This window comes from Natrix helvetica (genome assembly GCF_964273705.1).
Source record: "Natrix helvetica genome assembly, chromosome: 5".
Classification (NCBI taxonomy): Eukaryota; Metazoa; Chordata; class Lepidosauria; order Squamata; family Natricidae; genus Natrix; species Natrix helvetica.
Genome location: NC_138551.1, coordinates 103,056,994 through 103,199,514, shown reverse-complemented (window position 1 = coordinate 103,199,514; position 142,521 = coordinate 103,056,994). Strand labels below are relative to the sequence as shown.

The 142,521-nt window shown below is 44.5% G+C and overlaps 5 protein-coding genes and 1 long non-coding RNA gene across 9 annotated transcripts in view; 3 read left to right on the top strand and 3 right to left on the bottom strand.

Moving 5' to 3' along the window:
* The window catches only part of SNCG (synuclein gamma), a 14,224-nt gene extending 5,874 nt beyond the window's left edge, over positions 1-8,350 (top strand). Inside the window, exons 2-5 of the mRNA XM_081955734.1 lie at positions 3,250-3,291; positions 3,826-3,953; positions 6,786-6,863; positions 7,948-8,350. Coding sequence (XP_081811860.1) covers positions 3,250-3,291; positions 3,826-3,953; positions 6,786-6,863; positions 7,948-7,962 — 263 coding nt within the window. The 3' untranslated portion in view covers positions 7,963-8,350. The remainder of the gene's footprint in view (positions 1-3,249; positions 3,292-3,825; positions 3,954-6,785; positions 6,864-7,947) is intronic.
* A 13,222-nt stretch (positions 8,351-21,572) lies between these two features.
* Positions 21,573-30,367, top strand: ADIRF (adipogenesis regulatory factor). The gene is made up of 3 exons (XM_081956536.1): positions 21,573-21,817; positions 27,346-27,408; positions 30,039-30,367. The coding sequence occupies exons 1-3, from the start codon at positions 21,622-21,624 to the stop codon at positions 30,176-30,178; spliced, it is 399 nt and encodes a 132-aa protein (XP_081812662.1). The 5' UTR covers positions 21,573-21,621; the 3' UTR covers positions 30,179-30,367.
* Positions 30,368-34,900: 4,533 nt separating this feature from the next.
* On the bottom strand, positions 34,901-68,292 carry GLUD1 (glutamate dehydrogenase 1). The gene is made up of 13 exons (XM_081956519.1): positions 67,811-68,292; positions 56,268-56,348; positions 55,306-55,361; positions 54,184-54,247; positions 52,275-52,369; positions 46,788-46,967; positions 44,586-44,723; positions 43,328-43,465; positions 43,118-43,198; positions 41,191-41,314; positions 40,761-40,852; positions 38,766-38,828; positions 34,901-36,291 (listed from the first exon to the last, which is right to left on the bottom strand). Exons 1-13 carry the CDS (start codon positions 68,241-68,243, stop codon positions 36,172-36,174), a joined length of 1,665 nt encoding a protein of 554 aa, XP_081812645.1. The 5' UTR covers positions 68,244-68,292; the 3' UTR covers positions 34,901-36,171.
* A 139-nt stretch (positions 68,293-68,431) lies between these two features.
* SHLD2 (shieldin complex subunit 2) lies at positions 68,432-117,652 on the top strand. 3 transcript variants are annotated; one of them, XM_081956510.1, is made up of 10 exons: positions 68,433-68,497; positions 83,912-83,968; positions 96,218-98,332; positions 100,493-100,600; positions 103,360-103,554; positions 105,102-105,236; positions 106,738-106,938; positions 113,337-113,571; positions 115,741-115,856; positions 116,883-117,652. In XM_081956510.1, the coding sequence occupies exons 3-10, from the start codon at positions 96,913-96,915 to the stop codon at positions 117,053-117,055; spliced, it is 2,583 nt and encodes an 860-aa protein (XP_081812636.1). In that variant the 5' UTR covers positions 68,433-68,497; positions 83,912-83,968; positions 96,218-96,912; the 3' UTR covers positions 117,056-117,652. The 3 variants fall into 3 exon arrangements, with proteins under 3 accessions (XP_081812638.1, XP_081812636.1, XP_081812637.1); XM_081956511.1 differs by having other exon boundaries at positions 68,490-68,508; XM_081956512.1 differs by lacking the exon at positions 103,360-103,554 and having other exon boundaries at positions 68,432-68,497.
* On the bottom strand, positions 117,570-121,604 carry LOC309393927. The gene is made up of 3 exons (XR_014175658.1): positions 121,444-121,604; positions 118,828-118,998; positions 117,570-117,700 (listed from the first exon to the last, which is right to left on the bottom strand). It is a non-coding gene; the product is annotated as an uncharacterized lncRNA (long non-coding RNA).
* Positions 121,605-123,353: 1,749 nt separating this feature from the next.
* NRBF2 (nuclear receptor binding factor 2) lies at positions 123,354-131,091 on the bottom strand. Of its 2 annotated transcripts, none has more exons than XM_081953970.1 (4): positions 130,681-131,091; positions 128,372-128,456; positions 127,294-127,334; positions 123,354-124,765 (listed from the first exon to the last, which is right to left on the bottom strand). In XM_081953970.1, exons 1-4 carry the CDS (start codon positions 130,726-130,728, stop codon positions 124,034-124,036), a joined length of 906 nt encoding a protein of 301 aa, XP_081810096.1. In that variant the 5' UTR covers positions 130,729-131,091; the 3' UTR covers positions 123,354-124,033. The 2 variants fall into 2 exon arrangements, with proteins under 2 accessions (XP_081810096.1, XP_081810097.1); XM_081953971.1 differs by lacking the exon at positions 130,681-131,091 and adding an exon at positions 130,081-130,647.
* Positions 131,092-142,521: the final 11,430 nt, after the last annotated feature.

The following is a 142,521-nucleotide window of genomic DNA, read 5'->3' as shown; positions in this document are numbered from 1 at the left end:
TAGCATGTGCATCCTGATCAGTTTCACCAAAGGAGATCAAAGCTGTATCTACTTTTTCTTCTTTGGATATTCTGTATCCCTCATGCTCCATTGAGTGAGTACAGAGGTTGGAAGATATCTCTGACAAGGTCAAGAGATAAGAGGATACACATTTGGCCTCTCTCCTCACAGGGTAGGAAATGTCACCAAGGTCCATCTTGTGAGATGTTCACCTGACAGATTCCTCAGGTGCAACCCGAGAACAGACAGTAGAACATCTTCCCTGAGCTTTAGAATTTCAGGGGTCTCCAACCTTGGCAACTTTAAGATTTGTGGACTTCAACTTCCAGAATTCCTCAGCCAGCAAAGCTGGCTGAGGGATTCTGGGAGTTGAAGTCCACAAGTCTTAAAATTGCCAAGGTTGGAGACCCCTGCTAGATGATCCCCAACCGCATTGGCCATTCAGAAGGCCTTAAAACTTGGTTCTTTCCTGAGGCTTTAGGGAAGAATCCAGTTTCTTTATTTCTTTTTTTCTGGATTGAAGATGGTTATTTATTTTGACTTTTCTAAATTTTACCCGCATGCTTTTGTTGTGCTACATACCCAGAATGGTTTGAGTAGAAGGAGCAAACATGTATATTTGCATAATAAATACATGAGGGGATGCCTAAATGTAATTAGACAGTTCTATCCAACTAAGGCTCAGTGGCTCAGTGGTTAAGATGCAGAGCTTATCGATCAGAAAGGTCAGCAGTTCAGTAGTTCGAATCCTTAGCACGGCGTAACAGAGTGAGCTCCCGTTACTTGTCCCAGCTTCTGCCAACCTAGCAGTTCGAAAGTACATAAAAAATGCAAGTAGAAAAATAAGAACCACCTTTGGTGGGAAGGTAACAGCATTCCGTGTGCCTTCGGTGTTGTGTCATGCCAGCCACATGACCACGGAGACGTCTTTGGACAGTGCTGGCTCTTCGGCTTTGAAACAGACATGAGCACCGCCCCCTAGAGTCGGGAACGATTAGCACATATGTGCAAGGGCAACCTTTACCTTTATCTTATCTAACCATATTACAGTACTTGCTCACAGCACAAATCCATTTCAGTTTTTTTTTAAAAAAAATATTTATCTGTGTTGAAATCATGACTATTTTTTTTAATTAAATAAATGCTCCTGTGCTGTTACTGTGGAATAAAGTTACAGAGCCGGATAAATTTGTACAGAAACTATTAGCAAAGGATAAATAGCACACTTTCAGCCTGATTAACGTTAGTTCTGATTCCTTTTTCCAGACTGAGAATTTAGCAGGCGGGTTCTTGGCCTGGCACCACTTCTAAAATCTGGCACTGTGCTTTGCAGCTCATTAGCAGGAAAGATCTCCCTGCCTTTTATGAGATGTTTGTCTCTATGTTCTCCTGCTTCTCCAGCCTCTCCCCCCCCTACTTCTCCTCCCCGTGACTCCTCCTGTTGACTGTAAACAAGCCCCAATAATGTTGAGTCATTGCAACGAGAGAGAACAGTGGCAGATCAAACAGATTGCACTGGCCAAGGACTCCAGCTTTGTCTGCTTCTATTAGAACAAAAAGAATCAGCCAACCAGAGACAATATTGAAGAGACGGGGGATTTAGAATAAGGAACCGGGAACTTCTGGCCACCTTCTCAGGCCTGAGAATCTGCAGAATCAAAAGAGATTTTGCGCCAATGCCATGCCAGTCAGGCCAAGGGGAATGAACAGCCCCCCTTTCTGCTTGCCTTTTTATCTGGATGGTGTTGATTGAGCCAAAAATCTTAGGCCAAGGATGGTTGCAGCCCCTCCTGATCTAAACTAAGCCAGATTTTTTTATATATACATATATATATATATATATATATATATATATATATATATATATATATATATATATATATATATATATATATATATATATATATATATATATATATATATATATATATATATATATATATATATATATATTTGCAAGAATGGCAAGAATTTGACTGCAGGGCATGTTTGCAAGGGCGCCATTTTGACGTTCTCCTTGCTTTTCCTTCATCATCTCGGTGGCGTCTTTCCCAAACAACCGTTTTTTTTAAAAAAAAAAGCAAAGGAGACCGTGTGCCGTCTTCACAATCCTGTGAACCGATGCAGAGATGCTAGAAGCAGAATCGCGGGCTCTCTACTAGAAGCTCTATAGCTTTAAACAAAGTCCGTAGGGTGACCCTGAATATTTTGCTTGCATGCACAAGGAGGAGAAAGAGAACAGACTGATTTGAGTGTGAGACAGCTTTACAGAGAGGAATTAGGAAAATAGGGCATAGTAGAGGAAGATGGACATGGTGGCTTAGTGGCTAAGACGCCGAGATTGTCGATCAGAAAGGTCAGCAGTTGGGCGGTTCGAATCCTGAGTGCCACATATCGGAGTGAGCTCCCGTTACTTGTCCCAGCTTCTGCCAACCTAGCAGTTTGAAAGCATGTAAAAATGCAAGTAGAAAAATAGGAACCACCTTTAGTGGGAAGGCAGCATTCCCTGCACCTTTGGCGTTTAGTCGTGCTGGCTACATGACCACAGAGATGTCTTTGGGCAGCGCTGGCTCTTTGGCTTTGAAACATAGATGTGCACCGCCCCCTAGAGTCAGGAACGACTAGAACATTTGTGCAAGGGGAACCTTTACCTTTTTAGAGGAAGATGGAGATGTGTTTGCTTGCTCCTGTCTGATGGCCAGAGAGGCTAGGGACCCAAGATCTTTGCTCTTACCACCTTAGAGTTATTTACTTTAAATCAACTTCGGGGGAAAATAACCCTTTGAGTAGAAAAACATTGTCTGCCAACACAGCTTCAAGTCGAAAAGTAATTTGTAATGTAGGCCATCCACTTCCTGGCTTTTTCTCCTTCCCCAGCAAGATTTTTTTTTAAAAAAAGAGCTGCACCTGAAATCTGTTTTGTTTGTGGGTTTTGTATTTGAATGGATGCTCAACCGGCCACTTGTCTGAAGTGCAGCATTCATCTTGAAAGAAGGAAACGCAAGACCTTTTATCCGGTGACTCATTCTCTGCTAAGCTGCCCCAGCACTGCAAATCTTAATGGATGGTTTTTGAAAGCAAAACTAATCAATTATTTTCTCTTGGTCACTCTCCCTCCCTTTCTCCCTTTCTCTGTCTCTCTTCTGTCCTTTGTCCTCTCTCCTCTCCCTCTCTTCTGTCTCCTCTCTCTCTCCCTCCCTCCCTCCCTCCCTCCCTCCCTCTCTCTCTCTCTCTCTCTCCTCTTTACAGGCACAAAAACCAAAGAAGGAGTGGTGCACAGTGTCACTTCTGGTAAGAACTACACAAAGGTTGGCCTTGTGGAGTTGCTTCTGGGTTTTCTGTTTTGAATTAATGACATCCTCTCCTGTCTTTCTATACCCAGTCATGCAGAAGTGGTATTGAGGTCAACTCAATAACTTCTTCTGAGGGAAAGACTAGATTAGGTGTTCCCCAATCCACTTGTATATCTTGTCCTTCATCTCCAGGGCTTTGCCATTGTATAGTCTGAAAATAGGGGCAGACTTGACATATTCTTGGGGTGGGCATAAACCCCCTTCAAAATTCCAGAAAGTACACAATGGGGGGGCTAAACAATCTGCCTCCATACAATTTTGGCCTTGTGGAGATCACAAAAGGAATGCTGGATTTTCCAATATTCCCAGACCTGGGTTGCAAAAATCCAGGGGAGACACTGATCTTCCTTTAAAAACTGACCTCTATTGAAAGATCCCAGATAATCTTAGTAGCTTCCAGCCACACCTGTAGAAGTGGGTCTTCCACCTTCTCGTGAGCCATCCTCTCAGTTTCTTTCTGCTTCAACTACAGTTGCTGAGAAGACCAAAGAACAGGCCAATCTCGTGGGAGACAGTGTGGTGTCCAGCGTGAACACAGTGGCGAAGCAAACAGTGGAAGGAGCAGAGACTGTTGTAACCACCAGTGGTCTGGTCAGCAAGGTAGGTGTGATTTTTGTTTCCACCAATGAGACCTTACCGTGTTCATAACATTTTGCCTCTGAGACATGCCCAGTGCAGGGGGTGTTGATATTTGCTGGGGAAAACCATTCAGCTGAATGTTTTAAACTGTTCTGACCCAGCCTTAGCAGAAGCAAGAAACAGACTCCTTGTCCCCAAAACCCCCTCTTTATTTACCTCCTGTGAATTAATGGCATTCACCCATCAAAAAGTCCAGGCAATAATCCTTCAAAGAGTTAACTGCAGTAACAGACGCTGTCAGTTCCTTGAGATAATTGCTGGGCCCGGTTAGCAAAATCTTCAGAAATATGAACTGTTGTCTCCTACAACCACCACTCCCCTTTCCTTCTATTTATTCCCCCGCCAGGGAGGGGCCAAACAAACTACCTATATTCACACATGAGTTTCACCACAACGGCCATGCTGGTGTCTATGATCTTTTCTTCCTGCAAGACCAACATCAATAACCACCTACGAAGATCAGATACCTTATTCAACCTGCCCTTCTCAAAGTCACGAATGACCAAAGGGTCATTTTCACCCATCAAGAGCTGTAAAATAAGCATTAGATACAGCAAATGTACCTTGAAAACGAGGAACTACAGAATATAGACATTCATTTAGTGAATATTTTGTTCATTTCAAAGACCTCCAGTGCAGCATCTCATTTCCTACAAAAGCCAATTACAGGGAATTGATAAGTACAACAGGAAGTCCACAAATATTTATGTGGAACATCAAGAGAAAAGAGAACCAGACCTTTTTACAACACAATGGTCTTTGATTTTGGGGTTTTGTTATTGTGAGGAACCAAGAATAATTTTCCTCCACAAAATGACAAACTATTTAGAGAAAGACCTGTGATCTCATAGAATTCTTTTTTAAAAAATCTTCAAATTCATAATTTGGTATAGCTTTATTTGGAAGTAGGATTCCATGCCCAGAAATGATCTTTTGGTTGGCTAGGGAATAGTCTAAAAATGAGATGGTTCTAACACATTAGTCTGGCTGGCTTTGGGTCAACATTCTTGATTTTGAGAATGGCTGAGTCCAAGTTTTGTGCCTCTCAATAGGTCAAAGTTGTCCAATTTATATTGGCTTGGGGAGAGAAGAAACACACAGCCCAACACATCTTCTTCCTGCAATTGTGCTCCAGTTCTCAAGATGCTCCTTTCCTGCCTGCTTAAAAATAGAAGATGAGTCAGAGCATGAAGTCATGATGAGGGATGCAGATCCAAGAGAAACAAACAGAGGATGTGATTCTTAAGCCACCATTCATAATTAGAGATGCGCTTGAAGTTTTCCTCCAGGCCAAGGAAACAGGCAGACAATTGTCCGTATCTAAAATGTTTGCTTGCCTCATTCATGGATAAATTGTTGGTGAGGAGGCAGGGCAGGGAGGTGAAAGAGAAAAAGCTAAATCAATTCCTTTCCTAAATTTAAATAATTAACTCCATGTATCATAGCAGTCACGTGGGAAAGAAAATAATAATAATAAAAACAAACAAACCCAGAAGGAATCAAGAGACCGGTGTGTATCCAAAGGGACAGCCGAAACCGAGTTTGAAGTTCAGCAAAGACAGGATGGAAGATTAGATTTGCATTGATGGTATGTCTGCATCAGAGAAAAACAAAACAGCACACTGTGTGATATAGCTAGGGGTGAGATTCAAAAATTTTAGCAACTGGTTCTCTGCCTGGTTGCTGGGTGGGCGTGGTCATGGTGGGTGTGGCCTACTCAGCCTCTTGCACCATGGTGGGTGGGAGCATTTTCACCCTCCCCAGGCTCCGGAGCAGAGGTGGGTTCCTACCAGTTCGGCCGAGTAGGTAGTAACTTGGAAGGCCATGCCTGCAAACCAGTTCTATCAGTGGTGCCGTAGGCACCGCCATCTTGTTCTTTACTACTGTGCATGCACGCATAGTGTGCATCAAGCGCACGCACGCTTGAAACGCGTCCCTGAGCAAACCGGCAGTAACAGAAGCCAGAACCCATCCCTGCTCCAGAGACTTTCCTCGAGCCTCTGGGAGGGCGAAAACGGCCTCCCTCAGGCTCCAGAAGCCCTTTCTGGACTTCCCATTTCTGGACTTCCAGAACTTCCGGTAGGCCCATTTTTCACCCTCCCAGAGTCTCTGTGCGGGCCCTGCACTTACCTGGCATCCAAAACAGGCTGCATGAAGACTCCTGGGAGGGGCAGGATGGGGGTGGGTGGGGCCAGCCAGTCCTTGCAACTACCAGTTCGGTGAGCCAGATGTAAAATTAGCATCCAGTTCATCCGAACCGGTCAGAACTGGCTGAATCCCACCCCTGGATATAGTAAATAGTATTCAACTTGAGCAAGCTTTTCAATCTTTAAAGTCTATGTGCCTGGTCCTTTTGGACGGAAGAACAGTCTTCATGGGTCATCTCAGTCCAGCATTTTGCTCCGGGTGTATGCACTCAATCGTTGCTGAGCAATCTGGGAACTGTAGTCCATACACATTTGGAAGGTGCTTTTTCAAGAGGCAACTGGACTTTCTGGTTTTTCTTTGAAGATGTTTCGTGTCTCATCCAAGAAGCTTCTTCAGCATTGACTGGATGGGTGGGGAATCACCATCCAATCAGAGCTGAAGAAGCTTCTTGGATTGAGAAGCGAAACATCTTCAAAGTAAAACCAGAAAGTCCAGTTGCCTCTTGAAAAAATACCTTTGGGACAACCATGACTGAGAATCTACATAGACATTTACACATCTGGAAGCTAGCCAGAATGGGAAATCCTGGCTTCTGGTCTTTGTGGCATCTGATAATACTTTGGTCTGTTCTTTTGTGTTCTGTAGGAGGAGCTTCATCCAGATCAACACAAAGACCAGCCTGTTGAGTTTGGAGAAGAAGACATCCCGGTGGAAGCCACAGAGGTAAATATCAGCTCGGCTAGCCCCAGAGTCTTTGATTCAGTGGGGACGAAGGGATGCCAGGAAGGGTCAAAAAAACCCAAGATCCTAAATAAGTCCTCAAAACTCTACTTCTCTTCTGAGTTGATTAACCTTTCTTTTCTCCATAAAGTGATGACAGAACTTTGCTCTACTGATTTTTATATCAAAATACTCCCTTCTTTTTTTCCTCCCTTACCCCACCATTTGTTGCCCACCCCCAATTTCTAGACAATTTTGATACATTGGGTGACAATTAAGAGTTGAAAATAGATTTAAAAATTATTCTTTGGCTTCAGCCATTGATTATTTGTGACCCTCCAGATATAGTCCAATAACCCCCACACTAATTCAGTGGTTGACGGTTATTAAGTGAATCATTAATTAATGATATTGATTTAACTTAACATTAATAGTAAAGGCAAAGGGACACAGTGGCTTAGTGGTTAAGATGCTGAGCTTGTGGATCAGAAAGGTTGGCAGTTCAGCAGTTCGAATCCCTAGCACCATGTAACAGAGTGAGCTCCCATTACTTGTCCCAGCTTCTGCCAACCTAGCAGCTTGAAAGCATGTAAAAAATGCAAGTGGAAAAATAGGAACCACCTTTGGTGGGAAGGTAACAGCATTCCATGCGCCTTCAACATTGAGTCATGCCGGCCACATGACCACTGAGACGTCTTCGGACAGCACTGGCTCTTCGGCTTTGAAACGGAGATGAGCACTACGCTTTAGAGTTGGGAACAACTAACACATATGTGCTAGGGGAACCTAACCCTAACCAAATCCCTAAAAAACTCATTGGAATTTATACTAGAGGCTCTACTGGCCTCCAGTATAAACTCTACTGGAGTGGATGGGTTTTTGGAAAGATAAATTAACTTATTTTGTTGTTTCTTGTTGTTGTTGTTGTTGTTGTTGTTGTTGTTGTTGTTGTTCTTCTTCTTCTTCTTCTTCTTCTTCTTCTTCTTCTTCTTCTTCTTCTTCTTCTTCTTCTTCTTCTTCTTCTTCTTCTTCTTCTTCTTCTTCTTCCTCTCCTTCTTCATCTTCTTCTTCCTCTTCTTCTTCTCAGATTGAAAGAAATTAACCTTCTTCAGAACTTCTACTATATTATGAAAAGTGAGAAGACCAGGAAGAAATGCAGGTCTATTAGAGGATGCAACAGCAGGGAAATCTTTCCTATTCCTAAGCTAACTTCATGCAGCATGACCAATGCTCGCTTATCTAATTCTCACCTATCCTAGCTGGGTGGCAAAATTCTCGATTGTACGTTTTAGGGCAATTCTATGCGTCTCCCTTTGTGGCTTCCTTCTTTGCCCATCTTTGAGCCTTTCAAAGTGTGATTTCAGAGCCATTTCACACCCTTGTGGTGGGAATCACTGATTCATGTCCTTTCGGCTCATTAGCAGCAGCACTTGATTTCCCTCGAAAGAGTGGACATTTTTGTTTTAGAGACAAAATAAAATCTTGTTTCAACTAAACCTTTGTCCTTCTATTATTATTATTATTATTATTATTATTATTATTATTATTATTATTATTATTATTATTATTATTATTATTATTATTCAGGCTTGGGGATGGTTCGCTCGTGTGTACGCTTTATTTGTGCATGCTTGATGTGCACTGGGTGCACATGCACAGGACAATTAAAATTTGTCTGGGCATATGCAGAACCGAAAAGCAAGATGGCAGCACTGCCAACACCAACCAGAAAACTGGTTCAGGGAAATGGCAGGCCTGGGTTCCAGTCTGTCAAGGGTGAATTTACAACCACAGACCTTATCAGGCTTGGAGAGCTGCCAGGCCCATATCTTCCAAACGCCGCACTGTACAAGAAAATACTTGGCAAGGAATCTCTGAGAGTCATGAACAAATCTTCACACTAATTAAGCGAACTAATTGTCTCCTGCAAACTCCATTCCCCTTTCGCTCCTCTTTATTCCCTTTGGGAGGGGCCATTCACCGTCCACCTGTGCCTTTACTCCCGAGTCGGCCCTTGTTCCTTAGCTGTTCCCTTTGTCTGGCAGCTCTGCGCATGCGCACACTGGGAACAGGCTCCAGCAGTTCTTCTACCCCACTGATCTCACTGATCAGGCAGCTGATAACTGTCAGACGGCCCTGGCTCCCTCTCTGCCTCCAATGCAGAGCCCACATCAGAGCCTTCCCCAGACTCCCATCCACCTCACTTTCTGAGTCTGCCACAAGCTCCAATGGCCGCTGGTGAACCACAACACCTATGGGGACTTGGGGGAAATGAAAAATAATGTATGGACCACTATTTCTGATATATATTTTTCCCAGAAATACAAAATACAGTTGCAATCACAACTTTTTGTTTTGCACATTTAATAAGTTTCCTTTTAGCAATGTCATCATCCCCTAAATGAGCTGGTGATCCGTGGACCACTGATGGTCCGTGAGAAAATTTGGGTGGTCCACGGAAAAATTATTTGCATTTTTTATATTGCACTAAATCAGGGGTTCTCAAACTCAGGCCCCTGGGATGGATACATGCAATGAATTCTTGTGTTGCTTCAGAGTCTCCCCCTTTGGGGTCTTCTTGTGCGGGTCGGAGGGGGGCAGAAATTCTGACATGGGGCCTGCTTCAGCCTCCTGGTATGGGGCTTTGGACGAAGGCTGAAGGGAATCGCCCCTGGTGGCGAAGAGCCGGAGGGCGTTGTTCCAGTGGGACTGCATCATGGCCTGGAAATGGCTGACCATCTCAGCCCACTGAGCCTCCAGGTGCTGGTACCTGGCTTTGCACTCCTGCAGGTCTCCCCTCTGCTTGGAAAGCCTATGCTCGTAGTCCTTAGTGAGGTGCTTCTGCTGAGCCTCCTTCTTAGTCAGATCCAATTTGAACTGAGCCAGTTGTTTTGCCAACTCTTTCTCCTGGTGGATGCTTAGTTCCAGAAACTACTTCCTGTTGGGGCCCTAAGGAACCCAGGCGGGCGGGCAAGGAGTGGCGAGTAGAGGTTGGCAAGGCGGCACTCAAAGTGAGTGACATCAAGTTGGCCATGCCCACCCAGTCACATGACCACCTAGCTACGCCCACCCAGCAGTCATTAGGCAGATCATATTAGTGGTCCGCAGGATTTAAAATTATGAATTTGGTAGTCTCTGAGGTCCGAAAGGTTGGAGACGCCTGCCCTAAATGACAGGAATGCCCTCTTTCCATCATTTCAGGATGCAAGCCTGCAGTTCATGCCCTTTTTATGATGACGTGACAACACACGCATTGTCGCTTGCTCCCTCTGGGGAGGCCCGCAGCCAGAAGTGTTAGTTCAACACATTGGGAGAAAGCTGTACTAAGGAAACTTCCTAAACAGCTTCATGGAAACTATTATTGCAGTCCAAATTTCCAGGCAGGAAGACGAACAGCAAACATTCATCTAAGGGTCGATGGAAAGGGAAGGCAATAAGAACAACCGGAAAAAGTCCTGTTTTTAGAAGGATGAGGTAGTCATTGTGAAAAATGTATAATTTTATGGTACTACTCCAAAAAAAAGTGGTGTTATTAGCCCTCAAACCTCAAAAAGACACTTTTCCCAAAAGGTTTCCACAATTTTGGCCACTACTGTACAACTGAAGCCTCAGAGATATTTTGCATTTGTGAACTCCAGGAGAAGAGAAAAAAATCTCCTATAGGTCCTACCAATCCAACATTGTTAGTGACCGTATTTTCAGAGGCATCCAAGAACATGTGAACACATATAATATGACATAAGGCAAGTACGTCACAGACAGAAATCCCTCCTTCCACTCAACTGTCCATCTTTCGCTAACAATCAACTCTACTTGTCTGCTTCCTGATATTTCAATGTCCATCAGATTTCTCCTTCATTCTTACTGAACTCTCTTTGCTGCTGCTGCTGCTGCTACACACGTGTAAAGATGAAAAATCTCCTGTCCATCCTAAGGTAAAGGGTCCCCTCGCACATATGTGCTAGCAGCTAGTCGCTCAGGAAGGAGGGGAATGGGACCGTGGCTCGCGCTGATCTGAGGCTCGCGCTGAGGAGCCAGGAGCACACGCAGTCCCATTCCCCTCCTTCCTGAGCCAACATGAAGGAGACCGCGGCTCGCACTGATCTGAGGGTAGCGCTGAGGAACCTCCTGCACAGCGTGGCTCTTCTCCGCAGCGCAGCAGAAGGAGTTGCTGTCCCCGCCACCGTGATCCTGGGGTATTTTGCTTGCACGCTTGCAAAGATCAAAGTTGTCACAGTCCTCCCTTCATGATGATCATTTGATGACGTCAGTGCCTCACCAGCCATAAACCTCACCGCACGTCACTGTTTATTTGTATTCAGATGGAGTTAAGGATTGGTTTTTTTAAAAAAAAAAAAAAAACAATATTATGATTGCAAAGCAGAGTGAATAGTCCGCTGGCCACATAGCATGTTTTCAAATACTGTTTGAACTTAGTTGTGTGTATCAGGTGTATTCTCAGCCTTCCATCTTTCTGAGGTGGGTAAAATGAGGGCCCAGATTGTTGGGGGCAATAGGCTGACTCTGTGAATCACTTAGAGAGGGCTGGAAAGCACTATGAAGCGGTATGTAAGTCTAAGTGCTGTTGCTATTCTGCAAAAAAAAATGTTTACCTTGAATTGCTGATGTAAAATTGCCAGGAGACACTACACAATATTTTGCAAACAATCCAATTCTGTACGGATCCAAGCTTGTGTTGTAGATGCCCCGATTTATGTCACCACCATATACTTTTCGAGCTTAAAAGCTGCAACGTTCCAGCTCAGAATTCACAGCCAGCTTATTTTTGCTTAGTTCTGTTTACCATGTTTATTTGTACCCCTTCTGAGAAATTAACGTGTCGGTCTGTGTGTGTGTGTGTGGTGTGTGTTGGGTGTGTCCAATTCCCTTGAATCTGGCCTTCACGTAATGTTCAATTTCCAATCTCCGATGTCTGTTTTGCTCTTTTCTCCACACTGAAATTCCAACTCAAAAGACTTGAGCCATGAAAGGCCAGTCTGGTGCTGCATTAAATGGTGAGAAAGCATGCCTGATTTACCAGAATAAACCACTTGGGTAATGCAATTGCCTAAGTCAATATTGGCAATGCTGCCGATGAAGCATAAAAACCATGGACCTAAGCTCAACAGAATTGGATGGGAAGTTCAGCTTTGGCTTACCTGATGTAAGGCGAAAGCAAGCATGATTGATTAATCACCAATAATCACAGGGATATTATTTATTCTCCTCTACGTTATGAGCCCATCATTCGATAAGGTTTGGGGCCCACCCAGTTCAGCCTTTGCTCAACTTTTGAGGAGGGACTACAGCCACGAAAATGATATTGTCAACGCGGAGTATTGACCGATGGCAATTTGGTGATTTGGTGAATGCCGATATTATTATCCTTTGTCACTTCGCTGGTTATAAATGAGTTACTATAATTATTACAAACAACAGGGTGAAACCACAGTTGTCAGTCCTTTAGTTGATTTATCATTCATCTGTTTTTCCCAAGAACCTACAACCATGATGGCAAACCTATAACAGGCGTGCCAGAGGTGTCACACTGCACCCTCTCTGATGGCACGCAAGCCATTGCCCCAGTTTAGCTCTGATGCACATGTCTCTGCCACACATGCGCAGGGGCGGGGCGCATGCAGGGGACCACGCATTCATGCGTGGGGTGGGGGTGCACGGGGGTTATGCACACATGCACGGGGGCAGGGCATGTGTGCAGGATGACACACACAGGCACGAGGGGGCAAGGAGCATGCATGAGGGTCACACGCACATGCAAGTGGGTTGGGGGCATGCAGAGGGGTCGCAGCACATCTGTGGGGGCTGTTTGCACACAGGAGGAGGTGCATACCTACGCGGCCGCACACATGCCTGGGGCTGCACATGTCTGGGGTTGCACACATGTGTAGAGGTGTACACATGCACGGGGTGCACACATGCATGGGGTACATGTGGGGGTGTGGCATGTGCGTGGGGGTCACGTGCACAATCATGGGGGAGTGGGGGCACGCGGGGGGGCACATCCAGAGGGGGTTGCACCTGCTTGCAAGGGGGATAGGGTGCATGCGCAGGGGGAGGGATTGCATTTTGGGGGGTTGGGTGCATGCATGCTTTGGAGACGCGACTCGGAAAAGGTTAGCCATCCCTGACCTAGAATATCATAATGTACAGGTAATCTATGACTTAAAAACATTCATTTCGTGACCGAACTTACGACGTCACTGAAAAAAAGTGACTTATAACCATTTTTCACACGTACAACTATTGCGGCCTCTCTGTAGTCCCACGATCGAAGTTTGGACAGTTGGCAACTGGCATGGGCTTATGACGGTTGCAGCCTCCAAGGGTCACAGGATCACCGTTTGTGACCTTCCGCATCTGCAAAGCAAAGTCAACGGAGGAAGCCAGATCCGCTTAACGACCGCACAATTCACTTAACGACCGTAATGATTTGCTGCTTAAATGGTGGCAAAAACGTTGTCAACGGGGAGAAAATTTGCTTAACAACTGTCTCACTTTGGCAACAGAAATTTTGGGCCCCATTGTGGTCTTAAGTCAAGGACTGCTTGTACTGACCCAATGTATGCCTGGATCCAAGTAACGGGGCCTTTTTTCATTGACAGATGGGAATTTGGACAACGTGTGTATATTATTGTTTTGCAGGACATGTGACGTTATTGCATCCCAGCTATTTCAACACCAGAGGGAATTCAACCCAACCTGCAGAATTAAGAAAAATAGCCATTACAGGGGAGAAAAATCATGTTGCAGTTTTGACTTTCAACCACAAGAGGGAGCACAAGTCCACAAAGATGTGCAGCTGAATTATTTCTGTTTCCCGTGGCGTTGTTTTTTTTTTTTTTTAAGGAAGGAAGCATTCTGAGATTAAACACAAAGGCTACCATTATTGTTGTTGTTGTTGTTATTTGGATCAAACTGATGCAAGAGATATAAACAAGAAAGAGCACGGCTCAAATCCCACCTTGGCTATGACAGTCACAGGAAATATGGAGGCTGACACTGGTACAGATGTTATCCTAACCTCTGGAGCAGCTTTGCAGACAACAATGAGCCCTTTGAGGAAATGCTGACTGGGACCAGTGGTGGGATTTAAATAGTTTAACAACCGGTTCTCTGCCCTAATGATTTCTTCCAACAACCATTTCACCAAACTGCTCAGAAAGTTAACAACCAGTTCTCCGGCAGTGGTGCAGGCTGCCTGAATCCCACCACTAGATGGGACATGTACGGTAGATCCTAAATGTTGTTGCATTTAAACCATTTATATGTTTAAATCGGTAACTGAGTCCACGTGTTTCCTGAAGTCGTACCATCCGTGGAATGAGTGACATCGAGCAAGTTTGCAAAGCACATCAAACCAGCTTTGCACAGGTAAGTACAGGGCTAGATCCCCTGATCTGACCTGCTGAACATGTGACTCATCCATAACCCTCTTGTTTTTTCAATTATTCATAACGATATATGTGTGGAGCTTAGCCTGAATGATAGAAGGTGTTTACTGCGTGAGAACAGAACTGAGACACTTGGTTCAAAGCATCAGTGCTGAAATAGATGCTCTTGTCTCCAAAGAATGAAACCACATGGATGGGGAAGAGGATCTCCTCTCTCTCCTCTGCACCAAAAAGCCTGGAGCTTCTGGTTGGGTTTCAGGAAGTTAGCAGCCACCCTTCTGCTAGAAGAATGATATATCCTGGGAAATATTAAAAAGGCGGAATATTATATTTCCCTGGACCAGAAACGGAGAAACATGTTTTTAGACAGGAAGCAAACTCACTCTTTATACCCCCCACCTTTGTCAATGAGCCATTAAAAAGCCTGACCCAGTCTAGTCTACATAACAAAGATCTCCCCCATTCAGCTCCAGGGCGATGGGATTAAGGCATGATAGTATTAGTCCTTTGCCCATCTCACCACAAGACACCTGGGAAGAAGCAAGGCTCAACCTCCTTGACTTAGACTTCAACTCCCATTATTCCACAGCCAGCCATACCAGCAATTTATTCATACTGTGCCCTATTTCTGAAATCAACCCACACTCCCACCTGCAGCACTTCCAGCCCCACCATCCGTTTCTTCTTCTTCTGCCATATCCATCATCGGGCATTGGCGATCATGTTGGCGGTCCTATTTTTGTCAACAGCCACATGAAAAAGTACTGTTGAGTTTTCTCCAAACCAGTCCCTTAGATTTTGAAGCCGTGATGTTCTTCTTCTGCCTGGACCTCATTTGCCTTCAACTTTTCCTTGGAGGATTAAGTGAAGGATGGTGCATTTTTCCGGGTGTCGCATCACAGGTCCGAAATATTTAAACTTTTGCTTTTTAATGGCTTTGATGATCTCCCTTGGCTTGCCCAGGCGGCTTATCAGCTCATTTTTGATTTTGTCAACCCAGTTTATACGTAACAGCCATCTGTAAATCCACATTTCAAATGCTCCTAGTCACCTGATGGCGAACCTATGGATAGGGAAATCCAGGGAAGCCTCCTAAAGCCTACGGAGGGCCTCGGGGGGGGGAGCTCTTTTTGCACTCCCCAGGTTCCTCAAAAGCCTCTGGAGCCTGGGAAGGGCAAAAAATGGGTCCATCCCAAAAATGGGTCCATCCCCTGGGGAGGGTGGGGTCGCGTGGGCATGCGCGCGGGGGTGGTCGCACGAGTATGCTCATGGGGGGGTCACGTGCATAGCATTATGGGTGTGTGCATGCCCGCACACAACCCCCCTGCGCTCCCCCCGCTTTTGGCACACGATGGGGAAAAGGTTAGCCATCACTGTTCTAGTCTCTTCAAGTGGGCTTTGTGTCAAAGACCAACTCTCCATTCCGTAGAGCAGGATGGAAAAGACGTAGCACCTGACAACCCTGATTTTAAGTCTTAGTCTTATGTCGTGACTGCAGAAGATCATCTTCAGTTTGAAGAATGCCTGTTTGAGCTTTCTCTATCCTTGCCTTGACTTCACTGATCAAGTCCCAGCTTTCATGTCAATTAAAACCGAGGTACGTGATCCTTTTAACTTGTTCTAGTGGTACTCCTTCCGAATTTATCTGTGGTAAGTGAATGGGTTGTTTGCTGACGCCCATGATCTTGGTTTTTGGGGTGTTAAGCTTCGAGTATTTTTCAGATATTTCTGAGACACTGTGGATGAGGAGCTGGAGGTCTCCATGCTTACTGGCATGTCCGTTTCTTAGTTTTTCTAAAATCTGGGCCAGGCTTTGTTCTGTGTCTGTATGGCAGGGTAAACATTGGCCCCATTCATCGCCATGGTCACTCCCCAAAAACAGGGCTAGCCAACATCCTGCCTCGTGTCCAACTCTCCAAAGCTCTGCTGCATTGCAATTCAGCAATACACCCCCACCATCCCCACCACCCCCATGTTCAACGGGACGGCTCTGAATCCTTCCTGGCTGAGGCTGTCCTAGATCCTTCCTTCTGTCAACCCTGGAGCCATCTTTGAGCGTCTTCAGAGTTGCCACAGCCAGCTTGTCTGGAGCTGTAGGAAAGGGAGGAGAGAGTAGAGTAGAGATAGCTGGAGGGAATGTGTATCCAAAATAACATTCTTTCTTCTGGGAATCAAGGACATTCTCACCAGCACCTGGAGGAGCAGGATGGGAGGCATTTGTTGTGGTCCGCAAGTGGCTAGTGGAGCTGGTGGCAGATTCGGACAGTGAGGAGGTTGGGGAGGAACCTGAGCCAGTCCTGGAGGCTGGGAAAGGCGCTGATGAGTGCTCTGTGTTGGACACAGAGATGGGTCCAGGGCCGTCCGACAGTTATCAGCTGCCTTCGGAATCGGACATCAGTGAGGCAGATGAACAGCTGGAGCCTGTTCCCAGTGTGCGCATGTACAGAGTTGCCAGACAAAGGGAGCAGCTAAAGAACAGGGGTCGACTTGGGAGTAAGGCCACAGGTGGACGATGAATGGCCCCTCCCATAGAAAATAAAGAGGAGCAAAGGGGAGAGGAGTTTACAGGAGACAATGAGTTCAATTCATTAGGGTGAAGATCCGTTCCTGACTTCTTGCCAAGTATTGTCTGCTACAGATTGGCCTTTGGAAGATATTGGCCTGGCAACTCTCCAAGCCTGATCAAGGTCTGTAGTTGTGAAATCTCATGAAAGACTGTTGGCCGGGACTTTGCTGGATTTCACTTTAATCTAAATAGAAGAGGTTTTATCGGGACGAGGAGTCTACTTCATGATCTTGGGAAGCCTAGGTCAGAACAGTATCTGGGATGGAGAGAAAGACCTGATTGGGGCATGCGATCGTTATGTGTGATTGGGGGGGGGAGAGAACTCTAGATGTTGAACTGGGTGGGGAAAACCCTGGGGGACTTCAGAGTTGGGTTTTCACCTGCCATGGCAATATGACATGCCTAACATATTTATACTTTGAGGAACCCTGCCTTGGAATTTTGATTTCCTATGGACTGTTACTTGGAACTCCTCTGTAAGATGAAAATGTTCAATCAATACAGACACCCCAATAGCACTTAGACTTATATACCGCTTGATAGTGCTCTACAGCCCTCTCTAAGTGGTTTACACTGAGGCATGGTGGCATGGTGGTTAGAATGCAGTACTGCAGGCTAATTTTGCTGACTGCCAGCAGTTCAGCAGTTCGATTCTCACTAGCCATTTTTTAAAAGAAATAATGGCATTTTTATGCCAGAAAAGCAGTGGTGGGGCAGTGGTTTGAATGCAGTACTTCAGGCTAACTCCAGCAGTTTGATTCTCACCGGCTCAAGGTTGACTCAGCCTTCCATCCTTCCGAGGTGGGTAAACTGAGGAACCAAATTGTTGGGGGCAAGAGGCTGATTCTGTAAACTGCTTAGCGAGAGCTGTAAAGTACTGTGAAACAGTATATAAGTCTAAGTGCTATTGCTATTACTACAGAGTCAATCCATTGCTCCCAACAATCTGGGCCCTCATTTTACCCACCTCGGAAGAATGGAAGGATGAGTCAACCTTGAGCCGGTTAGGATCAAACTCCTGGCAGTGAGTAGTGAGTTAGCCTACTGAATACTGACCATTGCACCTATACAGCTCACACATTCACTTTATGGTCCATTTTTTTTTCATTTTTGTTTTGAAATGCATGTTGAGAGGTGCTGATTGCGGACTAGGGCAGTTTTGTTAAGTAGGAAGACAGGCAACACGGTTATTGGTCTGAGCTTGGTTGTTTTCATGCAGATGTTCCATTACCCAGACTAGGTGACATCAGTAGGGCAAGTCCTAGTTTAGATAACAAAACATCTGCAGGAAAATAAGCAAGCTCAGAGAGGACCAAGGAACTGTCATTCCAACTCTGAGTTACAACCATTCTCAATAAAGGAGAATATTTGTAGCTCAGGGTTGAGATGAGGGGTCATTGGTGTTGTCTGAGTTTGCTTGTTTTCTTGCAGCACTCCTTACTAGCACTGATGATGTTACCTAGTTAGGGTAATGAAACGTCTTCACGGAAAGAAGCAAGCTCAGAGAGCACCAAGGACCCCCAAAATATTCTCCTTTTTATGTGTTATTTTTTTTTATTTTCTGTTACAAATTTTAAATTCTTTTTGTGAACAAAGTGTTGTCCAGGTTTTCCCCGTTTTACATTCTCTCATATACATAATTCATTTGACATCATATTACCATTTCCAGTTTCAGCCATATTATTTTCTTCCCATATTTCCATTTTAAGCTTATTTATTTCTTAGCACATAGGCACTATCATTTTTTGGCCCTTCAGGAGCAAACCAAATTTATCTTTTCATTTTCCATTTGTTGTTCTATTTTCTATAGGTAGCATATATCCTCCAATTCATTTGTAACATAATAAACATTTTACTTAATCAGTTATCCACAATCAACAATGTATTAACATAATTCCCTCACATCTTATTTAGCTATATATCATTAACAGTATTAAGATATATATATATATATATATATATATATATAGATATATAGATATATATATATATATATATATATACACATACATATATATATATATACATACATACATACATACATACATACATACATACATACATACATACATACATATATATATATATATATATATATATATATATATATATATATATATATATATATTCCAGATGCACCCAGAGCCTTTGCACTCAATGGATGAAAACACTGTTTTTGTGAAAGAGAGACACATTTTGTAACCAAATGAAAACTGGAAAAAACCATCCCAAACCTTCCAGCAATCTTATCTTCTCGCAGAAGGTTCTCCTACCTCAGGGGTGTCAAACTCAAGGCGCAGGGGCCAAATCCAGCCCACAGGGTGCTTAGATCTGCCCTATGGAGCTGCCCTGGAAACAGTGAAGGACTGGCCCACAGTTCTTTGGCCAGCAAAAATGGACCTTTGGAGTGCTGTATTCTGCCCTCCTGAGCTCTGTTTTTGTTGGCAGAGGGATGCAGGAGGCCATCGTAGCCAAAAACGGAGCTAAGGAGACTGTTTTCACTGACAGAGCACTTGGGTAACCAAAGGCACCCCCAACATGAGTGACATCGAGCTGACCATGCCCACCCTGGCCACGTCTATCCCAGCCCCCCTGAGGTCAAACATAACCCTGCTGCAGCCTCAATGAAATTGAGTTTGACACCTCTGTCTTGGTTGCCTGGTCAACTTTCAAAGGTGTGGACTACAAATACCACAATTCTGTTCAGTTATGGGATTTGGGGAGCTGGTTTGCACAATTTGCCCAGACTAGGAATGGTTTCATTTTTTAAAATTTAATTTAATTTTTTCAATTATTTTATGTTTTCAATCAAAGCTACTCATGCAACACTGGATCCATCAGACCAAGATAGCAATGGCACTTAGACTTATATACCACTTCAAAGTGCTTTTTCAGCCCTCTCTAAGCAGTTTACAGAGTCAGCCTATTGCCCCCAGCAATGTGGGTCCTCATTTTACCCACCTCGGAAGGATGGAAGGCTGAATCAACCATGAGCCACTGAGACTCGAACTGCCAAACTGCTGGCATTCAGCAGTCAGCAAAAGTAGCCTGAAGTACTGCATTCTAACCACTGCACCAACACAGCTCATAGATCCCATCAAGAAGACCCAGAAAACAACCACATGGAAGCCATTCCGGATTACCGCCTCATAGTTAAAACTCAAAAATAACATCTACGTCTGAACAAGATCCTTCCTTCTGTATTTGCTCACTCCTTCCAATCCTTGTATCTTCTCGCCAGCAAGGTCAGAAAAAAGGACAGTATCTGCAAAAGATTTAAAGGCTGATCTGGTTTCCAGATCTTCAGTAGCAAAACTGGGGCTTCCGGGATCCTATGTGAGACCTTCTGTTTCAAAATCAATCTTCTGTTTCAGCAACAAGATCCTTCTTGCTGAAGAGAATGTTGATAACCAGAATCAGAATAGAGTTGGAAGGGATCTTGGAGGTCTTCTAGTCCAGCCCCCTGCTCAAGCAGGAGATCCTATACCAGTGATAGGGAACCTTTTCAGCACTGACTGTCCAAACCAGAACATAAGTGCATGTCCGCAAGCCGGAGCACCAGAAATCAGTGGTGGGTTTCAAATGTTTTACTACCGGTTCTGTGAGCATGGCTAGGTGTGTGGGGGGGGGGATGTGATTGAGTGGGCGTGGCCTACTTGATGTCACTCATGCACACACAGTCACATGTCCCCCACCTAGCCACGCCCACAGAACCATGAAAATTTATTTTGACAGCTAGGAGCTGGCAAGGGAGCCTCGTTTTCCCACGCTGCTGTGGCTTTGGATTAGGTGGGGCGGGGTGAGCAAGTGGTGACCAGGAAACCGGTACGGGGGCATGGCCAGGCTGCCATCGCTATCGGTTCGGAAAGGTACGGCCGATTTCCAATACCTATTTGCTGCGGCTCTCGGAGAAAGGAGGCAGGGATGCTGGCCGGCGCTCGCCCCCTCGCCACTTTCCTGGCCATCCACCCAGCTAAGCAGAGCAGGCAGGGCTGCAGCCAGTGGGGAGTGGGCGGTAATGCTCCATCCCGCAAGGGCGACGAGCTTTAAGGGAGCTTTAAGGGAAGTGACTGTCCAGTCTCCAATGATGATGCACCCACAATGTTTGAATGCAAGCCGTTCCACTGGTTGATTGTCCTCACTGTTAAGAAGTTTCTCCTCAATCCCAGATTGCTTCTAACCACATCCATAGTGTTCCCTAAAACCCAAGGTTTAAGCTGCATCATTTGCATCCTACCAGATTCAAAGAAGGTCTATCAGATCTTTTATTAAAGGATTGAACTGCGGTCCTTCCATTTTTTCTCCCCTTTTCAGCCCCTTTTAACAAAAGAGCAAACAATCTTATGCACCGGGCTGCATTTCATGGAATCACGAGGCTGCAAATTTGATTTAAAGTTGAATCTTTGCCCAGCTGAGCAGACCCCGATCCTTGACAGTTGTCAGCCTCTCTCCACCCCTTCCATCCGTTGAAAAAAAAATTATTTTTATTTTTATTGTGGCCGTAGAGTCCCCAGGTTGTAAACTTCCCACTGGAAATGTTTTTGAAGAGCCAGGAAATATGTCTACCTTGTCAACACACCAGATAAGAATCATTTTCATTTTTGCCGCTATGGAAAACTACATTTGAACTTTTCCTTCTCTCCCCCCCCCCTCTCTCTCATGCTTTTAAGCCTAACCACACCCTCTTCCTCCAAAAGGGAACACTGTAATTTCAAACATCCCTGCTTTGCTTTTGAAACTGGAAACTAGCTACCAAACAAGAGCTTGGCAAGAGCTTCTCCGCATGCCCTCTGGGAGGGGTTCTCTGTTATATAAACCCCAACAGATTTGGAGGCAGAGCAACCGGCCCGGGCTCCATTTGGAAACTGAGAATCTACCGCTGAGCAGACTGCAAGGCATCCCCCAACGGACAGAAAACATGTTTAAATTCAATTTTTCAGAGGAAACATCCAAGATAGGCAACACTGCACAGGACACAGGTAAATAGACTCTGGTTCGCCTCTTGTCATTCTGGAATCTTTTCAATGCCCTTGGTTGATATCTAGCCTTTATAGGTGGAGAATTCGCTTCTAACCTCAACGTGGTCTTGGTGCCCACATCTAGCTGATTTTGGCTGACCTGGGTAGTACAGGATGGGAGGCCACCAAAGAGTTGAGAGTTGCAAGCCAGATTTGGAAGCTACAAAGACCTCCCAGAAAAAGAGAGTGGCCAACCTTGCATAGCATAGCCAAGAAAAATAAACCAATGTGTCAAGTCATCAGGACTTGAGGTCAAGGGAGACTGCTCCCCACCGCAGTGTCTGTTCCTAAGTTGGATTGTGCATGTTGGTGTTAAAGGAGAGAAAATTGTTCATTTCCAGGCTTGCTTGGAGAAAGGGATATGTCCAATAAAATAAAAAGGGAAAGTTCGTGATATGTCCAATAAAAGGAATGTGAGATAGACCTGGGAAACCTTTCCCTGTCTGCATTTTTGGGGAGACTACGATAATGCCAGATAATGCGATATGCTTGACAAACAGTTTAATTTAAATAGGTAAAGTGGTAGCTTATATATATTTTCCCTGCCGATTTTTTTATACAGCTAGATTCAAAACATGAAGCCTTCCTTCCTTCCTTCTTTTTTTCCTTTCCTTCCTTTCTTCCTTGGGATCTTTTGTTTCTTCACCATTGATGTCCTCAGTTTCTTCCTCCTTGTGGCATCTTGGGACGGAGAGAAGTGAAAAAAATAAGAGCTCTGCAGGGAATCATTTCGTAGACCTGGTCTTTATTTCATTTCGAATCATTTCGTAGACCTGGTCATGGAGCCTTCCTTCCTTCCCTCCCTCCCTCCCTCCCTTTCTTTCCTTCTTTTCTTCCTTCCTTTTCTTCCTTCTTTCCTTCCTTCCTTCTTTTCTTCCTTCCTTTTCTTCCTTCTTTCCTTCCTATCCTTCCTTCCTTCCTTCCTTTTCTTCCTTCTTTCCTTCCTATCCTTCCTTCCCTCCCTCCCTCCCTCCCTTCCTTTCCTTCTTTTCTTCCTTCCTTTTCTTCCTTCCTTCCTTTCCTTCCTTCTTTCCTTCCTATCCTTCCTATCCTTCCTTCCCTCCCTCCCTCCCTCCCTCCCTTCCTTTCCTTCTTTTCTTCCTTCCTTTTCTTCCTTCCTTCCTTTCCTTCCTTCTTTCCTTCCTATCCTTCCTATCCTTCCTTCCCTCCCTCCCTCCCTCCCTTCCTTTCCTTCTTTTCTTCCTTCCTTTTCTTCCTTCCTTCCTTTCCTTCCTTCTTTCCTTCCTATCCTTCCTATCCTTCCTTCCCTCCCTCCCTCCCTCCCTCCCTCCCTTCCTTTCCTTCTTTTCTTCCTTCCTTTTCTTCCTTCCTTCCTTTCCTTCCTTCTTTCCTTCCTATCCTTCCTATCCTTCCTTCCCTCCCTCCCTCCCTCCCACCCTTCCTTTCCTTCTTTTCTTCCTTCCTTTTCTTCCTTCCTTCCTTTCCTTCCTTCTTTCCTTCCTATCCTTCCTTCCCTCCCTCCCTCCCTCCCTCCCTCCCTTCCTTTCCTTCTTTTCTTCCTTCCTTTTCTTCCTTCCTTCCTTTCCTTCCTTCTTTCCTTCCTATCCTTCCTATCCTTCCTTCCCTCCCTCCCTTCCTTTCCTTCTTTTCTTCCTTCCTTTTCTTCCTTCCTTCCTTTCCTTCCTTTCCTTCCTTCTTTCCTTCCTATCCTTCCTTCCCTCCCTCCCTCCCTCCCTCCCTCCCTCCCTTCCTTTCCTTCTTTTCTTCCTTCCTTTTCTTCCTTCCTTCCTTTCCTTCCTTCTTCCCTTCCTATCCTTCCTATCCTTCCCTCCCTCCCTCCCTCCCTCCCTTCCTTTCCTTCCTTTTCTTCCTTCCTTTTCTTTCTTCCTTCCTTTCCTTCCTTCTTTCCTTCCTATCCTTCCTTCCCTCCCTCCCTCCCTCCCTTTTCTTCCTTGGGATCTTTTGTTTCTTCACCATTGATGTCCTCAGTTTCTTCCTCCTTGTGGCGTCTCGGGACGGAGAGAAGTGAGAAGGAGTAGAAAAAAATAAGAGCTCTGCAGGGAATCATTTCGTAGACCTTGTATTGTATGTGAAAATTTAGAGAGGGGAGGAGTAAAAAAAAACCTCTGTCTTTTCCCCTCAAGTTTTTTTTGGGGGCGATGTGGGGTGGGGTGAGTTGTTATGTAACACGAGTACCCACTTCAGATGTTGAGGGTGCCATGAGATTTCATAAGTAAAAATCAGAGCACAGGCATGTGGGTTGAATAGAAACTCAAGAAATGTTTTAACAAAGAATTTCTTGTTTATTAGAAAATGAGAATGTTTGGTTTTCATCTTTATTCTCCCAGAACTGTGTCACCCTGGGGCATTATCTTGCCTTTTACTCTTTTTTTTTTCAAAAGGTGTGGTTCAAAAAATTGAAAGACACACTCACACATGGCATTCTGTAGCTTTCCATTCAAGTCCTGTCAAGTCACAAGATGTTATTTTAAACTTCTCCAAAGAGTAATAATTATATACCTTTATATACGTTCACCAGCTGGCCAGAAATCAAGGTGACTTACAGAATTCTCAAAGCAGCAAATTTTACAGCTGGGAGACAAAAATCAGAAAGAATTAAGTAGTGCCTTTTAAAAGTAATAAATCTTACTATAAGGCCCAAGCTTAAATTCCTTGTCCCTGATTCCTTGTTTTTGACTTTCACTGACTAATGTAACTTTCCCAGAGTTCGGTTATGACCGAAGACAGGATTAGCCCTCATAAACATAGATTTTGGCACAAGGAGTCCACCAATTATATTTTCTTAAAATAGTTTTCTCATAGTTTTTTTTCTCTCTTCTGCTTAAGAGTTCATTCTGAGCCTCTAGCATCTGTTCACCTAACTCTTTTTTGGGATAATTTCTGCTAAGCTATGCATGGGGCAGGGGCGGGGGGGGGGGGAATCTGCAATTTCTCAGTTGTCCTATGCTGCCTCTATTTTCCTGATCCATTGAAATAATAATAATAATGACATTTTTGTGCCAGAAAAGCAGTGGTAGGGCAGTGGTTAGAATGCAGTACTTCAGGCTAACTCACTTCTCACTCCAGCAGTTCGAATCCCACCAGGCTCAAGGTTGACTCAGCCTTCCATCCTTCCGAGGTGGGTAAAAAGAGGACCCAGATTGTTGGGGGCAAGAGGCTGACTCTTTTACACACTTAGAGAGAGCTGTAAAAGCACTGTGAAGCGGTATATAAATCTAAGTGCTATTGCTAGTGCTATCCAGTTCATGTGGTTCCACGCAGAATATCAGAAGACACAAAGTCTTCTTTCTCTACGTCTGTGCGTGTGTATGTCTCTGTGTGTGTGTGTGCGTTCCAGCATAACTCTGGAACGCCTCGAGCAACTTCAACCAAACTTGGTACACAGATGACTTACTCTTTGGAAATAAATACTGTGGGCGTAAGACACTCCTAAAACCCCTCGGGGTGCGTATTCTGTTTAGATACGGCCAATATTACTGCAATTCTGCCTCCACTATGAGACCATACTTCATACAGATTACATCCGAGAAAAGAACTACAACGTCGAACAGCTTAGGGCAAATATCACGGACAAGCAGCCACTTCTAAATTAAGATCAGAAAAGAGCGTACCAAATGATCACGGATCAGCTAGCAGAACATCAAAGTGGTATCACTTTCCTTGACACTTCTGGGGGCACAAGGAAAACATTTGCAACTAATTTAATTGCTGCTGAAATCAGGTCTCTTCCTGTCTTAATACAGGATTAGGATAAATAAATACCTAGGCAACACCAGGTTATCAACCATAGTTAACCATAAAAGCTCAGAAAGAGAAGGAAGAACCAAACAGCCATTGAACTACCACCATCAAGCTTTCAACATTCCCTCTGCACCATCTTCCAAGGGACCAGTGAGAAATTATTGGGCTTCATTGGTATTTCCAGAAGACAATGTTTTGACAAAGGAGACAAAGAGAACAGAGAAATCTAAGAAGAAGACTGGAACAGCAAGAATTCCATATACTGTATCTCCATTGACATAATCAAATGGTTTCTCCCTTACTTTCAGGTTTCAAACATTTATTACTCAGACAAGGGTTACCAAGGATGGAGAAAAGCTGTCTTAAGCAACCAAATAGTTTTAGTTTGGTAGTCAGTGAGAAACACAATAGAAGAGAATATTTGTAGCTCTGGGTTGAACCAAGGAGTTCTTGGTGCTCTCTGAAACTCAGTAGTTCAACTGCATATGATGCATCCTCCACTGTGAAACATGACCCAACTAGAATATGCTATTCTAAGAATTCAGAGATCCTTTGCAATGCATTCTTTTGCTACATTCAAGATTCAATGCAGCATTCAGCACATCATCTCTTGCCCTTTCCAATGAACAGAGCTGAGCACCATTAGCTACTTGAGTTGATCTCCAAATGACCCTGGAGAAGGCTTGAGTGGGCCACCAAAGGCCCTAGAGGTTGAACCCAAATATTCCTTGGAAGCTGATGTTCAGACAGTGATTACTCCAGAAGTTTCAGTTGACCTGAAATGACCTCTAGAGGATTGGGTTGACCCCCTGATGAACCCTTGAGGCTTGATTTGACTTTCAACTGACCTCTGTAGGCTTGGGTTGGCCACCAAAGAGCTCTAAAGTTGACAGTAAATAAACTTTGGAAGTTGGTGTTAAGACCAGGATCACTCCAGAAGCTTCAGTTGACTTGGAATGACCTATAGAGCTTGGGTTGACCCCAGAATTAACCCTGTAGGATCTATTTGACCCTGAATGATCTCTGGAAGCTTGAATTTGCCACCAAAGAGCTCTAAAGTTGACCCTAAGTGATGCTTGGAAGCTGATGTTGAGATCAGGATCCCTCTAGAACACGGGTCATGCACAAAACATAACTTTTTTTCAGAAAAATTGGAATGTAGTTATTAGTAACCAAATTTATTCCTACTACTAGGATTTTTTATGCTAAATAGATTGTCAGTGTTCCAAATAGCATCCAAAAGTAAATCAGAGTCCAAGGCAAAGTATTGCTCAAAGTTCCAATTTATTAAGAGAGCCATGTTAGCACAGGTGGGAAAACCCAAATCTGAAAGCTTCCCGGTTTCCCCCACCCAGTTGAAAGTTCAAGATCTTGCCCCCACACCCACAAGTCAATCACATGGTCCAATCTCCCACTGCCCTGCTGGCAGTTCCACCCATCCAGTTCCGGTCAGGTGCAGAGACAAAGGATGACCTTGGCTTTCTAGAAATAATTTTGTTATGGCTACATAGCATCTAACTCCTACAACCCCCACTCCCATTTTCCCACAATAGAAAATGCATAGCAGAATAATAGAAAGTGTGGCAGGCCAAAGACCCAAAAGAAAAGATGGCTGCAGGCCTGGCATAGGCCTTTCTAAATAGCATTGTTTTCACCGTACATACTAGTTTGGCTATTGTTTTTTTTTTAAATGTAAAATGAACTGTTTTAGGCAACTGGTGTTCGATTGCTGTGACAGTAATTTATGATACTGTTTATGATTGCAGTTAACTCAGCAGGGCAGGCTGCGCAGCAGATTCTGGATCAGGTGACAGAAACTGGTCAGAAAGGTAAGGCAGACAGCTTATATTCAGTTACAAGCAGCACCTTCACTCGTACAATAAAAGAAAATGGTACATCTGTCCGCCGCCCCGAGTCCCTTGTGGAGAGGGAGCGGCTAACAAATCAAATAAATTGAAATTGAATTGTTCTTGAAGGAGAAAGTCAATGTTGTTGTTGTTGTTTTTAAAAATCAAATGCACTTTATTGGGCACAGTTTTGTACTAGGCTGCTCCTGCCACCGATTGATCTTGGTTGATCTCAAAGAGCTAAGCAGGTTCAGGTTTGTTTAAGACTTGGATGGGAGACCCATCCAAGCATTATGGGTGAGACTGAGAAGCCAGAAGAATTTTACCGATGAAGAAATAGCAAATCACTTCTGGATCGGTGCCAACTTCAGTTATAATGGCAGGGTTACCAAGAGCGAACTTGATTAATGGTGGGCTTAATTTCTGTTTCTTTTTGGAAAGCCAGAAGGAGCTTCAAGTTTGTAAATTATCCTAGAAACTATCAATACTCAGAGTCAATGGAAGATTACTTGTGTCCTCCATCTTTCTGAGTCTTCACGGCCCCCCCTCCCCCCGGTGTTGGGTCGACGTTTGGGGCTCAGGAGTTTTAAAGGGGATTTGGATTAATGTCAGGGTTCCAAGTAACACCCTCAACCAAAGAAGACTCTGAGGCTTGAAGTTCCTCAAAGTTCCACTTTATTAGAGATGTCATATTGGCATATCTGGGAAAACCCAAATCTGAAAGTTTCCAGGTTCTCCCCACCCAATTGAAAGTCCAAATCCCTGCTCAGCATCCACATGTCCATCACATGGTCCAATCAGGCACTGTCCCAACTGGAGATGCCTCCCAGTCACACCCTTCCAGGTGCAGGGCAGAGTGGCCCTAACTCTCGGAGAAAGGAATGTTACTATGACTATATATCTCCCATAGTCCATATAATCCCCCCTCCCATTTTCCCACAGCATCAAATGTGGCAGGCCTGAAGGCCCAGTGCAAAAGATGGCTTCCAGGCCTCACAACTTGATTATGAATAGGATTAGGATTCAGGATTGAAAACATGGTCATAGAAAATAAAATCCAACAACGAATGTGTCATCTTTTTTCAAAAGATTGAAATTGAACCATTGACAAATTGGTCTGGTCAATGTTTAATTATTTAGGATTTTTCAAAACTCATTTTGAACAAATCAGCATTATACTGGGGAAAAGCCAAATGCTGTCATTAGGGAGCTCTTTGTTAAGAAAGGGTTGAATGGGATGGTATCTCTTGAGAAGTGTAATTTGTTAAGTGGACTGGATCACATGGATCTTGGAACCTTAAGAATTATCAGCAGCATCCCAAGATCACATGGTTTCGGTCAGATTATAATAGGGGTGTCAAACTCGATTTCATTGAGGGCCGCATCAGGGTTGTGATTGACCTGGGGGTGGACAGTGGGGGATATGGCCAGGGGGCATGGCCAGTTCAACGTCATTCATGTCAGGAGCTCCTGTGGCGACCCAAGCGCTCTGCCGGAGAAAACAGGCTTCCATTTTTGGCTGTGACGGCCTCTTGCGATCCTCTGCCAGTGAAAATGGAGCTCGGGAGGGTCACGTGCGGCCCGGCTGAGCTCCATTTTTGCTGGCAGAGGCACCATGGCCTGCTCCTTCACTGTTTCCAGGGAGGCCCCGTGGGCCAGATCTAAGAACCACGCAGGTTGGATCCATCCACAGGCCTTGAGTTTGACACCCCTGGATTTTAATATAAAAGGCTCTGGGAATCTATCCTCTGAAGAGACTTCAGAGATAATTTATGACAGACTTCAGGAAAGGTCAATTTTGCTACCGTGTTTCCCCGAAAATACGACCTGTCCTGAAATTAAAGCCTTGCCACATTTTTCGCGTGGGCAAAAATATAAGGCCACCCCCGAAAATAAACCCCTTGGACAATCCCCCCCTCTGGCCAGGCAGAGCACCGCTCACCAACATAGCGGTATCCTGAAGGCGCCACGGCACAGGAGCCGGGGGGGGGGGGAGAAAGGCGCTCACATTGCTTGGTGCCTTAATGATACCGCAAGCTTGGGGAGTGGCGTTCTGCCTGGCCAGAGGGGGGAGTTGCCGGGCAGCTGCTCCCATGCGAACTGGCTCCAGAAGAGCCAGGCACAGCCTCAGGGGCAAAGCAGCCATGAGGTGACCAAGCTCACAAGCAAACGCCCGGCAAACCCCCTCTCCAGCCAGGCAGAGCACCATTCACTGACCTAGGGGGTATCATTAAGGTGACAATGTGGCACTCTGCCTGTTCCCCAGCTCCCACGGCTTGGGACATTAAGGATACCCGCTAGGTCAGTGAATGCGCTCTGCCCGGCTGGAGAGGGGGGTTGCCGAGCGGTTGCTCGTGAGCTTGGTCACCTCATGGCTGCTTTGCCCCTGAGGCTGTGCCCAGCTCTTCGGGAGCCAGTTCGCAAGGGAGCAGCCGCCCAGCAACCCCAAAACAATAAGCCCTCCCCTATAATAAACCCAAGGCCATATTTTGTAAGTAAAAAGAAAATAAGACCCTGTCATATTTTCAGGGAAACACGGTATATCCCAAGGGAGGCAAAGTTGTATATTAGGGACCTTTAACCCTCTTGTGATTTCCCCTTTGTTTTTATAGTTATTGATAACACCTGCAAAACGGCGCAAGATACTGGTGAAAAAGCCGTGCAAAATGTCACTGGTCAGATAACGGCGTGGGGTAAAAGCTTTGGGGAGAGCGGAGAGAAGAAGGAAGAAAAGAAGAATGTTTCAACCTAAATAGGGTGGTCTTCCTTTTGGCTTACCTGGCACATTTGAAATGATGCAATTATCTTTTTATGCATTAGAAATTATCTTCCCATGGCTACCCTATTAGATGTATTTTACATCTTTCTTGAAGGTTAAATTATATATTGCGGAAATTTTGTCGCATTAAACATTAAAAAACTTGGTTTCCAAGTGAATGGGGACAGCTTGTTTCTGATCATTTCTTTCCTTTTTAAAAAAAAGAATTTTAATGGTTTTTAAACATTTATGGGGAAAGGTAAAAAAGTACATAGAAAATTTTGGAAGCTCCCGTGCTAGTGGTAGAAATCCCTCCAAATCTCACAATTTTTACAATGTTAAAGACAACGTATAAAAGATAAGCAAAAACAGAATCTTATTCTACATTATATCAACCATGTGTTCAATCATCTCTTTTTTGTCACTTTCTAGTATATCAACAATTACAATATTTCAAATACATTTATTTTTGTGACCTGAGCGTTTTCGATATTGCTCCCTCGCCCGTCCCCAGATGGAGCCACCGCCCCTCCCTCCTTCATATCTTGTACATTACTACCTTTTTCACTACCTCCCATATTTTCATCCTCTAGAAGAGAACTATGTTTTTTAATGAAGGCTTCTGCCTCCCCCACTGTATTAATTCTGTTTCCCTCCCCAAAAAATCAACATTCCCTCTGGCAATAACCATCTAAACCAAACTCCTTTATTGTATAATTTCTTTGATAAGGAGGAGTACTTCCTCCTTTTTTCTCTTATTTTTTTTCGGAATTTGCTTAAGAATGGTAATTTCTTTATCTTTATATTTTAGTGATTCCCCCCCTTTGGGCCCCTAGCACCTCGTCCCTCATGATCCTCCTAAGAAATTTAACATGTACCTCCCTTGGAACATTATGTGTTCTAGCATATGCTGAATTAATCCTGTAAACCAGATCCATATCCCACCACAACTGTTCTTTGTCTCTCTTAATATATTCTGCTAAAATTGTACTCATAATATCCTTAAGATCTTCATTTTATGTCTCTGGTAGGTTCTGGAATCTGAGAAAAAAGGACATTCTTTCAAGTTCTATTTTTGCCATGAAATTTTCCAATTCTAAATTCCCCTTCTGGATTACCTTAACTTCCTCCCCCAATCCAGCTGCCCCCCTCCTCCAACACATTAATTCTTTTTTTGTTTTCTGTTATATGGTGTTGTACACCTCTGAGTTCTTCTTTGAGGTATGTCACCTCTTTTTTCAACTCATTTTGGCCCCTCATAATTTCCTGAAACATCTGAGTAACAGATAAGTCTTTTGAACTCTCTCCAGTCCCTTCTTGTTGTAACAATGAAGTAATTTTCGTCTGATGCATAATTGGACTGGAGGTGGCAGAAGTGGGAGCCGAGAATGACTTGCCCGTTGGTGGTGTTTTGGGCCACATTTATCTGAGTTCAGAGATGCTATAAGTCTTTTACAAAAGAAATGGCGTCAGTGGAGTGCGCAGCTGTGCCGATCCAAGGAGGCAGGCAAATCCAAAAGTGAAAAGTTAGTTCTCCATCACAGTTCCAAGGCACGGAGGCACACCAGAAAGGAGAAAATCAAATAATCAAAATCCAGGAAGACCACATAACAGGAGAGGTCCAGAGGTCCTTCAGAGGGGGTAATAATACAATGCCAGAGATTTTTCAAAGGTAGTTTCAAAAGGCAGACTTCAATTGTAAGTACAAAAACGAAGAGGGAAGGGAGCCATCTTTGCTCCTCCTTTCACGGGGAGAAGAACAAAGATTTCCATAAAGTTTTTTTTCCTTTAACAAAACAGCTCCGCAATCACCTCTTGCAGTTGTGATATAAATCTTTCTCACATAGTTAATACAGGTGACAAGTCAGCCTTTATTCTCTCTCCATTCCAATATATAGAGAGATAGTTCAAATGCCACTTTATCCGAGGGAGGTAAAGAGAAAAAGAAACCCCCCTCTAAACTTCCAGCTTCCAATAGATTGAACACGAACTTACAATAGTCTGCTGCTTATCTGTTAACGATGATTAAGATTAGGATGGATCTCTCACCATCCGCATTCCAACCGCTCCTCAATTAACTCCTTCCTCATTCAGCGAAAGGGCAGGCAGCCAAGTGCTGTTCCATGCCCCCCCTCCGCTCCCCGGCTCCTGGGGCGATGCTGGAAATACTCCCGCCGGCAGCCGCTGAATCCAGGGGGTTCCAGCAAGCCGCCCTGCGGCAGGTGGCCCCTCCGAGGCCCCCTGTGCTCCTTAAAGGAGCCCAACAGAGAGACGAAAAGCGGACAGCACGTCCGTCACCTTCAGTGACCGGAAGTGATCTCCTGATCATTGCTTTCCGTGAGTATATCCTGCAGAGTGAAAAGACTAAATGTAAAAAAAAGATGCCACAATATAAAAAAGATGTGGAGACTCTAGAAAGTGTGCAGAGAAGAGCAACAAAGAGTATTAGGGGACTGGAGGCTAAAACATATGAAGAATGGCTGCAGGAACTGGGTATGTCTAGTTTAATGAAAAGGAGGATTAGGGGAGACATGATAGCAGTGTTCCAATATCTCAGGGGCTGCCACAAAGAAGAGGGAGTCAAACTATTCTCCAAGGCACCTGAGGCTTCTTGCAATTGGTGGAAACTAATCAAGGAGAGAAGCAACCCAGAACTAAGGAGAAATTTCTTGACAGAACAATTAATCAGTGGAACAACTTGCCTTCAGAAGTTGTAAATGCCACAACACTGGAAGTTTTTAAGATGTTGTTGGATAACCATTTGTCTGAAATGGTATAGGGTTTCCTGTCCAGGCAGGGGGTTGGACTAGAAGACCTCCAAGGTCCCTTCCAACTCTCTTGTTCTCTTCTATTCTAAATCGTACAATGAAGAGCTAAGGCAATATATGCTTTGCCTATCAAAGGATTAGGGGTGACATGAAAGCTCTCTTCCAGTGTTTGAGGAGGCAGCCAGAGAGAAGAGGGGGATCAACCTATTCTCCAAAGTACTTGAGGGCAGGAGAAGAAGTAATGGGGTGGAAGATAGAGTCAACCTAGAACTAAGGAGGAATTTCCTGAGAGAACGAATGAATGAAACAGCTTGCCTTCTGGGGTTGTGGATGCTCCATCAGTGGAATTTTTCAAGAAGAGGTTTGTCAAGAGTGGAAGATCTCCTGCCTTGGGCAGGGGTTTGGCCTAGAACTGTGATGGCGAACCTATGGCACACGTGTCACAGGTGGCACGCAGAGCCATCTCTGCAGGCACGTGAGCCATAGCCCTATGTCAGCTCCAGCACGCATGCGCACACTGGCCAGCTGATTTTTGGCCTCTTCAGAGGGCCGGGGGAGGCTGTTTTCATCCTCCCCAAGCTCAAGGAAAGCCTCCGGAGCCTGGCAAGGGCGAAAAAGGGGCCTACCGGAAGTTCGGAAACAGACCATTTCTGGCTTCAGGAGGGCCTCCAGGGGAGGACGTTTTCGCCCTCCCCAGGCTCCAGGAAAGCCTCCGGAGTTTAGGGAGGGCAAAAACAGAGCTTCCGGAAGTCCCTTTTTTGCTCTCCCCAGGCTGTGGAGGCTTTCCTCAAGCTTCTGGGAGGGTGAAAATGGTCCCCCCCCCCCGGGCTCTGGAGGCTTTCCGGAGTTCGGAAATGGGTGTTTCTGGCCTCCTGAGCCTGAAGGAGGCAGTTTTCGCCCTCCCAGAGGCTTGAGGAAAGCCTCTGGAACCTGGGGAGGGCAAAAACTCCTCCCTAGCATGGGTTGGGTGGGTACCGCACGCACAAGGGGGTGGGGGGCACTGCATTGTGGATGTGATGCCTTGCACACAATTTAGGTACATGAGGACAGAAACATTTGCCATCACTGGACTAGATCTCCAAGGCCCTTCCAGCCATGATTCTATTATATCAGGAAACTAAGAGGACACTGTCTTCTCAAAGCGTCCAGTGGAGGAATCTGAACAGAGAAAACCACCAAGCTCAGAGAGTACCAAGGACCTTTATTTTAATCCTGAGCCACAAATATTCTCCTTTTATCAATTTCCATGAATGATCTCCACATCAGGGGAAGGAAACGGATTACTGTTTTCATTTTGAATTGTAAATCACCTAAAGTAACATTGTTTGAGCTGGGTAGCCATATAAGTTCATTAAAAAAAAATAAACATGAATAAAATGTCCATGTTTATCACTTCTTTTGGTGGAGCTCAAGTTGCTTCTGTCAAACAGGAAAAAAAAGGCATTCACTTTAAATACGCTTATATGTATGTATGGGACGTGGTGGCTCAGTGGCTAAGACGCTAAGGTTGTTGATCAGAAAAGTAGGCAGTTCGGTGGTTCGAATCCCTAGTGCCGCGTAACAGAGTGAGTTCCCGTTACTTGTCCCAACTTCTGCCAACCTGGCAGTTCAAAAGCATGTAAAAAATGCAAGTAGAAAAATAGGAACCACCTTTGGTGGGAAGGTAACAGCATTCCATGCGCATTCAGCTTTTAGGCATGCTGGCCACATGACTATAGAGACAGCGCCGGCTCTTCGGCTTTGAAATGGAGATGAGCACCGCCCCCTAGAGTCGGGAACAACTAGCACATATGTGCGAGGAGAACCTTACCTTGTATGGATGTAATTTCTGGGAATGACTGAAAAATTCTGGGACTGTGTCAATGGGACCTGTGTGGGAACTGGAGTCTTCTCAGCCACATCCCAACCCATCTCCACTGACGCAGAGTAGAAAACACACAGACCAGAGCATGTTTCAAAATGTCAACTTTTAATAATTGCTTTTGTTGCCATGTTATGTCATGAGTTATAAAGGAGCTAGAAAAAAAATAACCATGAATTTTCAAGAGGGGCTAGGGTGTGTTTTAAAAACAACCTAACTGATTAGGTAAATACATCTGGCACTTTATAGAATTCATCTGGACACAAGACCATGTCGAGACCCTCAAGGCAGCTATGAGAACAATCCAATCCTGATTCGAAGCTCCCCCTCTAATCATTTTTTTCAGGTTCAGCATTTTCCAGATGAATGGAGCAAAAATTGTGTCGGTGTGCCTGCCAGTGTTCTTGGTAACGATAATTTCTACGTTTTAATTGTTCAACGGACCAACGCTAATGCTAAAAGCACTTCAAAAACTAAAGTACAAGAAGAATAAAAACTTACAAAAATTCTTCAGACGTCCCAAGGTTATGCTCAAGTACATGTTATCCTTTTTAAAAAAAATAATAATAATACATAAGCTAAGTGGATATGTAGTGACAAGAAGCCGTTCTCCCATGGTCATCTGTGCATCAACGATGCTTGTTCAGCTTATAAAAAGAATTTCTGGATTTCCTCTTTTTATGCACAGCTGGACAGTGCTTAAATCAAGGTGAGGCTAAGTACATGATTTAGAGGCAGGCCTGTAGCAGGAGCTAAGTTGTTTTTTTTTAAAAAAGGAAAGAAATAACACAACAGCGACTTAAAGGGAACAAGGCTCTCCTCTAACTGTAAAAGTGGGGAAAAAAATCTAGGTTATTCCCTGAAGGTCACCCATTCAGTCCTCAGAAACGATCCAAGAGCTATTTACTCAAAAGTGCCTAAACTACAAGTATAGCGTTGCCGGAAGCCAAAGTGCTTGAACAGTTAATATTTCCTTCAGCGTTATACATTGTCAGAAGCGATGCTAAATTTGCTAATGGCGGCAAGGCACGCTTCCGTACAAGAAAAAAAGGGAACAGGTTTTAACGTCTCAAGATGAAACCTACAAAAAAAAATTCTAGGCGGTGCAGAGGAGCTGGCTATCTGTAGTCGTCTCTCTCGACATGGAACCCTAAATCCATGGTTTTCCCCTCCTCCCTCTCCCCCAATATTGCATTTTTAAAAAAAGGACTAGCTTAAACGGAAGCTATCTGAGAATCAATTCCACTACGGTGAAGTGAGAAAGGGAGTTTTTCTGTGTAAACTTCTCGTAAACCTTTTTTTTTTTCCAACGGGACTCAGAACACGGGGGTGTCAGGCTGAAGACGGGAGGAAGCCGCTTATGTGAAGGTCAGACCGGCTTCGTTGTACACTTTGAAGACTTTCTCAATCGCGTTGACATAGGCAGCTGTTCTCAGGTCCAGACCCAGGTTGTACTTCATGGCGGTACGCATGATTTGCTATGGGACATTAAAAACGGCAGAGTTAGGGACTCCCAGAGACTTTGGCTATGCCTTTTTTTAAAAAAAAAAATGCGTGGGAAACCGTTGAACAGTCATGGAGATTTTGCCTTCCTGTTTTTTTTCCTGAAAGGCTCATGGGTAATCTGCATACTGGTAAATCAAGCCTTGGAAAACAAGGCTCTTGGGAAGATTACTGGAGTCCAAATGCTATTGGCATTAGCTAAAATCCTCGTTCAGAGTAGAAGTTGAAGAATATCTAGAGCAGGGGGATCAAACGCGATTTCACTGAGGGCTGCCTCAGGGTTGTGATTGATCAGGGACCAGGCCAGGGAGCGGGGGCGTGGCCAGCTTGACAACACTTGTGTCAGGGGTGCCTGTGGTGGCCTGAGTGCTTTGCCAGCGAAAATGGGCTCCCGAGCTCCATTTTCGGCTGCAACAGCCTCTTGCAACCCTTTGCCAATGAAAACAGAGCTCGGGAGGACCGCACACAATCCTTCAGAGCTCTGTTTTCGTTGGAAGAGAATTCTGGGAGTTGAAGTCCACAAGTCTTAAAGTTCCCAAGTTTGGACACCCCTGATCTTAGAGGGTTATCCATTATGCTTTTGTTCAAAGATCTATCCATTCCACTCTATTTTTCTTTTTTTAAGGGAGGAATTCAAAGCACAGCTATAGTTGTGAAACTGCATGAAAATAAGGATGCAGTTAAGGATAATTTCCAATGGCCAACTCCAACACTGGAGATTTTTAAAGAAGAGATCTGAAATGGTAGAGCTAATTCTCGACTTACAACAGTTTAGTTTAGTCATTTGACTAAACTAACAGTAATATAGTGCCTGTTCAAAGTTACAACAGCACTGAAGTAAGTGACTTATGGAGGTTTTTCCATACTTATGACTGTTGCAGCATCCCTATGGTCATGTGATCAAAATTCAGATGTTTTGGAACTGACTCATATTTATGACGGTTGCAGTGTTAACGGGGTCATGGGATCCCCCTTTGAAACCTTCTGACAAGCAAAGTCAATGGGGGAGCCAGATTCACTTAGCAACTGTGTTACTAATTTAAGAACTGAAGCGAACCACTTAACAACTATGGCAGGAAAAGTCGTAAAAAGGGGCCAAACTCACTAAACAAATGGCTCACTTAGCAACAGAAATGTTGGGTTCAAATGTGGTCGTAACTCAAGGTAGGGGGCTGGACTAGAAGGCCTCCAAGGTCCCTTCCAACTCTATTATCCTGCTTGTCACAAGACCGCAACCAAGAGAAACCAACACTTCCTCTGGCTAAGCCGACACTTTTTAAGAATGCAATTACATACATGCTTATATTGAGCTCTTGTCTTTTCAATAAACTTCTTCATAGCCCGTTTCCCCAGTCGTGTTTCTAGGAATTCTACCTTCTCATCTCTAAATACAGAAAACCTGACTGCTAATGGCAACAACAATAATAATCAGGGCTACCCTCTGGTTTTCATTGCTAATGTGTTTTGGCCTCATCAGCGGCCTGCGGAGCTGGCAGCAGATTCGGACAGTGAGGAGGTTGGGGAGGAAGATGAGCCAGTCCTGGAGTTTGGGGAAGGCTCTGATGAGGGCTCTGTGTTGGAGGCAGAGAGAGGGCCAGGGTCACCCGACAGTTATTATTTATTTTATTTATTTCTTCGCACTTCTAGACCGCCCCCTCTCCCAAAAGGGACTCGGGGCGGTGTACAGTCCACACAGCAAATAAATCATCCACAATAAAATAATTAAATAAGTAAACAGATGAATAAGTGAATAAATATAAATATGGAGGAGGTTAAAAAAATTAAAAGAACTGTACAGCAAGAATATAAATATGACTTTAAAACCCCTAAAATCAATTAAATTTAAAACAATACCCTTAAAAACCAGTTAAAAGTATATTTCCAGGAGGTAACAGTTATAACAGTTAACAGCTGCCTTCAGAGTCGGAGATCAGTGAGGCAGATGAACAGCTGGAGCCTGTTCCCAGTGTGCGCATGCGCAGTTGCCAGACGAAGGGAACAGCTAAAGAAAAGGGGTCAACTTGGGAGTAAGGTGACAGGTGGACGATGAATGGCCTCTCCCAGAAGAAACAAAAGAGGAGCGAAAGGGGAGTGGAGTTTGCAGAAGACAATTAGTTCCCCTTAATTGGTTTGTGATTCTCCGAGACTCCTTGCCAAGTTTTTCAGATATCGGCCTGTCAGCTCTACAAGCCAGATAAGGTCTGTGACTGTAAATCCCCCCTTGAAAGATTTTGCTGGAAGTGAATGAGCAGAATTCACAGTCAATTAATAAAAGGGTTTTTTGTTGGGACAAGGAGTCTGCTTCATGCTCTTGGGAAGCCTTGGTCAGAACATAATCTTCCCGCCATAAGGCAAGCAAAATAAGGCAGGAAGAGCTGACCAATGACTCTGACATCTCAGATGACCGTCCATAGTAGCATTTAATGTTTCATAGCTGCGCAATACCTACCCGTGCGGATCGCTCCATAGTGTAAGCCAAGCCCGAATGCACAATGTCTTTTTCAGAGGCACCCTGTGTGGAAAAGAACAGCCATCACAACCCAGTCTAAAGTCACCAACCAGAGGCTGATTTGGCTTAAGGGGTCAAATTCCCCTTTCTAATGTCACTTCTATGTACTGCCTTTTCATGGAAATTGGTTAATTGAAAGAGCTGTAGTGGCCCAGTGGTTAGAATGCAAATACTGCAGGCTAACTCACTGCCAGCAGTTAGATCCTGACCAGCTCAAGGTTGACGCAGCCTTCCATCCTTCGGAGGTGGGTCAAATAAGCCCCAGATTGTTGGGGGCAAGAGGCTGTCCCTGTAAAGCACTAAGAAGAGGTATATAAGGCTAAGTGCTATTCCTATTTGAACATCAGGTCAAAAACAGGGTTAGTAGAGGTACCGTATTTTTCGGGGTGTAAGAAGCACCTTCCCCCCCCAAAAGGGTGAAAATCTGGGTGCGTCTTATACACTGAATACAGCATTTTTGGTCTTCCGAAACCCCGCCCCCTTTGCAAAAATGGACAAGCAAAGGGTTTGGGAGGCTTGCAAAGTGCTCCTGGGGGCTGGGAAGGGCTAGTTTCCCCCCCCCCCCCCCCAACCCCCAGAAGCACTCTACAAGTCTCCCAAACGCTCTGCAAGCCCCTCTTTCTTTCTTTTTTTTACAAAAAAGGCCCATTTTTGCCAAAAACAGGCCGTTTTTTGTTCATTTTTGGCACCCCCAGACCCCAGGAGCACTCTACAGGCCTCCCAAAGCTCTGCTCGCCCCCCTTTTTCTTTTGCAATAAATGAGGCATGCAGAGGGTTTGAGAGGCCTGCAGAGTGCAAAAACTTTTTTTTAAAATTTACCTCTTCAAAATCATGGTGTGTCTTAAACTCTGGTGCGTTTTATAGTCCGAAAAATTCAGGCATATACCCGCCAAGCTAAAAGAATTTAATGTGCAACGTACATATTGGATACTGGAATTAATGCACATTACTCTAACAATATTAAGTTTAGATTTCACCTGGGAAATCACCATCGTTTCTGGTTTCTAATCAGAACTCTAATACGGATAGTCCTTAACTTACAGCCATTCGTTTAGTGACTGTTCAAAGTTACAACGGCCCGGCAAAAGTGACTTATGACCGTTTTTTCACACTTGCAACCATTGCAACTTCCCCATGGTCACATGATCCAATGTTCAGATGCTAGATAACTGACTCATATTTACGACGCTTGCAGTGTCTCAGGTCACATGATTCCTTGATAAGTAAATACAATGGAGAAACCAGATTCACCTAACAAATGTTTTACTTCCTTAACACCTGTAGTGATTCACTTAATAACAGGGGCAAGGTAGATCATAAAATGGGACAAAATTCACTTAACATCTGTCTTGCTTAGCAACTGAAATTTTCGACTCAATTGTGGTCATTATTCAAGGACTACTGATCGGTCCATTTTGTGTGTGTGTGTGTGTGTGTGTGTGTGTGTGTTTTCCAGCATAACTCTGGAACGCCTCAAGCAATTTCAACCAAAGTTGGTACCCAGAAGACTTACTCTCTGGAAACAAATACTGTAGGGGTAAGACACCCCTAACACCCCTCGGGTGTGTGTTCTGTTAACATACAGCTTGTTGTGCCTTCAAATGGCTTCTACTGTACAGCGCAGTGGAGTTGCCAAGGTAACAGCTTCACAGTACTCCACAAGGGGGCTCCCTCTCATAAGGGGGAAAAGCCAACATTAGAAATTACATTTGGTCTGGACATTTCCCTCCTATAAATAAATACCCAGATAACGCTGGGTTATCAGCTAATTTATTATAAATATGAACTGAGCCAAAACTTCAGCTTTCAACAGAATTAAATGTGGCATTTTAGCTTCCTTCCTTCAGATTTCCCTGTGGGTTTTGTTGCTGCAGGGTGGAAAATTTGCTTAAGATCTACATATTAAGGTAATAAAATTTTGCAAGAGCTACTTACAGATATTCTATCCTGGAATTCTGCAGTAGGCACAACCGGAATACTTCCCCCGTGTTTCCCAAACTTTCTTTCCAAGCTCTCCTGAACCGACACTAAAAGAAAGAAAACAGCCAGTTAAAACTCCTGGCCAAGGGAACTAACTGGATGATCAAAAGACAGTTCTTCTCAGAATAGAATCAACTTCCTTTTTTAATGTGCTGCCAAGGTACATCTACTTCCACGTACAGGGAGGGGGGGGGGGAATTTCCTCTTAAATCCATTAATCTGCAAAAACATTCAGCAACACAAGGCCAAAAACCCACCAGTATTGTTTCCAACCAAAACCTGCTAAAACCATTGGGCAAAGTGTGCCCCTGAAAGCGATCAAGGAGCCCAGACATGCCCACCAGTGGGCGAAGACTGTATGATGGACAGAACCCATTACACGTACTTAGTAGATGGTAGTTTGAGTCCCTTTCGTACTTGAAGGTCAAGCGGCCGTAGCTGACGTGGTTCAGGTTCTTCAGCCATTCAAAATAAGATACAGTCACACCGCCAGCATTTAAATAAAGGTCCTGTGGAAAGAATAAGTGAGGAAATGAAAAAGAAGCAGACAAGTTAAGCCCGAAGGAGGGGTCAAATGCATCATCAGTCTCGAGTCCCTTGGCACCAAGAGATAGAAGTCCAGCCCACCTTGATTCTTAATACGTTGACTCTTATCTACCAATTTGCCTTGGCCGCTAGTAGTTCAGATTCTTGTAGAGAGCCTCAGCTTGAAATAAACCTATATATTCATTTCAACCGCCTGGATTCCTGATTTTACAGTCATCGACTTAACAAGTGAAATGACAACTACAATTAAACACTTATTAACAGGTAGATCAAATTCATGTTTGGCTCCAGGTGAGATCAAGGAGCTAAATGAAGAGCAAAGAATTCAAAAGGAAAAGAATTCACTGTTGATAGAATCTCAGGCGTGCCTGTGTTTGATGTTTATTTTTATACTTCTTTCGTTGTATGCCACGCAGTCGCTTCTTGTGAGATGGGTACATGACTAAGTAAATAAAATTCAAGGCACTGAAAAAGGGTAAGGAGGGTTCACTCGGCAAAGAGTAGCAGAAAAGAATAAGTAACCTGGGTGGATAAAAATCAGTGATTTTTAAAAAAAATTAAATTGGATTTAAATCAAATTTATTTTAATAAAATGCTTTTAGAGTAAAAATCTATCTAAAGATAGTTTTCTATTCAAGATACATTAATAATTTGGTTTATTCAGCATGAAACGGAGCTGAGTTATGTAGCATGAGGCTGCATATTCTGCAATATTGGTGAGTCAACAGCGGGTCAGAGGAGGAGCCGCTGCAGGACAGAGATGACAGCTGCTCTTTGAACATTACGATTTAAATCGAGTTGATTTAAATCAAGCCTTTTTACTAGTGATTTAAATCGTGATTTAAAATGACTTGATTTAAATCAAATCCACCCTGTAACTGCCTTCGCATCCTGTTCAGCAACCCAGGAACCAGTTCTGTGGTTTCAGGGAATGCATTTTTACTCCCACCCAATTGGCTGGATTAATAACTTGCCTGCATCCCTGGCTCTGAGACAGCATTCAGGATGTAGTCCTCAACAACGAGGAAGTCTCTCAGAAACAGTTTCCTCCTCTGTGTTTAATATCTTGAAGTCTCCTCAGGTTAAAGAGCCCCCCATCAACTTGGTTAGCCAACTAACCCTGAACGCTTCTGGGAAACACGGGATGGAATTATCAGGAATCAAGATGAAGGTTGGGCCCCATCCACTACCTGAGTAGCTGAGGAATTTTGGGGGAGTCAACCAAGCAAGGGGATCATGAAGATCCAAATGTCCTATCTCTGTTTTATGGGGGCTGATGAAGGCTGAGGACAACTCAGTCCTGCTTCTAAACTAAGCCATGGGCAAAGAGGAAAAGTGGGGTGAGTTTAACAGAACTTCCTTCCTTGTAGACAAAGATCAAAGACTTGCTAGGCTTGCAAGGGTCCTCCCACCTTGGCAACTTTATGGCTTGTGGACTTCAACACCCAGAATTCCTCAGCCAGGAAGTCCACAGGTTGTAAAGTTACCAAGGTGGGAGAGCTAGGATATGATTGAGGATGAAACAAAAACACAATTTTTTTTGTATCCAACCCAGCCAAAGGCAGACAGCCTTCATAATCTAATTTGCTACCAGTAGAGCTATTTGCCAGTTACATTCCTGGAAACAGATTAAAATCCATTCTGTCTATTTCAGAAAAGTCCTGCCGAATGGTTACGTTTTTTTAAAAATATTCAGAAGTTATCTCCATCAATCAACTTAGCATTGTTTTTCCACACAAGACAACAACTATCAAAAAGAACCTTACTGGAATAACCATGATGTTCCGTTCCAAGAATATCTTATCGGCTTCGGGGGTCGTGGGTCCATTAGCACCTTCAGCAATGATCTGGAAAGAACATCAGAGCATCACTGTTAAGCCCAGGAAATCTTTTAATGGCAGCAGCGATAAGAGCTGGTGGAGAACAAAGTCTCAGCTGGAAGAACTGAGAAAGCTCAGACAACCCATCCATCTTACTTTCGCTCTGACGTTGTGAGCGTTGGCTTTTGTCAACTGTTTTTCGCTGGCTGCTGGGATGAGGATGTCACAATCAGCTTCAAGAATGTGGCAGTCAAGAGCCTGAGCTTTTGGATAGGTGAGAATGGATCCGTGTTGCTGTTGAGAGAATGATGGAAATGACAACAGTTTAGTCAGTGACTTAACAGAACAGAGTAACAGAGTTGGAAGGGACCTTGGAGGTCTTCTAATCCAACCTCCTGCTCAAGCAGAAGACCCTGTACCATTTCAGACAAGTAGTTGCCCAATCTCTTCTTGAAAGCCTCCAGTGATGAAGCTCCCACAACATCTGAAGGAAAGCCGTTCCACTGGTTAATTCTCCTCACTAACAGGAAATTTCTCTTTAGTTCTAGGTTGGTTCTCTTGAACTAATGAGATGCATGGAAGAAAAAACGGGGCACACAGAGGTGGTGATAGGTGGTGGCGGCAATGTTGGAGATGGGTGGTGATCCCTGCAGCCTGGAACAGCTGACTGGTGATATTTCAGGAGGCCGATCCAACCACCAATCAGCTGCCAGTGCTAACTCAGGCTGTGCTGAAGCTGACCAGACTGTTTGCTGCAAGGAGGCAAATTGCTGGGAGGCAGAGGCCGAAGGATGGCCGGCGGCGGGGTGGCAGGGCTTCTGCAATATTTGCTCTATAAGACGCACAGACATTTCCACCCACTGGGGTGGGTGGGGGGGTGCGTCTTATAGTCCAAAACATACAGTATCATCGTATGTATGTATGTATGTATGTATGTATGTATGTATGTATGTATGTATGTATGTATGTATGTGTTACAACCCCTGGTATGCCCAAATATGGGAGGGAGCTCACTACTCCCCCTTTCTGTCCTTCGGCTCATTACAGAGGACCATCCAGGCAGAAAACCATATTTTAATTTTTAATGTTGCCTTTTTATATTTGTGTTGTGTATATTTATTAGCACAAATACAACACACACACACAGACACATATATTCTATTTTGGTTAGCTTCCCCATTTTTGTGTGTGTGTGCTCCTCCTCATTAATCAACATTCCTACTTGAGTTTCGTCCTCTTGATAGTTTTTAAAGACCTAAAGTTTGAGTGCCCCACTCAAGCAAATCTGATAACTTCTTTCCAACCTGAAGCCTTTGTTTTGTTTACCATAAAGGCTTCTAATACAGTAACAGAATGACCAAGCTTCATAGCCAGCGCAACAGGACAATAGACAATGGCAAACCATTTTGCATACCAGTTTGTAATCTTCCAACTCCTTTGGGTCAAGTCCATCAGGATTCCAGATAGCACCATCTTTTTCTCCAATAGCTACACATTTTGCTCCATAGCGATGAAGGTATCTCATAGAATGCAAACCTACATTGCCAAACCCCTATTTAAAAAAAAAGTGAAAAGTTTTTAATTACCCTCCCTTGAACCTCTATTTTTCTTGAAGTAGCTTCATGAAGCACAACACCTTTCTAAAGAGTCCTTGTAGTGCAATGGTTAGAATGCAGAATTGCAGGCTCACTCTGCCCACTGCCAGGAGTTCGATCCTGACTGGCTCAAGGTTGACCCATCCTTCCGAGGTGGGTAAAATGAGGATCCAGATTGTTGGGGGCAATAGGCTGACTCCGTAAACTGCTTAGAGAGGGCTGTAAAAGCACTGTGAAGTGGTATATAAGTCTAAGTGCTATTGCTAAAGGCAAGAAAAGCTTTAGAATCAAAGCCACTTTATTCATGGGCATTCGTAGGTGGACAGCTGGTACAATGACTGGACTGACATGACAAAAATGCCATTTACATGTTACTTATATATAATAATCATTTGACTGAAGTTCACTATGCATTTAACGTGAGAGAAATATTCTTCCAATATTTTATTTTTATTCAAAAATCAAAGCTTGACTCTTAATGACAAGGATATATAGCGATACTGTACATCCTTGCTATTTTCTTGGCTTGATATGCCAATAATTTATCATTGCCGCCTCCCGAAATGCACTTTTCCTCTTGTGACTTTCTGACAGATGGCAGTCCAATTTCCTCTTGAAAGTTTCCAATGATGAAGCCCCCACAGCTTCCAAAGGCAACTTCTGTTTCATTGGTTGAAGTTTCTGTCAGAAAGTTCATTATCTGGCCTTCAGGTGCTTTGGGAAATAGCTTGACCCCCCTTCCTCTCTGTGGCAGCCCCTTGAATATTGGAAAACTTCTATCCTGTCTCCCCTGGTCCTTCTCTTCTCTAGACTAGCCATGCCCAGTTCCTGAAACTGTTCTTCATATGTTTTAGTCTCCAGTCCCCTAATCATCCTGGTTGCTCTTCTCTGCACTTTTTCTAGCGTCTCAACATCTTTTTTTAGTGTGACAACCAAAACTGGATGCAGTACTCTAGGTGTGATCTTAGTGGGGCTTTATAGAGTGGTATTAGTATCTCACTTGATTTGATTGTTTCTCTCTGTTAATGCAATTTAGGATTGCATTGGCTTTTTGGGCTGTGGCTGCACACTGCTGGCTCATATTTAGCTGGTTGTCCACTAAGACTCCAAGATCCCTCTCACAGTCACTGCTATTAAGCCTGGTTTCTCCCAGTTTATATGTCTACCTTTTCCTGCCTGAATGTAAGACTTTACTTTTCTCTACATTGAGTTTCATTTTGTTAAATAGGGCCCAGGGTCCAAGTCTGTCAAGATCCATCTGGAACTTGAGCCTATCTTCTAGGGCCGGGATGGCGAACCTGTGGCACACGTAGCCATTTGTCAGGACACGCGAGGCATTGCCCTATCAGCTGGCGAGTGTGCATGTGTGGGCTGGCCAGCTGAATTCAGCCTTTTTTAAAGCTATTTTTCGCCCTCCCCAGGCTCCAGAGGCTTTATAGGAGGCTGGGGAAGGCGAAAAGAGCCTCCCCTCCCCCTCCCCCTCGGAGGCTTCAGGAGCTTCCCTGAAGCCTCCGGAGTGCAAAAAAGGGCCATGGGCAAACCGGATGTTCGGGAACGGACTTCCGGTTTGCTCGTAGGGCCAGTTTAAGCCCTCCGGAGGCTTCAGGGACCTTCTCGGGAGGGGGGGGGGGAGAGAGGCTGTTTTTGTCGTCCCCAGCCTCCTATAAAGCCTCTGGAGCCTGGGGAGGGCAAGAAAAACATGCAAAAAATGGGGGGGGGAGTGCCTCTCATGCATGCATGCACACTGGGGGGGGGTCGCGTGTTGCATTATGGGTGCAGAATGCCTGCGCATGACCCCCCTGCACTCCTCCCCCCTTATGGCACGAGTGCCAAAAAAGGTTCGTCATCGCTGTTTTAGAGTGTTGGTTATTCCTGCCAGCTTAGTATCATCTGCAAATTTGGTAACTTCCCCTTCTATTCCCTTATCTAAGTTGTTTATGAAGGCCATCTCAAGGCAATCTAAGTCTTAAGGCATCATTGCTCCCTTTCCTCCCCCATGTGACTCTTGTAAATCCACTAACCTGGATGGCAAAAGTTTTATCTCCAAATCCTGGAGTCATTCCCAAGAGGCTCATGTACGACGCTTCATTGATGAAGTTCTCGATCCCGTGAAAGACGCCACGGCCCGTGGCAGAGATGCGGCCGTGGATGCCACCCTGGCTGATGGGTTTCCCCGTCACACAGGCATGGGCATTGATGTCCTGCAAAAGAAAGAAGGACGTTCAGGTGGAATGGGATGGGCAGATATTTTCAAAACATCTACTGTCAGATCTGCCAGGTTCGGCTTGGCGCCTCACAGGGATCCTGCCATCAAAGGCTACAGGGGGAGGGAGAGGATAGAGGGGCAATAAAGCCGTATGTGACGGGAAATAGGGAGGGAATGACAGGTGATAAAGCTCGGAATCAGTTTGTACCCGCATTCAAGGCAAGGCACCCTCAGAAAGAATGTAGATTACTCTGAAACAGCTCAGCTTTCTCAAAACATTTCGGGGGAGTTCTGATTGGCTGAAGATGGGCTGGTAACGGGGCGGGGGGGGGGAGGGAGAGCTGGGATAAGGGGAAGCTTTTCTGTATCTTTTGAATGTGGAAAACTCAGATCCACCCCGACTTTACTGCCCCCAACAAATTTTATAAAAAGAACCTTTCACTTCAACCAAGTGGAGTCGAGAGTCTTTCTTTCCTAAGGGATCAGATTGGGGCAGATCTGACGTCTACCCTGGCACGTGTTAATGACTCCTCTGCTGACTTTTATCTTTACTGGATTTCGATATCCAAGAACGAATTTACATCACAGTCCATGCGAGGAGTTACTTTCTACACTGCGTCATCAGACTTAGGACAAAGCAAAAGATGAAAAAGTCCTCCAGGTTTTGTGAAATCATTTCTTCTCCCGGTTTTGCTGACGTGATTTTTCAGAACAGTGGGCATTACTTCACTTCACCCTTGCTGGAACCAACTCCAAATGTAGCTGGGTTATTTCTACTTTCGCATGTGTTGGCATTCTTGAAAGAACTGTGAATTACAAATCACTAGAAATGCGAAGTTACTCCCAGAAATGGAAATTTGGGGTCTGTTTAATTCTATCTCATGATCCAACTTTACACACTGTCACAATTACCAAGCCATATTCGGATTTAGGAGTTGTGGGGTCACATATTGTGCCACTGCCTCTAATGCAGCAAAATGGAGAGTCCATTTGCAACTTTACCAATGTTCTCTGAATTTCTGAGATGGACCAGATGGGCTGAAATTTGGGAATCTATTATATAAAAACAGCCAGCTGCAAACTCCTCCTCCCTCCCCCTTCAGTAATGGATCACAGTAGGGCCCTTAGAAAGAAAATAGAAACATCTCGGCTCTACAGTAGAAAGGCATAAATTGCTTCTTAATGAGGAACAGTATAAAAGTTGCTCAAATCCCGTCTCAAGAAGGCTTGCAAAAGAGAGCCCTTGAAAATTGTGCTTAGAAACAACTTTTTTCATGTTTTGGCAGCTGCCAAAAAGATCGACACAGAACGTTCCAAATTTATCTCCTATTGTATTTGCTTTACATTTTATTTTGTTCTTCTTTCGCTTACATTTGATGGGAATTCTTTCAAAATGTAAATGTTCTTCCTTCTTGTCTTGTGTTTTGAAACATCTGATTCACTGCTTCCACTTATTATTTTCTTTTGGCTGATGAGTCAGAATAGTACAAAATGAAGCTCTTGCTTCGTTTGTAGAAAGTGCAAAATGCTAATGTCATAGTTCCCACATTATGCACCGTAAAACACTATGGGGCATTCTGCTCAGCCGCGTTGAGCTTTGCAATTTGAGGCTTACCCAAAGAGAAGAGATTGCAGGGCCTAAGCAGTGGGGAACAGATGCCGAAATTTTATCTACGTGAAATAGAAGCCTCTGTGCCCCATTCAGGCTCTGGCATACTACATTTTGATGGTAAATGTTGCATCTACAATTCATCAGTTTCTGTGCCAATCTTAATTTATTTATTTAGCTCCTTGGAATAGCAATGAAACAACAAAACTGTTTATCTAACCTTAAATTAGAATTTAGAATAAGAGAGTTGGAAGGGAACTTGAAGGTGTTCTAATCCAACCCCCTGCTTAGGCAGGAAACCCTACACCACTTCAGACAAATGGTTATCCAACATCTTAAAAATGTGCAGTGTTGGAGCATTCACAACTTCTGGAGGCAAGCTGTTCCACTGATTAATTCTTCTGTCAGGAAATTTCTCCTCAGTTCTAGGTTGCTTTTCTCCTTGATTAGTTTCCACCCATTGCTTCTTTTTTCTACACACAGGTGCTTTGGAGAATAGTTTGACTCCCTCTTCTTTGGGGCAGCCCCTGAGATATCAGAATACTGCTATCATGCCACCCCTAGTCCTTATTTTCATCTAATAAGCTTTCAATCAGAATCCCAAATATGCTTTTTCAAAAGGCCAAGTTGATTTTCTTTGTTTTGCCTTGAAGATGTTTTGCTTCTCGTCCAAGAATTTTCTTCAATTCTGACTGAATCAAGAAGCTTCTTCAGCTTGACTGAATCAGAATTCAGTCAGAACTGAAGAAGCTTCTTGGATGAGAAACAAAACAACTTCAAGGAAAAACAAAGAAAGTCCACTTGCCTTTTGAAAAAGCACCTTTGGGACAACCATGACCTGGATGATTAAGAATCTCCATTGACTTTCAATCAGAACATCCTATAAACCACATATTTTTTAAAATCAATTCTTGTCTATTAGTAGCTTTTGAGTGTCACAAAAATCTTTGAAAAAGCAGACAAGGTCTCACACTTCAAATAAAGAAGCATTTTATCATACACAGCTAATCCGTACCAAAAAAAGAGAAACCACTGGCTTTTAAATTCACAAACTGCACCAGTCACATGAGCAATAAATTAATTCCTTTAGGAACAAACTATGGATTATATTCCCAATTATGATATAAAATAAGGAGTTTTCAGTGAAGTGTTGGACCCAAGAGCAAGAATATGGCTATTTTTAGCAATCTGCTACACCCAGAGAAAAATGCCAGCGCATCAAGGCACCAAAACTGCTCTTAATAAAACTGGCCAAAAAGGGAAAAGTTATTTAGAGCTGCAGCTTTACTGACTAGAATACTAAAGAGCAAATTGTTCTCTCCTTCTTTTCTTCTCTCCACAGTGTGTGTGCAGGAAAACAACTGTTTGAAGGCTTTCCGCATGTACCATTTGTCACTTAGTTGAAACTTTATAGTCTTGCAATCCGGAGTGATTTTTTTTTTTTTTTGCCAAAGTTTAAAGTATCCATCTCAAGTAAAATTATGTGAGAGTCATTCAAGAGGCTGTTTAGAAAACAGTTTCCATGGTCACTCTGAATAAGCAAAATGTTAACTCAGATGAACCGAAGTGGAATATAATTTAATTGCTTGCTCATGCATGAATAATTAAAAGAATTTTGAAAGAAAGCACTTTCTCTTGGTGGCCAAAAAAATCCACCCTCGTCTCCAATTTCCCCCGCTTTCTAGTTGAAAATGATTACAAAACTGAATTCAAAAGAAAAGCTGGCGCTGTATTTCCAAAAAGATGATCTTGCCTAGTCGATAATAACACAGTTGTTAAAATCAGAAAGCAGAGCTTTCTATTATTATTAAATATTGTCCATTTTTAGAACTGGGCGTGGTCTCATTACAGAGCTAATGCAGCCTAGATGTAATTTATGTCAACAGATTGTTTTCATAATTTTATGCCACTTTGTTAACAGTTAAAAGCACATTATCAACTCTGCAAAAACAACCACCTCAATAAGTGACCGCCAGTTATATTGCAATGAACTACCTACAAATTACTAGTACAGCTTATTATGGTTTGGTTTTCTTGAAGTCTAATGTTATTTAATCTCAAGTGGCAACAATGGCCAACTCTCGGGGCATCAGTCTTTGCAAGCATGCCAAGATCTCCTTCTCACTGTGCATCTTTATTGATTTATGGCTCCAATACAGAGAAACTAGCAGAGGGAAGAGAATCCAGTGCGGCCTTTGCATTTGAGTCGATACATTATATTAGGAGGAGCCCGATGGTCTGGGGAGAAAAAGGATGTGACAAGGGCTTGCCCTACACTGTGGCAGCTTATAAAACAAAATGATAAGAAATTAACCGATTTGCAAGCTTCCAAGGAGCAGATGCCGTGGGAGAGAAGCTCTCGTATCCCCTGCGTTAGAAGACGCCACTCAATCACCTAGCACAGGGATGTCAAATTCAAGGCCCAGGGGCAAGATCTGGCCTGGGAGTGTTTAGATCTGGCCCAGAGGGCCGCCCTGGAAACAGCAAGGGACTGGGCCACTGTGCCTCTGCCAGTGAAAATTTTTGCTGGCAAAGGGTTGCAGGAGGCCATTGCAGCTGAAAATGGAGCTCGGGAGCCCATTTTCGGTGGCAGAGTGTTTGGGCCACCACTCCCGACACGAGTGACATGTACCTGACCAGACCCCCCCCCCTTGAGATCAACACAACTCTGATGTGGCCCTCAATGAAATTGAGTTTGACACCTCTGACCTAGCATATTGCTAGGGAGGACAGCAGGCACACAGATGCAGCCTCCTGTCATGTTGGAAGAGAAGCTCCACATAGGATTGAAAGTTAAAAACTAGCTGGACTCATCATTCTGCAGACAGAGACGATTCCTGAAGGACGCTTCCTACATTACAATTCTATCTGGAGAATGTACTTTTTGAAAGAGTAATGCTGGTTTCTGACGATGTTACCTAGTTTGGATAATGAAACGTATGCAAGAGAACAAGCTCAGAGAGCACCAAGGACGCCTCATGTACAAAGCAAGTAGCGTGTCAGAGATATACATATTCTCCTGCGCATTTCCAACTAAACTATTTATTTGGGGGAAATACACTCATTCAACAGTGATGCTTGCAGACATGTTGGTCTTATGCTGCTTATCCAAAGAACTGCAAATCTGTTCTAAGGTCTATGTTAGTGTTGTGGCCCGCCAGCAGCCAGCCCAGCTGGCAAAAGATTCGGACAATGAGGTTATCAGTTATAACAGTGACAGTTATCAGCTGCCTTCAGTCAGACATCAGTGAGGTAGCCGGAGCCTGTTCCCAGAATTGCCAGACGAACGGAACTGCTAAGGAAGAAGGGTCAACTTGGGGTAAAGCCACAGGTGGACGGTGAATGGCCCCTCCCACAGGGAATAAAAGAGGAGCGAAAGGGGAGTAGAGTTTGCAGGAGACAATTAGTTCATTCCTGCATTCTTGCCAATTATTGTGGCATCTGAAAGATATTGGCCTGGCCACTCTCCAAGCATGATGAAGATTGGTAATTGTGAACTATCTTGAAAGACAGTGGGCCGGGACTTTGCTGGAGAGGAATTCACTGTAAATTAAATAAAAGGGGTTTATCGGGACAAGGACTCAGCTTGGTGCTGCTGAGGAAACCTAGGTCAGAACAGTTAGGTTGTATGTAACTTGAAGAACAGGTCGGAAGGCCACTGCACCATAAGGGAAGCTTTTGTTCAGAACTTACATAGTGCCCTATGGTATTAGCATAGGTGTCTGCAATCCACGACATCTCCCGTTCACCGGTGCTCATGTCAGGAGCTGGCACATCCACACCGGGCCCTGTTTGTTACAACCAGGAACAAAGAGGGGACACCATTAAACACAAACCAGTTCCGTCGAGGGAAAACCAGAAGAATCAGCTGTGACATTGCTTACAGTTATGTTAGGTTTAATGCTGCCAAGCTATTAGAAGTAATGTTGTCTTTATTCATGGATGCAATGATTCGTGGTCTAAATGGAGGGAAATATCTCAATTCAATCACTTAGAGCAGGGGTCTCCAGCCTTGGCAACTTTAAGCCTGGAGGACTTCAACTCCCAGAATTCCCCAGCTAGCTTTGCTTTATGTTGAAAATTTTGAGATGCCTGTCCTCGCTGAGGGACTGAGTCAAAAGCTGGGGAACCCTAGCAACAGAGATGTGTCCTCACAGGTTTGACAGACTTAGTCCAATCAGCTGAACAGAGAGGTAAACCCATTTCTGGATGCTATCTGCACCAGAATGGAGAACGTCTCCATTCAATCACTTAAGAGCAGGGTCTCCAACCATGGCAACTTTAAGTCTGGAGGACTTCAACTCCCAGAATTCCCTAGCCAGCTATCCCTATTTCTTGAAAAAAAGAACTTAATACGTTTTTTTAAAAGATAGTTGGAAGGTGGAAATAGCATATCGATTTGTACCCCAAGCTACCAAAGGATGTTTATAAATTGAACATTTTTCTTCTGTTTGCTCTGCTCTATCATGCCTTGCTAAGGAATAGTCCCTGGCTTCCAAGAAGGGGTTCAGGGTCCGCAGATAGTTGCAGGTGGAAAGAAGGGAAACCAATTTTATTCCTATGATTCAAATGCTGGAGAGACAATAAAAGGATGGACGGCATGTTTACAGCAAAAAGAGGACATGGGCGTTTCTCCAGTTAGTTATGAACGAACAAGACAAATTGGTCTTTTGATTTGACAGCTTGACAAGCCAAGGAAGAGCTCATTTCTTTAATATGATTTTCTAAGTACTCTCAATGTGGAGGGTTGGAGAGAGAGGTGTAGAAATTCATCAATCTGGAAGAATTCTGTTCCCAGATGAATTAATTTTGCACATCCCTGGAACCAAAAGCATTAAGCATGCAAGCTTACAACTTTGCTATAGCGGATTACAGGAATTTTCACACTATATGACACATTCCCCCTTCCAAACAAGTGGGTGGAAATGTCTGTGCATCTTATAGAGCAAATATTGCGGCCAAGGGACTGATCCGGTGTCACCACCGCCTGTCACCACTGCCGCAGTTCGCTGCCGCCATGGAATGCTGGAGCCTTCGCTGATCAGCTGATTGGATCTGCCTCCCAGAATACCATTGATCAGCTGTTCTAGATGGCAGGGATCACCGCTACCTAGAACAGCTGATCGACGGTATTCCGGAAGGCCAAACCAACCGCCGATCAGCTGATTGGCAGCAAAGGCTCCAGTGTTCCCCGACTGTGGCAGCAGCTCAGCTCAGTTGACCAGTGGTGGGCTCAATGGAGCGGAGCCCTGATGAGCCACATGCTGGGGCTGTGATAATGTGCTGAAGCTGACCAGGCTGTTTCCTGTTTGTTGCAAGGATGCTAGCCAGATGAATACCAGATGGCTGATGGGAGGCAGAGGCAGATTCCCCCCACCCTTGTTTTCCTCCTCTAAAGCTAACGTGTGTCTTATAGAGGTAAAAAATACAATAATTAAAACAAGGGAACAAAAGCATTCTTGTCCTTCTGAATGTCTTCACAACAGACACTTTCACATTCAAATTACCAGTATTATTTGGGGGGGGGGGGGCATAGTTGTATTATCTAGTACTGAATTATTCTTCTCATCCAAATCAATACAGATATTCCAGCATTACATACCAATGAAGCCTTTCTTCGCCAGTTCTATGGTAAACCTCCGTGTGATTTTTTCCAATTCATTATCCTACAACAACAAAAGAAGAGAATGAATATCTGGGAGGTGAGTAAGCAACGCCCAAAGTCCACACTTAACTTTAACAATGACTTTTAATGATATCAATTGCCACTTTAGGATTGCTAGAAACACACCATAAATAAAACTAAGGATTACAATATTCTATTGCAATGATTCTGAGCCACCCTGTATGTTATTTCATTCTTATCCTAAGCGTTCATCACTGCACAGCACATACCCCAAAAACATATGTTGGCTTGCAAAACAGACTTAAGTTTACATTCTAACTTGTGTAGAATGACAGCATATTAAGTAAACTGGTCTTTTATTGGCATATTGGCCAAAACATGCAACATCTGACAAATACTGCATCCTTCCTCATATACAGGCAGTCCTCGACTTACAACAGTTTATTTAGTGACTGTTCAAAGTTACAACGGCACTGAAAAAAGTCACTTATGCCCGTTTTCACACTTATGACCATTGCGGAATCCCCATGGTCACTAAATCAAAATTCATTTTTTTTAGCAACCAACACACATTTATGACGGTTGCAGTGTCCCGGGGCCATCTGATCAATTTTTGCGACCTTCTGACAAGCAGAGTCCATAGGGAAGCTGGATTCATTTAACAACTGTGTGACTAACTTAACAATGGCAGTGATTCACTTAACAACTGTGGCAAGAAAAGTTGTGAAACAGGGCAAAACCTACAACAAATATTTTACTTTGCAACAGAAATTTTAAGCTCAATTGTGGTCGTAAGCCAAGGACTACTTGTAGTTATATGGGCACAATTTGGCTGCTAACTAAGTTATTCCTTTTATTTGAGAAAAAAAGATGTCAGCCTCAATTAACAAAAATAATTGCAGGCAGAATTCATAAGCTTATCTGGCAACTTTCCCTGTGATTATTGTTTATCTGAAAGGTATGATATGTATGCAATTAATCTCTCCAGCCCAAGAACATATATAGAATTCTACTGGTCTATGTTAAGAAAACAGCTCCTCAGATATCTAACCCTAAACATGCCGATTAAAAGCATATTTTTCTGGAATTTGAACTTACTGTATATTGCCTAGGATTGATCTTAACACCAGCCTTTGCACCACCAAATGGCACATCTGAAAACAAATGTTCACGCTTAAGTTAAAAAAAAAAAACAAAGGACAAGAATGTAAAGATGGTAAAGATTTATTTTATCGCTAACTCGCCTGTCTAGTCTTTTCCACTTTTAGGAATTAGTCACAGAGATATCAACAGAAAATGAAAAAAAAGAAAGAAAATACAATACAATGACAATGATTTATTTTAACATAATTCACCATAATGAAAAGACGAGATTCCGAATTGGTTTTTTTTTCCACAAGAATTATTTACATATGAAAAACAGGATATTTCTTTTATATAGTGTATCATCTGATTAAGTGTGCAAACTTCTACAAAGGTTTAGTTGTGCCACTTAATGATAGTTGAAGAATCATTTGGATTCAGGCCTTTTTAAGAGCAGTGGCACCACTCTACTCAGCTCACCCTTTCTTGTTTTGCTAATTTTGATCAGCTAAGAAAGACAGGAGTTTAAAAAGCTTGCATTATATCAGATTTAATCAATTTTTCTCTATTTCATAAACTGAAAAGTAGCAGCGTGCTGAGGCTGGATGAAGGCTAGAAATGTTATCTCTAAAATGCCCTAAAATTGGCAAAGCAGACATTTCTACTCCCAGGGACATTCTTCATTTTCAGGCCCACCAAGAAAACAGAAAATAAAACTTAAAATCCCCAGGAAAACATAGACAATTACTTTACAAGCTCAGCCCACCCACGCCATCTGTGGAGAGAGGTCACCTCCCTCACAGGCCATTACTCTACGTATGTTCTCAAGGAGCTCACCAGAGCAAGGTAGATCTTTTTTATTCCCCCAAACTCCTAGGTCTTATATGGGAATAATATCCTACACAGCTCATCAACATCTCTCTGACAAAATTAAAGGCCCTGGGGCTTTAGAGTGAAGTTCATTTAGAATTACTTACCAACTACTGCACACTTATATGTCATAAGAGAAGCTAAAGCTTTTACTTCATCAACACTCACTTCCGTGCTGTAACGAATACCTGTTTAAAAGAAACAGGAATGTTAGTGACTGATGATTGTGTCACCTGCTGGTAAGAAATCAGCCACCAGCACAAAAAGGAAGAAAACCATAAAAAAAAGCAATTTAGCAGGGAAATCAAATACAATGCAATCTACCCTGTTTCCCTGAAAATAAGACTGCCCCGGATAATAAGCCCAATCGGGCTTTTGAGCGCATGAGCTAAAATAAGCCTTCTCCCAAAAATAAGACCTCCCCGAAAATATTGCAACACAGCAGCGTCCATGAGGTGACCATACTCGTCTCCTGCACATGAAAAAAATTGTAAGACCCCCCCAAAAATAAGGCCAAGTGCTTATTTCAGGTGTCAAAATAAGACCCCTTTTTATTTTGGGGGAAACACGGTGTTTTGCTCAATCTTTTGGCAATAGAAAAAATAAAAGCAAAATTTGTCACTAATTCTATCAGTTCTGATATTTGTTCCACCATGCAAATCCACAACGTGAGTCATTTTGTTCAAGGATTGAATTATCATCTTCACATCTGGTTTTAAGCAGGAATCCAACCCGACTACAGACCCAGGTCCCAACTTCGCTTCCATAATTCTGTAAATACTTTTTAAATTAACCTAGTATTATTCACAAGGGCTCATTTTTCAACACTGCATGTGCTGTTTTTTCGTCTGGAAAATCCAACTGTGATCAAACCAGTACTAACAGGCAGCTATTATGCAATATTTGAAGCAATAAGCAAAATACCGACAAAATAATATGTACAGTTGGGTTTAAGGAGACTATCACTGAATGAAGAAATCATTTCAATGCAAAAAACTGTCAAATGATTTGAACAGAGAGCAATGAAATCAAGGAGACAACCAAACTAGAAATAAGGAGAAATTTCCTGACAATGAGAAAAATCAATCAATGCAATATCTCCTCCACAAGTCGTGGGTGTTCCAGGAAAATATTAGAATGTGCAGAAATGAATAGACTAACATTAGCAATTAAGGAGAAAGAACAAACTGATTATTATATGATATGGGAAGTATTTTATCAATGGTTAGAGAATAAAAAAGGAAATTGGAAATAAAAGAAGGCAAAAAGAATAGAAAATATATGAAGAATAAAATGGCAATGGTTAGTATTAGTCCGATGAGAATAACTATGTTTAATGCTATTATTTCATTTTTATTAGAAGATATGTTAAGGAGGAAATGAAGAGCTTTACAATGTTTAACTGTTCAATGTATTATGATCTACGGAAGGATGTTGCACAGAAATATTTGTACTCAGAAGACCCACAGCTTAAGGAAAGATGGAATGTTTATATTTTTAAAATTGAAAAAAAAAACTATAAAAAAATCTCACTGGAGATTTATAAGATGAGATTGGACAGCCATTTGTTTGGAATGGTCTCCTGCTTGAGCAGAACTAGGAGGCCTCCAGCCTCCAACGTCTCTTTGAACTTCTGTTATTCTATATTCATAAATGGTATTAGAGTTTGTTCAGCAAGATCTACAACTTCATACCATTCATCATCATTAGTGGCTTCCACTGATGGATCTAAAACACGTCAGGCTAAAAAGTCCACAATATCCTGGATCCAGCTGCTAAAATATAAAAAAGTAAAGGTTTCCTCTCTCCAGTCATGTCCGACTCAGGGGGAATGGTGCCAATCTCCATTTCTTAGCTGAGGGAGCCAGCATTATCCAAAGTTATTTCCGTGGTCATGTGGCCAGCGTGACTATATGCTGAGCACACGGAACCTGCTACCTTCCCACCCAAAGTGGTGCCTATTTATCTACTTGCATTTTGCATGCTTTTGAACTGCTGCAGCAAGGAACGGGAGCTCACCCTGTCGTGTGGCACTTGGGTCCTGAACCCAGGCTGTCAGCTTCAGCGTCTTTAACCACTAAGCCATCATGTCTCTTTTGGCAGAAGTGGTATTCAGCCTTCACTTCTGACCAGTTCTGGAGAACCAGTAGCAGAAATTTAGAGTAGTTCGGAGTAAATGCCACCTCTGACTGGCCCCACCCCATCTAGTCTCTGCCTCCCGAGTCCCAGCTGATTGGGAGGAAATGGGGATTCTGCAGTAACCTTCCCCTGTCACGCCCACTAAGCCACATCCACAGAACCGGTAGTAAAAGTTTTGGAATCCCACCACTGCCCTTTGACTAAAAAAATAAAACATGCTAACACAAGTGTAGGATTTCGTTGATATACGCCAACTACTGGCTTTATTCTGTGTTATCTGGTCAATCAAGTATTTACTTTTATGAAAAAAAGATGAATTACTTTTTAATGCCTACAGTGAAGAACTTCATTTTGCAAAGTCTGCTGTAGAGGAAGCTATCACTTCCTCATTTCCAGCTGTCTGGCTGCACGTTAATCTGAGGCAGCCGGTTTCCTGCTCTTATTTAATGTTCCCTAACCTTCCACAACTAAGCGAGGAGCAAGTTCACAGCCACTCTCATTGCACTCTTCTTTTAATCATTAAAATTTACCAAGTTAGAGCCACAAAGCATTGAAACATAGCATGCTATCCACCCACTTAAAAGCAATGGCAGGTCACTGAACTCTTGACGACATAATGGAAATCTTCCATTAACTAGAAAGAAAGGGAAAATGAATGTACTTTGTGTTTGAGAGGATTATAACTATTATGGCTATTAAGAAATTGTTCCTGAATGTAATGGAGAGTTTGATTACGCACAAGGAATAATAAAAGACACATTAAGAGAATATGTTATCAACATGGTATTTGGGAATACAATACAATAGCAGAGTTGGAAGGGACCTTGGAGGTCTTCTAGTCCAACCCCCTGCCTAGGCAGGAAACCCTATACCGTTCCAGACAAATGGCTATCCAACATCTTCTTAAAGACTTCCAGTGTTGGGGCATTCACAACTTCTGGAGGCAAGCTGTTCCACTGTTTAATTGTTCTAACTGTCAGGAAGTTTCTCCTCAGTTCTAAGTTGCTTCTCTCCTTGATTAGTTTCCACCCATTGCTTCTTGTTCTACACACAGGTGTTTTGGGGAATAGTTTGACTCTTCTTTGGGAACAATTTTGAAAACAAAACTAAGTATCTAATAACCGGGCCTAACTTATGTACATGCATCTTTTACTCTGCCTTAAATCTGGAAAACTGTTTCACGGTCCCTCAAGCTGACGTTACCTATTATAATTGCAAAAATAAACATCTGCAAGTAAACAACCAAGCTCAGAGAGCACCAAGAACTCCGCAGCTCAACTCTGAGCTACATTTATTCTCTTCCATCGCCTGGTATTTCGTTTCACAGGCTAAGGTATGGTTAAGATTCAGTCCATCTTCCTAATCAAATTTATTGCAATTGGACTTGTCTCCAGAAGTTGTGGGTACTTCATTATTGGAGGTCTTTAAGAAGGGACTGGACTGAAATGGAATTGGGCTGGGGTGTCAAACTTGATTTCATTGAGAGCGGCATCAGGGTTGTATTTTGACCTCGAGAGGCCAGGGTGGCCAGCTCAATGTCACTTGTGTCAGGGGCGCCTGTGCTGGCTAAAGCACTCTGCCAGCAAAAACAGGCCCCCGAGCTCCATTTTCAGTTGCAACAGCCTCCTAAAACCAGCAGTGGGTTTCACATTTTGTTACCACCGGTTCGCCCCATACCCCCACCCTCGCTTCAACGCATGCGGCCAGCCTTCCATGCATGTTTTGCTCGCGCACGCACACATGCCTTCCATGCATGCAGCCGGCCTCAAAAATGTGTCTAAATAGGACTGCATAGAGCAGGGGTGGGTGGGTCCACCTGCGATTTATGCTACCGGTTCAGGTGAACCAGTCCGAACTGGCTGAATACCACCTCTGCCAGCGAAAGCGGAGCTCGGGAAGGCCGTGTGCAGCCCTCCGAAGCTCCATTTTTGCTGGCAGAGGCACCATTGGCCAATCCTTTACTGTTTCCAAGGTGGCACCTCAGGCCCGATCTAAACACCCCACGGCCAGATCTGGTCCCTGGGCCTTGAGTTTGACACCCCTGGAATAGTGTTTCCCTGCCTCAGGAGGGGGTTGGATTGGAAGACCTCCAGGGTCCCTTCCAATTCTGTTATACTGTTCTGTTCTTTTATGCCTTTTATTTCAAGAGATGGAATAAAACAGACATTAGAAATGCAAGAAAAACTGCACCAAAGTTAGCAGTATTCTGCCCAACCAAGGCTAAGCTTCACTTTGTTTAAACACCCAGGCAATTCGTTTGTCTGTTATAAAAGCCTCCAACTACAAAATGACTCACAGCCATGGTTAAACTTTCCACTGGAACTGGCACAAAATGTTGTTTGTTAAGGATTTTCTTTTCCTCCGGCACACCCGAAAAAGAAAGTTAACCAACTAGGACATCACAGTCTGCAAAGAACAGATTCGTCTCCTTTGTACTGAAGCAACAATGAAAAATCACTAAAGAATTCTGAAAAAATGTTCAATTTGTGAGCTTTTAACTCCCTTCTGGAAGAGACAAGACTTGTAGGTAAAACTGTACGCACACACACAATTTAGCAACTGCTTGCACACTGCAGTAATTTTGTGAGTAGTGAATGCAATAAAGTTTGTGAATAGTGATACCAAAACATGGTGAAGCAAGGATCTTACCTATAAGTATTAGGAATAAATCCACAAACAATTTGGCAGTAAAGTAGCTAAACCCAATTGCCTTAAATAAAGCTCATATGATGGAACACTATCATATTTTATAGCAAAGAACAGAGCCATCTTCAGGGGATCAGCTACCCCCGATGGCAAACCTGTGGCATGCAGAGCCATATTTGCTGCCATGCCCACCATCAGCTCCCAACGCGCATGTGCCAGCTGATTTTCGGCCTTACGGAAGGCCAGGGAAATGAACTTCCGGTTGGCCTGTTGGCCTTGTTTTTCGCCCTCCCCAGCCTCTGGAGACTTTCCTGAAGCCTGGGGAGGATGAAAAACGGCCCCAATGGGCTAACCAGAAGTTCAGAAATGATCTGTTTCTGGCCTCCAGGGGGAGGCCGTTTTCACCCTCCCCAGACTTCAGGAAAGCCTCCGGAGCCTGGGGAGGGGTCTTTTGCGCATGCACGGGGAGGTCATGTGTGCATGCGCAGATGGGCGGAGAGGATTGCATTGGTGTAGACATGCACACGTGTTAGTGCATGCACACACAATTGTGGCGTGCCATAAGAAAAAGGTTCGCCATCACTGAGCTACCCCATAAACCACAGGCTTCAAGATATTCCTTACGCCTCTGCCAGAAAATGACAATAGATGTGTTTTGTTGCCAAACTACTAGATATTTTTAAACGGGGCTGTTCCTGGAAGATAAGACACCCAGGGGTCCTTGAGTCACGTTTGGGATGGAGAAAGGGAAGTGATGAATCAGAACCAAAACTGAAAGCCATCACTCATTGCAAAGTCTCTCTTTCTTTAGGGTTTAAGTTTAACAAAACAGCTTTGGACATTTTGATTTTTTAGCAACAACACAATAAACTGGGAAGCAAGCACTAGTTTATTTATGCACTACTCAAAGAGGAAAAGAAAGTCACCATTAAGAAGCTAATGGGGATTTTAAAAATTAAGGATGCTTGCAAGTGACAGAGATGACCTAAAACAACTATTATAATCAGGCTTATGGCTCTAGTACAGTGATGGTTAACCTTTTTCTAAAGGCCCACGTGCGTGCCCAGACCCACATTGGAATGCGCCCCACCTACCTGCGCATGTGACCTCCCAGAGCATGCGCGCATGACACCCCCTGAGCAGGAGTGGAGTTTTCGCTCTGGAGGCTTTCCTGAAAGACTGGGGAAAGTGAAAATGCCTTCCCACGGCCCCCAGAAAGAGATTGTTTCCAAACTCCCAATTGGCCCGTTAGGCCCATTTTTCACCTTTCCCAGGCTTCAGGAAAGCCTCCGGGGCCTGGGGAGGACAAAAAACGGGCCCAACCAGAAGTTTGGAAACGATTTGTTTCCGCCTCCAAGAGGGCCTCCAGGGGAGGCCGTTTTCACCCTCCCCAGGCTTCAGGATAGCCTCCGGAAATGGCCTCCCCTGGCCCTCTGGAAGGCTGAAAATCAGCTGGCCAGTGTGCACCGGAGTTGAGGCTGCCGTGCTGGCAAATACGGTTCCATGTGCCATAAATTCGCCATCACAGCTCTAGTAGTTGATCCAGAGGTACAAAAACAAAGACAAAATGTCAACAGACTATTTATTCAACATGACTGTTTCTACAGGAACAATGGTCTCCTTTAAGATAGAGTATCTCTGCTAGAGTCTGGATAAAACGTAGAGATTAACATAGGACGCTCCATTACTAGAAGGTCATTCCTGTTTCCTGTACCTTGTTAGGACACTTTTAGTTCTCTGGACAGCTGTCCATATGATAAATAGGAGCAGCTGTAGTTTCTTCTGAAGCACAACCTCTAAGCACATGATCATACAGGCAAACTAACACCAGTGTACTCTTTACTGTATTATGATTGATTGTGAATTGTTTGCATGGTTTTCCTTACAGCTGAGAAAAAGGGGGGAACAGGGGGAGAGGGAAAACAGAGAGAATAGCCTTTTTAAAAATCCTACAAAATTAGGGCTAAGTATTTTTAATCTATGCTGCTGCTGCTGTTTCTTTCCATTACTGAAAACATATTTTTTTAAAGTTTTTAATAAATATTTAGGAAGCAAACCAGTTTCTATTAGTTAATTTAATGGCATATCTAGGGATGCTCTTAAAAGTCACAATGTGTAGGGTTTGGATAACCACAGCTGTTTAAAAATGAAATCCAAAAATTCAGCCAAACATATATATACCTCATTAGTCCAGTTGACTTGGAATACAGATTGAAAATATTTCTCAGGTGATGAAACAGCCCTGAGTAGTTTCTAAAAGCACTCCAAAAAAACCAATCTTGGAATTTTGGGCAAATATATCTGCTCTGAAACAGCCAGGCTTACATCATAAAAACATTAAAATCATCAACTATAAATATGCCAAATACAATCACTGATTCCTATGAGAATGCACAGATTTTACAAAAGGCAAAATAATACTTTAGTTTTTATCCCACATTTCCATTTTTAATACTTGTTCTTGCTTCTTGCTAAATGTAAAATGCCATATCAGATTTTTATTTACTATAGTTTAAAAGAATAAGTATCTGAATTTTCAAAAAATTGGGGCATAATTTATTATGAATACTCAATAAAGTTTGGAAATAGATTCCTGCTTCTTGAATTTACAAAACATCCTTCCAAAAGTCAAAGTATGATAGTCAAGAATTCCTGACTAGAAATCAAAACTTTGTTCAAGGTTTTTCAACACCACAACATGTACTACTTTCTAAAGATAGGGATGTTGCATGGACCAGCAATTCAAATTAGTTCAATACCCCAATGGAATTATTTAAAGGATCTCCAAAGATTCAAGGTTTAAACTTTATTACAGATGATCAAGCTTTAAAACATAGTTATTTTTTTCTTTTATAATTTTACTTGTCAAAGGAATAATTCAGCAACACCCCCAAAATATACAAAAATCCAAAGCATGTGAGATGGTTATATTAGAGGAGTCTCACTATTGTCAAATCCATGGACTATACCAGAAACTGCTAGTGTTGCTTCTGTTACTTAAGCATTATGGGAACAATGGATAATGTAAGTTGGTGTGAAATTTTAATGTTACAGAGAAGGAAGACTACCTTATCCCAATTTGCAATTACCAACAAGCCTTATTAAAAAGACAAATAAGATAAAACAATTAACAAATTAAATACAGAAAAAGGGAGGGCGTGAAGTCCCAAATGTGCTTTTTCAAGAGGCAACGGGACTTTGTTTTTTCTTTGAAGACATTTTGTTTCTTATCCAAGAATGAGAAGCAAAACGTCTTCAAGGAAAAAACAGAAAGTCCAGTTGCCTCTTGAAAAAGCACTTTTGGTACAACCATGACCTGGATGATTGAGAACCTCCATAGGGAAGGTGTTAAGAAAAAGAAAATTGGAGCAAATCCACAAAAAGCAAGTGGATGTAGGAAATGACCAGGCTGAGCCCAAGGGAGGGGGAGTGATACAGGTCATTAGTATCAAGTCCCTTGACGCCCACAAGAGATCTAAGTCCAGTCCACCTTGAATTCCTCTGACTCTTTATCTACTGCATATTTGCTTTGAGCATTAGTAGTTCAGATACTTGTAGAGAGCTTAAGCTTGCAATAAATCTTTATACCCATTTGAACTGCCTGAATCTTTTGATTTCCCTATCACTTGACAGTGGGTCTATTTTACTCTTGGATTACTTGTCTCTTCTAAACATCACCTAGCCCAAAAAGCAGCAATGACCATAGGCACGTCATATCCATGTTAAGAATCTATTATCTATTATCCCAACCTTCCTTTCTTCGTAGAAAACAATTCACAAGCAAATAATTCAAACACTCTAAAGCTGCTTTGGCAGCCTTGAGAGTGGTATGGGAGAGTCATGCAGTCCACCACACTAAAATGCAGACTATCTGCAGGGTTCTTGGAAGCTGCAGTTATTTACCAGCACTGGGAAGCTCAAAGAAGGCAATTCAATTTACTGAAGCTCCTCAAGCAAGACTTTTCTTTTTGGTTACAAGGATTTGGAGATCGATATTAAATGGATTTTGGTTTCCTACATAGGTTGGGGAAAATATTACGGTTCTTAAGAGAATGACATTGGGACGTAGAACTTTGTCAGCAACTTTGGAGATATTGTATTATGTGGCAATAGTTATGATTATTGTTACAACACCAAGCACACCAAGCAATCTGGATGCCAGAAAGTGCAAGAAAATATTGCATTTGCCTTGAGTAATTTTGAAATTATCCTCCCTCTATGTAGACGTTGAAGGACAAAATATCTTGATGAAAACAATTATTTTATTCAGTGTCTTTCAGTGGCCACAATGGAATTTTTAAACCTTGTGTCCAAACTAATCTGGACAGGCTGAACTTGGACCACCCGTATTTGAAGAATTCCAAGAGAGACCCTATTTCCCAGTCGCATAAACTTCACATCTGAAACCTTCCACAGAGGTTCTTCAGCGTTTCTTTTGTAAACCTCACGATCAAATAAAGTATACATTTTGATATGCTGATATAAACCCCGAGTGTTCTACTCTCTGAAGATTAAGCAACTGAACAAAAATAAAGCATCCAAAACACAAATTTCCAGCAATTAATTGGCCTTTGGGCAACCGAGTAGTCTCTTTCAAACCTATGGAACGGCAGGCTCCTGCAAACTCCACGGAAAACTTTTATTTTTCTCGTGAAACTCAAACAAGAATGAACTATGGACTGCAGGAAATTGTCAGAACTTGCAGAAAGCTTGTTTATCACACAGGGGACTGAAGGGAGGAGCCAAATCTCCTCCAGAGGATAGGTATGTCTCCATTATCTAAAAATGCATCTTTCTAACCTTTGGCGCAGGTTTTCTTATCTAAGGAATCAGGTAACACTCTGGAAAGAATGTTTTGCAATTTTCACCATTCTGGCCAATTTTGTCCTTAACCAATCATCAACTGCCTGATACACTACATATGAACAAGTCAATGACGGCACAACAAAGATAAACAAATGCCTGAGTGGTTTTTCCAATTCATTTTAACTGCAACATTCACAGCAAGTCAAGTGCGCTGAATTGGGATGGGGACAAACAGCCACACAAACCCAGTGCGTGATTGAGTCCTCTTAACTGTTTCTCAGTGCAAACGTACAGAGAAATCTAGCTGTTTTGGGGAGAACTGGAGGAAGATACGTTTGAGCTCTTACAGAAAACTGTAGCTCAAACATGGATGTGATGAATCACACAATATCCAAAGATGTTCTCTTTAGCCTGCAGGGGTAAATACTGCCAACTCTCAGCTTACTTTTGCCTCCTTTAAGGGAGGGGTGGTTCAAACAAAGAGCACTGCTTACACCCCTTTTCCGTTGCAAGAATGCCCGTGGGATCCACACAGCATCAAAGGCAATCTTGTTGCCACTGTGTAACACACCGGCCTTTCTGTTTACTGTTTAGTCACACAATAAACAGTTAAGCTACCCAAGAAGCCATCTCTGTTTCAAGTATTAAGGCTTTAATTCCCCCTCTTATCCCAGGGTATATCCTAGTATGAAGCAACTAAGGGAAAATGCTCTAAGGTTCTTTGATAGTCGGCTCATTCTTACTGTGACTTCCATACTCAAGGCCCATTATCTCCTGTTCTTGTGCTGAAGAGGACTACACAAGTGTTTAAAAAGATTAACCAGGATAGTGTAAGCAGTGATCCTAGGAAATGTATCTATGCAAGAAACAGGAAAGAGAAGACCTATCTATGAAACTAGCCAATTTCACTAGCCAGTTTTAAAGGGGGAGGGGGGGGGAGAACCATGGCCAGATTCCTAAAAGGAGAAGGAAAATCACTTCCTGCAATGTTAAGAACCAGGACAATACTGTATATTCCACAATATCAAATATCATTGTCCTTGTCCATATAAGAATAGAATATTGAATAATTATATTATTCAATTATACAAATATAAATTGTTTCAACTCCTACCCTCAGAACGCTATAGGGCACTGCACACAAGAACAACTAGATACAAGGACAGTTTTTTTTGCCCTAATGCCATCACTCTGCTAAACAAGTAATCCCTTCAACACTGTCAAACTATTTACTAAACCTGTATTACTATTCTTCTCCTCCTCCTTCCTATTACCTATCTCCTCCCACTTATGGCTATAACCATGTTGCTTGTATCTTTACATTTTTTTTGTTTTATTTGTTTCCTAGTATGATTCAATTGCTTATTAGTAACCTATTACTATCACTAAGTGTTGAATCTTATGATTCTTGATGAGTGTATTCTATTTTATTTTTCTTTATGTACACGGAGAACATATGCAACCAAGACAAATTCCTTGTGTGTCTAATCATACTTGGCCAATAAAGAATTCATATATATATGTGTGTGTGTGTGTGTGTGTCACACAATGCAGCAAAATGACAATGGAGAACCGTTTATTATCCTATCCATATAAATGTTTGTAGGGCTTTCTGTACATTAGCAAACCAATCGCTCTCCAAGAGATTTCTGCAGGATAAATAAGATAAATAAAATCCATTTCAACTCCCAGCAAAAGCACAACGCACACACAGAGCTCGTGCATTTGTGCCAGGCTGGACCCTAAAAGGGGAGTGCCCATTCCTTTCCTCGTATGCCACACACACGACGGCCAAAAGAGAGCCGGAGATGGGGAAGGAAATCTCCTCGGGCCACGTATGGAAAAAAAACAAAACACGGGGTGTTTATTTCAGAGAAGGGGCGACGCCCAAAGACCCGCGTCTGGGGAAGCCTTGCCGCCAAAGGGACGCTGGGCGGCCCCGACAGGGCCCGGATCCTTTGCAGGGGTGGGCGAGGAGGCGGGGCGCCGGCCCTGCACGCGTGTCTGCCTGCTTCCCTCCCTGACGCGTGTCGGCGAGGGCACGTGTGAAAGGGCTCACCTCCCTTGCAGGGCGTGCGGTGCTGGCTGTGCTGGGCGCGGTAGCCCTCCACCACCTCCCACTCGCCGTTGTCGCGCTTGATGGGGAAGGAGACGCTCAGCACGTGGTTGCAGGGCTTGATGATGCGCAGGATCCCCCGTACGCGGTGCCGCTTCTCCTCGGCGCTCTCGCGGGTGCGCAGCCCGGACACCAGCTGGTCCTCCACGATGCCGGCGCCGCGGTCGAAGAAGCCCTCCACCATGCGGAAGAAGTTCGGGTCGTCCTCGGAGGCCTCCTCGCGGCTTACCGCCTGGCTGTAGCCTCGCCGGGACTCCCCGGGCGCCGCCGCCAGCTGCAAGGCCGAGGCCGCGCAGGGCTCCGCGCAGGGCGGGCAAGAGGCAGCGGCGGCGGCGGCGCGGGCAGGCGCCAGCAGCTCTCCCAGACGGCGGTACATGATGGCGACGCTCCTGAGACGGGGACGGCCGGCCGGGCCGCGGCCGCTGCCTTTAAAGGGGGCCCCGCGGGGGCGGGCGGGAGCGCGCCCCCGCCCTGAAGCCCACTGCGCAGGCGCGGGCCGCGCCGGCGCCACGGCAACGCGCCGGAAGGACTGCCCCGCACCGAGGCGCGGCTAACCATTGGCCCGCGTTCGCCACGCCCACCGTTGCTGTGGGGAGACCCGAGCGTGTAAGATGGCGGCGCCGTCTGTGGGTGTGTAGAGCGTGAGTCTATTCTTCATTCGCTTGAGTGGGGTGGGTGTGTTGTGTGTGTAAACACACCATTTTTAAAAATATATACATTTTAATATATAATTTTTTATCTATATCTATCTCCTATCCTATCTGTCTGTGTCTATCTATCTCTTATCTATCGATCTATCTCCTGTCTATCCATCCTATCTGTCTGTCTGTCTGTCTGTCTGTCTGTCTGTCTGTCTGTCTGTCTGTCTGTCTGTCTGTCTGTCTGTCTGTCTGTCTGTCTGTCTGTCTGTCTGTCTGTCTGTCTGTCTGTCTGTCTGTCTGTCTGTCTGTCTGTCTATCTATCTATCTATCTATCTATCTAATCGTGTGCCATATCCATCATCGGACGTTGGTGATGCTATTTTTGTCAACAGCCACATGAAAAAGTGCTGTTGAGTTTTGTCCAAACCAGTCTGTTAAGTTTTGAAGCATTCTGTTGTTCTTCTGCCTCGACCTATTTTCCTTCAACCTTTCCCTGGAGGATTAAATGAAGGATGCCATATTTTTCTGGGTGTCACATCACATAACCAAAATATTCTTAACATTTGCTTTTTAATGGTTTTGATTATCTCCCGTGGCTTTCCCAGGCACCTTATCACCTCATTTGTCATTTTGTCAACCCAGCTTATACAGAACAGCCACCTGTAAATTTGGTTGATAACTAGGACACTTGCAGCAACCCGTATCAATCATCAGTGCAGGTCAATAATATTTGTGATACATTTTAAAATGTTCAGTTAACTGAGTTTCATGTTCAATGAATAATAATAATAACAATAATAAAATACTTCGTTGATACAACCCGTATCAACTATTAGCACCAATCAATGGTATTTGTGACAGATCTTTAAATGTTCAGTTGACTGAGTTTAATATTTAATGAATAAAAGATATAATAATAATCATAATAAGCATAAGGATGTGGTGGCTTAATGGCTAGCATGCTGGGCTTGTTGATCAGAAAGGTCGGCAGTTCAGCGGTTCAAATCCCTAGTGCCACATAACAGAGTGAGCTCGCGTTATTTGTCCCAGCTTCTGCTAACCTAGCAGTTCGAAAGCAGGTAAAAAATGCAAGTAGAAAAATAGGAACCACCTTTGGTGGGAAGGTAACAATGTTCCATGTGCTTTCGCTGTTGAGTCATGCTGGCCACATGACCACGGAGACATCTTCGGACAGCGCTGGCTCTTCGGCTTTGAAACGGAGATGAGCACCGCCCCAGAATCAGGAATGACTAGTACAAGGGGAACCTTTACCTTAACAACAACAACAAACATAATAACAATAACAAATAAACAAATAACAAATAAGTTGGAACAACTTATATCCTCTGATGTTACCTTAACAGTTCCTAGGCCCTTGGTAAGGACTCGAGCTGTTGAGATACCACCCAGCCCCAAAGGCTGTGGATCTCACCAAAGATTAATATTATCATCATCATCATCATCATCATCATCATAAGCATTAACAGAATCCCCATCAGTCAATTGTAAAAGGCTGCTTTACTTGGAACAGTTTTCATCCTTTTACATCATCAAACATTCACATCTGCCTATCCCATAATAATATTGTCTTTGAGAAATTTACCATCAATCAATTGTAAAAGATAGCTTTCCTGGAACAGCTTCCATTCTGCAACAACACCTTTAATAACTTCTCCTATCCCAGGTCCTTAGGAAGGACTTATTAGGTGGATAAAAATGCCAAATTCAGTCTAAACATCTGGCTCTGTCCAATGAACCATAATGATTTTAATTGTAAAAAAAGTCAATCTCAGAAGTGAATTGCAAAACGTGGAACAGCTTAGATCCTGTAACAATACCTTTAATATTAAGCATCTACGTCTGCCTAGCTCAGGTCCTTGGGAAGGACTCAATAGGTGGATAAAAATGCCAGATTAAATCTGAACATCTGGCTGACCTGGTGACCTGCCATAATGTTGTAATTCCTACCCCATTGTGAAATGAAAGGGTTTCTTGAACGAAGCAGCGCGAGCCTTTTCCAAGCACAAGGACTCCATACAAAGCATCCGTGTTTCTCAACCTCCTAAATTTCAGTTGAAGTCCACACATCTTCAGATGGTCCAGGTTGAGAAACACTGCCCTAGGGCCTGCTAAGCTAAACCACATTAAAGGAGGAGATGGTTGAAGTACCTGGAGTTCAGGCATCCCATTTAATCTTGATTATCCAATTAACTCATCTTTTGGGGATTGTGCAATAAAAGGAACCATGCCCTAATTAATTGCATTGTGTTGGCTTAACGAATGAAGGGCTAAATCAGGGGTCCTCAAACTAAGTCTGCGGGATTGATACAGCCTGCCGAAGCAATTAATCCAGCCTGTGGTGAGGAGGCAATGGCAACGGCATGAAGGAAAGCCGCGCGACTGGAGGCCTGGCTGCCGCAGCTTGCAACCAAATCTCCCATCTTTGGCACCATCAGCATGACGGGTCTGACCACCCTGGAGTTGGGGGAGGCAGGGCAGGCGGGCATCGGCCTGGGGGGGGGGCAGAACAAGTGGGGGACCTGCAAAGGGGCGTGCCATCCCCCCCTGCTGCAAAAGAACACACTCGGGATGCATCTGCTTCCCTGGAAAAGCGGCACAGCGGCTGACAATTGGGGGGGGGGGCAAGTACCAAAGGATCAGCGCCTTGCACTGTGGCTGCGCCCAATGAGCTTAGGGGCCACCCTGTTAAAACCAGCTTTTTGTCCATCACTTCTCCGTTAACTCTCACCACACCTGTCACTATCACCTCACCAACACCAATGACATTAGCTGACCCTTTAAATATAGCCATGAGACCTGGGGAAAGCATGCCTTTCCTTTCCCAGGCATTGCCAACCTCTCCCCCCTGGTAAAAAAAACCAACAACCTAGAGCAAAAAACTTCATGCAGTATTAAAAAGAAGAATAGAAAGAGGGCTGCTCTGTGTTGTTTAATGAACTGCTAAATTGGCCCCACCTACCCGTGCCCACCCACCCTGTCATTAGGCAAATCAAACTATCTTTTGTCCCCCCCCCAACAGTCTTAGGGACCATGAATTGGCCCCGTTTAAAAAGTTTGAGGACCCCTGGGCTAAATAAATAGGGCCCACTATTATCCATTATGCCAGTGGGGAGAATTCTGCAGAAAGATGTTGGGAGAATTTGAAGAAGATATATGTACGTGACACTTGTAGGTGCACATATATACATCTTACCCGCAAACTGTTTAGGGCACGTCTTCTGAAGGGTAGAGATATGTTAGCTCATTTAAACTTAGGCGAAAGAGTGCTGTGGGAATTAAGTGTTGGCTTAAAATGATGGCATGGGGTGGGAAAAAACTGCCTTTGTGTCTAGTTGTTTTGCCATGCAGTGCCCTATAGCGGGATCCCGAGAGGAGTAGTTGAAACAGTTTATGTCCAGGATGTGAGGGGTCTGCAGATATTTTCTCAACCCTCTGTAAACTGTTGTGACCTTCAGAATGCTAGAAAGCTGCCACTGTGAAGTAACAGCTGTACTGATGCAGGTTTTTCTCCTCCTCCTTTCCAGCATAAGAAAAAGGGCATAACTTGCAAAAAACAAACAAACACGTAACCGTCATGTGAAGTTGGCATTTTGAAAATCCTTCTCTATCCATCTGTTTGCATTGAAGTTGCTGGTGCAGGGGCCATGGCAGGAAGGGCTTGCATCAGATATCCCAAGAGATAAGAAGAGTCTCCATAGTTGGCCGTGCCTGTGGACAGTCTGCATCCCTAGCCTGTAAATGGACAGGAACTGTTCCCCCTCCCAACCCCCCAAATGAACCATGCTGTTTTCTCAAGTTGATGCAAATATCGTATTTTTCAGAGCATAAAACGCACCTGAGTATAAGACGCACCAAGATTTTGAAGAGGCAAATTTTTTTAAAAAAGTTTTTGCACTCTGCAGACCTCCCGAAAACGGCCCATGTTTCATGAAAACGGGCCTGTTTTTTTCCCCCCAAAAGGGCATGAATAGCCTTTAGGAGGCTTGTAGAGTGCTCGGGGGTGGCGGCAAAAATGAGCAAAAAATGGTCTGCTTTTCGCTCATTTCTGCCCTCCACAGCCCCCAGGAGCACTCTGAAAGCCTAAAGGCTGTGTACAGCCATTTTGGTGGAGAGGCGGGGTTTCAGGAGGCAAAAAATGCTGTATTCAGTGTATAATTCGCACCCAAATTTTCAGCCTCTTTTTTGAGGGAAAAAGGTGCACCTTCTACTCCAAAAAATATGGTACTTTAAAAGTGGGCTTCTAAATCACTTTGAAGGTGGAGTAACAGCTGCTCCGAGATCTTTAAGGATGTTTGCTGATAACCAACCATACCGCATGCTGACTTTGTCTCGGTCTGAAACATGTGCACTTCCTTTTTTTTAGAGGCCATTTTTCCCCCAAAAGAAAGAGGAAATGTCCCCCGAGTCCCTGATGAATCAGTGTTAACCCTCCATGAGCTGTGACGGAAGTCACATAAGTAGGAGAATTCGTTAAGGAAACTCTTTATCCAAATCTTTGGGCTCTGAATGAAGCATTGCATTTCTTAAGCACTATAACAAGAGACCAATAAAAATCAAATAAAAGTAGAAATAAAGGAAGTGTGGCCTAGATTTCTCGAGAATGTGTAGGTCAAGCTACATTCAGCTCCTGTTAGATGCAAGAAAGAAATGGCAGAGAGGGTCTAATCCATTTTAAGTCAGTGACGGCTAACCTTTTCCCATCGCGTGCCAAAAGTGGAGCGCAGGGGGGTCATGTATGAGTGTGCCCACACCCGTGATGCTATGTGCACAAGACCCCTGCCCTCCCCCACACTTTTGGCGCACGATGGACCCGTTCTCCATAGTGAGGGAGAGGAGTATCCAGGATGGGTTGACCTTGTTCTCTCTTGATTGGACTGAGTCAGATAAGCTCTTTGGACCACGCTCTGGCCACCAGTTACTACCCAGTTATCGACTCAGTCCATCAACAGAAGGCTGTGTTCATCCTGAGATCCTGAAGAAACTTAAAAGAAATATTATTTGCTGCAAACACAATCACAATTGCCTCCACGCTGCCTGACCAATCACTAGAGGCTGAGGAAATCCCCAGCGGGGGTAGAAAGCCCACACAGCAACCGCTAAGGTGGTGCGCAGCCCAGGTCACAGAGCGAGACCCAGGGCACTAAGTGAGGACTCTCACCGGAAGGCAAGCAAGCGAGCTCTGCTGCAGCGAGAAACATCCGTGGAGGCTCTAAAAGTGCCGGAGAGCTCCGTCGCTCCCCTCGGGTTGAGTGATGAACCACGGCGTTTTAAAGCGCCACGGGGCGCCCGTGCCTACAGGAGATCACTAAAGCCAAAGAGCCGGAGCGGCTTGCAAAGAGCAGCAGGGGGTAGGGGGACTCGAGAGAGAGCCCTCAGAGGCAGTGGAAGCCGCGTGGCAGCCTGCAAAGGCACAAGCCGCTTCCATGTGCTCCCAGGAAGAGGAGCTTTTTGAATTTGGAGCCGCGTGCCATTTTGAAACCACGTGGTCCAAGATGGCGGCCCCCATCAGCTCTGAAGATGCCGGCAGGATTCACGTACCCAGCCCTGCCTCCAGCAACCCCATCGGAGGTACTGAGGAGCCCTGACTAAGCAGGTCAGAAACCCTCTCAGAGGCTTCAACCAGGGGCGGGGGAGGCAAGGCAAAGTCCAAAAAGAAACACATCACCACCAGGGGGGCCAAGGAAGCAGGCTGTGGATCCAAACCTCCCTAGCCTAGCTCCAAGTACGAAAAGCAGAAGCACCAAGCATTGGAGCGCATTTGCCACAAAGCCAGCAGTAAAAAGGCACCCCCTGGCTGGGAACCTGAGGAGAGACCATCTGGACTGCCTTCCCCCAGCAGGCCTGCGGAGGGGAAGCCCCCCCCCTACAGGTGAGGATCCCCTTCGATACCTCGGGCATCTGGGGAGCTGCGCAGGGATGGCAATCACCCCCATGTGCACCAGCAACGGCTCCATCACCTCAGGACTTCCCCCTACACCTGGGGGCATGCGGACTAGACAGCCAACCTCAGCAGGATTCCCAGACTTCCAGAATATGATGATGCAGGCCTTCCAGCAATGCATGGCAGTACCCTTTCAACAGCCACAGGTGCAGCCTCAGTTGGCACCCTGGCCAGGGGCCCCTGAGGGACTGGAACCCCAGGAGGAGGACCCACCCTGTCCCCAGCCTCATCCCAGGAAGACAGTGACTCGGAATCCGAGGAGGGCGAAATCAGAGAGGACAAACTCTCGGAAGATGAAGGTATGCCTCCTCCTAAACCTACCTTTTCCGGATTGTTCCAGCCCTCCCTGTATAAATCTCTGCTGTTCAAGGCCAAGGCAGCTGCCAAACTTGGCAACAGACCAGCAGAAACATCGATGCACCCCCAGGGCTTCTCAGATAAGAACCTCTTTGAAGAGCAGCCCATCGAGGCCGACACGGTGCCCACACCCAAGTCCTTTCTGGAACTGGTCAAGCGGCAATGGACATCCCCCACGGCAGCCCCATGCCCACCTCCACAGACAAGACCTTTTTCAACGTGAACAAGGACATGGCACAGGTGCTGTCACAACCCGCCATCGATGCAGCTGTTACGGCCCTGCATATACCTACCAACATGCCCAGGGAAACAGAGGATGCTCTGAAACCGGAAGACAAAAAGGCTGATCTCACGTTACAGAGGAGCCACCAAGCGGCAGCCTGGGCAGTGAAAACAGCTACCACCACCTCCTTCTTCAACCGGTCTTCTCCTCTGTGGCTACAGGACCTCCAGCAGCGGATTCCCATTTCGGATGTCAGGTCACACCAAGACATCAACAAGCTGGTGGCTGCCATCCAATTTTCTTCAAATGCCACTTTAGCTGCAGCCAGGTATGCCTCTAGAGCAATCGCCTCATCCGTGGCATCTCACAGGTTGCTCTGGCTGGGGCAATGGCAAGCAGACATGCGCCACAAGCGGCACCTGGCATTGGCCCCATTGATGGGGGAATCCCTCTTTGGAGCAGCGCTTGATCAATTCCTGGTAGACAACAAGGACAAGCGGAAGGTGCTTCCCACAGTCCCGAAGAAGAACAGCTTCAGAGTGGCTCCATACCCCAGGCACTCCTACCCTCAGGGTCAAGACTTCGGGTCCTCCTTCGGGGGTCAGGATTCCTTCCAGGGGTCAAAATTTGGGTACTCAGCCCCAGGCAGTACCAGGGAGGCTTCCAGTCCAGGCAGAGATTCCCAGATAGACAGCAGAAGGGCAGACAGCAGAAGCGGCCCTTTCAAGGGGACGGAGGAGGATGAGGAGGGCACTCTTTCCGCACAAACTAGCTCACCCCCCATTGGGGGTCGCTTGGCGTACTTCGCCAATCGATGGGACCTATCATCCTTTGATAAGTGGGTTCAGAACACCATTTGCTATGGCCTCACTAGAGTTTCTCTCCAGCCCCCCAAGATCTTTCTGGATCTGCCCTGTCTCAAACAACCTGACCCGCAGGTTGCTAATGCAGGAGGCCATCCAACACCTCTTGGACATCAGGGCTATCCAACCTGTACATCTAGAGCAATTAGGCCAGGGATATTATTCCATTCTGTTTGTGATCCCCAAGGCCTTGGGTGACTGGAGAGCGATTCTTGACTTGAAACGCATGAACCGATTCATACACTATCGGAGGTTTAAGATGCATTCACTGCATTCCATCTTGGAAAGGGTTAGGCAGGGAGATTTCCTCACCTCCATAGACCTCACGGAGGCCTACCTGCATATACCTATAACCCCAGAACACCATCAATATCTCAGGTTCTGCTACCTAGGGCACCACCTTCAGTATAAAGCCTTACATTTGGGGCTGTCTTTGGCCCCTCGAGTTTTCACTAAGGTAATGGCAGCATTGGCAGCGCACCTGAGGCAGGTACCGGTGCGAATTCAATGTTATTTAGATGACCTGCTGTTACAGTCATCCTCTTTTAAGGGTGTCCTATGGGATCTCGACATTACTAAGTTAGTCCTTTCGGTGAACCTCACCAAAAGTCACCTTCATCCCTCCACTAGTCTGATCCATCTAGGAGCCCTGATAGATACAGAGGCAGGCACGGTCTCTCTGTCATCAGAAAGACAGCTCTCTCATAGGCAGCTAGCCACCCAGGTAGCCAGGGAGCGTAAGGTGTCCTTAGCCAAGCTGTCCAAGTTGCTAGGCACTATGGTGTCCACCATTGGCATCGTTCCTTGGGCTCAGTTCCACACCAGAGATCTCCAATGGTTCATTTTGCCTTTCCAGCGAAGGCGCATGAGCTGCTCTCAGATTAAAGTCCTTCTACCAGCAGAGGTATCCCACTCACTGATCTGGTGGACGTCCCCGGCAATAACCAGGGGTGAAGTCTTCAGAATGCCAGACCGGGTGACAGTAACAATGGACGCCAGCTTATTCGGATGGGGCGCCCATCTGCGAGCTCAGATGGCAAAGGGACAATGGAGCCGGGCGGAACTGACTCACAACATAAACTGGTTGGAGCCGTCGAGCCTTGCTGCAGTTTCATCACTCTGTCAGAGGCAACCATATTCTAGTCCTCACAGACAGCATCACCACCAAGGCACACATAAACAGACCGGGGGTGGGGGGTGGGGCAAATGAAAGGCCCTCATGCTTGAGGTCAAAAGACTGGGGCGTTGGGCCGAAATACATCTTCTTTCTCTGATTGCAAAACATATAGCAGGGGTGGACAACACCAGAGCCGACTGGCTCAGCCGGACCGAGGTGGACAATTCGGAGTGGAAACTGCAGCCAGCAATCTTCGAAGAGATGGCAAAGCGCTTCGGGCGCCCAGAGGTCAATCTGTTCGCCACTCCCCTCAACGCTCAGCTCCTGAGGTTTTACTCCAGGTACCAGACACAGGGGGCGGAGAGGGTAGATGCTCTCCGCTGCCCATGGCCTCGGGGGCTCCTCTACGCCTATCCACCCTTGCCCCTGATCCCCAGGGTCATACAAAAAATCCTACGGGAGGGGGCGGAGGTGGTTCTGATTGCCCCACACTGGCCCTGGAGACCTTGGTTTGAAGATCTCCAATCCGTTTCAGTGAACAGGCCCTGGAAGATTCCCCTGGAGAGGATCTCCTTCAGTCAGGGGTCGCTGGAACTTCCGGACTCTCAGTGGCTCCAGTTGACTGCTTGGCACTTGAGCAGAGCATCCTGAGGGAAGACCATTTCTCCCCCAGGGTTATTCAGACAATCCAGGCAGGTTACAGACCTTCCACGGTGCGCATTTATGGCGCTACATGGTGGGCCTTTTCAACATGGTGCATCTCCAAGGGCCACGATCCGGTTCGAGAAACTGTTGCACAAGTTCTGGACTTCCTTCAGGTGGGTCTGGACAGAGGGTTAGCTCCCAACACGATTAGGAGACAGGTCTTGGCCATCTCATCAGTACTGCTGTGCGGTAGATCTCAAACTGATTCACCACCCCATGGTCAGGCGGTTCCTCAAGGGGGCCTCCAACCTTAAACCACCCACGGTGCACAGGTACCCTTCCTGGGACTTACACAAGGTGTTGGACGCTCTGACAGAACCCCTGTTCGAACCTTTATGGACTGTTTCTCTTACGTTTTTGACCCTTAAGGTGGCCTTTTTGGTGGCCATCACCTCTGCCAGGAGGATATCCGAACTGCAGGCTCTGTGTACCAGGGAAGATCTCTGCATGTTCCACCAGGACAGGGTGGTGCTAAGGTTGGACCCCTCCTTTATACCCAAGGTGTGCTTTTGCTTCCATCGCTCGCAGGAGCTGATATTGCCCAATTTCTGTCCGGATCCTTCTCACCCATTAGAGAGGAAGTGGCACACCTTGGATGTGAGGAGGGCTCTGCAGATTTACCTCAGAAGAACCAGGCCGCACAGGAGATCAGAAGCCCTATTTGTCTCCTTCCAGCCGGGGTCCCTGGGGAACAAGGTGACATCCACCACTATAGGCAGGTGGTTACGAACCTGTATTGCTGATGCCTATCAAGCACGGGGTCTCCAAACACCGAGCTCTATCACAGCACACTCTACACAAAGCACTGCCACATCGACGGCCTGGGCCTCGTAGGCCTCCTTGACTGAGATCTGTAGGGCAGCCATGTGGTCTTCCCCCTCACCATTCGTGAGGATCTACAAATTGGACTCCTTATTTATTTATTTATTTATTTATTTATTTATTATTCGTATTTATAGACCGCCCCCTCTCCCGAAAGGGACTCGGGGCGGTGTACAGTCACTAAAATGTGTTATAAAATACATACATAAAACAGTTAAATAATTAAATACGTAGGTGGAGGAGGTTGCAAGACTGTATATAGAATAATAAATATAGTACATTAAAAACTCTAATAACCCAAGAGTTAAAATATTACCCAAAATTACCCATTAAAATATATCCATCGGGAGGTAAAAACTAAGAATGTTTTTGCTTCTGCAGAAGCCTCATTCGGACGTAGGGTGTTGCAGGCTGTTCACAGGGCGGGGGAGACACCTCACCAGGCATAACTCGGGGCGTGTGTGTGTGTGTGTGTGTGTGTGTGTGTGTGTGTGTGTGTAAACCTTCCTAGGAACGTGTAGGCTTTGGCACTTCCCATCCTGGATACTCCTCCCCCTCACTATGGAGAAAGGGTGTTGGTACTTACCTGATAGGCCTCTTCTCATAGTGGGGGAGGAGTATCCAGCCCCTCACTGATATGGTTATGTAGCAATTCCTTATGTTGGTTGTTGAACTCTTCTGTTGAAGGAATAATAATAAAGGTTTGAAACTGAAAATAAAGTCTAGAGTGGATGATACAGCGAGTCGAATAGAGTTTTTCGCCGATAACTGGGTAGTAACTGGTGGCCAGGGCATGGTCCAAAGAGCTTATCTGACTCAGTCCAATCAAGAGAGGACAAGGTCAACCCATCCTGGATACTTCTCCCCCACTATGAGAAGAGGCGTATCAAGTAAGTACCAACGCCCTTTTTTCGCCCTCCCCAGGCTCCAGAGGCTTTCTAGGAGCCTAGAGAGGGTGAAAACAGCCACCCCACCACCCCCAGATGTCCTCCAGAGCCTTCAGGGCAAAAAACAGTCCCACGGGCAAACTGGAAGTTTTGAGAGTTGACTTCCGGTTTGCCTGTAGGGCCATTTTTTGCCCTCCGGAGCCTTCAGGAGGCTTCCCAGAAGCCTCTGGAGGGCAAAAAATGGCCTTAAAATAAGGCCGAAGTCAGCTGGCCAGGATGTGCCATAGGTTTGCCATCATGGACTTAGGCTATCATTGTACTTTGCATATGTCATTAATCGCATAAGGCTGCATATAGAGACATAAGGCATCAGCACAACCACATATACAGATACTCGAGTTGTGAATGTAATGGAGCCTGCCCATTTCATTCGTAACCCGAGGATTCATGGGAGTGAATCTTGTACCTTGAACGGGATCACTTCCTCCTTTCACCCATGCATTCGCTAATTGAATGCGAGGCTCATAAAGTGCACATGGGGTATTCCAGGGTGGGGAAGGCCATGGGCCATGGGCATACTAATGAAATAGGCACCTGCTTAAGACTACCCAAGACTTCCCCAACCCACTGAAATACTTCATACTTCCCACAGTTGCTTCCCCCTCCAACCTGTTGCGCTGGGTCACCTACCTTGTGAATATCTAGCAAGCAGTCACCTCTCAGCCATGTGCGCTCCTCTGCAGTTCCATTCAGGCCTCTGTAGGCCTTGCCAAGCAGGTTGCCGGCCAAAATGGAACTTCTGAGAGGTGAATCCACCTCTCTGATGCTCCGTTCGGGCCTCCACAGGGCTTCCTTGACCCGTTACAGGCCAAAATGGAGTAGTGGAGCGGCAGATTTGCCCCTCAAAAACTCCATTTCAGCTGACAACCTGGGTGAGGCCTACAGAGGCCCGAACGGAACTGCAGAGGAGCGCACATGGCTGAGAGGCTGGAGAGGAGACTGCTCGATCTACAAAAGTAAGTGTCCTGGCATGGCAGGTTGTGGGGGAAGCAATTATGGGGAGCATGAGGCCCAAAGGGAGCTTCTGAGGGGGGGGAATCCCCCCCCTCAGAAGCTCCATTTCGGCCGGCAACGTTCAGGACGAATGTTTCAGAGAGACTGCGGTTGTTCATAAGGGAGAACAACTGCCGTGGTGCTGCAAGTTTTTTGACTTGTTTGCAAATGCCAGGGCGCCCTTATCACATAACTTTGAACGTTCTCTAAGGGAACACTCGTAACATGAAGATTACCTGTACTTTTCTTTATTGCAGGTATCAGAGCGCCATTAGATTCCATAAATGTTTTTCTGTCCAAGGCAAGAATACTGTACAAAAGTTAAAATTGTCATGGCCTGGAACCAACCTCCCTCCCTCTCTCTTTCTTTCTTTCTTTCTTTCTTTCTTTCTTTCTTTCTTTCTTTCTTTCTTTCTTTCTCTCTTTCGTTCCTTCCTTCCTTCCTTTCTTATCCTGAATGAATGAAAGAGATCAGCTGCCACAGGGGCATGCATGGTACTCTGTACTCTGCAGCTTGTGATCACGTAGGGGCTGGGGCACAAGCTAAGGGCATGTACCTGTTGCCCTTTGCACCTTCCATTTAGTATTTTTTTAGTACCCGTTTAGTATTTCACATTTGGTCTCATTTGAACAGGGCCAGCACGATCCCGGAATGAAAGAAATGAGCTAGCGACAGAGCAGAGATCAAAGATAGGAAGACCTTTCCCCCCACTGCACAGCTGAACTCTCAGCTATGCACCATTGCAAAATCAGTCAAAAGAATTTTCTTGTCTGCAAATACATTTTTTTGCCTGCTTTGGAATTCTCGTTTCTTCTCTGGGTAGCCATGTTGAGGCTGGCGTGTTGTCCAGCACTTTCCTTTTGTGGGGTGACAAGAAACTGTAAGGAATTCCCAGTTTAAGAAATACATCCAGAGAGATATAGGTAGTCCTGACTTACCACAGTTCATTTAGTGACAGTTTGAAGTTACAACGGCATGGAAAAAAAAGTGAAATGGCTGTTTTTCACACTTAGGACCATTGCAGCATCCCAAGGTCATGTGATCCAAATTCAGACGCTTGGCAGCTGACTCACATTTATGACAGTTGCAGTGTCCCGGAGTCATGTGATCCCCTTTTGCGGCCTTCTGACAAGGGGGAAGACAGATTCACTTAACTGTGTGGTTAACTTAACAATTGCAGTGATTCACTTAACAACTGTGGCAAAGAAAGGTCATAAAATGGAGGAAAACTCATGTAACTAGTGTCCCACTTAGCAATCAAAATTTGGACTCAATTGTGGTCATAGGTCAAGGATTATCTGTACTGCAATGAGTTGTTATGGAACTTTGCATCTCTATAAGAGCTGGTCTGGTAAAGTGAAAAATCTGCTACAGTGGAAACATGTTTGATTTTCCTTACTCGTTTTCTTGCTGGGGTGGGTAGATATTTAAAAAGAGAAAATCCGCCCCAAATTCTGGATCTTGTCTGTAAGCGCCAGTGACATCCCTGATTGCATTAATAGATACACTGAGAATTCGGTGACTTCGTTTTAAACTTAATAGGAATATGGAGAGATCTTTCACTTGCCTTTACATTTTTATATAAAACTGTACAGGTAATCCTAAAGTTACGAATGTAATGGAGCCTGCCAATTACATTTGTAACTGAGGATTTGTAGGAGTGAATTATGCACTATGCGTTTGCTAATCAAATGTGTGGGTTGTTAAGAGCAAGAGGTATCTTAGGATGGGGAAGGCCAGGGGGGGGGGGCTAGTGATAGAACAGGCCACCCAATCCACTGAGATAACTCATGCTTCCCCCCTCCCTCCCTGCCATGCCTGACTCGCCTTCCAAGGATCTGTCTTCTTTCTGCCACAGTTTCTTTGCCTTTGAGGCAGAGGAAAACAGGACGATTTTGCTTCTTGCATCCAGTTGGCTTGCAAGTGCTTTTTGCACTAAGAGAATCAGAATAGATCTGGAAGGGACCTTGGAGGTCTTCTAGTCCAGAGTGAAAGTTTCTGGGGGCTGTGACTTCAGGCATCTCTCCACTTTTGCAGAGAATGGGTACCTGAAATCGCATGAGATCACAGTGTTCCCCCTCCCCCCCAAAAAAACATTTCACTCTCGGCGCGTAAAGCATTTGCAAGCTGACCGGATGCTGGAAACGAAATCATCCTGCTCTCCTCTTCTTCAGAGGCCAAGAAACCACGGCAGAGACAGATCTTTGCAAGGTAAGTGAGTCTGGTGCGGCAGGACCGTTGTGGGGGATGGGCCATAGGGTGAATGTTGCAGTGCCTCTGCTGTCATTCGTAAGAGCGAACAACTGGCGTGGTAATACAACTTTCAAAATTTTGGGACTTTGTTGTAAACACTTGGGGGGCCTTATTGTGTAACTTCGGTTACTAAGTGAACTGTGGTAACTCGAGGATTACCTTTATTTCACTGCTGGTCTTTTGAATCAGCATTACTGCTCATTCGCCACATATGCATTCTGATCCACAGTCAAAGAGCGAATAGATTTTTACCAATTTATTACCTTTGAAGCTGGAAACTAACAAGGTCATATATATTTGTTTGGCAATATTGGTGTGCTGCTCAGCTCAGCTCCTAGTGATTTGCAAAATAAAAACCAAATAAATAACCTTAACGCACATAGAGGAATAAAAAACAAAACCACACAGATCTCCAAAACGTTAAATGCCCCCCCCCCCTGCAAAAGAATCTGGGCTTCACTGCTCAGTGAAAGCCAACAGAGGAAATGCCAGGCAACCTTCAGCACTGCAGGAAAATGCAAATGCCAGTCAAACGTTTATGAGCAGAAATCTGGCTGACCTCAGGATTTCCAGAAAGGGCATTTTAGGTGGTGGTGGTGGGGAGACTTAATTGGGCACTCTTTTTGTCTTGTAAATAGCTGAACTCCAGAACCTTTGCGTTGCTGTTCACAGGCAGAAGAGCCTAAGTTTATGGCCTGAATCCTAGATGGTTACAAAGAGACCTTTTGTCTCTTCTGCCGGCCTTTGTATCCTGTGCTATAACACTCTCTAAACTTTGCAATAACTTTTGCAGACCAGAAATATGGCAGAACCATTATCGGCAATTAAGAATAAGCCAGCGAGACAAGTTGCTCTCCCCTAAACTCCCCCACCCCACCCCCATCATTTGTTCTGCTGACCTCATATAATCTTTCCCAATTTAGCATGACGGACGTTGGAAAGGGACTCTCAATTGCTAAGCATTTTTAATCAAAACCATTTGGAGGAAAATGGGACCCAGAAATGTGAATTGTAACAAAGGCACACAAGGCAGAGGGGTTTATATCTGCTTCTTCTATTTATTTTGGAGAAATTTGGGTAGCAGTGCCCAGCACTTTGGGCCCACACAGGTATTTTGGCTTCTATCAGATCTGGAAAACTGACTTTTTTTTTTTTTACAGACTGCTGGAAGAAACGAAGAGAATGAAAGGCAACTTCTTCATTAAAGGTGGACAGAGGTAAGAGTGAGAACGAAATATTGCCCTTCAGAGCTGATGTTTCATGCCGAGTTGTCATTTCAGCAATCTCGGTTTTGAGCTGTGAAAGACAATGGTCTGTGGACCATTGGTGGTCCGCAGAAAAATAATGTGCATTTTTAATATTGCACTAAATACTATTTATCATTTTTTTAAAAATCAGTATTAGTGGTTTGCGGGATTTAAAATTATGAATTTAGTGGTTCCTGAGGTCCAAACGTTTGGTGACCCCTGATCTAGTCCAATCATTTGCCCAGGACAGGAGTCCTTACTATATCCCAGACATTCTTTTCTTGAAAACCTTCAGCGATGGAGCACCCACAACTTCTGGAGTTGATTAATTGTTCTCACTGTCAAAAAATCCCTCCTTAATTCCAGGTTGGCTCTCCCTGTGACCAGTTTCCACCAGCTGCTTCTTGCTTTACCTTCATGTGCTTTGGAGATTAAATCGAGGCTCTCTATTCTGTGGCAGACCTTCAAAAAGCTGCAGAGAAGGCAGGAAATTCAGGGGAGTTGAGCATAGCATGCTTAGGAAAAAGAGCCCATTGTGATGAGATAACGTGCTTTTTCTCACTGAACTTTTGCAGCAGAGATGTCATAAAGAGAATTGGGGGGCATTTCTTAAGAATACTTTTCATTCATCTTTCATCTATGTCTGTCTGTCTGACTATCTATCTTTGTGTGTGTGTATGTATTTAGGGGTATATGTGTGTGTGTGTGTGTGTGTGTGTGGTGTCACAACCCCTGGTATGCCCAAATATGGGAGGGAACACACTGTTTCCCTTTGTCTGTCTTTCGGCTCACTCCAGGAGACCATCCAGGCAGAAAACCATATTTTTAATGTTGCCTTTGTTATATTTGTGTTGTATTTGTGCTGATAAATAAATAAAGGGAGACTAGTATAGATCTATTTCAAGCTATTTAGCTATTTAGCTCTCATCAGCTAGCCATACCCTTACTGGGATTTGAACCTGGGCTGTATTACATATTAGGCAGATGTATTAGCCACTAAGCCACAGGCTCTGCTCCTTTATCCTTATTTATCAGCACAAATACAACACAAATATAACAAAGGCAACATTAAAAATATGGCTTTCTGCCTGGATGGTCTCCTGGAGTGAGCCGAAAGACAGACAAAGGGAAACAGTGTGTTCCCTCCCATATTTGGGCATACCAGCGGTTGTGACACAACACATACCTATTTCCCTGGCTTAGCTGATAAAGGAGGAGAGCCTGTGGCTTAGTGGCTAATACATCTGCCTAATATGTAATACAGCCCAGGTTCAAATCCCAGTAAGGGTATACTGTTTCTACTGTACTGTGCAGTGGAGTTTCACAGTAGTCCATAAGGGGGCTCCCTCTGGCAAGGGGGAAAATCCAACATTAGAAATTACGTTTGGTCCGGATATTTCCCCCTATAAATAAATACCTGGGCAATGCCACATTATCAGCTAGTCTTAAACTAAAAGACAAAATCCCACATAATAGCAATCCAGCTCCAGGCAACTCTGGATCAAAGTAGCTTATCTGGGTGGGTGTTTACTGTCTGTGAGTCTAGGGCACAAATACTGTACTAATATTTGATCTTCGTCAAGCACCAGACAGAGGGAATATATTGCTCTGTCCAGTTGTTGACGTTTTCGGTGGCTTTTGATGTCCCTCCTGTTCCTTCGTTAGATTCATATCTGGGAGCTCAAGGCACATTTGGTAGGTGGGCAGAGGGGGAGAATTGGTCCAATGGCTGAGGGTGAAGCTGAACCCTAGTCTCCCCAATCCTACTCCAACATGTTAATCAGAATACTAGTAGAGTTCTCAGTGACTGAGTGTTCGCCTTACTATGATACTCACTGTATTGTCCTTCCAAACTGTCTTCTTGGGAAGACAATGGGAAGATCTTTACCTGTCTGTCTGTCAGAAAGTTACTCTATCTATCTATCTATCTATCTATCTATCTATCTATCTATCTATCTATCATCTATCTATCTATTTTTCATCTATCCATCCATCCCAGGCCTCCAGTGCATCCATCCACCCACCCATCTATCCCAGGCCTCTGGTTTATCTGTCTGGCCTCTGGTCTGTCCATCCATCCATCTATCCAGGCCTCTGGTCTGTCTGTTCATCCATCCATCCATCCATCCATCCATCCATCCATCCCAGGCCTATGATAGCGGACCCTAGATTGAGGAAGACACATACCTTTCTCACATAAGGGTGAGAAAGGAATTTTTATATTTTTGTCTGTGTCTAGGTGTCTGTGTATACAGTACAGTAAGCTGTGGTGTGTTTGTGTGTGGTATTTCCCACCATTATTTATACTGAACTTTAATTCATAATTTCACAATCACTGACATTAAAAAAAATGATGACGAAGGAGCCACTTCACTGCAGAAACTGTGTCAGAAATCTACCCTGGGTAGTAATATAAACCTATTTAAATGATTTATGCTCCTCCTCGATCCCTTTAAAATCTCCTAGTCGAAATGGATCCAAACCTTTCAAAGCTCTCCCTTGACCACATGATCAATTTAAGATTGCTATTGAAGAGTCCTCCATCTTTTGATTTTTTTTTTCCAAGCTAACTTTCTGCTGAGCACAATTGCCGTCCGTTCTTGTAGCTGTCTTGTGACCGGCGAGTCCATTCCTTGCTCTCATTCATTGCATAATGCGGTCTTTGATTAGTTATGCATTCATTTTTCACATTAGTTACATTTTAATAGGAACACTCCATGTTGTATAACTGTAAACTTCCTTGATTGTGCCAAAGGTATTTGTTTACGTTTCAGGCCAAGTGTTCTACTTCATAGACTTCTAGGAAATGCAAAATTCTTATTTCCTAACTTCTCTCCAAGTTCCCATTTTTATTGGAATCCAGTTAGAACCTATAACGATGGATGTTTTTTAATTGGAAAATTTGGGTATGGAAAGAATAATTGTGAGAAAGATTATGTCATGTTGGACTGCATGGGATTGGTGATCCTGTCCTAATTGACTTTGACATAAAACATTCAGAAACAAAGTACAAACGCATGTCATTCAGAAATAGATCCTTTTCAAGTGAGAGGATTCAATTAAATGTTACGTGTTGCATTGGAAATTTCATCTTGTAATTGTTGAACATAATAAAAGTATAAATAGCAACAAAGAACATAGGGTGAACTAGGTGATAAAGTTGGAAAGAAAAACAGGAGCAAATGACTAGAAGGATAAAGGAAACAGAATAACAGGAGGTCTTTTAGTCAAACCACCTACTCAGGAGTATCTTACACCATTCCAGATAAGTGGCTGTCCAGTCTCTTCTTAAAAATCTCCAGTATTGGAACATCCACAACTTCCAAAAATAAACGGTTGTAATGATTAATTGTTCTCACTGTCGTGAAACGTCAGTTCTAGATACCTTTCTCCTTGATGGAATATGATGGTTGTCCATTCTTTTGAAAACATTGGCAAGAACATACATGATTCTTGTCAGTATGTATGAGAGTTCATGACTTGGCAGAGACATGGTACCAGATCAGCCAATGAATAGACATGGCAACTGGGTCAGCCAATGAGGGCTGTTTGGAAACTAAAACAATATTTGCTGGAGACAGCTAGGAACTTGGGTGTGGCTTAGCTTCTGTACTAAAGCTCTGAGTCTGTGCTGAGCTCTAAACTAGTCTATTGCTCTAAACTGTTCTCTGAAACTATTCTCTCCTCTGCTTCTGCCTGTGTTTACTTGTATTTACTATCACGTTGGAAAACCTGTTTTTGATATTGTATTTGCTTCATGTGTTATATTATATATAAAGAGAAGTTAATGAATCTTGCTAAATCAGTTACCTGTGGGTGATGTGATTGTTGCAACAAACTGTGACAGTTCTCTCATCCTCACACCTATTTTTTGAAAATAAATTATTCCATAGCAATAGCACCTAGACCAGCGATGGCGAACCTTTTTTGGCTCACGTGCCACAAGTGGGGGGAGTGCAGGGGGGTTGTGTGCGGGCGTGCCGCACCCATAATGCAATGCGCGACCCCCCCAGTGCGCATGCGCGCAAAACACGCGACCCCCCCCCATTTTTACATGCTTTTTTCGCCCTCCCCAGGCTCCAGAGGCTTTATAGGAGCCTGGGGAGGGTGAAAAGAGCCTCCCCACCCCCCCGGACGCCCTCCGGAGGCTTTAGGGACCGTCTGGAGGCTTCCCTGAAGCCTTCGGAACGCTTAAAACCACCCTCCGAGCAAACCAGAAGTGACTTCCGGGTTGCTAGGAGTGTGGTTTTAAGCGCTCCAAAGGCATCAGGGAAGCCTCCGGATGGTCCCTGAAGCCTTCGAAACGCTTAAAACCACCCTGAGCAAACCGGAAGTGACTTTTTGCCCTCCCAAAGCTCCTATAAAGCCTCTGGAGCCTGGGGATGGCGAAAAATAGCTTTTAAAAAGGTGAATTCAGCTGGCCAGCGCAGCGCCTCGCGTGCCCTGACAAATGGCTCCGCGTGCCACTTGTGGCACGCGTGCCATAGGTTCGCCATCACTGACCTAGACTTATATTCTGCTTCACAATGCTTTACAGCCCTCTTTAAGCGGTTTACAGAGTCAGCCTATTGCCCCCAATAATTTGGGTCCTCATTTGACCGACCTCCGAAGGATAGAAGGCTGAGTCAAACTTGAGCCAATGAGAATTGATTTGCTGAACTGCTGGCAGTCAGCAGTAGCCTGCAGTACTGGATTCTCACCACTGCGCCATCATGGCTCATTAAATGTTGTTCATCCATTGAAGTCGATGCTGGACCGTTTTTCAGGATCAAATCTGGTTGTGTTATGTGGTATTTTCTTTGTAGACTAGACAACCCATGACCCGTTGGGTTCCTGCAAGGTCCCCATTGACCTTTTCCTTGCGAGCTTCCCAAGGAAATAAATTTCAAGGCCAAATCTGTGCTCCCGCCATCAGCCGGGTCATTGGCTGATCCCCATTGATTTTTATTTTATTTTTTAACTTGCAAGCTTCTTAGGCTTTCGTACTAAATCATGGGAAGATATCAAGGAACATGAGAATTTCATTCCCATGGGAGTCACAAGTCCTGGCATTCTGTAAAATTAGCCTGTGTGAGATATGTTGGTTGAAAAGGTTTTGCCCTTTAATGCGCTTTTTCACCCAGTTAAAAGTTACAGTCATGGAAGATTATGTAGAAAATGTTAGGAACTGAACCTCAGAATTTCTTAAAAAGCGGTTCTTCCTTGGATCTAAGACTTTGTCCCAAGTTTTTCTGAAGATTCTGTTTTGTTGTCATTTAAATCAGATAAATAACTTTAAAAATGCAATCAAATGAGACTGGCCAAAATATATTCCATAGGAGAAAACGGTACCGCTAAGCTAATACCCTAAGGATTACCAGTTTATTAAGTCAATTCCCTTTTGTATCTTTTTTATGCAACACCCAATTGAAAATTAAACTTGAATAATGATGCTGTTGCAACTCAGGCTTAATTGTAAAAATGCACTTTGTACTTTTTGTCTGCTAAATTTTGGCTGTGTGAGCTGCACGTTATTGATAACCTAGAACTTCTCATTAAATAGCTTGTTAGTCTATAAAATATGCCCCTTGCTTATATTTTCAGTCAGAAACTGGAATATCCCAGTTGTATTTTAGCTACATCTGCCCACTTGATATTCAAGGTGACCCATACCTTCATTATTATTTTCATGGCACCCAGGTGTTCAGTATACATATGCTTAAGAGCAAAGTTATCTAATTTGATGCCTATCTTTATCTGTTCTAAAAAAATAACGATTAACTTGATTTTGAGATAGCTGCGGATTTTACAGTGGCTTGTGGTAACCTGTCCACTTCAAACCTAACTCTATTCTTCCTTGTATAGTAACACCAGCTGGTACTAACACTAACATCCCTGGCGCAAAGTTAAAGTGTGAATTCTGTAATTCTGAATAATTAGAATGTGTGAACCTGGCCTTATGGTTGGTAATATATAGTTTAGAGTTCGGAGTCTAAGGTGTAATCCAGGCCATTGAGATAAGTGATCTGGAATCATAGTTGCAGAAAAATAAAATGTTGCATTGTTTATTTCATTGTCTTCTACTACTACTACTACTACTACTTTGACCTTCTCCTCTTTTTGTATATGCCTCGAACTGCATTGAATCCCACAATATTAAGACTTGGCTGTATAAATCCCATAGAGCTGGGTATGTTTCAGAAAGGATTCCTAAGAATGGATCTGGAATGGGAAGAGTGCGCAGACTGGTCTTTCCCTTTTCAAGAAACCTGGAAAAAAAAAGATCTGTGCACTTTAAAGAGATGCCCCATGGTGTGTGTCTGAACGTGTTTCAAAACTTGTGTTCAAAATCATTTTTGAAACACGTACAGCCCTAAGTACAAAAACATACTAAACGGTATTGCCCAAACAATCGCAGATGATCAAGAATTGCAGATGCATGTCAAGAATAATCTTATTAACATGCTTGTGCAAGTCCTTTTTTCCTCTCAGTCTCTTTCTTACTTTTGTGTGTTCAAATAGTGTGGTAAGAGCAGTTTCAACAATCGGTTGCGGTGCCTAGCAAAGCTCAAAAGCTGCTGATGCAACTAGTTGGATTTTAATAGATCATTGACCCATCTATAAGACTCTGACCACTTTACAGATAAAGAGGTAATGTTCTATTGGCTGCCCATATGGGGAACATATTGAGAAATGGTGTAATAATTAACTGTGCTAATGGAAATGTGCTTTTTCACTTCCTACCAGGACATGTGAGTGGCAGATATTTTTCCCCCATTCAGTAACATTCACTATTTTTTAAAAAACTGTATTGCATGATCAGAATGTAAGTTAGAATTTCAGGTGGCCATTAAGCTACCAGGGAGATGCAGAAACGTTGAACCAAGGGGATTCTCAACACTTGACAGTATTGGCTGTAGCATAGTCTAAAACCAAAGCAGGGGCAGATTTAATTGGAATTAATGGGAGACACCACTACCCCAAGACATGCCACGACTATAGGCTACACTGGCAATTAGAATCAAAAAACAGGAGGAGGAGCAGAAGGAGGAAGGGGAAGAAGAAGAAGAGGGAGGGGGAGAAGGAAGAGGGGGAGGAAGAATGAGGAGGGTAGGGGGAAGGAAGAGGAAGAAGAAGGGAGGGAAAAGAAGGAGGGGGTAAGGAGGAGGAGAAGAAGAGGGAGGAGAAGAAGGAGGATAGAATAGAATTCTTTATTGGCCAAGTGCGAAGAAGAAGAGGAGGGGGAAGAAGAAGAAATGATGATAGGCAAGTCCCAGGATTTCACAGACTTAAGGACAAATTCACAAGGAACTGAACAACGCCAAAACCAACAGGATGGTACCTCAAATGCCATTATATCCCCCCAAAATTTATCCTGGCTTGGCTATTGATAAAACATTATTTTAATATTAACAATAACTTTTCCCAGGCATGCCATATGGCATATTTATTGTCAAGTATACTTTTGGGGTTCACTAAAACAATCTTGCCCAGTTAGACCTGAGTCGGAAGGCAGGATATCAGTTAATAAGTTAATCCATAAAATCCCCCAGAAGGCAACTGGGCTTTCAGATTAATGGTGGTGGGTCATGCGTACTGGTCAGCCCTTTGTATGAAAGGTGGCCTCCTCTGGCTACTCTCAGTTGCGTATCTACTTTGACCTCCAGCCTACTCTTTATCTAGGAGTACTGTATGTGCTTGTGGTCTATAGAAGTGACTAGGCAAATAATCCATCTAGGGATGAAGTGACCAACAAGGATGTATGTAATGAAACCCAGGTTAGGCCTCTCATGGCTGCAATTATCCAGATTTCTTTTGGTTGATTTTATCTAAGAACTTGAGCAAATTGTTTGACCAACGCTGCCGTGTTGCTCACTCAACCCTTGTCCTTCTTGGCTCACGGCAGAAAAGCCATCAACTCCTCCCCTGGAGGATGGAGGCTTCCCAAGTATGGTGATCAAACCAGGTTAGAGGCCACCTTTTTTTGGCCACGCATGATTGGGAGCTGGAGGCCAGGTAGGGCCAAGGCAGACAATTGTTCCACGCCTTTCTTTGCAAGACCAAACTAAAAACCTTAGCAGAGTCAGAAACCATCCTACTGATTTTGATCATTATGCAGTTGGGGATCTGAATAGAAGTGACTTGGGTGGTCTCCAGTCTTGGTGTCTTTGTTGCCATCCTTATGCAATGGGAACACGTCCCTCCTAATTTCTCCCCTTTCTTCATCTAGCCTGGCCTACGGTCTGTCCTGGCCTGTTTCACCCAACATTGTTCTGGTTTGTCTGCTGTTTGCAAAGCAAAAGAATACTTCAGCAATCATTCTCCTCCTCCCCCTCCTCCTTCTCTTCCTCCTCCTCCTCCTCCCCTTCCTCCTCCTCCTCCTCTTCCTCCTTCTCTTCTTCCTCCTCTTCCTCCCCTCCTCCTCCTCTTCCTCCTCCAAATTTACTGGGAGTAGAGTTTGGGCACATATTCTGCTCCATCATCAGCATTATGAACCTCAAGAGATACTGAGGCCTTCAGTAAAATGTGCTGTTGAAGAATGAGGTTAATTGCAGATTTTTGAGAAGTTGCAGGTCAAGTTGACAGGTGGAGTGAAAGTCACCCAGTTGTGGGGAGAGCATTTTATCGAAGAACATTTTGAGGAATAAAAAAACATATTCTTTCAAAATTCTGGTTTTTAAACCAGGAGGAGGGAAGTTTCAGTTCAGAATGGCCACACCTGGTCTGGCATCTGTGTCTTCTAGAGCAGGGGTCACCAATTGGTGGTCCGCGAGAAAATGTTGGTGGTCCGCAGAAAAATTACTTGCATTTTTATATTGCACTAAATACTATTTATTGTTTTAAAAAATTCATATTTGTGGCCCGCGGGATTTAAAATTATAATGAATTTAGTGGTTTCTGAGGTCGGAAAGGTTGGTGACCCTGATCTAGTCCAATCATTTGCCCAGGTCAGGAGTCCTTACTATATCCCAGACAATCTTTTCTTGAAAACCTCCAGCAATGGAGCGCCCACAACTTCCTCTGATTGCTTCTGCTGAGCAATCTCAAGATTTCCAACAGTTCCAATAAATTAAATAAATACATATATACATATATACATACATACATACATACATATTAACTGAGCATTCTGAAATTTTGAGACCCTTACAAAGTTACAAATCTAAAATAAAATATCCCCTTTTTACTAGTAAATGTAATTTATTTTCGAACAAGGATGGAGTGGATTTCAATTTTTTTTTGTTTGAAATATTTACTTTTGTTATTCTTTTTTTTTACTTTTGAACTCTCCCAACAGATAGCAAATTCCATCTTGCTGATAGTAGGCCACTGCCTAAAATTTCATCATGCCTCTTGTTAAACATAGCATAACCTTTAATCTGTGCTTGGCTACTACTGAGACACAACTGTTTATGGAATTTCCCCAGAATTATAATACAGAATAAACATGTTTGAGCTCAATCAAACTGACTTAACTCCTTACAGATTTTATTTAAGCATTCAAATTGTTAGCTGAAACTATTCCTCATTGAACTGAAAGAGTTTCTCATTTTTTTTTCCTTTTCTTGATCCTTCAATTCTCATCTGTTAATTCCATCCTTGGTTTATTTGGTTTGGTAATCTACAAATGTTTGTAGCGATTTCATATTGTACTTTATTGCAGTGAAAAAGGATGGAAGTTGTCAAGGTGAAAATTTAAGAGCTCACCAGCTGATGCAATGAGGGGAATGAGTCAGCAGGGTCTTTGGCTGTTATCCTTTTAAGAGCCTGTGTAATAAGAGGAAGCCCTACTGATGGGTTCGTCAGTTCATCAAGTTTCTTCCCTGCTATAATTGCTGTTTGTTTAGATCAGCGATGGCGAACCTTTTTTGGCTCGCGTGCCATAAGTGGGGGGAGCGCAGGGGGGTCATGTGCGGGTGTGCCACACCCATAATGCAATGTGTGACCCCCCCAGTGCACATGCGCGCACTACAGGCGCGACCCCTCCCATTTTTGCATGCTTTTTTCGCCCTCCGCAGGCTCCAGGGGCTTTATAGGGGCCTGGGGAGGGCGAAAACAGCCTCCCCTGCCCCCCCAGACGTGTCAGGGAAGTCACTTCCAGTTTGCTCGGAGGGTCATTTTGAGCGCTCCGAAGGCATCAGGGAAGCTCATGAAGCCTCCAGAGGGGGGGGGGAGGCTCTTTTCGCCCTCCCCAGGCTCCTATAAAGCCTCTGGAGCCTGGGAAGCGCGAAAAATGGCTTTAAAAAAGGGTGAACTCAGCTGACCAGTGCACGCATGCGCGCTGGCCAGCTGACAGGGCATCACCTCGCGTGCCCTGACAAATGGCTCCACGTGCCACGCGTGCCATAGGTTCGCCATCACTGGTTTAGATACTGCTTGTAGCACATGTATGTATAGTATTCCTAAATTCCTATTGTAGAAAACCACTCTTTGATACAAACCACTGTTGACTGTATTTGTTTCTGGGTTGACCTGTGCACACTCTGACAGAAGTCAATACTATTTTTTCTTCTCTGTTATCCTACACCTTTCATTTCCTTTTCTTTCCATTCCCTGCATCCCTACTACCTTTATTTTCATCTTCCAGTATGATAATCTCAATAAAATATATAGGAAATAATAACAGCATAGGGAAGGAGGTTTTCAGAATTTTGTCTGAGATGGCTTGTAACTAACCAATGTTGCCAGCAGATGGTCTTCGTTGGGACCTGTAGGTTTCTGTATAGGTCTTCTTCTGTTCTTATCTTCTAGCTTATTACTGTACTTTCTTGTTTCCCTTGTCATCCAAAGAAGCTTCTTGGGTGAGAAGAGAAACATTTTCAAGGGGAAAAAAACAAGAAAGTCCAATTGCCTTTTGGAAAAGCACCTTTGGGTCTAGGGATCAATTGGCAACCATCCCACTCAGTCATCTAGCAAAGATGTTTTGCCTTACCGAAGCTTAAACGCTTACAGAAGTAGCGTAAGCTGGCTCTGAGATTTTCCCGCGCAAACAACACAAAGGAAAGTTCCCAGTATTGCGGTCTTCATCTTTTTCAGCTGCATTTATTTAATGACTATAATCCAGGGGTGTCAAACTCAAGGCCCGGGGGCTACCTTGGAAACAGCGAAGGACCGGTACACTGTGCCTCTGCCAGTAAAAATGGAGGTCGGGAGGGCAGCCTTACCGAGCTCCGTTTTTGTGGCCAGAGGGTTACAGGTCATCACAGCCTAAAACAGAGCTTGGGAGCCCGTTTTTGTTGGCAGAGCACTCGGGCCAGCATAGACGCCCCCGACACAAGTGATGTTGAACTGAAAATGCCCCCCCCCCTGCTTCCCCTCCCAAGGTCAAACACAACCCTTATGCAGCCCTCAATGAAATCGAGTTTGACACCCCTGCTATAAGCAGTTTTAAGAAAGGCCTACTGGAAATCCTTAAATGTTTTTTTATTTGTATGCAATTTTGTAGCGTGAACATTAAAAAATATCATTATTTCTGGAAATCTTTTTTCCCCATTTTTTTTACTTTTTATATTATATAAATGCTGTTTACAAAAGCAGAATGAAAAAAAATGTGCTTCCGATGTCCAAAATTCAGGACATTTTGTTTGAAATAATGATTATGATTCAAATTACCTTCAGAGGACTTACCGTATTTTTCGGACTGTAAGATGCACCGGTGTATAAGACGCACCAAGATTTCAAAGAGGTAAGTAAGAAAGAAAAGTTTTTGCCTTCTCTCACTCCCCAGCAACAATCTTCAGGCTTCAGCAGGGCTGAAGGGAAGGCAACAACACGACCCATGGGAATGGGATGCAGGGGCGGGGCTTCAGGAGACTAAAAATAGCTGTATTTGGTATATAAGACGCACCAACATTTCTACACTCTTTGGGGGGGGAGGTGTGTCTTATACTCCAAAAAATATGGTATATCTTCATGCTTTACATTGGAAATATAAGCTTCATATTTAACTCTTGAAACTGGAGATAAGTGATCAAGTTCTTCATTATGGTTGGATGATGCTGTAATTTTCTGCAACAGCACAACTGGATTAAGTATAAAAAAATATGCATGCACATCTCATGGAGATTTCTGAAGACATGGTGACCTCTAATGGTCAGATAAGCACCAACATTCAACATTTTTGCCTATATTGGAAAAGATATTAGTGTATGCTACCAAACTCTGATTTTTGAAGACAACTGGAGATTGTTATTAAAATGCTTAATAGGCTTTTGTATGTTTTTCAATTCTTTCCAATAGAACAAAACCTTTGAGATTTCTATCAGAGACGTTGGATTCCTGACTCCCAAACTCTACCAAAGTATATTTTGCCATAATATTCAAAAATTGCTGATGCAAGAAATCAACTTTCCATGCTTTGTGATGTAACACGAAGCTTGAAGATTCCAGGAAGGTGAACAATGGTCTATCTCACTTCATGAACAAAATTGGATATTTAACCATTTTTAAAAACAACAATGTTTCGGTGTATCATCGTATCTACTTTTGAAAAAATCTCCCCTTTTTCTTTGTCTATATTGATGAAGGTCAATGTTTTAGGGGGAGCTTTTGACAGTAAATTAAAGAACAAAAAGGTAGAATGACCTTTGTACTCTCTAAGATTTTTAAAATATAAAGTATAAGATAAAACTAATTTTGAATTAAAGAAAACATGAACTCCAGGAGGATTATACATTCAATGTTTTTAATCCATTGTTGAAATCAATTTTGAGTATTTTTATGAATATTTATTATTGTGCATTTCCCCAAACCTCCATGGATGGAATTAGTTTCTTGAATATTTTATGACAGATTAGCACACAATCCTTGAATGAATTGTTTGAAAATCTATGAATGAGTAAAGGTTATGTTTTAGGCACTATTTATAAAATGAACTGTTGTGTACATCACATGATATATTTTCCCCACAACCCAAACCCTGCAAGGAAAACAAAATGTCCAGAAGACCTCAAATTCACCTCTTCTTTGGCGCACCCATTCTTTCCACTGCTCCAAGCAGCCCCAAAGAAGAGAATGATTCTTCAGCTAATGAGAAACCATGGAGAGAATTACACCTTTCATTTACCAATAAGACTTCTAACCTTTGTAGCACAAACTTGAGGTCTTTTGACCATGAGACCGCAAATGATGCAGTTTTGGTTGTCCATTCCAAAGATCACTTCCCAGTAAACTTTGAAAAAAGAGGTGGCTCAGTGGATGCCGATTGTGCAACATCGGTTGGATGTGTCAGATCCTTCAGCCATAAAAAGAAGGTCCTGGGTGAGTCACATGACGGTGATTCTGTCTGCAGTGATATAAGCAGAGGGAACCAGAAAAAACACCATGTAGCTCAACAAAGCAAAAAGGATTATATCAAAGGAAATGCTAGTTGTATCATAGATAAACACCTTGAGTCTTCTCCCTTGGTTTTTGAGGTGAAGGACTTAAAAAATTGTGTGGTAGTTAATCACAACCCGTCTTATCTTCAGTCGGAACCTGAGGGTGAAAATCTACTCCTGAGTCAGTATCTGAAAAGATGCTCACAAAAAGCAGATGAATCGAAACCCAGAAGCCTACTAGATGTACCTTCAAATCTTGACCTATCCACAGACAATGAATTCCTTAGCATTCTGACTTTAAGTCAAGTAGCTCTCTGTTCAGGACAATATGCCGTAGGACAGAATGAAATGCAAAATAAACCTACAGCAGGGGAAGAAGTAGAATTGGCCCTACCTTGTAGGGAAGACACAGCAGATGAAGAACCTCTACTTAAATCAAATGAAGATGGTGATACGGCGGCAAAAAAAGTTGACACAAACTGTGAAGCCGACTCTGATTGTTCCATTCAACTCTTTGATTCAGATAATTCAAGCCAAGATAACTCAGATTTAAAAAAATGTAGTCCTCTGTCTTCACCTGTTAACAACGAAGGACGGGACCTTAAACCCCAACAGAAAAGACAGTTACGTTCTCCAGAAGACCACCATGCTGAAAGATCTCAAGCAACTGATGATAATGTGACGACTTCTTGCTTTACTTCTGGAGATCAGCAGCTATCCAAAAGAATCAAATTAGCGTCATCTCCTCTTCGCCCGGTTAAAAAAACAAGGATCCCAGGAATTGAAAAAGCTCAGAAGCAGCTGTCATTGCTCAAGGATTGTGTTGAGAAGAGCCAGAAGATCTCTGTTTTGGTTGTAGTGCTACATCCTTGTCATATCAAAGAAATCAAGACGGGAAGTACCACATCCTGCAAAGTCCCCTTAGCCACAGTTGTTGTTGCCGATCAGTCAGAAGTGAGACAGAAGGTTGTGTTGTGGAGAGCAGCAGCATTTTTATCACTTACCGTCTTTCCTGGAGACATCGTACTCTTCACAGGTGAGTCTGTTAAAACACTTACATTTCCAACTGTAAGAGGGATATTTATATATGCTTAGATTTCACAATTACTATGCTGTTTAAAACAAAACCCAAGCCATAATCTTCCATAAACTCTAAACATGACCTGGAAATGTTTTGGTTGGCACTGCTTCTTCATTGTGAGATCAGGTACAACTGTATCAATAGTTTTAGAAGATGAGATTATCCAGCCCCTGGAAAATGGTATCCTTCATTATTGTTGCACTGATGGATACATGATTATGTCCAGAACTGAGATCATACAAACAGACCCATTCTGCGTATGTTTCTGTTGACTTTCAGATGTCTGCTAGTATTTCTGTATTTTTGAGTCCCCGTCTGTAAGTGCAGATTTTAAAAAAGTGCAAAATAAAAATATTCCCAGAACTGCACAGAAAATGGGAAACAAAATGAGACATAGGCCTGTAGCCAGATGTGGGCTTCACATAATTTAACAACCAGTTCGCCTAGTGCAGAGCCAAAATTTGAGCGCCCGCAGCTTCAAACACACTGCGATTTCATGCTCGCAACTTCCAGCACACCTTCCCGGGCAGCTGCAGTGAGTAGAGCGGGCGAGGCATGGAAATCAGCTGGACTGCGTGGGCGGGGCGAGATAGCCAGAGAGTGAGATATATAGGATGGGATAGCACCAGAGCAGGAGTGGGGACGCAGCCGGTGAGAGGAACTACCAGTTTGCCCAAACCGGCAGCAGCCACCTCTGCCCATAGTTATATGGAAATCCATGAAACATTGGTGGAATTACATTGCAATGTTCTTTCTTTCACAGAAGCTGTCCCACACTGCGTTTATTCTCTCTTTAATATGCCTTAATTCAAGACACGTTTAAGCAAAAGCATGAGGTTTTGGGGGTCACTTTCTTTTTCCTACTTTCTCTCACCATGTGTCCATTCAAGGATTTTTCCAGACCAGGGTTTGAGGAAGCTCTTCCCTTGGGTGTAGTCTCACTTTAAGGTTGCAGTTTAAATCTTATCTACAGTTTGCCATGCTATTGAAATGGGAATCTATTGCTTTATGGATGACCCTCTAAGCTAAAATGAGTTCCTTATTTTTATTTTTTTTGAGAGTATGGGACGAGAAAGAGAGAATGGGTCTTTTAATTCTCATGAACATGGATTGCCTAAATTCAGCTTATCTAATCTTTGTTATGAAATGAGTGCCCCTAAAACGTCACTGATAGTTAATTTTACTGGGATCTGCCATTGATCTAATGGAGCAGCCAAAAAAGCCAACACAGTCCTAGGCTGCATCAACAGAGGGATAGAATCAAAATCACGTGAAGTGCTAATACCACTTTCTAATGCCTTGGTAAGGCCACACTTGGAATACTGCATTCAGTTCTGGTCGCCACGATGTAGAAAAGATGTGGAGACTCTAGAAAGAGTGCAGAGAAGAGCAACAAAGATGATGAGGGGACTGGAGGCTAAAAACATATGAAGAAGAGTTGCTGGAATTGGGTAGGTTACTTTAATGAAAAGAAGGACTAGGGGAGACATGATAGCAGTGTTCCAGCATCTCAGAGGTTGTAACAGAAAGGAGGCAATCAAGCTATTCTTCAAAGCACCTGAAAGCAAGGAAAGAAACAATGGATAGAAAGTAATCAAGGGGAGAAGCAACCTAGAAATAAGGAGAAATTCCCCGACAGTGAAAAGAATTAGCCAGTGGAATGGTTTGCCTTCAGAAGTTGTGAATGCTCCAACACTGGAGGTTTTTAAGAAGAGATTGGATAACCATTTGTCTGAAATAATATAGGGCTTCCTGCCTGAGCAGGGGGTTGGACTAGAAGACCTCCAAGGTCCCTTCCAACTCTGTTACTCTATTCTAATGGAGTAGTCAATGGTTTTGAAGGCCATTTCCCAACCCTCTTGAACATTTGACATCTTTGTCTGGTTAAAACAGACCCATTCCATGTACATTCTTGTTGACTTTCAGATGCCTTCTAGATTCTCGATGTTTCTGAGTTCTCTTCCATAAGTGCAGATTTTTTTAAAGTGCAAAATAAAAATATTCTGAGAACTGCACGGACAATGGGGAGTGACATGAGTGACACGCCCCAAAACCAAATGGCACCAAGGCAAGCTCATTTTCCATTGATGAATCTCCTTTGTCTTTTTCTTGCAGATGTTGTTGTTTGCGAGAACCGTTGGGTTGGAGAAATGATGCTGCAATCAACTTTTAAAACCAAACTGGTCAATCTTGGAAGCTGTTCAGCTATTAATCCGAAGGAAGGTGAGGATTGACAAACTCCAGGCAGTGGGATCTTGTCTCATCATTAATTCACTGTTCTTTAAGCCACTAATTTCTTGCAGCTTTTATTAATAGAAATATATTTTTCTGAGCCAATTAAACAAATGATAGACAGAATTTATAATAGAATAGAGCTGGAAGGGCCATGGAGATCTTCTAGTCCATCCTCCTGCTCAAGCAGGAGAACCTCTGAACCTATTTCAGAGAAGTGACTGTCTAGTCTCTTCTTAAAAACATCCAGTGATGAAGCACCCACAACGTCTGGAGCCAAGCTGTTCCACTGGTTAATTGTTAGGAAGTTTCTCCTTAATTCCAGGTTGCTTATCTCCATGATTAGTTTCCATCCATTGTTTCTTGTTCTGCCCTCCGGTGCTTTGGAGAATAGATTGACCCCCTCTTCTTTATAGAAGCCCCTGAAATACTGCTATCATGTCACCCCTAATTCTTCTTTCCTTTAGACTAGCCAGACCCAAAACCTGTAGCCGTTCTTCATATGGTTTATTCGTTTCATGACTGCTCGAAGTTCCAACAGCACAGAAAAAAGTAACTTACAACCATTTTTCACACTTACGACCATAGCAGCATCCCCATCGTCACTTGATCAAAATTCAGGCACTTGGCAGACAGCTCATATTTAGGCCAGAGTCTAAGGATCTCTTTTGTAACTTTACGACAACAAAGTCCATGGGGAAGCCAGATTCACTTAACAACCGTGATACTTAATTTAACAACTGCAGTGATTCAGTTAAGAGCGATGGAAAGAAAGATCTTAAAAGGGGCAAAACTCAACAACCATCTTGTTTAGCCACAGAAATTCTGGGCTCAATTGTGGTCATAAGTTGAAGGCTATAAATACGGAGGGAATATTCGAAGGCTAAAAGCAGTCTTAAGCTTTGGATTTGTTAATGATGAGATGCATCTGGGGCCCAGTAAAATCTCTTTTTATCTGCTGTTGATCCCACTATCTTAGTCCAGCCTCTTAGCCTTAGCAGTGGTTGATCATGAACATTTACTCTTTCTGTTGAGGAAATGGATATGGGGTCAACCTTCTGCTTATTGAAAAGGGTTAGAACAGGGGCCGTGTACTCAGGTCCCTTCACATTCTGTAATGATGAGAGCTTTCACGATCAAAATTACCGTATTTTTCAGAGTATAAGACACACCTTTTTCACCCTAAAAGAGGGTGAAAATGTGGATGTGTGTTATACACTGAATGTCGACCCACCCACCATCCCCCACCCTTTGGCCTCTGCATCCCAGCAATTTACCTCCTTGCAGCAAATGGGGAAAATGGGGCTTGTGGGGGCTGCAATAGCTATAGCAATCCTGCAGCCTGAAAAAAGCTGATGATCAGGAGGCACTGAAACTGAAAGTGAAACTTGCTGTTCGCTCCATGAGGCAAATTTCTAGGAGGCAGAAGCAGATTTTTTTTCTCGTGCTAATCAGACTGTTTGCTGCAAGAAGGCAAGTCAATAACTCTAAATGTCTATAGCATGTTCAAATTATTAGACTTATTTTTAAAGACTGCTTTATTATTGTTCTAGACAGCTTAACAAAATGAAGAAGCTTTTTAAAATAAATGCTTGATCTGAAGAGGCCCAGTGCTATTGTATCTTCTTTTAAATAGCAGAGAATAACTATACTTCCAGAAAGCACATCAATTTTAACAGCATCTGTACAAGTATAGTCTGAAATGTAACACTACAAACAGTGTATATTGTCTGTACTGTTTGCTGTTTGTTGCAAGGAGGCAAATTGCTGGGAGGTAGAAGCAGATTTTTTTCCCCTTGTTTTCCTCCCCAAAAGCTAGGTGCGTCTTATACTTCAGAGCATCTTATACTCCGAAAAATATGGTACAAACGAAAAGATTAGAAGAGACAGAGAGAACGGATAAGACTTTGAAGTCTAGTTCTTCAAAGACTCAGTAGAAGAGGAAGCCCTAAGCTGACAGTTATACTTATACCCAAGTATATAAGGCGCACCTTAGTTTTTTGGGAGGAAAATAAAAAAATAAAAAAATAAAAAATTCTGTCTCTGCCTACCAGCATCCATGGTATTCATCTGGCTAGCGTCCTGTCAGTGTGTGAGAGAGTTGAGGGCTGTTTGGAAACAAACAGTATTTGCTGTGTGAGCAACAAGGGAGGAGACAGCAAGGAGCCTGGGTGTGGCTTGTTCTGTACTAAAGCTGCATGCTGTGCATTACCTGAAACTAAAAACTGAAAGTGAAACTTCTCTCCTCTGCTGCTCCTACGTCGGAAAACCTGCTTTTGGTACTGTATATTTACTTAATGCGCTATATTATATCTAAAGAGAAGTTACTGAATCCTGCTGAATCAGTGACTTGTGTGTGCTTTCTGAATGTGATTGCTGCTGCAAACTCTGACACGTCCTTGCAGCAAATAGCAAACAGCCAGGTCGGCTTCAGCGTATTATTGTAGCCTGATTCAGCAGGAGCAGCTGATTGGCAGGTGAATCGGCCTCCTGTAATACCCCCAATCAGCCGTTCCAGGCTGTAGGGATTGCCACAGACCATCGCCTCCTTCGTGCCTCACGGTTTTGGCTACATTCGATGTATAAGACGCACCCAAATTTTCACCCTCTTTTGGGGGTGGGGGGAATTGCATGTTATATGGTAATTCCACTTGCTAGTAATATTTGGTGTAGAACCGCCAACAGAAGCAATATATGTAACATCCGTAGCCAAAGGTGAGATCAATTATAATCTCTTTTATTTTTCCCAGCCTCCCATATAGTAGACAGTCGTCGTCTCCAGGATTTGCTGACCTACGTTTGTGCAAAGCACAGCCCTCTTCATGCTCTCCCTCCAAGGCCAAGGCAGAGCCTGGACCACGTTCCGCGTGTCCTTCTAAGTCGGCTCAAACCAGATACTTTGGTGCATGCGGTGTTGAGAGTGATCAACATTGCTGTGCTGAGAGGTGAGCTGGGTATCTAATCCAGGAAGTTCTTGAAGGCCACATATTTGGTGTTTGGCATGGCGGTGGAAAGATATATTAGAGATATAATTGCTGAAAACTCTGGATTTTGTATGTCTACGGAGATTCTCAGGAATCCAGGTCATGGTTCTCCCGAAGGTGCTTTTTCAAGAGGCAACTGGACTTTCCGGGTTTTTTTCTTTTGAAGGCGTTTCGCTTCTCATCCAAGAAGCTTCATAGATTCTGTCATTCCCTTTTTCCTGCTTTCCTTCTCCGAGAAAAACACCAAGCAAGCACTTGGGTCCAGCCCTTTGTGAGGGATATTATCCTGTCTTCCTATTAAGCGTGCATGTCAGGTTTCCTAAAAATGCCCTAATTGATTCATGAGTATCGAGCCAAGTTTCAATACAAAACTCATTTATTAGGAGCACCATTAGGCAAGGCCTTTTTGCAGTCACATCTAAGCTTTGTTTGAGTTCTAGCTGAACTTTACCCCTGTTCCTTCCCTCCCCTCAATCTGTGTCATAAATCACATTCCCCAATGAGGTGCACCCCTCCCAAGCCTGCTACAATTCTCTGAGATCCGACTTTAGCCGAAAGTATGCGTGGAATGCGCTCCCCACCCCCTTCTCTCATTATGGCAACGTTAGGAGTTGACAGTGCAAATATCCTTTCCAAGTCTACCTCAAGGAGAAAAAACGGAGTAATAGCAGAGTACCCTGTATCTGAAATCTGGTTGGTAAAAAGAAGGTCATGAGTTGATTTGAAACCACCTGATGTTTCCTTCTTGACAAAACCAGCAGCTTAGATTCTTGAGTGGTCGTCTGATTTCACAGTCATCCTTTTCTGAGGATTGATGTGATGTTAGTGATATGAAGGAATTTGTATCTAGCATCAGCCTTTATTAACATTAATAATTAACTTCCTAGATAACGTGAGATGTTTTGATTTCATGAAATCGGGGGTGTCAAGAATTATAGATTATTTGGGGGACCTTTTCATCTCTTGCTCTCCATATTAACTAAACTTCTTGCTTCCCAGTCCTAAATGGAGAGCCTCAGAATGCCGCGGGGTTTCCGCCACTGTAAAAGGAAACGTATCAGTTATCCGTTAAATAGACTGAAAACCTAATTCTGTTAATGAATTTGAAGAAAGTATAGCTACCTCTTCCCTCTGCCTATTAAGAAATCCAAAGCACCACCATCAAAAGCCTTGAATCTCATTCCTTCACATGCCACGTAGAAAGTCTGGTTCCCCCCTCCCACCATAGAGTCTCCTAGCGCAGTGTCCTTTTTCTTCTACCTGTCCTAACGGAAAGCCCTATCAATTGTGGAGCCAACCGGTGACAGGGAGCCGCAGCAGAGGGATGAAAGAGCCACATGCAGCTCTAGAGCCACTGGTTGCTGACCGCTGGTGTAGTCAAACCAAGTTCCCAGTGACAAGACTGGCCCGTCCTTACAAGGAAAGAGGGGAGCGGGGGTGGGGTGGGGGTGTAACATCATCACAGAAGGAAGCAAACCATGCTAATTGTTCCCATTGTTCAACCTTAGAATCGGTGTATAGTTTTAAAGGAGAAAAGCAAAGTAAACTCGTCTTAACGGTGGAACAAATCAAGGGCCAGCCTTACGCCTTGGTCGTTTGGGGTGATGCAGCCACCCAGTGTCTTCAGCTTCAGAGGAAAAAAGGTAAGATGATCATTCAGCATTTTAAAATGATTATAGGTCTATGGCTGTGTCACACTGCCATGCAAGAAGCAAGGGAATGCAGGACGATCATCCTTTGTTTTAACACGAATTAGCTTTTCATCAACAGACCGTTCAAAAGGAGGACGGAGGCAGGCGCACCAGACGGTGAAAAGTTCATTTGTGTTAAAACAACTCCCAGAATTTTAAGCAATGACTCAAATACCCGGGATTTTATTTCAGTCATTATTATTATTATTATTTCGTTCTTTTGTTTCATTAACCTTATTATAAAGCAACACGCTCCAACAGATTCTGCATTCTTAGGGTCATGCCTGAGGTAGATCAAGAGGTAGCCAAGATTGAGGTACATTGGCCTAAACCAGAGCTCTCCAAACTTGGCAACTTTAAGACTTGTGGACTTCAACTCCCAGAATTCTCCAGCCAACATAAGGAATTGAGGGAGTTGAGGTCCGCAAGATGCCAAGTTTGGAGATCCCTGGTCTAGGCCCTTAATTAGGAGTGGGAGCCGTAATATTGCTTCTTCCACATGGCTTTGGTTATTCCCCACAAAAAAGAGATTGCCTCAAGCTGTGTAGAAACTCTGTATTCCCAAAATATAATTTAATTACTATTTTCACAAGTAGCAAAATACGGGTTACTACAGGTAATCCTTGACTTACAATTCACTTAGTGACCGTTCAAAGTTACGACGGCCCTGAAAAAAGCGACTCACGACCATTTTTCACATTTACGACTGTTGCAGCATCCCCACGATCAAAACTCAGATTCTTAGCAACTGTCTCATATTTATGACAGTTGCCGTGTCTCTGGAGTCAAGCGATTTTTCTTTTGTGACCTCATGGACAAGAAAAGCCAATGGGGGAAAGCCAGAGTCACTTAAAAACTATGTTATTAATGGCGGTGATTCACTTAACAACCATAGCAAGGAAGGTCGTAAAATGGGGCAGAGCTCACTTAACAGATGTTCTGAGCTCAGTTGCAGTCCTAAGCCGAGGACTACCTGTACTTTAAGATGGGATAAGATTTTGAGCCAGTTGGTGCAGCAATTAAGGTTCCCCAGACTGGGAACCACCACGAGGCAGTGAGTTCTAGTCCTGCCTTTGGCACAAAGCCACTTGGGTTCTCCTTGGGCCGGATACATTTCCTCAGCCCTAGGAAGGAGGCAATGGCAAACCACTTCTGAAAAGGAATGACAAGAATACCATAGGGGCTCGTTTAGGCAGTTTCTTGAACGGAAAGAGAGAGAAAAGGATTTTGAAGCTAGCGTCTCCTTTATTAACAGCTATTTTATCTTTGAAAGAACTGTAGGGCAGGGGTCTCCAAGCTTGGCCACTTTAAGACTTGTGGACTTCAACTCCGGCTGACGAATTCTGGGAGTTGAAGTCCACAAGTCTTAAAGTGGCCAAGCTTGGAGACCCCTGCTGTAGAGCATTTTGTCCAAAGCATCACTTTATCTGGATGCTTTTCTCCTTCTTCCTAGATCATATTTGGGAATTTAAGTATCTCTTGGTAAAACACCACCCCGTCTCTGGGGACTTGGAGCTGCACACGACCCCTTGGTCAGTCGTAGAGTGCCTTTTCGATGACGATGAAAGAGCTCTAGCCTTCAAAGAGAAGTTTGAAAGGAAGGCGTCGATGAGGATGACTACCCTGGCTTCCCATCTAGAAGAAAAAAGTTCGGGTGAGATTCCTCTTCCAGGATTAAAAGTCATGCTGTGTCTTAATATAACTCTTGAATACTTACTTTGGCTCAGCGGGGTTAGACACAGGATGAAACATGTCTCCTTTTCAATTCCAAAGAGCTTGAGGCAAAGCATGGTGTCTCAAAACCAGTGTCAGGGTTCCAAATAGCATCCAAAAGTAAATCAGAATCCAAGGCAAAGTATTGCTCAAAGTTCCAATTTATTAAGAGAGCCATGTTGGCACATCTGGGAACACCCAAATCTGAAAGCTTCCCGGTTTCCCCCACCTAGTTGAAAGTTCACGATCTTACCCCCACACCCACAAGCACATGACATCGTCCAATCTTCCACTGCCATGCCGGCAGTTCCACCCATCCAATTCCTGTCAGGTGCAGAGAAAAAGGATGACCTTGGCTTTCTAGAAAGAATTTTGTTATGGCTACATTGCATCTAACTCCATATAATCCCCCCTCCCATTTTCCCACAATAGAAAATGCATAGTAGAATAATAGAAAGTATGGCAGGCCAAAGATCCAAAAGAAAAGATGGCTGCAGGCCTGACAACCAGACTTAAAACTCTTTGAGAAAGTTTATAATGGACAGGCAGAATGGGACGTTTAAACAAGGACCCATGGATGTGCTTCTTTTGCCCCCCCCCCCCCCCAGCCACCCGCCTCAGCCCATTTACAACCAGCTTTCCTCCTCCACTGGGCCTCCCCCGGCCATTTTCCATCATGGGTTTGACTCCATCAGGATCCAATCGGACTGGATCTACAAGTTATAAAGACACGCCCACGAGGCTCCTCCTTCCCAGCTTAGACTCAGTCGATCCTTGGATTAGCTGTGTCTGTGTATTGCTAAATAATTTGATTTTAAACTAAATTTGTGCTAAAAATTTCCAAATTGCTTTTAATTGGCTCCCTTTCCAAATTTAATTCAATTGGCTGTGAAGTTTCGCTTTGGAGTCTTCGTAGCCTTTCCAGAGGCTCTTGCCTTGCTCTCTCTTGGCCCAAACCGTCGCACGGATCATTAGCTGCTAGTCTGCGAGGTTTTACTTCAGGCTCTTATCATCTAGCCGATTGCTGCAGCCGTGCTGCTAGAAGAGCCTCTGCTCGTCTCGAACACGCCGGCTGAGGAGTCTTTGAAATCACTGCAGCCGCCTAAAAGCCGCTTGAGCGCAGGGCATTTTCGCACGCCGCTGCTCTTCCTTGCTGCCTCAGGGCAGCGTTCCTCCTTTTGGCCGCCTCAGGTGCTTTCTGTTGGACGATCGTTCTCCCTGCTCAGCGGACGTCTCCTTGCACAGGGGCCATTGTCGGCCGGCAAAGTCCAACCAGCGATTAGCCGCATTGTCAGTTCGCTCCCTCAGCCTCTCCTCAGGTCTAGTCTACTCCGGTGGCCATTTTCTTTAGGTGGGAAAACTGCAGCAACCATTTTGTGTACTACCAACCGTGAGTAATGTCAACCAACGAGGTCTCAACCCCTCAGGGGGATATCCCATCTCCTCCAGCTATCGTTCCTCCTTCTCTGCCCTCTGAACCACAGAGCAAAAAGAGAACCTCTGCTTCTGAGCCACTATTAGCCAAGCTGGCTAAGGCCTCTAAGACTGTTCCATCTCAGGAGGCCGCAAACATTACTGCCCCTGATTCAGACCGGGACAAGGCCTCAGATTCTGTCCCACGAAAGGCTACCTCTAAGGCCAAGCATTGCACTGATCCTGTCTCTGCCCCAGTGGTTTCTCCTCAAGTAGTGTCAATCCTCCTGAGGATCTCTCTACTAACACTGATGGGGATATTTCCACTCCTGCTTCCCCCTTGAATCCGGAGGATGGGATTGGGTTTCAAGAGGAGTATGATTCCAAAGGGGATGGCAGCATCACCCCGGATATAGACGTGAGTTCCCCTTCCCCCAGAGCTATTACTGTCAATCCTAATGATATGGCTGACATCATAGCTATGGCTATAGAACAGGGGATTGCAGCAGGCCTTCAACACCGGGGCCCGGCTGCTACCGCCCCTCAGTGTTCCACTTCTAATAAGTTGAACAAAGGTCAAGGGGGCTACCCCTGGAAGTTCTTAGCCCTCTGGTGCAAAAACTGAGGAACAGGTAACCCATGATTCCGATCTTTCGGATGATGAGGACTTGATACCTGCCCCTTCAGCCTTAGTGGGTCTATTCAAACCTGCCTTGTTTCGCTCCCTCTTATTCAAGGCCAAAAAGGTCTCTGGCATCCTGGCCTCAAAACCATCCTCAACTGCGGAGGTTGACAAGTCTGACACCACAGATCCCCTCTTTTTGCGCCCACTTATCTAAAAGGATGTGGTTCCTTCCCCAAAGCTGTTCTTGGAAGTAATTCAAAATCAGTGGGCATCTCCTGGGGCGGGACCTCTCCCATCTACACTGACAAACAATTGTACAATGTCAGTCTAGAGCTCTCTAAGCTCTTGGAAGTCCCTTCCATCGGCCTACCTGTGGTTTCTCTTTCGTCGCCCAATGCAGCTTCCAGAGGACCCTCTTCACCCTGAGGACAAACGTTTTGAACAACCATTTGTTAAAGGCCATCAGTGATCTGCATGGGCTGTTCGGGCCGCCTCTTCTGCCTCTTTTTTTTAACAGGGTGGCTCTCCGTTGGCTGAAGCAGCTGCAGGACAGAATTCCTCCTGCTGATTCCCGTTCTCATCAGGACATCGACAAGCTCAAAGCGGCAATGGAATACGCTGCGGATGCCTCTGTGGATGCGGCTCGTTTTTCCTCCAAGTCGATGGCGTCATCAGTCACCACAAGGCGTCTTCTATGGCTGAAGCAATGGCAGGCGGAGGCCAGAGCAAAGTGACATTTGGCTTCTTCTCCTTTTTCTCCTGGTCTTCTCTTTGGTCCGCCTTTGGAACCTCTCTTAGTAGAGTCCAAGGATAAACGAAAGGTGCTTCCTTCTGCCAGCCGCAAAACAGATTCTAAACCCTCTTCTTTTTTCCGTAGGTCGTCCTTTGAAGGCACAGATGGGGGATTTGCCTACCCCCATCCTCAACACCAGGCTCCCCCAAGACAGGGCCCTTCATCTCAGGACAGAACCAACTGAAATTCCCAGTGTTTCTCCTACAGAAAGCCCTTCAAGGGCAGCTCCAACCGTTCCTTCCGAAAGCAGAAGTAATTCCATTGGAGACCTCCCAATTGGGAGCCGTCTCTCGACCTTCTCCGATCGTTGGGATGACATCACCAACGATGCCTGGATCAGATGTACCATCCAATTCGGCCTTGTCCTAGATTTTCTCTCCAGTCCCCCCACAGACTTTCGTACTATGTCCAGTTTCTAGAGACATTACGAAAAGGCATCTGGTCAAACTTGCAATTAGCCATCTCCTCCAAATTCAGGCAATTGAGAAGATGCCTTCTGACCAACGTGGGCAGGGGTTTTATTCCCGTTTCTTTATAGTGCCTAAGTCTTTGGGGAGCTGGAGAGCAATTATCGACCTCAAATTTCTAAACAAATTTATAGTTTACAGGTGGTTTAAAAAGCATTCTCTGCTATCCATCTTGGAGAGCATTCGGCCTAATGACCTCCTCTCCTCGGTGGACTTAACGGAGGCATACCTCCGTATTCCTATACTTCCAGATCACAGGAAATTTCTCGGTTTCTCCTACGCGGGGAATCATTTTCAATACCGTGCTCTTCCATTTGGCTTGTCCTCTGCCCCAATGGTCTTCACCAAAATCCTTGCTGCGCTGGCTGCCCATCTTAGAACTATGCCGGTCAGAATTCTCTGTTACCTTGATGATATTTTATTACTGTCCATGTCTCTGCACCAAGCACACAGAGATGTCCAGATCACTCTTTGGACTCTAGAAGAACACGGCTTCCTGGTCAACTTGAAAAAAAACCATCTGCAACCCATGACTCGCCTCATGCACCTAGGGGCAGTGATAGACACCTCCCTGGAGCAGGTCGTCTTGTTGCCAGAAAGGCAGGTGAGGATTCGTGATCTAGTCTCATCCATCAGAGGCCATCCAAAGATTCCTCTCATCCACCTGTCACAACCTCTGGGGAAAATGGTGTCCACCTTCAACATTGTTCCATGGGCCAGCTCCAATGGTTTCTGTTACCACACCAGAAGGCAGACTGCAGTTGCTCAATGCACAAGGTTCATCTCACCTCAGAAGTAAGCCGGTCCCTTCGCTGGTGGCTCTCCCCTGCCTTGAAACAGGACTCTCTATTTCGCGACACACACACACGCCCCCCGCATCACTCTAGCCACGGATGCAAGTCTGCAAGGCTGGGGAGCTCACATTCTGTTGCACACAGCCCAAGGCCTTTGGTCACGCTCCGGCCAGAGGAACAGTATCAACTGGTTGGAGCTAAAAGCTGTTTTTCTGGCTCTTCTTCAATTCGAACACCTCGTAACCAATGCGCAAGTGCTCGTCCTTACGGACAATACCACCGGCAAAGCGCACATAAACCAGCAAGGGGGAGGGGGTGAGATCCCGGCGTCTAATGACCTTGTCTTTCCAACTGGGGTGCTGGGCGGAGACCCACCTATTGTCTAATCAGGCCGAGCACATCTCGGGGGTCCATAACACTCAGGCGGACATCCTCAGTCAGATGCACATCGACCCGGCAGAGTGGAGCCTGCATCGGCGAATCTTTCAACAACTGATGGTTAGGTACGGCGTTCCGGTTCTTGATCTCTTTGCTTCCCAGGGCAACAATCAACTGCCAAGGTATTTTGCGCGCTATGCGACTCCGGGGGTGGAGGGCGTCGACGCTCTGAGGTGCGAGTGGCCTCCAGGCCTTCTGTATGCCTTTCCCCCGACCCATCTCATACAGCAGGTAATACGGAAAATGCTGATGGAGGAGGCTTTACAATGGCAGTTACTTCGGGTTTTCAGCAAAACTGCACCTTGTGGTTCGCCTTACGACCGCCACATGCATTTCACGACTGCCACAAAAAAAGGTTGCAAAATCAGGTTGGTCACATGGCTGTTCCATTTTACGACGTTCATGGGCAGCCTCCATTGTGGTCATAACTGAAGGACATACATGTCTTGCCTCCGTAAAAGGGATGTAATCCCTGCACTGATTCTTTGAATGACCACTGAATGAAGTGACTTTTGACCATTTTTCAGAGTTACGACTTTTGCAGCATCCCCATCGTCATAGGATCAACATTCACTGGTTCATTTTATGACCATTGCTTGCATCTCACAGTCGTGGCATCACTTTTTCCGACTTTCTGACAAGCAAAATCAACGGGGAAGCCATATTCATTTAGCAACCGGACTATTAACTTATCAACTGCAGTGATTCACTGAAAAACTGAGATAACAAAGGTCATAAAATGGGAAAAACCCATTTAATGTCTCACTTAACAACAGAAATTGTGGCCATAAGTCGAGGACTACTTGTATATATTTATTATGTTTTATCAATGGGAATAAAATACAAAGCGGCAAAATAACCCAGAGAAAAACATGCATCCAACAGTAACAACAAAAATATATACGTACATAAAGAAATGACCCAAAATCCAACATTAAACATTAATAAAACTTATTCTGCCTGGATGCTGCAAAGAAAACTAATTTAAAAAACCTTTGTCCAGGATAAGACCATCCATCCAGTCTCCCCCTCCTCCAGTAGTGATAGAGGGAGAAATACTCCAGGTTCTATAGGGGTCGTTTACAATATTTAATGCATTGGAAGGGGTACCCTTTGTCCGAAGCAACTTGGGTAAAAAGTTGGAATCTAAAAGCTGATAAGTTAGTATAACAATTCCATGATAAGCTTCCCGATAAGCCAAAGCCCCCCAACCCCCGGTGGGGGAGAGGTGGTTAGTTATGTTAACCCCCTACTTTATTCTATTTTCAGGAATTAGTTTTCTTCTGAGGAGAGACTGCCTGTCAGGCCTGCAGCAATGTTCCTTTTGGATCTTTGGCCTGCCACACTTTCTATTATTCTACTATGCCGGAATTGGGAGGGGGGATTGTAGGAGTTAGATGATATGTAGCCATAACAAAATTCTTTCTAGAAAGCCAAGGTCATCCTTTCTCTTTGCATCTCTGCACCTGACCAGAATTGGATGGGTGGAACTGCCAGCATGGCAGTGGAAGATTGGACGATGTGATGGGCTTGTGGGTGTGGGGGTAAGATCGTGAACTTTCAACTAGGTGGGGGAAACCGGGAAGCTTTCAGATTCGGGATTTCCCAGATGTGTCAACATGGCTCTCTTAATAAATTGGAACTTTGAGCAATACTTTGCCTTGGACTCTGATTTAATTTTGGATGTTATTTGGAACCCTGACAACCTGATAAATTCTCCTCCCCGTCCATAAATAGTTATACACTTTCTCATCCTTATTTAACAAGAAAAATATATAAACATATATTCCATTCTTGTGGTTTTCATAGGAATAATCCAAGTGAAGGCCTGTGTTTCCAAGCTCAGCTTTACAGATGCTTCCCTCTCTCATGGACAGCTGGTCTTTGACGCTGATACTTCCCTGGAGCACGTATTCGCTTCTCTTCCCCTGATCACCTACAAGGGGTGTGCAAAATGTGGCTGTGAACGACAGACAGATGACAACGAGATCTACAAAGCGTGCCTTCCCTGCTTACCTTTGAACCAAGTCAAAGTCTTCTACAGGTAAACAAAAAACAAGGTGGAAGATGAAAAACTAAAACCTATAAAGTTGCTGGCAGCTTCCTGCTTATAGAATAGAATAGAATAACAGAGTTTGAAGGAACCTTGGAGGTCTTCTAATCCAACCCCCTGCTTAGGCAGAAAACCCTACACCACTTCAGACAAATGGATATCCAACATCTTCTTAAAAACTTCTACTGTTGGAGCATTCACAGCTTCTGGAGGCAAGTTGTTCCACTGATTAATTGTTCTAACTGTCAGGAAATTCCTCCTCAATTCCAGGTTGCTTCTCTCCTTGATTAATTTCCACCCATTGCTTCTTGTCCTACCCTCAGGTGCTTTGGAGAATAGCTTGACCCCCTCTTCTTTGTGGTAGCCCCTCAGATATTGGAACACTTCTATGAGGTCTAGATATACCCAGTTCCTGCAACCGTTCTTCGTATGTTTTAGCCTCCAGTCCCCTAATCATCTTTGTTGCTCTTCTCTGCACACTTTCTAGAGTCTCCACATGCTTTTCTACATTGTGGCGACCAGAACTGAATGCAGTATTCCAAGTGTGGCCTTACCAAGGCATTATAAAGTGGTATTAACACTTCACGTGATCTTCATTCTATCTCTCTGTTGATGCAGCCTAGAACTGTGTTGGCTTTTTTGGCAGCTGCTGCACACGGCTGGCTCATATTTAAATGGTTGTCCACTAGGACTCCAAGTAACAGGAGCTCACTCTGTTACGTGGCGCTAGGGATTCGAACCGCCGAACTGCCAACCTTTCTGATTGACAAGCTCAGCGTCTTAGCCACTGAGCCTCCGCGTCCCTTAGAAAAATAATACCACTGCTCTTTTTAGTGCACTATAGAGAAAAAAATGCCTAGTAGGTCCTGTGACTCCATATTTGAGTCCTAGCCGTTTGCTGAAGGTGATTTTTGAGCTGAGGGTCTCTCTCTTAAAACTCCCCTGCTTTTTCAGGTTTTCCAAAGTCAGAGGGGGAAGTTGAGTACACGCAGTCCTCATCTTAACGACTGTAAATGTTTATTGCTGAGCAAAACAATTCTTTTCTTCCGCTTTACGGCCTTCCTTAAGTGAGTTAAGTGAGTCTGGCTTCGCACTGTCAGAAGGTTAAAAAAACTATGGAAATTTGGATATATAATGAATTACTTGGTATGTTAAAAAATGCACATGAAACGCTAAATGGTAAAGAAAAAGTGGAAACTCAGAGGCAAAATGTAGAACAAGATGGAGGAGAAAAGGAGATAGAAAAGAGATTAAATGAAGAACAAGTAGATATTACAGAAGAAAAAGAGATTGAGAAAAAGAAATACTCAGATGATTGTATTGGGATTTACAGTGACAAGAGGAGACAAGGGGGAAGTGGCCCCCAAAAAGGAAAAATTAAGCAGCAAAGGTGGGAACAATGGAGAAAGTCTGGGGAAAAAACTGGGGACAGTTACTAAAATGATGCAGCCAAAAGAGAGAGAAAAGAGTGGGAAGAAAAAATATAGAAACTACTAAACAAGAAAAAGAAAAAAATAGGTGAATGGGTGAAAAGAAGGGAGTAAAAGAAGTGGAGTTCCTGAGACAGTAAGAGAAAATGGTTGAAAGGAGGGAAGAAGGAAAAGGATTTTACTAGTAGAATAGAATGAAATACAGTAATATTGCCAATGGGTTAATATGTTGTGAGGGAATTGGATCAATACTATTAATTGTGGATAATTAACTAAGTGAAATGTTTACTATACAAAATTAAATTTGAGGATATATGTCATTGATAGTAAAACAGAATAATAGGTGGAAATGAAATGTTAAATTTGATTAACCTGTAGGGGCAAATAATGAGATTGTTTAGATATTAAGAAGAAACTAAAGTTAAATTGGAAAATATGGAAAGAAAATAAGATGACTGAAATTTGAAATGGAAATACGATGTAAAATGAACTATGCATAACAGATGTAAAAGGGGAAAACCGGGACAAAACCTTGTTTATAAAAGAAGTTACAATATGTAACAATTTTTTTTAAAAAAAACTTTGTTTCAGAAGGTTAGAAAAAGGGATCCGGTGACCTCACTCTGGAGTAAACAATATGTATTAGAGACAATAGCATCCTTAAGTATCTTGTAGCAGGAAACATCAAACATTACACTGAAATCCCCCCCCCCTCTCTTTCTTCATTTAGACCTGCTGTGATGACTGTTGAGGAGGGGGACTATGAGATCTCTGTTCGGGTGGGACCTGAATTGATGGAGAAGATATTCCTGAACATTCCTGCAGCATGGCTGAAGAAGGCTGTAGGTAATACTGTGGGAAACAGTGGTGTAACTCTGGAGATTTTGTTGGTCTCTAATCCCTTAATTTAGGGGTGTCAAACGCACGTCTTCACGGCAGCGTCACATGACCTATCGGGACATTCCCCCCCTTCGCTAAATAGGGCATGGGCGTGGCCAGTGCGTGACGCATCCGGCCCACAGGCCAGGAGTGTGACGGCCCTGCCTTAATTGCAAGTTCATGAAGTAATGAGTAATAATTCTATAAGCAGAGAGCAAACCTCACTTTCTTGTAGCACTGATGACGTTACCCAGTTGGGTAAGGAAACATCTGTAGGAAAATAACCAAGCTCAGAGAGCACTAAGGAGCCCACAGTAATCAATCTTCCTTGGCCTCTGTCATCAGATCACCTTCCATCTCAATTGTCTATAGAGATTCTCAGTCAACCAGGTCATGGTTGTCCCAAAGGTGGTTTTTTTCAAGAGGCAACTGGATTTTCTGGGGTTTTTTTGAAGACGTTTTGCTTCTCATCCAAGAAGCTTCTTCAGCTCTTGCTAAAGAAGCTTCTGGATGAGAAGTGAAACGTCTTCAAAGAAAAGAAAAAAAGCACCCATGGAATTCCATCTCAAAGGTCCAGATATGACTCAACATGGCCTGGTGCCCTCCCGCTGTGCCTTGCAGCTCAGGATGATGGGATCTGTCATGCCAGAGATCTCTAGGGTTCCTGCCTAGGGAAGATTTGGTTAGCTGGACTCAGTGGTGGTCTTAAGTCGAGGACCTCCCGTATAAGAAATCGCTAAGAACCCCCACAGGCATTCTCTCAGCAGAAACAAGGAATTCAGGGTTCATGGATCGGGATTACCCCCCGCGGAATGGATTTCCCATCTCAAAATGCGGATAGTGATCTGTTCACATTCCATAAATTCCCCCCACATCAGAAGAGGTTCCCCACATGTTTTGCACATACATTCCGTGGCTGAGCCAGGGAAAATATATTTTCTCTGGAGCCTCTGATGGTTGCGAAGCCCTCTTCTTCTACTTCTTCTGTTGCAGAAAGTCCCTCGGATACCACCTACGGGATGCTGGTGGCTGATCTCTGCCACTCTCTGCTCACCGACTCCAAGGCATCCTACCTTCTCACCATCAAGAGCCATTTTGTCCTGGATGAAAACAGTTTTCCTCTGGAGAAGGACTTCCAGCTGTTGGAGTTCCACCTTGATCTCTGAAGCAGCTGCTTCTGATGAGGTTCCTCATCAGGGGTAGGCTGCTGGGGGTTCGCATGGGTTTGGACGATCCTCTAGCTAGGATTCTGCCCAGTTTGGTGAACCCCCAAATGCCACCCCTTGCTGGCCACGCCCACCCTGTCCCTCCCAGGAGTCTCCATGCGGCTTATTCATACACGCGGAGGCTCGGGGAGGGTGTGGTGAAACAGGCCTACTGGAGGTTCCAGAAATCTGGAAACGGGCCTCTGGAGCCCAGAGGAAGCAGTTTTCGTCCTCCCGGAGGCTCCAGGACAAAACCTCCAGAACCTGAGGAGGGCAGAAAACACCCCCGCCACCATGATGCAGGAAGCCAACCAGGCCACGCTCACCATGCAGTGGGGCAGTAAACCCATTGCTGCAATTTTTGAAACCCACCCCTGTAAATCCTCACCCAAGTTCACAATCACATAAAAAGACATAAAATGAGGGGGACAAGTGAATGGGGTTTGTGTTTGTTTGTTTGCCTTGGAATGAATACGTTTTATTTTTATAAGTACATTTTCTACTATTTAAGAGGCATGATTTCTTCAGACAAATTATTAAAAGCTACTCAAAAGATGAGTGATGTTTCCTTTGTTGGGCTTTGGTCCCCAAGACCTCAGGAATTTCCTGAAAGAGAGTTAAAGGCGTCTGAAAACTCTCCCTGCCAACATTTTTAAATGTGTGGCCTAAAAAAATATTTTCCTTGCCGCACCCTTTTTTGCCAGCCCCCATTTTCGCCTTCCTGCCATTGCGACAGCTTATCTCTTAGAAGTTCCATTTTTCAAAGTAAATATTACAATAGCAGAAAGAAGCTTTTCTCTTTACAAACGGTGGCTTTAGCTACGCTATCAAACCGCTGCAGGAATGTCTATATTCACACCAAAAAAAAAAAACCCTTTACTTTCTGGAGGAGATGTGCCAAGTACAGTCAGCCCGCAAAGCAAATAAATGCTTCAAAGAGGGAAAAAAATAAAGTTTAAATTATGCACCTGATTAAAAGATACCGGGGGAGGGGGGGCACCTATTTCTCAGTCTCTTCCTCTGGAATACAGGTGGATTCAAAGTGCAGCTTTAAGGGAATTAAATGAACACTTTCCTCTTTTGGTATAATTTATGGATTATAGCTTGGTGGAGCCCAGCTGAGCTTTGATTTCTGGTGGGAAGCCTAGAATCCTAAATGTTTGCTCTTGTACTGGGCGCAGACCTCACTCCCTTCTGGCACTGATGATGTTACCTAGTTGGGTAATGAAACATCTGCAAGGAAACCACCAAGCTCAGAGAGCACCAAGCACCTCACATCTGTCTGTCTGTCCATAAACCACTGCCTAATCGAGGAACCACCAAGAACACTTCCATCAACATCAACAGGGTAAGCCACTTGTATATAAATAGAGAGGAAAACCCACTCCCTTCTAGCACTGATCACATTACCTCGTTGGGTAATGAAATGTCTGCAAGGAAACCACCAAACTCTGTATCCCAGGGGGGTCAAACTCAAGGCCCATGGGCTGGATGGTACTTATACCTGGCCCGTGGGGGCCAGCCTGGAAATATCAAAGGATCGGCCCATGTTGCCTCCGCCAGCCAAAACAGGCCAAATTCCATGGCCCATTTTCGGCCTCCTGCAGCACTCTACCGGCCAAAAACGGGCCACACAGAGTCCTCTCCACGCGGCCCATTTTGGCTGGCAGAGGCACTGCGGGCCAGTCCTTCCACATGGGGCGATGGCTAAGACCACACAAATGAGCAAAAACCTTGGATCGGGAACATCTTTCCCTGGACAATGTCCTGCTCTCAGCTCCCGGCAGCCATAGAGAGGGAGAAAGCTCGATTTCAGAGACACCACCCTTCCGACTGGCTGGTTCCTGTTCAGGACCGACCCAAGGCCAATGAAGAGTACTTTGGTCAGCTGGGATCAGACCTGCCTGTAAAATAAAAGGGATGCTTGGTCAACTTCTTACTGGGGCTTAGATCCCACTTTGTGAGCCTAAAGAACAGACACCAGCTTCTTATAATACAATAATTAAAATTAAATTACCATGCAATAAAATGACAAATGTACAATAACCAAGGTCATCCAGAAAATCATTCCCCAAATACAGTCCAAGGTGACTTGACCCACTGCCTGAGTTTTCTTTAAAAGCCATGTTTTACCAGTTCTCCTGTAAGATGACAATCTTCTCATTTAACAGAGAAACGGATATTTCAGGATTGGCCCATACATTGTATTAAGGTAAAGTTCCCCTCGCACATCTCTGCTAGTTGTTACTGACTCTAGGGGATGGTGCTCATCTCTGTTTCAAAGCCGAAGAGCCAGCGCTGTCTGAAGACGTGTCCGTGGTCATGTGACTGGCATGATTAAACGCCAAAGGCACATGGAATGCTGTTCCCTTCCCACCAAAGGTGGTCCCTCTTTTTCTACTTGAATGTTTACATGATTTCAAACTGTTAGGTTGGCAGAAGCTGGGACAAGTAATGGGAGCTCACTCAGTTACGTGGAACTAGGGATTCGAACCACCTAACTGCCAACCTTTCTGATTGGCAAGCTCAGCGTCTTAGCTACTGAGCCACGAACTAGAGTCCTGTAACCTTGTGTTACAATTGCACAATCTGTAACTGCCACTCCTGAACCATTAACACTTTTCAGGAAAATCATGAAAACGGCAGCCACTGGATGTAATTTCTCCCATAGGCGAGCTTTCAAATGAAAATATAAAAGCAGGATATTCAATACTCCATTAATATTTAATGTATGTCAAATCATTAAAGAAACAGCAGTTCATTTCAAATCAAAATATTGTTAAATAAAAACATTTTGGCCTCAACAGGTTTCGGACAGGGCCTGAGAACTATCTTTGAACAAAACCTCCTTAAGCTCTAACAGAAATAGTAGCGCAATAGGAACACCATCAGAATCAGAGTACAACTGGAAGAGACGTTGGAGGTCTTCTAGTCCAGCCCCCTGCTTAAGCAGAGAACCTATACCTGTGATGGCGAACCTATGGCACGCGTGCCACAGGTGGCACGCGGAGCCATTTGTCAGGGCATGTGAGGCGCTGCCCTGTCAGATGGCCAGCCCGGATGCGTGCGCTGGCCAGCTGAGTTCAGCCTTTTTTAAAGCCATTTTTCGCCCTCCCTAGGCTCCAGGGGCTTTATAGGAGCCTGGGGAGGGCAAAAAGAGCCTCCCCCGCCTGTCCCCCCCCCCCCCGAGTCCCTCTGGAGGCTTCATGAGCTTCCGTGAAGCCTCCGGAGCGTAAAAAACTGGCCCTATGGGCAAACCGGAAGTTCGGGAACGGACTTCCGGTTTGCTCGAAATGTCGTTTTGAGCGCTCCGAAGGCTTCAGGGAAGTCACTTCCGATTTGCTTGGAGGGTCGTTTTGAGCACTCTGAAGGCTTCAGGGAAGCCTCCTGAAAATTCCTGAAGCTTCTGGAGGGCGTCCGGGGGGGGGGGGGAACGCTTTTTGCCCTATAAAGCCTCTGGAGCCTGGGGAGGGCAAAAAAAAGCATGTAAAAATGGGGGGAGCACCTGTAGTCCGTGTATGCACACTGGGGGGGTCGCGCATTGCATTATGGGTGCGGTACGCCCACACACAACCCCTCTGCGCTCCCCCCACTTATGGGGCGTGAGCCAAAAAAGGTTCGCCATCGCTGGCCTATACCATTTCAGACACATGGCTGTCCAGTCTCTGGTGGCAAGTTGTTCCAATGGTTAATTGTTCTCTTTTTAATAAGTTTCTCCTTAATTCTAGGTTGCTTCTCTGTAGTTCGTTTCCACCTTGTTTCTTGCCCTGCCTTTCAATGCTTTGGAAAATAAGTTGACAGCCCCTCAAATACTGTAATACTGCTATCATGCCACCCTAATTCTATTCTTTAGACTAGCCAAACCTAAATCCTGCAGCCCTTCTTCATATGTTTTTGTCTCCAGGCCTTTGATCATCTTAGTTGCTCTTCTTTGCACTTTTTCCAAAGTCCCAACATCCTTTTTGTAATGTGGTGACCCAAACTGGATGCAGTATTGCAGGTATGGTCTTACCAAGGTTTTATAAAGGGGGGGGGGGGGCTGGGGAAACAACAGCTGCGTTGCTTAGTAGCCCACCAGAAGCGCACACACACACACACCAGACAGCAGGAATCTCCTTCCCGACCCGGACGCGAAAGCCCTGCACGTGCTCTGCCCGCCACGGCTTTAAAAAGGACCCCGAGCGGCGTTGTAGTACCGCAGAAGGCTGAGCCCGCCCCGCAGAAAGAACCCTGAAGTGTAGATTGAAATAAACGAACTCTTATCTCTAAGTTTTCCATTTGGCCCGTCGTTTTTCTTGAAGCTGAAGCGGGGGGGGGGGGGGTAGTGCAAAGAAACCCGGCTTACCAACCTTCTGGGGGCGGCATCATCATCACCGGTTCACAGCCGCTTCCTTGCAGATGCACCGAAAGGCCATGGAAAAAGCGGGCAGTCAAAGTTATGGGCGGTAAGCAAATGAGTGGTCAGGGGGGCGGGGCGGGATAACTAGGTAATGAAAATAAAACCTCTATCTTTGTTTCTACCACACACTTCAGGGACTATTTCGACCACGACTGCTCAGTCAGGAAATGCGGGGCTGATCGGGCTCACTTGCGGCACCGCCAGGCTTGTTGCTAGACCTGCACTCTGGCAATGTAGCGCAGAAAAGGAGGGGGGAGCAGGGAACCATGCTGCAAGTAGTCCGGAAGCGAAGGACAAGGATAAGACGGACTGACAGGAAGTCGGCCATGCTGGAAAGGTCGTTTTCTAAAGGCCTTAGGGGACCGCCGCGGAGGTCTGACAGGAAATCCGCCATGCCTAGAAGGTCGCTGTGAAAGGACGTTGGAGGAACGACAGCGATGGACGGACAGGAAGTCGGCCATGACTAGAAGGACGTTTTCAATGGCATGGGGGACGGACTCGGAGATCGGACAGGAAGTCGGCGATGCCTAGAAGGTTTCTGCGAAAGAAAGTTGGGGTTACGGTTAAGGAGAACGGACAGGAAGTCGGCCATGACGAGGTCTCCCTCCCCCCCCACCAGGCACTAGAGGAGCGACAGCGGAAGTCCACCATGATGGGATGGTCGCTGTGAAAGGAAGTGAAGAGAGCGTGGGAGAGAAGACAGGAAGTCGGCCATGTTGGGAAGGTCGATCGGAGAGGCAGAAGCCGGCAGCCATGCAGAGAAGGTGGCACAATTATTAGGCAAGTGAATATTTTGACCGCATCATCACCCAGAGACATACAGCTATAACGGCCTGGCTGGGGAATTATGGGAGTTGAAATCCACAAGTCTTAAAGTTCCCAAGTTTGGACACCTCTGGTTTTGAGCATCTGGAACAGGATCTTGTGCTTTGGTGATAAGCTTCCCGAATGCTCAAAATGGTTCAAAATGAAACTTTTCTTACAGACCCAAAGCTTTTTGTTGTCCCACTGCATTTAAAACATTTCTTTTAAAAGTACACTTTCTCTGCACGTTTTTTACCCAGAAAATAATTTGGTGTTGAACTAGAACAGGGAGATGGTTAACTGGATGATTTGGGTGCAATCGTTTCTCTCTACTTGCTGGATGTATCAGTGCTGACGCTGTGGGGAAAAACTGAAGGACAAAACGTAGATCAATTGACAAATACCGAAAAAGAGAAAGGAGACTTCAATGACCTGATATTTTCTTATTTTTCTTTCTATCTTTTTCTTTCTTTCTTTTTTTCTAATCTATCAATCTGGTATCTATCTATCATCTATCTATATCTATCTATCATCTATAAAAAATGGCTGTGTGTGTGTGTGTGTGTGTGTTCCAGCTGACTTACTCTATGAAAACAAATACTGGGGAGGGGGACACTCCTAACACCTCTCAGGGTGTTTGTTCTGTTAAGATACAGCCTGTTGTGTCTTAAAATGGCTTCTCCTGTACAGCCCAGTGGAATTGCCACGGTAACAGCTTCACAGTCCTCCACAAGGGGGCTCCCTCTGGTAAGGGGAAAAATCCAACATTAAAAATTAATTTGGTCTGGACATTTCCCCCTATAAATAAATACCCAGACAACACTGGGTTATCAGCTAGTTCAGAATAAAATCCTGGTATGGAGAACTTTAATGGGTGCCTGATTCAATCTTTGTCATCTTGGAATAATAGATCTCAAACAAGATTTTGATCAAAATGATGTCTGCTAAAACCTTCAAACATCCTACTGCATAAAGGCAGGCTACTGTTGCATTCAGTATTGGAATTCCGAAACACAATACTTGTATGTTAAGAAGAAAACAAATACATGATTCAAGTTGGACCTGGAACATTTTATTCTTTGTCAGCTATGCCTTCCTATCATGCACCAACAAGTATTCTTATCTAATTGTTTAGAGCAATGTTTGTTCCATATGCAGAAAACACATTATGAAGCACCCTGATTATGTAAACAAATCAAAATATTTCAGAAGAATTAAATTTGGGTCCTTAAAAAATATCTGGAAATTTAGCTTTACTCCTGATTGGCCGATGTTACGCATTAAACTAGGGGCGCAAAGTGTGGCACACAGATCCGTCCTACGAAGGGAGGGAAACAAGAATCGCTTACTACTGTCTGTGCATGATTAAAAGAAAACGGCAATCCAATGCATGATAGAAAGTGTCTTGCATTACCAAAATTGTTACCGTGTGCCACACAGGATTCAGCTTATTTTATGGCATAAGAGATCCGTTTTCACCCAAAGAATACTCGAGGGAGCCCTGCAAGAGGGAGGGTCAAGACTCCCTCCTTCTGGCATTTGGCTTGAAGAAAGTACAAGGAGAGCTTAGCTTTTACCAACGATGGTAAATGCCTTTGCTTCACCAATTCATAACACCAAGCATTTTTTTTTCAGTGACCAAGTCACAAGGATTTCTCCCCTTCAGTTACAGATGTCCCAGCAGCATCCACACCCCAAAGTCCAGGGGAAATCCACCCCCCAGTGGTGGTCGTCCCTTAGTTGTTCATGAGCCCCTTCAAGAGATCTTCAGAGAGCTCCACCAGTGGGAACTCCGGGGAGGGAATGTCCAAGGGGGGAAGGCTGGGGATGGGAATGTCCTTGCCCTTCCCGGCACTGACAGCCAATTTCTGCCAAGGGGTGGTGGTGGTGGTGGTGGTGGCAGTGGCAGATTCCGGAAGCTGCTGGAGGCCCCACAGCTCCGACTTCTCCACAAAGTCAGCATCTGCATCCAGCTCCTTTTCCAGGGGGGACTTCAGCAGCCTGGCTCGCTCCGCTTTTAGCTGCCGGTTCTCCCGCCTCAGTCTCTCATTGTCGGCAAACAGCATCTCCACGTGCTGCTCCAGGACTGCGATTTTGGTGGCCTGCTCCTCCATTTTCATCTTGTCATCCTTTGGAGGCCTGCTCTTCACACAGGCGTCAGGGGAAGGCTCCTTCCTCTTCTGAAGCAGAAAGAGCAGAGTGTCCGGATCCCTGTCCAAGACCCCCTGGAAGCCCTTCATTTCCTTCTCCAAGGGGGCCCTATACTTGAGGCTGGCCGGCGTTCCATGCTGGTCCTCAGGGTCCTCCGCTGAGGGCTTAGAAGAGCTCTGCAGGTGGGCCACACTCTCTTTGTCCACAAGAGGGCGCACTTTCAACCTTTCGTCCCTTTTTGTCCTTTTCCATCGCTCTTGGATAAGGGGGATCTGTTTCAGGTGGCTCTCCCTTTGCAACTCCAGGGATAACTGGGCCTGCCAAGAAACAAAAAGGATAAGTCTCCTTGATCAGCCTCTCAGGGAATAAAATGAGTCTTGTCATCCAAAGAACCACAAGTCCTAGAGCTCCCACCAGTGAGGCCAGTTTTAGAAGCCAGTTGGGCATAAAACATCAATACATCTGCTCTGTTGTCTGAATTGTTAAGAGGAAAACCATTACTTTTAATCAGAAAAACAAACTTTTTTTCCCCACAATGCCAAGCTAAGTTAGACCCTGAGTTAGACCTTCCTTCCATTGAGGACTTGTACACTGCACAAGTCAAAAAGGGGGCTGTGAAAATATCTGCAGACTCCTTACATCCTGGACATAACTTGTTTAAACTTCTCTCCTCAAAACGACGCTATAGGGCACTGCACACCAGAATAACTAGATACAAGGAGAGTTTTCCCCAAACGCCATCACTCTGCTAAACAAATAATTCCCTCAACACTATTAAACCATTCACCAAGGCTGCCTTACTATTACTATTAATCTTCTCATCATTCCTATTACCTATCTCCTCCCACTTATGACTGCAGGACTGTAACTTTGTTGCTTGTATCCTTACATTTTAAATTGATATTGTTTCCCGATTGTTTATTTGTACCCTACGACTATCATTAAGTGTTGCATCTTATGATTCTTGACTAATGTTTCTTGTCTTATGCACCAAAGGCAAATTCCTTATGTGTCCAATCACACTTGGCCAATAAAGAATTCTACCCTATCCTATCCTACTCTATTCTATTCTGAGTTAGACCCAAACTTTTTCTATACATGAAGAATTTGCTAAATCATAAATCTGGCGTCTGTCCCCTTTTTTCTTTTATTTAAAGTTCATCTTTATGCTGAGCAAGCAATGACAAGGCATCAGGTCGGCCTCCCCACCCCAGACTTTCCCTCCAGACTGCAAGTTCCATAGGAATGAAGAGCCCCACTGCCTGATGTGGCTGAGCAGTGGTTTCACCTTCTTTCCCCCTGATGGCTGCCCAGTTCCTGCACAAGACTGCAGATGGTGTGGAATATTTTGTGCTTGGGTAGAAAACCAACTGACCCAGCTCAGCAGTGTACCAATTGTTACCGTGCTTCTCCCAAAATAAGACAGGGTCTTATTTTCTTTTGAACCCCGAAATAAGCACTTGGCCTTATTTTCGGGGAGGGCTTATTATTTTTGAGGTGCAGGAGGCGGCAAGCGTGGTCACCTCATGGCTGCTGCTGTGTTGCACGTCGCTGAACCTGCCACTCTTTTTGCGGCGGCCGTTAGCGTGAGAGAAAGGGCGTGGTGGCTAGGGCTGTGGGAGCGGCCGTTAGGTAAGGGCATGTGGGGTGCATGGGACATGTTCCCCCCCTCCCTTCCACCCCCCTCCGGCCTCACCTAACCTCATGTTGTTTGTGCTGCAAGCCACCAAAGAAAATGGATGCATGCGGTTAAATATTTTCAGGGAGGGCTTATTTTCAGGGAAACAGGGTAGTAACTGACTTGTGAAGCCATACTCCCAGGTGCAGCCGTTCTTCCTTCCTTCCCAGATAGTCACATTTTGTGCAAAGAAACCAAGGCAGGACAAGTCATCGTACATTGATGCATTGCAGCTTCTGTTTGGTACTTTTCTACTGAATATAGTTATTTCTTCCTTTGTATGCTACCTTTATTATTTTTTACACGCAACTGAAGGTGCCGAACAGCCCCAACACACCTTCCTGCTTCAATTTTCCCCACAACAATCACCACAGACCTGTGAGTTGGAGCTGAGAGGGAGTGACTGGCCCTAGGTCCCCCAGCTTTCATAGCTAAGGCAGGACTCGAACTCATGATCTTTGGTTTTCTAGCCTGGTGCCTTACCCATTAGATCAAACTAGCTATTGATATAGCAATGAATATGCAAGGCATACAAGCCATAACCCCCCCTCCCAATATCTGTCCTTTTCTAAGTGCTAAGCACACCCAAATTAGTCCTTGACTTTCAACCATCCATTTAGCAATTATTCAAGGTTACAGCAATGCTGAAAATGTGACTTATGACCAGTCCTCACAGTTACGACCACTGTGGTCATGATCAACCCTCAGACACTTGCCAAGCAGTGTGTTTTTAAAATGGTTACAGGGTCCTGAAGTCACATGATCACCACAGGTGACCTTCCCAGCTGAATTCCAACAAGCAAAGTCAATGGAGAAAGCCAAGATTCGCTCAACAAGCATGGTGATTCGTTTAACAACTTCAGAGGGGGGGGAGGGGCTGTAAAATTGGCACAACTTGCATAATGGCTACATCGTTTAGCATTGGAGGTTCTGGTCCTAAATGACGTCAAAAGTCGAGGACTAATCTGGTTTTTCGCTGGCCAGATTGGATAAGACTTCCTTTCAGGTTGTGCCGTTTCTCTCTCATTTCCCTCTTATTATGTCCTGTTCCCCCCCCCCCCCCCACACACACACAAGGGTCAGCTGCAGCCCAGGTTCCGGGTTGGGATCACAGTCACCCCTAGGACGGTTCACTGCTAGAGCGGCCATCGTGGAGGGAAACCTCACCTGATCTGATTGAGTCAACTTCATAGCTTCCAGGAGATACGCTGCAAAAGACACAAAATAGTGACAGAGTTTAGAGGCCGCTTTGCGCAGCTGCACTGGGTGATCTCAGTCGGGCAGGGCTTCTGCAGCCCCTTGGCACAGACAGAATGCACAAGGGAGGACAGGAGGTGCCTTCTTCTTTTAAAAGGAGCCCCCCCCCCCCCCCCATGGCAACTTTTGACAAGTGAATGGAAAATCACTTTTATTTTCAAACGTGAATCTTCAAGCTGTACGTGAAGTACAACTTGGCAGCCAAACTGCTTTCTGTCACCCCTTTACAAGCAGCATTGAGAGGAGAACTTCACGCTCTGAACTGGGAGTGTTAGGACAATGGACTTAACTGTTGACTCCCTGTAAGAACTGTGATTCCGGTTCCGATGACACACTTATTTTTTCATAAAAGGTAAAGGTAAAGGTTCCCCTTTCCGACACTAGGGGGCAGTGTTCATCTCCGTTTCAAAGCCAAAGAGCCAGCGCTGTCCAAAGCTGTCTCCATGGTTATGTGACTAGCAAGACCATACACCAAAGGCGCATGAACGCTGCGTTCCTATTTTCTATAGGAAAGGTGGTTTCTACTTTTCTACTTGCATTTTTACGTGCTTTCAAACTGCTAGGTTGACAGAAGCTGGGACAAGTAATGGGGGCTCACTTTTTCGTGCTCCTTTTTCATTTATATCATTTATATCCCACCTTTATTATTTTGATAAATAACCCTAACCGGAAAACACAGCTAATACTCCTTCCTCCTCTTATTTTCCCCAAAACAACCAACCCATGAGGTCAGTTGAGCTGAGAGAGGGAGCAACTGGCCAGTCACCCAGCCACCATGCAACTCAAAGGCGGGACTAGAAGTCCCAGTCTCCTGGTTTCTAGTCTGATGCCTTCACCACCACCACCCAACCTTCCACTGTGATCCTTATCCCTGACCCAGCAAGGATCTCGCCTACTTACTCACCTTTTGCACTGACTTAGCTTCCGTCCTAATAGGGATGCCTGGGGGTGGGGGTGGGGATTCAAGCAAACACCCACCATGACTCACCTGCTGCCTTTCGGTGACATGAAACGGCTTCTTCGTACTTCCCCGCAGCCAGCAAATGGTCAGCTTTTCTGCTCTGCTGATGAGCCTAGAAAAAGCCAAACCTTTAAAACACCTGGAGGGGCTGCTGCTGCTTGAATGCCTCTAACAAAAGAGATTTGCAGATTAACTGACCCCGTGGGGTGGGATGGCATGTACATGAATTGCTTTCTCTGTTCCTTCCGCACGAAACTCAAGACCCACCTGTTCCAACTAGCCAGCCTGGCTTAACTAGAACTTTCTAACCTCCCTGGCAATTTTAATATTTTAATATTTTATACGTAAATTTTGGGGTTTTTAACTGTTTTAATTGTTTTAATTTATTGTTATTTATTTGAACCTAGTGGCTTCCATTTGTATTTGAAATCTGTTAAATATTGGTGTTACCTCCTCCATGCCACATTTGTATTTTGATTTAATTGTACGTCGCCCAGAGTCCCTTTGCGGAGAGGGGGCGACTGATAAATCGAAATAAATAAATAAATAAATAAATAAATAAATAAATAATAAATAAATAAATAAATAAATAAATAAATAAATAAATAAATTCTACCAAAGAAAGTAAAACGTTTACCTGCCCAGATGTCCACTGTCTGGGCACAAAGCTAAGAGAACTTGCAAAGTTGCTCACAAGGCAGGAGAGGCAGAGTAAAACAAGAAAAGCAAAAGGAGACAGAGAGAGAGAGAGAGAGAGAGAGAGAGAGAGAGAGAGGGAGAGAGATCCCCCATAGCTTTAACCTTAAGACTGTCTACTGTTGACCTCACCCCATTCCTGAAAGGTCTGTAAGGGGGTGTACATAAGCACACCAGCATGCCTACTGTCCCTGTCCTAATGTCCCCATTTATTCGTACCCATTGACTGTGTTCATATTTATGTTCATACTTATACCTGTTACTTTTTTTCATATTTGACAAACTAAATAAATAAATAATCTGGGCTGGGCCTCTAAACTGACATCATTCACACCCCATGTTCTCTATTCATGCAAGATTATTGCTCCAAAATATTTTAATTTGTTAACTTAAAACATAATTTAAGTGTTTGCTTATAAACAAGCAGTTCTCTGGGTTCCTAAAGCACAATAACCCCCCCTTCCCTTCAACACCTAAAATTTATCCCCAAAATAGGTTAAGACAGATCTTACAGATGGTCCCAAACTTACAACTGAACTTCCATTGTAGATTATGATGGCTGTTGAGGCCCCATGACCAAACTGATTTTACAATCTTTGCTGTAGCGCTCATTAAGCAAACACCCTGGTTGTTAAGCAAGTCAATGCATTCCTATGGGCACCAATTTTATTACTTAGCTGCTTATCATGTGACTGATAAAGGCAAGTTGGGTTGCCAGGGGCCTGAAATGGCAGCCATGCGATCACAAGTGTTGTGTATGAGCTCCAGAATCGGATGGTAAGAACCTTTTGAGGTCCATTGTAGCATCAAAACGGTAACTAAGTGAGAACCACCAGCACTGTGACCCCAATGGGCATCTGACCACTGCATTTCTGCCTCAAGATGTGGCTTTTCGGTGTCATCTTCAAAGGTCCTCCCAGAGACCGAGCCAGCACTGTCCGAAATCTCTCCGTGGTCATCTGGCCAGCAAGACTAAACGCCAAAGGCGCACGGAACACTGTTACCTTCCCACCAAAGGTGATTCCTATTTTTCTACTCACATTTTTACATGCTTTGGAACTGCTAGGGTGGCAGAAGCTGGGACAAATAACGGGAGCTCACTCAGTTATGCAGCACCAGGGCTTCGAACTGCCAACTTTTCTGATCGACAAGCTCAGCGTCCCTGGCAAGGCTAGTAGACCCCAAAAAGGGGCCAGGATTCTTCCCAGGAGGTTGCCGGATAGGAGCCTCTCCCAGCGGCACCATCGGCCCAGCAGCATCCTGTGGGCACCGAGTCAGGCGGCCTCCCCTCAGAGGCACTGGGACCCCCCGGGGGTGGGGAGAGCCACCAAGAGAGCCGCCTGACTGCCCAGCGTCTCGACGGCCGCCTAAGCGGGACCCTCTTCTGACCGGCAGCCCCGACGTCAAGGCCGGCCAGACTCCGTGCCCACCAGCCCGCGACCTCCCCGCCTGCCCCGGAACCCCGTTTCCCAGGAGGGAGGCACCTTAAATCCCCGCCTCTCCGCCCCTCGGGAGCTCTGGCCGCCCCTCCCTCCGTGCTTGGTTGCTTCTGGTCCGGGCCGGGTTTACAGCCCTGGGCCGGCCACGGAGCCGTCGGGGAAGCCCCGGGCCGGCTGGATCTCTCTCCTGGCGGCCCTCACCAGGTTGAGCGGCGCCTCCATCGCCTCCATGGGCGGCTGCGGCGACATCGGCGGCGCCAGGCGGACCTCCACGCCGCCCCGCGGGGTCTCTCGCTGTTTCTCTCTCTCAGCCGCGCTTCCGCCTGCCACGACGTCACTGCGCGCACCGCCCGCCGCCGCCAATTGCCAAGAAGTCACGTCGTCACTGCGCGCGCCGCCAATCGCCAAACAGCTACGACGTCACCGCGCTCCTGTGATTGGCAGATCCCTCTCCGATTGGCCCAGCTCCCGCTGACGTCATTCCGATGGAGCCTCAGCAGGCGGCCTCGGAGGCCTCCAGCTCTTTCGCCTCGAGGTCTGCTCGGGGAAATGTCCCGGAGGAAGGCGGGCTCCGTACTGGCTTTGTCCGGCTATTTCAGCGTCCTTCCAGTCAGGCTTCCAAAACCCGAGCGCTCCCCAGCTGCCAGGAACATCGGGCCCCACGGGGGCCGCTGGGAGTTGTAGTTCCGCCCGGGGCCGCTGGGAGTCGCCCTTTTGCCTCATCCGGAGGCTGCAGGAGAGCGGAGGCAGCGAAAGGGCGCCGGAATGAGCGGCCGTGCTGTGGCGGTTGGGAATGGGGTACATCCGCCCCACGAGCATGAGAAGGGAGGGGTTTCCCCCGGGGCCGCCGCCTCCTCGGTGGGAGAGGGGCGGTTGGGATCCCTGCGTTCCAGAGGAACGTTTGAATGGAAAATCTGACCTGCGCTCCTGAACGGGTGTCCTATTTTGGGAAAAAGCTTTCCATGTCTTGGCTGCCTTTGAATTTAGCCTATAAATTGAATTGAATGAAGTCCATATATTCTAAATAATTTTAGAATTTATTCATTTAATTGATGAATAATAAAAAATAAATTAAAAAGCTAGAACAAAGAAACACGTTGAGGTGGCTTCGTCTATTTGCAAGGGTGTCTAAACTTGGGAACTTTAAGACTTGTGGACTTCAACTCCCAGAGTTCCCCAGCCAGCCTGGCTGGGGAATTCTGGGAGTTGAAGTCCACAAGTCTTAAAGTTCCCAAGTTTGGACATGCGAGTAAAATACCCCATTGAATTAGGCAAAATTTACATCTGAAGAAAGTTAACATCCAACTTCCTCCTAGGAGAATAAAATGTTTTGAGGAATATTTAAAAAGGCAGAACATAATATTTTCCGGGATGAGAAAAGGAAAAAGAGGTTTTTAAAGACAAAAAAGCAGCCCCCTGCCCCTAGCAGATATTTGGTGCACATTAAGACTGAGGCAGCCTATCTTCAAGACAATTAGACCTTCAGCTCCAGGGTGATGGGATTAAGACATGACACCCCCAGGGCATGATAGGATTAGCCCTCTACCCATCTAAAAGCAGGGCTCACTGCACTGTGAAATCACCTGGAGAAATTACATCAGCCCAAGGCTCCACCAAACTTGATTCAAACAAACTGACTCCACATGGGAGTCTGACAGCAACCAATAGAATACAAGTCCTTCCCACAGGAACAGGAAGCTCAAGGGCAAGGCCCAAGAGAGGGTATAAATAACACTCACTCTCCATGTGGTCATCTACCTAGAATCACATGTGCTTGGTGGTTCCGCTTCACCATTAAACCATCTTTCCAAACAGCCTCTGTGTTTCCAGGGTCTTTCTCCTCACTTGGACTGAACCCAGATGGACATTTCTTCCAACACATCTTAAGACTTATAACTTGAGAAACTATTTTATGCCTGAGAAAAATCCCATCTGCCCCCTCCCCAGTTCAAACTGTTGCAAATTTGAGACCTGACTTTTTTGAGCCAGAACTTTCTAGAACAGGGGTCTTCAACCTTGGCGACTTTAAACTTGGAGGACTTCAACTCCAGTTGAAGTCCTCCAGGCTTAAAGTCACCAAGGTTGGAGACCCCTGTACTAGAAGAGGTTTGAGCCTTATGGATCCCTGTCTTTTTTTCTCCCACAAACGCATTCAGTAGGTAACATTTTCCACACTGTGAAAGAAACTATTTCCTACATAGAGCCCCCTGTATTTCTCTTGCATGGAGGTTTTGCAGCTGGCCAAAGTGTGTCCTTTTTCTATGTTCATAACTACCTTTGGAGTGTGAATTTGGCTCTGGCACACCTGAATTTTCTTCACCGGCTGACATTCTAAAGTTGCTCAGTTCCACAGAATGAATCAGGGAAAGATGCACTTGCAACAATAACAAAAAAGTTGCATTTTTCTTCTGTTGCCTACAATTTATTTTTAACACATTTGTACTGTTGGCCATCTCACATACAAAACAATAAAAAACAATAAAGACATATATATTTTTTAAAAAACTCAAGTTTTCAGGGCTGTACAGATCTGAGCAAGGCCCCAGCAAGCCTAATCTTTGGAAAGAAGAAGAAGAGGGTCTTTTCCTGGGCCTTACAGATGAGGACCCCAGTCTCTCCTGATGGATCTTACCAGACAGGTATGGTCCTGTAGGTGTTTTGACCGAGGCTTCCCAAGAGCATGAAGCATCCTCTTTGTCCCAACAAAAAAAAACCCTTTTATTAATTTACTGTGAATTCTGCTCATTCACAGCCAGCAAAGTTTTTCAAGGAAGGATTTACAGTCATAGACCTTATCTGGCTTGGAGAGCTGACAGGCCGATATCTGCAAAATGTGGCAAAGAGTCTCAGAGAGTCGCGAAATAATTGTCTTCTGCAAACTCCGCTCCCCTTTCGCTCCTCTTTTATTTCCTCTGGGAGGGTCCATTCATTGTCCACCTGTGGCCTTACTCCAAAGTCAGCCCTTGTTCCTTAGCTGTTCCCTTTGTCTGGCAACTCTGCGCATGCGCACACTGGGAACAGGCTCCAGCTGTTCATCTACCTCACCGATGTCTGGCTCCTAAGGCAGCTGATAACTGTCAGACAGCCCTGGCTTCCTCTCTGCCTCCAACACAGAGCCCACATCAGAGCCTTCCCCAGACTCCAGGACTGGCTCATCTTCCTTTCCAACCTCTTCATTGTCCGAATCTGCTGCGAGCTCTGCTGGCGGGCCACAACAGTAGGAGATTTATCTGGAAATACGACTCACTTTGCTTGTTAAAGACACATTGTTATTATCTGGCTGCAGACTAATGCATTCTAGTTAGATTCTATGGAGGGAATCATTAGCTACACTGGCAGTCAAATGACTGCACTCAGGCTACTTACAATGTTCTCAGCTTTATAAACAACCATTGGCTATTGCTGATCAAATTAGGGTTGTTCTTTTTCTGAAACAAACAGTTCACCTTTGTAGGAAGTTAGCAACCCACCCCCCCAAAGAATGAAATATTCTGGAAAATAGTAAAACGGCAGAATATTATATTTGCTTGGATGAGTAAAGGAGAAACATGTTTTTAAAGACAAAGCAGCTCCGTGCAGTTCCCTGTGTGCCCCCCCCCCCTTCAGCTCCAGGGTGATGGGATATGTCCCTCAGGACCTGATAGGATTGGCCCTCTACCCATCTTACCACATGCCACCTGGGAAGATTACATCACCCAGCAAGGCTCAACCAAGCCTGGGACTCAGGGCAGCCTACAGAGTTGCCCCTGCATGGCCCCATGGGAGTCTGACAACCAATCAGAATACAAGCTCAAATTTAAAAGCCCAGCAGAAGGCATAAAACTTTCTACACTATGGTGCTTACATTCCCTTGGGAAAGGGAGCCCATTTCAGCTCCTGCAGATGCACCTGGCTGGCTTCGGTTGTCCAAAGAGAGCAGGAAGGAGTTTGGAGATCAATTGATGACCCAGCTGAAATGGGGCAAGAGCAGAAGTTTCCTTAAAGGGTTCACTGAAGACCCATTTCAGATTCATACTTGAATCAGAGTCCTTACAAAAGCGAGGAGTCTGATTCAAATTCGGTGGGGCCAGAAAAAAAAGTATTGTTGATAGACTCATACAACCACTTGGAGATTAATAGAATAGAATAGAGTTGGAAGGGACCTTGGAGGTCTTCTAGTCCAACCCACTGCTCAGACAGGAAACCTTACACCACTTCAGACAAATGGTTATCCAACATCTTCTTAAAAACTTCCAGTGTTGGAGCATCCACAACTTCTGGAAGCAGGTTGTTCCACTGATTAATTGTTCTAATTGTCAGAAAATTTCTCCTTAGTTCTAAGTTGTTTCTCTCCTTGATTAGTTTCCACCCATTGCTTCTTGTCCTGCCCTCAGGTGCCTTGGAGAATAGTTTGACTCCCTCTTCTTTGTGGCAGTCCCCTGAGATATTGGAACACTGCTATCATGTCTCCCCTAGTCCTTCTTTTCATTAAACTAGACATACCCAGTTCCTGCAACCGTTCTTCGTATGCTTTAGCCTCCACTCCCCTCATCATCTTTGTTGCTCTTCTCTGCACTCTTTCTAGAGTCTCCACATCCTTTTTTACATTGTGAAGACTAAAACTGAATGCAGTACTCCACGTTTGGCCTTACCAAAGCATTATAAAGTGGTATTAACATAAGGTGACCAACCGTCCTCCTTTAGGGAGGACAGTCCTTCTTTTGTAAGTTCTGTCCTCCCTCGAAAAGTGTCCTCCTATATGTCCTCCTTTTCGATATTTGAAGACTAATCTGTTGCGCGTTATGTGACGTATTTGTATTTGACATGACAATTCGTCAAGACTCAAGAATTTTTATCTAAAGAAATGCTAGACATTAAAGTAGACGACAATTGTCTCTTTGAAGAAATTAGAAGACTGAATGTATATTTAAATTCTGAAAAATTAATATAATGGGAAAATCAACATGTTGAAATTGATAAAAGATGGGTGGATATTGTCAGCCATTTCAAAAATGAACATATTCCATGTGAACATTTATTTATACTTGTTCAATTTACGTTGTGCTGCCCTGGAACTAATACAGCAGTTGAAAGAGTTTTTTTCAATGGCCAATGATTTTTCAACAAGTGAGAAATCGAGATTGAATGTTGATACTCTAGCTGCAGCACTTGCCGTAAAATTCAATATGAAGGATATTTCTTGTTCAGATATTTCCAATATATTGTTAGAAGATGATACATTGACAAAAAATATTAATTCAATGGAAAAGTACTCATTTAAATAATAATTAACAGGCATGTAAGCATAATTACAATATAAAATGTTGCAAATGTTTTTATTATGCATATATCATATTTTAATGTATTATTGTTGCAATGAATAAAATATTTCTTTTATTTACGATATATTTTTTCCACTTTATTTGTCCTCCTTTTCATTGTAAAAAAGTTGGTCACCTTAATTAACACTTCACATGATCTTGATTCTATCTCTCTATTTATGCAGCCTGGAACTGTGTTGGCTTTTTTGCCAGCTGCTGCACACTGCTGGCTCATATTTAAGCGATTGTCCACTAGGCATCCAAGACCCCTCTCACAGTTACTACTGTTGAGCAAGGTACCACATATATTGTACCTGTGCATTTTGTTTTTCTTACCTAAATGTAGAACTTTAATACTTTCTGTCTCACTTAACACTTTCTGTCTCACTCAGTATCCCCCAGCTTTAAAATCTCTCCAGCATTCAAGTGTGCAATTTGCCAGTAACGTTTGAGGGGAGAGAGATGGGGTAAAGCCCCATACAGGCAAATTCCTCACGAGGAAAGTTGTACCAAGACTGTTGCTCTGTTAATGGTGCTGGAAAACATTCTACTAGTGATCTTCCATCGGGCCTCTTTCTAAGGTTCAGTATGGAAATGAAAGCTCGTGGGATACTCGAGGTGAAAAACATTTCAGGTTTGAATCTAGGCACTGAAGAAATCGATTTAATCCATGGGAAAGTGTTGGCATTTCTTGTTTAATCATCTTTGCAGAACTCGTGTGATTAAAATTGAGCAGGAGGTTGGACTAGAAGACCTCTAAGGTCCATTCCAACTCTTATTCGGTTACGAAAAATAAAGTAGGTCTTGAAGTCTTTATGAGTAAACTGGTTTTTTTAAAATGAGGGAAAATTAATGATTGCTGCAAATTATGAGCAGATATTTTTTCAGTGTTCATTTTCATAACAATATAAATAGCAAGATAAGACCTCCTAAAATATTTTTTTAAAAAAACACATTTATTTCTTTGTATTCCTTTAAAACCCTTTTTGGCTAATAGTCATATTTGTTTAGATTCAGTTGTTGAATTCAAAAGCAGAAGATTAAAGGGCTAAAATGTTGCTGGTTCTGCTTTGCTTCTACTGCAGTGAAAGAAAGAAGCTGTCATCCCACTCCAGAATAGCTCCTGTCCATGCTATGAAATAGCATCCTTTTCCTCCAGCTGGGTGGGGTACCACTAGTCAGCATTGCCATTTGTCCCCATTAACGAGGAGCTTCCTGCAGGATTCCACATTTTAGAGAGGAATTTGAGAGTAGGAGGCTAGTGTTTCTTCGCTCTTTCACCTGTCAAAATCCTCACTTGACCCAGAGGATAGGGAAGCTTTGCCGGGCAGTCCTCTCCTTAAGAGAGGAAATTCTTCAACCCACACTCTCCCTGGCACGGACGACTATTTCTCTCTCCTCTTTGTGTCTTCGAGTTTTGATTGGGTTGGGGGGGTTTTCTCTTCACATGTTGCTGAAGACAAGCTTCTTGCAAGGCACCATAACCTCCCACACAGTGTCTTTCTACCCCTAAAGAGAAATCGGGGTTTCCATTCTTTCCGATGAGCCATTTTCAGACAAAGGTTTTTAATTTTTTTTTCATCTTTTTACAAACATATCAATGTGTGAACAGTGTGGCACCTGGGTGTCGTATATTCTAATACAAATACAGCTAATAGCATTAGTTATAGTTACTGCTTTCAACCAACGTATATATTTCTCATAGTAATCCATATTTATATAAAGTTGCAAACTGTCATTATTCAATTATTCCCATGTTTTCTCTTATTTTATTATATAAAAGTGTATGCCCTAATAGTCCCCTTTTCTCTTATTTCTATCTCTCATTCTAACTTTTAATCGTGTCATCCTTTTTTTAAAAAAAAAACATTTTCTTTCTATCCTACCTAACTTCTAGTCATGTCACCTACCTACACAAGAAAGAAAGAAAGAAAGAAAGAAAGAAAGAAAGAAAGAAAGAAAGAAAGAAAGAAAGGAGAGAGAGAGAGGAAAAGAAAAGCAGTTTAAAACAGCACCAAAAATGAAAAATTGTCTATCCATCATCTCTTGTCGGCTTCAATACTTTAATTGCTATGCTTTTTATTTTCTTTTAGACTTGCCTGCCATATTCCTCTCTAAAATCTTTTTATCTCTTTTATCTCTTACATCTGCTTCTTGGCTGTTCAGTCTGGGTATTTTTCCTTTTTGTTGCTGGCACCAGCTATCTTCCGTGCTTCGCTACGCGCACAGGGCAGCACCCGGGCTGGCCACAGACATTTCCTTTTCAGAAGCTGTCACCACTCTTGCTGGTGAAGAGGCCCAGTTTCTGAACAATATTCTGTAACAAAAAATACAGTGAAGGACCTTGAAACTACCGTATTTTTCAGACTATAAGACCCACTGGAGTATAAGATGCACCATGATTTTGAAGAGGTACATTTAAAAAAAAGTTTTTGCACTCTGCAGGCCTCCCAAACCATCTGCACGCCTCATTTTGGGGAGGGAAAGGGGGGGCATGCAGACACTTTGGGAGGCTTGTACAGTGCTCCTGGGGATTGGGCGGAAACGGCCCATTTTTTGCTCTTTTTTGCCTTCCCCAGCCCCCCAGGAGCACTCTACAAGCCTCCTAAAGGCTATACACATCCATTTTTGCAAAGGGGATGGGGTTTCGGTAGGTCAGAAATGCTGTATTCAGTGTATAAAACGCACCCAGATTTTCACCCTTTTTTGAGGGAAAAAGGTGCGTCTCATACCCAGACATGAAAATATAGCAAATTGACTCACGAAGTTTCTTACAAAGTAAAATAATTAAATTTGCGGGCTAAGCATCTTTTTGAAGCTCGAATTCTACTGGGGCTTCTTGCTTACAGGCTGCTTAATAAATCCGAGCCAAATGAAAGGCAACAGACAGGACAACCACCTGCCCTCATTCATATATGCTCTGGTACGAAGTAAGGAATTATCTTCGGCCACAACTTCCTGGGTTTCGTTGCAACACCTGATATCTGAGCTGTGTGGGAGAAAGTTATTCAGAATTATAAAACAGGATAAGCTGAGGTGATAAAGGACATCGGGAAGCGGGGGGGGAGGGGGGAGGACACCATGGCAGTAACCTCAGCTGAAATGTCTGGTTGTGCTTTGTGGCAACAGGCAGCCCAGTCCTGGTTGTTTTCACAAAAACCCCAATAACAGTGGTGAAATTCATTTTTTTTATTATCTCCATTCCCTCACCACTCCAGGGGAAGGATACTGCAAAATCTCCATTCCCTCACCACTCCTGGGGAAGGATACTGTAAAATCTCCATTCCCTCCCCACTCCAGGGGAAGGATACTGTAAAATCTCCATTCCCTCCCCACTCCTGGGGAAGGATACTGTAAAATCTCCATTCCCTCCCCACTCCAGGGGAAGGATACTGTAAAATCTCCATTCCCTCCCCACTCCAGGGGAAGGATACTGTAAAATCTCCATTCCCTCCCCACTCCAGGGGAAGGATACTGTAAAATCTCCATTCCCTCCCCACTCCTGGGGAAGGATACTGTAAAATCTCCATTCCCTCCCCACTCCTGGGGAAGGATACTGTAAAATCTCCATTCCCTCCCCACTCCTGGGGAAGGATACTATAAAATCTCCATTCCCTCCACACTCCAGGGGAAGGATACTGTAAAATCTCCATTCCCCCCCCCCCACTCCTGGGGAAGGATACTGTAAAATCTCCATTCCCTCACCACTCCTGGGGAAGGATACTGTAAAGTCTCCATTCCCTCCACACTCCAGGGGAAGGATACTGTAAAATCTCCATTCCCTCCCCACTCCAGGGGAAGGATACTGTAAAATCTCCATTCCCTCCCCACTCCAGAGGAAGGATACTGTAAAATCCCTATTCCCTCCCCACTCCAGAGGAAGGATACTGTAAAATCTCCATTCCCTCCACACTCCAGGGGAAGGATACTGTAAAATCTCCATTCCCTCCACACTCCAGGGGAAGGATACTGTAAAATCTCCATTCCCTCCACACTCCAGGGGAAGGATACTGTAAAATCTCCATTCCCTCCCCACTCCTGGGGAAGGATACTGTAAAATCTCCATTCCCTCCCCACTCCAGGGGAAGGATACTGTAAAATCTCCATTCCCTCCCCACTCCAGGGGAAGGATACTGTAAAATCTCCATTCCCTCCCCACTCCAGGGGAAGGATACTGTAAAATCTCCATTCCCTCCCCACTCCTGGGGAAGGATACTGTAAAATCTCCATTCCCTCCCCACTCCAGGGGAAGGATACTGTAAAATCTCCATTCCCTCCCCACTCCAGGGGAAGGATACTGTAAAATCTCCATTCCCTCCCCACTCCAGGGGAAGGATACTGTAAAATCTCCATTCCCTCCCCACTCCTGGGGAAGGATACTGTAAAATCTCCATTCCCTCACCACTCCAGGGGAAGGATACTGCAAAATCTCCATTCCCTCACCACTCCTGGGGAAGGATACTGTAAAATCTCCATTCCCTCCCCACTCCAGGGGAAGGATACTGTAAAATCTCCATTCCCTCCCCACTCCTGGGGAAGGATACTGTAAAATCTCCATTCCCTCCCCACTCCAGGGGAAGGATACTGTAAAATCTCCATTCCCTCCCCACTCCAGGGGAAGGATACTGTAAAATCTCCATTCCCTCCCCACTCCAGGGGAAGGATACTGTAAAATCTCCATTCCCTCCCCACTCCTGGGGAAGGATACTGTAAAATCTCCATTCCCTCCCCACTCCTGGGGAAGGATACTGTAAAATCTCCATTCCCTCCCCACTCCTGGGGAAGGATACTATAAAATCTCCATTCCCTCCACACTCCAGGGGAAGGATACTGTAAAATCTCCATTCCCCCCCCCCCACTCCTGGGGAAGGATACTGTAAAATCTCCATTCCCTCACCACTCCTGGGGAAGGATACTGTAAAGTCTCCATTCCCTCCACACTCCAGGGGAAGGATACTGTAAAATCTCCATTCCCTCCCCACTCCAGGGGAAGGATACTGTAAAATCTCCATTCCCTCCCCACTCCAGAGGAAGGATACTGTAAAATCTGCATTCCCTCCCCACTCCAGAGGAAGGATACTGTAAAATCTCCATTCCCTCCACACTCCAGGGGAAGGATACTGTAAAATCTCCATTCCCTCCACACTCCAGGGGAAGGATACTGTAAAATCTCCATTCCCTCCACACTCCAGGGGAAGGATACTGTAAAATCTCCATTCCCTCCCCACTCCTGGGGAAGGATACTGTAAAATCTCCATTCCCTCCCCACTCCAGGGGAAGGATACTGTAAAATCTCCATTCCCTCCCCACTCCAGGGGAAGGATACTGTAAAATCTCCATTCCCTCCCCACTCCAGGGGAAGGATACTGTAAAATCTCCATTCCCTCCCCACTCCTGGGGAAGGATACTGTAAAATCTCCATTCCCTCCCCACTCCTGGGGAAGGATACTGTAAAATCTCCATTCCCTCCCCACTCCTGGGGAAGGATACTATAAAATCTCCATTCCCTCCACACTCCAGGGGAAGGATACTGTAAAATCTCCATTCCCCCCCCCACTCCTGGGGAAGGATACTGTAAAATCTCCATTCCCTCACCACTCCTGGGGAAGGATACTGTAAAGTCTCCATTCCCTCCACACTCCAGGGGAAGGATACTGTAAAATCTCCATTCCCTCCCCACTCCAGGGGAAGGATACTGTAAAATCTCCATTCCCTCCCCACTCCAGAGGAAGGATACTGTAAAATCCCTATTCCCTCCCCACTCCAGAGGAAGGATACTGTAAAATCTCCATTCCCTCCACACTCCAGGGGAAGGATACTGTAAAATCTCCATTCCCTCCACACTCCAGGGGAAGGATACTGTAAAATCTCCATTCCCTCCACACTCCAGGGGAAGGATACTGTAAAATCTCCATTCCCTCCCCACTCCTGGGGAAGGATACTGTAAAATCTCCATTCCCTCCACACTCCAGGGGAAGGATACTGTAAAATCTCCATTCCCTCCCCACTCCTGGGGAAGGATACTGCAAAATCTCCATTCCCTCCACACTCCAGGGGAAGGATACTGTAAAATCTCCATTCCCTCACCACTCCTGGGGAAGGATACTGTAAAATCTCCATCCCCCCCCCCACTCCAGGGGAAGGATACTGTAAAATCTCCATTCCCTCACCACTCCAGGGGAAGGATACTGTAAAATCTCCATTCCCTCCCCACTCCTGGGGAAGGATACTGTAAAATCTCCATTCCCTCCACACTCCAGGGGAAGGATACTGTAAAATCTCCATTCCCCCCCCACTCCTGGGGAAGGATACTGTAAAATCTCCATTCCTTCCCCACTCCTGGGGAAGGATACTGTAAAATCTCCATTCCCTCCACACTCCAGGGGAAGGATACTGTAAAATCTCCATTCCCTCCCCACTCCTGGGGAAGGATACTGTAAAATCTCCATTCCCTCACCACTCCAGGGGAAGGATACTGTAAAATCTCCATTCCCTCCACACTCCAGGGGAAGGATACTGTAAAATCTCCATTCCCTCCCCACTCCTGGGGAAGGATACTGTAAAATCTCCATTCCCTCCACAATCCAGGGGAAGGATACTGTAAAATATCCATTCCCCCCCCCCACTCCAGGGGAAGGATACTGTAAAATCTCCATTCCCTCCCCACTCCTGGGGAAGGATACTGTAAAATCTCCATTCCCTCCCCACTCCTGGGGAAGGATACTGTAAAATCTCCATTCCC

What these genes read in the sequence shown, in the direction of transcription:
- SHLD2 (XM_081956510.1), top strand. Translation starts at nt 96,913, where the DNA reads ATGTCCAGAAGACCTCAAATTCACCTCTTCTTTGGCGCACCCATTCTT. An exon ending in AGACATCGTACTCTTCACAG is followed by an intron (nt 98,333 to 100,492) that starts GTGAGTCTGTTA and finishes TTTTTCTTGCAG; the next exon opens with ATGTTGTTGTTTGCGAGAAC. An exon ending in CAAGTCAAAGTCTTCTACAG is followed by an intron (nt 113,572 to 115,740) that starts GTAAACAAAAAA and finishes TTCTTCATTTAG; the next exon opens with ACCTGCTGTGATGACTGTTG.
- NRBF2 (XM_081953970.1), bottom strand. Translation starts at nt 130,728, where the DNA reads ATGTCGCCGCAGCCGCCCATGGAGGCGATGGAGGCGCCGCTCAACCTG. An exon ending in TGGAGGCGCCGCTCAACCTG is followed by an intron (nt 128,457 to 130,680) that starts GTGAGGGCCGCC and finishes GGCTTTTTCTAG; the next exon opens with GCTCATCAGCAGAGCAGAAA. An exon ending in ATGTCACCGAAAGGCAGCAG is followed by an intron (nt 127,335 to 128,371) that starts GTGAGTCATGGT and finishes TGTCTTTTGCAG; the next exon opens with CGTATCTCCTGGAAGCTATG.
- ADIRF (XM_081956536.1), top strand. Translation starts at nt 21,622, where the DNA reads ATGCCCTCTGGGAGGGGTTCTCTGTTATATAAACCCCAACAGATTTGG. An exon ending in CAACACTGCACAGGACACAG is followed by an intron (nt 21,818 to 27,345) that starts GTAAATAGACTC and finishes TTATGATTGCAG; the next exon opens with TTAACTCAGCAGGGCAGGCT. An exon ending in GACAGAAACTGGTCAGAAAG is followed by an intron (nt 27,409 to 30,038) that starts GTAAGGCAGACA and finishes TTGTTTTTATAG; the next exon opens with TTATTGATAACACCTGCAAA.
- GLUD1 (XM_081956519.1), bottom strand. Translation starts at nt 68,243, where the DNA reads ATGTACCGCCGTCTGGGAGAGCTGCTGGCGCCTGCCCGCGCCGCCGCC. An exon ending in GGAACATCATGGTTATTCCA is followed by an intron (nt 41,315 to 43,117) that starts GTAAGGTTCTTT and finishes TTCTTTCCACAG; the next exon opens with GACCTTTATTTAAATGCTGG. An exon ending in CTCAAACTACCATCTACTAA is followed by an intron (nt 40,853 to 41,190) that starts GTACGTGTAATG and finishes TCTTTCTTTTAG; the next exon opens with TGTCGGTTCAGGAGAGCTTG.